At 39.5% G+C, this 121,896-nt stretch overlaps 1 protein-coding gene across 2 annotated transcripts; it reads left to right on the top strand.

The window, feature by feature from the left end:
- Positions 1–1,358: 1,358 nt before the first annotated feature.
- Positions 1,359–85,775, top strand: NRP2 (neuropilin 2). Of its 2 annotated transcripts, XM_072121088.1 has the most exons (17): positions 1,359–1,768; positions 20,705–20,882; positions 28,252–28,433; positions 33,005–33,235; positions 33,696–33,851; positions 35,107–35,276; positions 37,176–37,331; positions 46,717–46,861; positions 46,992–47,335; positions 47,813–47,957; positions 54,756–54,860; positions 55,685–55,825; positions 58,851–59,116; positions 63,640–63,736; positions 65,550–65,588; positions 81,106–81,168; positions 81,286–85,775. In XM_072121088.1, exons 1-17 carry the CDS (start codon positions 1,696–1,698, stop codon positions 81,579–81,581), a joined length of 2,787 nt encoding a protein of 928 aa, XP_071977189.1. In that variant the 5' UTR covers positions 1,359–1,695; the 3' UTR covers positions 81,582–85,775. The 2 variants fall into 2 exon arrangements, with proteins under 2 accessions (XP_071977189.1, XP_071977190.1); XM_072121089.1 differs by lacking the exons at positions 81,106–81,168; positions 81,286–85,775 and adding an exon at positions 73,536–79,087.
- Positions 85,776–121,896: the final 36,121 nt, after the last annotated feature.

Raw genomic sequence — 121,896 nt, 5'->3', positions numbered from 1 at the left:
TATTAGGGATCACCACCCCATGGCACCTGCACCATCAATGAATTACCTAATCATTTGAATTGTTTGGAGGCTCCCACTTTTTTAAAATGGGGGAGGACTGAATGTTTTTGATTTGCCTTTGTTTTAATGGATATAGAGTGGTTCCACATAGGTGTGTGTGCTCCACTACCGTTTCACATGCGTTGCATTTTGTCACTGTTTTGCTTCCGTTTTGCCTCATCAGTAAAAGAAAGGAGACCATTCATCATTTTATTGCCTTTCTCATCAGTAAAATCATTGGGCTTATTTCAAAATTCTTTCCACGGACAACGGATCATTAAAAAAATAAGCCAATGTGAAAACACCTACTGAAATCAATGGTCTTGTATGGCATCCGTGACGTGAAAAACAACGCCAATGTGTAACAGCCCTAATCCTGATCTATGTGTTTATGAGTCAAAATCACTTGAATTGCAGATAAGAAAGAGTCTATTAGCAAGTCTCATGTGAACAAAGGACTGTAATGTCCAATATACTGAGAATACATTGCTTGTTGCATCGCACTGAATAAATCCCATACTTTATCATTATTGCTATAGCAATGAGAGTAAAGTGAACCTCCAAATTCATTTTTCGGGGGGGGGGGGGGGGGAGTGACGCTGAGAAAATTGCATCCATAGTATCCAGGCTATTGCTGCCAGAATTCCTGCACAAAGGGCATATTTTGTGCTGTAAACATGTAACAAAGATATTCCTCACAGGATATTTTATTCTCCAAAAGATCGGAATGCTTTCATTGATGAAAGGCTTTGGAGTTGACTCAGAAATGCCATCAAATGGACGTCTATTGTGTGCACAGAGCCTGTGCCTATTCCGTCAGGATAGTTTGCAGTGGTAAAAAGGAACCAATTTCAGGTTATTTATTGGATATTGGATTTTCCAAATCTTTATGTCAATATCACAAATCCACTCTGTGTATAGCAGTCCCCAGCATTTTACACAGGAGACCATGAGAGATGCCCAGCACTTCTGCTCCTGATACAAATAGTCAGGGCAAAGCTCCAGGAATCCCATCACAGGACAAGAGATGGAGTATTACATACATGATGATATATATCTGTATCACTCATTGTAGCTAGAAGACTTGTGTATCTGTGCTTGTGAAAGTGTTATGTTATTCCTAGAGGAGCTGGTGGCTGGGACCTGTTGCAGGGTGCAGCAGGTAGATGTGGGGAGCAGTCACCCTGAGCTCTGCTGGCAGATAGATGGGATTTGTCAGTGCTGAGCTGTGATCAGTGACAGACATGGAGAGGGGCGGGCTGTGTGTAGCATTGGAGCTCTGCCTTCCTCCTCCTTCCCTCCCTGTGCTCTCTGCACATGCTGCTCTCTCTGTATAAGGCAGCAGCAGAGGAGCTGGGAGGGAGCAGACATTAGGAGCCAGACTCAGAGCTCTCACTCCACAGCAGTCCAAGTGCCAAGACAGGACAACACTGGACCAAGGAGCCAGCATCCACTGCACACTTCTGCTAATCCCTTGTATCTAAGAAGCTCCTCTGTATCTCTGAGCAAGTGTGGATATTGTAACACATACCAGGAATATCACCCTCATCACAACCCAGGACCTTACTGGCATTTTGCACATGCACAGGACAAGCCTTGTCCCATCTAAATGACTCATTGACAGGGACAGAGAAGAGCTAATAGAGTGGCCTGACAATGGATATCCTTGTGCTGGTGTTTGGAGTTATGTATCTGCACTTTTCAGGATGCACAGTGTCAGGACAAGAAGGTAAGAGAGATCCTCTAGTGTCTGTGATGATGTGAAAGCCTCTGGATGCTCTTCTGGAGACAGTCTCTGCTGGATGTCACATCTGGAGTAAATCAAAGATCTAAAAATACTACAAAGCCTTGTGCAGGGCTCTTCATGTCTCCCAGGAGTTTACCTAGAGTCCCACCAGAGGCACATGAAGCTTTCATGCATTGCAGGCTGAGTGGCATGTATTGGGCATGAAGCTGGGCACTGGGCAGCTGCTGGGCAAGGCAGGCAATGAATATACATCGCAGGAGATAAAACACACAGCTCAGTTCAGAGTCCCCTGTGACTAGGAGAAAGACACTAGACCGTCTGCACCAGTGGTGTTACATCTCACTAGTATGCATTGTAGCACTTTTAGGATTGGGATCTGAGATAAAATATTTATGTATTGCCCTGGCACTGTAGCAATATCTAATAATGTATCTGCACAGAGGATAAAGAAATATTGTGACAGTGTGGAAACTTGTAGGAATGTATCTGCAGCAGAACATAGCAGGCTATCTGCACCAATATTTGTATTATAGATGTGTATGATGGGGACGAAATTATGAAGTCCCCTACCAGAACATACACCAAGGACCATGGCAGTGTCAGAACCTGGGTACATGTGGACCCTGCAATGAAGTAATGATCCCCATTATGTAGAGTGACACCAGGACAGGATATCACATCTCCATTCAATGGATTTATAGGCTGCAATCCACACAGAAATCTCCTCGTACCTCAATAGAACTTGTAAATAAGATTAGCAGCTATTGTATTGGAGCAGACTATACCGCTATCTGGTGTGATGACACAATGTAACAATGCAACGCAGAGTCTTTAGGGGTATTGTTAATCTGTAATTGACACTCTACACAGTCAGATAAAATGAGATTTGCAAATCAATGGTGGACAAGGCACATTTCCATATTTCATTACTGCATCGCATTGTTTACTACCTGGCAGTGATTGTTGTGCCCATGCCAGGGACCTGTAGTGCTGGGTGCAGGACTGCACTGGCTGGAGGTGACATATGGAGCTGGGTCCCGCTCTAGTGTTTTGCAGGGGCTGGTAACACTGGTTGAATACTTGCTTAGAAGCCTTGTGTCAGATCTTCCTTTCTTTCTCGCCTCCCCCTCACACTCTACACATCTCCCTTCCAGCTTCCACTGTAACATGGGAGGAATCAAATATTAATAATGGTGGTGAGCTAACCCTTCTTAAAGGATTCCTTCCTCTCATACATGGCGAAAATGTATTTGAAGAGATGGCGAAGATGAAATCATTTCCAGCAATGGAAATTATTGCATAAGGTGTTACACTCACTTCAATTATTGTATGATTTTTTTCTCTAAACTTTTTCTTTTTTCTATCTTTTGACCTTATTTTGCCTGCAGTCATTTATCTGTCCAATAAGTCTGTATCTACTCAACAAAATTTCTTTATGTATGGCCATCTATACATCTACTGGAGGCTGGTTTATGTATGGCCATCTATTGGAGGCCTAAGAAGAACAATTATGTAGCTTGTAGAGCACTTTGTACCTGGCATAGGAAGGGGCAATACCCCCCTGGCAGCAGTTGGGTTATAGCCCAGACATCAGGGACTCCTGATTTAAATGACAACACATAGGATTCAGCAATGACATGAAACCGCAAATTGCAGAACTGGCAGAAGAGAAAATGAGCCCTGTGATTTCAGAAAGAGGATTATCCATCTCGGTGTTGGAAAGGGGATTTCACAAGGCAGTGGCATCTTATGATCCCTGGCTAGCTAAGTGGCTTTGGCAATCATCCTTCTTTGACGATCCCCATGTGATTAAAAACTTTAAAGGGTGGAAAACACGCCTGGGGGGTGCCTGAGCCATAAATACCCATCTTGTCTGCTCGCTCCACATCTTTGCACAGGGACAAGCAGCCCATTTTCCTTTTGCTGGGTGAATTATGTTGTGGAATAATTGGATCATAAAGCCATGTAAGATTCTTATTTGATCAAAGGCTGGCCACCTGGCTTTCTATAGTTATAGCTTATGCAGAAAGTGTCCTGATTTCTTCAAGTCCCCTGGTTTCACCTAGAATAACCTGCTCAGTTCTCCAGCTAAATCTCCTTAAGTTGCCACCATGTAGATATGGATAGTACGGGAATGATATAAGATGTCATGCCAAAGGTTATTCCCCTTGTGTCCTGATATTCCTGATACCTGTGCATCTTATCCCTAAGCAAATTATTTCTACTTGAGTGGACTGCGAGCCTGGAAAGCTCATTTCTGGGCAGCAGATTTAGTGCCTCATTTTACTGCCCCTCTCAATCATTTATATTGTTATCACTTTATTGACCCTCTTTGAATACTTCGCTCACATTAAGGTCATACACAGTGTCAGAGTCTCTGAGTACTTCATACTGATAGAAAGGCAGAGTTCACCCGCTAGACATTGCATTGAGGTTTTCTTCTTCAGCCATGTCAGGAAGACTGATAATGGGGACAACCGAATAGTTTGGCAAACAAACTGGTTATCTCTGAGATGTTAATGTATGAGCCCCATGTTTAACCCTGACTATTTGTCAAATAGCCAAAATAAACTATCAGTATATTTAAAAAATTGTATTCAATTTTATTATAGTTTAGATTTTTATAGTTAATGTTTTGAATGCATATTATTGGACATGGTATTGTTTCTTTCTTTCTCGGTCTGCCCTGTTGTATATTGCGCTTTGTATTGGTCCATGTACAGTGTAGATGGCTATCCATTGTATTACACTAGGGACATCCCTTATGCCATTTACTGATCAGCCCTGTAATGAAGTTCCAGAAATAGAGCCGCTCCATCCATACCATGTGGAGACCCTCCTCACTGTGTCATCCTGGCTAGATTTAGTTTTCACACTTATCTCTTCTCATTAAGCCTGACAGCTGTGTCCTGGTTAACCCATTTATTTCCATGGAGCAATTGGCTAGGGGACATCTGGGGTAAACCATTTAAAGCTCCCTTTGGGAGATTCAAAATAGGTCTCAATCCATGGAATGAAGGGGAGATTTCCAATCATCAGAAATTTATGGCAAGGAATAAAAAAAACAATTCTACCAAGCGGGCCTTCTTCAGAGACCTGACAAACACTGGAGGAGTAGAGTTTCATAAAAATGTCTTATTTTATGTTTAGGGCATAGTTTAATGGTCAGAATGGTTTTGATGGATGTCATCGCCTCTTGTGTTAAAATTTGCTAAATCACAGTAAAGCTATAGTTTACAGAATCATTGAATGAAACATGGTCAAAGAAAGGATTGCATGGACCTCCTCATGAGATCTGTAATTTTCATCAAATCTGATGCAGTAATTTAGTGTAATTGCTAAGTAAAACACTCCATCTCTGCTTCTAATAAGATATCTTCAGCTCTTATTTAAGAATGACAACCTTATAATTGGGAGAACAGTCAACTTCTAAGATCTTCAGATAAAGGGAGTTGAATATTTAGTTTATGTCACAGCGCCACCTATGCTTTACAATGGTTAGTATTTGGATATTAGGGAGGGACTATCCACAATGGCCAATCTGTGCAGGTATATTTGGCCACCAGTTACATTTTTGATTTTTTAAGATTCTTGAAAAGCTTTTTAAACATAAAAATCACAACACTGAGGGGACATTGTGGCTTATGCTTAATCAAATGTGCTGCTTTTAATGAATTTATTACAGAATACATTTCTTTTACAATTTGTAACTGATTGGATCAATGTTTTTCAGAAGAAATATACTGTATCAATGAAGATTGTGGGCAAGCAATGGCAACTTTAACTAAGCAGCTAGTTAGCTAAGCAGCTTTTCAGCACTGTTCTACATCGATATGTAGAGTATGTCCCTACACCCTGACCTTGTTCTTGACGTTCTGCGGCAGGTGGTCGAACCACAATGAACAGCTTTCCCCACCTGGCCTCAAATTATCAGAGGCACATCTCACTGTGGTGTGCATGCACCCGTCACATCCCATCAATCTCAATGTGTTTTCCATAAGGAAGCCGCATCCTGATGGCAGTGATGTATTCTCCAGATTGAAGCAGTATGTTCACAAGTTGATAGGTGATTCATACCCCCAGAAACAGAATACATATGTTGCTGCGCTTTAAGTTATCAAAGATTTTGAGTTCAGGGTGACATCTATTGACTTTAGCTTGCTTTTGTTTTCCTTAGAACTTATATTCCCATAATACCTGTACCTGTAGAATGCACTGCAAATGGATTCTCATGTATGTAATTGGTGGTTAAGGTGGTCACAAATAGACACAGTCATGTCTGGGGTGAAGATGAGACCTTACATCATACCGCCTTTCCATATAGCAATAGTAATAGTAGAGCTCACTGTCATCTTCTGTAAGGTAATGTCTTGCTTGGTTGGCCACATCCCTATTCTGTATATATTAGGAGGGGTTAATTCTAGTTTGGACCTTTAAACCCTTATGCATAACATTATACCTAAAATGAAGATTATGCTGTTTTTGCTGTATTCAGAGGATATTACCATATCCAGTAACTTCCTGTTTTTCCCTAGCAGAACACAATTGACTCTATAGGAAACTCCACTAGTTAACTGCTTCCTGATACAAAACTACTGCAATACCTGCATTAAAGTGGCATTTCCTTTGAAAACAGCACTATCAGACTATATGAAGGGTTAGTCATTGAAAAGATAAGTTGTAGAATAGTGACGGTTACAACTTCACATCCTCTGTTTAAGTGAACTGGGCTTAAAAGACATTTGCCTGTATCTGCAGTAGCATTGCACAGCCTGCAGGTGGCATTGCTCCTATGTGTGCCTATGATCAGGGCACATCAGTTTCACACCTTGAGAATAAGAAATTACCATTTAAGAGCATATATGGCTTTATAGAGTCATTGCTACATTTTTGTATATTTTTTAAATTAAAGTTAAACCCTTTTATAACCAGACTTTTCATTTCAGACCCCGCACTACTTGACTAAACCCATAGTGTGTTTTAAGAAACAAGCTCACGGTCATAATGTTTAACCCTTGATCTCCAGTAGGGAAATGCAGGAACTGGATAGTAGTAATGTACCTGCCTGTGCCCTTGTGTATTGCATCAGGGAGAATTAATCATAATTGTACCCTGCGGCTTTTACCCACTAAATCACTTAGTGGCTCAGGTGTTTCTCTTAAAAAATAACCCACTATTTGCCAAGTGCTACAAGAGTCTCTTTGTGATACATGTAAACCATAGCTGAAATCGACTTTCTGCAAAAAAAAATCAATAGCAAAAATTCCAGATTTTGTAATACAGTAGCATGAGTAAGCATGGGTGCAATGTAATCTTTCACGTACAGACCCTGTGAGCCTTAAGTCACTGTAGCTCAAAAACTGGTGACAATACTGATACATTGTCATCACAAAGACCACAAGCCTTCCATGTTTAATAATGAAATTCGTCCAGTTTCCTTCCTGTGTTTCCTGTTTAATTTTTAGACATAGAAGATCATTGTCTTATGGGGTATAGGAAAAGAAAGTGAAAACATCATCTGAGTATATGGATGTGTTCACAAGAGTATCATACCATTTTTGTGGTGGCCTGGATGAAGATGCCCATGTGAATAGTCAGATAGGAGCTAAATTCTATAATATTTTTATAAAACAGATGAATTACTGATTGGAAAGTGACTTCAGGAACCATCATGAGGTTCTAGTATAGTTAGGACATTACCTTTTCAGACTGAAGCTGCTTTAGATGATTTTTATATCGAAATTGGACATAGACATAGAAAATTCTTTAGTAGTACATGCTGATCATCTATCATGGAAGGCAAGAACCCCTTGTATGATATCTATGCAGAGACTTGTGTTGTATCCAGATAAAGAAGGGGCCACATTGATCCTACAAGGAACATCACTCCTTTAGCACATGCATAGGGATCATAGGAATCAAAACCTATTTAAACCATCACATTCAGTCCACATGAGTCCAACAGCATAGATTCTACATATGGAATAAAAGTGGCCATCACTAATTCCACCATGGTTACATAGGGAATTCACACCGTTACCCAGATCCTGTTTGCCCTTATCCATACTCAACTAATGAGATGGTTGGTTGTCATAAACCCGCTGTAGCCTGCCGATGGGACACCAGGAGACATGCAAGGCATTTGGAAGCCCTATTTGTAGTCCTGTCCTATTTTCAATCATTCCTGTAATTCCTCTTACTACATTATTTTTTGGTGCAGTTCCCCAGGACGTCATATAAACCACCTCTGAGTCTTACGCTTTGAATGGAAGTGACGCGATATCTAACAATTGAAGATGATTTGACAATAATAAACACATAACCAAGTTGTACAATACATGTTAATAGCCAATAAATGATAAAGCGCAGAAAACCAAGCCTGTGCTAATGTGAAAATAGAGGGAACAGCTGGCAAGATGTGAAAATAACGTGCAATTAGATTAAGGAGGAAAACAATGCAATTGAGTTTTATGAGGATATTATTAGAGTTTTGGATGTGTGTATCCAGTTACAGATTATTACAGAGCTGCGAACACTTGATTACAATGTGTCAGTCTAAGGAACTGGATGCCTATGGGATGACCCCAGTAGCGCAGTATTCCTTGACAACACAATGTTGCAAACCATTGCGGTCTTGCACTGTAGAGACCCTCACCGAATAAAGCGTTTCTTTCTGGGGGTTTAGGAAACTGTCAAGTACAGATAAGGTTCTTGATCTAATCCCATGGGGGACACCAGTTTGTATAAAAAAGGAAAAAATTAATTTCTAACTACTGGGACGGCTGCCAAATTATGTGACCTTACAAACGTGCAGCTGCAGTGTAAAAATAAACCTTCGATAAGTGAAATCTGTGAATCCCACCAGAGTCGATAGCAAGAACAGAGCGTGTTTAAGTCTCCTTTTCCTCTGGGGAAGGGTGGGCTGAACATTGCTGTAGAATATGCTACAGTTTTCTGTTCTCACAATGACACATTGTAACACAAGATATATAATACATATTGTCTACACCGGACAGGCTTTCAAGAAAAGATAGATATGGAACGATGACAGCATGTTTGTATCTATATGTGCTCCTTGCTATTGGAAGAACAAAATGAACGGAATTGTGGGAACACATGATTGATAAAGAGGTCGCTCCAAGTCAAATACATGTATTAGGTTTAGTGTTTTGACTCAAGTACACAATTTAACAAAAATCACTAATTGTTCGCTGAATTCACAAAAACAGACAAAATATTAAAATGTAAATTGAATGATTTTTAGTTTGTGATGCTGTCGGTAAGTGCTACTTGTGACACAGGGTAACTGACAGATAGCAGAGCTTTACAAAAAATCCCAGAACACAGTCCTAACATATCCTTCATCAAGTCCTAAGTGTCCCTCTTTAATCCTTTGGAGTATTATAAGGAATGTTGCTGTGATCTGACTCTTCAGCATTGCCCGTGAACAAACACGCCTGTACAATTTGGTTGCCTACCTGTGTCTTGATATTGCACACTGAACTGGTTTTTGAAAGAATGGACTTTTTGAGAATGGCATTAGGCCATGGAAAATACTATTACATTTGTTTGGGAATGACAAAACAAGCAAACTAAATCACATGACTAATGACAGACATCCCCATTTTAAAATAACATGTAGATTCATGGCATTGCACTAATTGTGTTCCTAGATAATACTGGATTTTTTGTGCTTTGACTGTCCTTTACATACTTACATTGTGTTAGTTTTTAGGTTGGCTCCATTGTGTCATCTGGTTGATCTGATTAGCTTGGCTTCTGTATAGTTTCCCTTAGTGTAATTCATTGTCCATCACATCATTAAATTGACCCTTGTTGATGCTTCATTGGTCTTCATATGATTAGATTGACCTTTTTGTGTCTAGTATTGGTCATTAAGTGGTTAGATTGGTCCTTTTGTGAACAGTAGTGTCAATAATATGGTGATGTTGGCCTATGTGTGGTTAGATTGGTTAGGGTAGGGCGTTAATCGGCTTTTATTACATTGTTCACTATTGGTAGATCAACTCTTACTTGAGTAAATTATTGTATTGTTTTGTAGCATAACAGTTTCGTGTGACATCCTGTTTTTAGGTGTCATGGTTCTTTTTGATTGTAGGGTTTTTTGTGTTAGTCAGACTGCATATCACGATTTGCAATATATTATCCTGTGCAGAGCATTGTTCAGAATATGCAATATCTACTAGCTAGCTAATACAATACAGACTCACTGAGCGAGACACTGTATCCCCCTGTGTGCCCTGTGCTGGAGAGAACCCGGCTGCTGAATGTACAGAGAATGGAGGCTTAACAGTGTTAAGTGTCTCTCAGGGGGTTCAGATCTCCCTAGAAAGGTTTTTCTGGATATCTGATAGAATAAAGAAAAGTATCTCATTGTGGGGAAAATGTGATGTAATGTCTCTATGGCTTCATCCAGCAGGCATGTGATATGGATTTTTACATGCTCCTGCCAGGAAAGTGTGGAGCGGTCACTTAGTTAATTCCAATTAATAAAATATGGATTTATGATGAATTTGCTTCTGCCTTCCCAACTGTTCCCTTGCAAAATCTCCTGTATTTTCATTTCATAGTCAGGAACTGATCCTTACATTTTGCAGATACCAAAGGTATGACCATTTAATCACTGTTCTGGCATGCTGGTGAAGTTATGAAGACTGACCTTCACTCGGGTCATCATTGTGCAGTATCATGTATACATTAGTATCCCACATGCTTGCATGCATATACTCCTACTGAGCGGTGGCACTAAACTCTTTCACATAATAAAGCCACTGTTACATCGCTTTGTAAGTTAAAGTCACATTTTAATTTAACTATAAACAGAGCTGCACCTTTTGCAGCCACTTGAAGATTTTTTAACCATCCTTAAAGAGAGGTTCACCTTTGTGGAATGATTATTTTAGGACACTTTATAAAAGGCTATTTCTTATGCAGATGAGCTTCCTTTCAGGAAGGCCTTTCAAAAGGCTTTGAAACATAACTAAGAATATAAGCCAGGTCAAAGATACCCCCTACAGCCTCCATCGAAGTCCCCTCACCTTCCCAACCAGCACTCTGCTCTGTACTGATGAAGGACACGAAGCCTGAAACATATGTCTGCAGTCTCTTCTTTTTAAAGATGACTGCTTTGGCTAATATCCTAGGTTTAAAGGAACTTGACCTAGTGACATCAGCTAGTCTGATGACATCAGTTAGAAAATTAACTTTGGAGTGAGTTATAAATTGGTCTTATAAAGTCATGGAGGTTGAAGGATTAGCACTGAAGTCAAGCTCTCCCTGCTTCAGAACACCCCCTCTGCTCTGACATCATTCACTAGACATTAACAGAGCTGGTCAGTGATGTCCCTTGACTCAGGTCCATCAATCACAGTAAAGGGGCATTCTGAAGCAGGGAGAGCTTAACTTCAGCCCTGAGCTCTCTTCAAAGTTGATTTTCTGGATGATGGCACTATGCTACACTTATCCATCAGCATATAGAGACTGTTTATGACTACTACAGCTTTCTACAAAGTGCATTGTTATGGCACAGGAAAAAACGCCAAGCCCCAACTTTCTACATAAACAGTAGTTTTTCACAGTAAATTTATACTTAAGCAATTTGTTTGTGTGTGTTTCTATTTCGTAAAGCATTTTCCAATTTCTTAACACTCAACCTCTGCACACTTCCAGAAATTGGCTTAAAAACATATTGTAAGCTAGTTTATGAAAAGCACACATCTAGATTGATCCATTATGTGGATTATTCGGCTGCTTGAAGTTTTGATTCATTGAATTATGTCAGTAAGGTTGCTGTCAGTTGGACTTCTTGCAGTAGCTCATGATGTCACACAGCGCTTTTTACAGTAATAAGCAGTCACCCAAGGGAGGTCACCATCCCCAACAATGACTTCAAGAAATCTATTCCTGCCTTTTCCTTAGCATCTCCGAGACTCTCTAGGGGAATGAAACATTCATTGCGTGGAGCACAGTTGAAGGAACAGACGCTTGGATTACTGTGGTCTGAGTTGGTGTGTCTGAGAGAGCAGACCAACAAATGCACAACCCAGGGAGAAAGAAAATGATTCTATCTTGTTTTCGGAATATCATTTGTAGCGGTGCAATACTGTTTTCAGAATGAGGTTTCTTACATGGTTTCTTATATTATTCATCAGAAATATAATATCTTTAGAGAATGCTGCAAAGTCTTTCTAATTAGCAATTAATGACTTTGGAAGATGCTCTTCTCTTTGGGGAATAAAAACCCACCTTGTTCACTTCCAACACCATTCCCCTAAGCCCTAATCCATTAGAGTTGCTAGTGAGCATTAATTCATAGTATATTCAGTACCACTTAAGCTTTGTGAAAAGCACTCAGCCACTTCACACCTTGTCTAGTATAGGCAGCATTATTTAGTTTTCACCAATGATAATCAGTTTCAATATATACATAAGGACAATAAGACAATTTAACCATCACCACCTATTTGTCCCGAAAGTGTTAAGCCAATGCTTGCACTGTTGATCTCCTAGAAGTTACATGGAAAGCCTGGAATCTACCTGTGTAAAGGGAATGCTGAGAACACCTATTACAGCAGCTCGCAATATTTCTCTCCTCTGTTGTTTTTAGCTGGAAGTTATTCACATTGGTTCTTGAAGTTGTGTACTAAAAGTTCTTAGCATCCACTTGAGTAACCGTTTACAGATGTCATTCTCTGGCTACATGTAAAATAACTAATACTTACTCATTCAATTCCAGTGCCGCCAGTCTATTTGTCCGCTAAGGATAGTGAGGGGCTGCAGCAGTTATGTGAATCCTATATTGTACCAGCTGTAATCCTAGCCACATCCCTTTAAAGCCAAGTAAACAGGACTGTATTAGAATTTGGCCTCCTGGGGATCGATAAAGTACTATCGTATTAGTGAGCCCTATCCTCTTTACATTGATGTTGATATTTAGTTAGATTAGTGTTAAATGTTTGCCCTCTACCCATTTAATCCCAGCTACTATCATATTGAACAATGTACCATATTTTATACTTGTAGTCATTTTTATACAGAACAAATCCCGCACCCCCCCCCCCCCATCTTTATGTGATCATTTCTGTGCTGACTGCTGGTGAGGTGCTTGTCTGAGAGAGTCATTTGTCTGCTGCGCTGACTGGACTGATACATCTCAACCAATAAATTAATGACTACAAGAGATGACCATGGATTGAAATGCCAGACCCATCATTATTGCTGCTACAATTATATTAGCCGTTATGTCCGGAGAAAGCAGGATATAAACATTCCCTAACACCATTATATCATCTACTCTGTCCTAACCAAATTACATTTGTCTGCATTATGAGATTACAAAAACTCGGATTCTCACCAGATGAAATTACATGAAGGAGAATATTTCATCAAAGCTTTGGTTTTGAAAAAATTAAATGAACATTTTAAGCCATTTAACTTCACATTTACTACAATAAGTTTGTTGGAAATGGTATTGTATACCAACATAACCCATTACCTGCCAATAGGAACAATGGTAGAACTCTAGTCTGTGACCTTTATTCAGAAGCTGAACAAAGGGTATATTTCAATATCTTACCCGGATGTGTATCCTACCTGCTTGTCCTCAATATGTAGCTCAGTTATATTATCCCATATTTCTTTCTTCGGCCCATGTAAGAGCAGATTTATACAAAAAGATATTGGATGGGCCATGGCACACTTCACCCCACTAAAGACCATCAGGACACAACCATGGATTCCTAACTAGCCTAACTTGTGGATCACATTGAGCCTGCATTCATGTTCATAACTAGGGATAAAGGCAGTGCTACATTTGTATTTGAGGATATGTCATGTGTGTTACACCCGCTACATAGCCAACAATAAGATACACATAAGAGCTGAAGATACTGAAGCTTGGGAAAGATTTCTGGCTGGATCCATCACACATGGATACCTTACATCATCCATGCCTCTATCATAAAAAGAAGGCATGACACCAGTGTAAACAGTGCCTTAGTACACACCGTTTATCTATTGCTTTGAGGCAAAAAGAAATTAAAGATACATTGAAATTTATTAATAATAACAAAAAAATGGAAGTTCATTAGATTCACAAATCTGAAATTCTGTACACCATAGTTCATACTTTTCCAAAGCTTCTAATTCAGCGACTTCTAAATCATTTTCTGTAATTTCCAGGAATTTTAATATTGGGTGATGAAGTGCTAGGAAATCAGCCGCCACAGTTATCGCATACGGGGAAGGATAAATTATCATGTCACAAAATGAATGCCTTTTACAGTCTGTCCGATGTCATCTTTTTACATTTGGTTGCTTAGAGTCACGCTGCACACAAGCTGGTGGGGAAGGAAGCTGAAATGAATTAAAAGTGCATCAAGTATAATTATCTTTGTGCTCCAATTATTCAGTTACTATGACATGCAATTAGATACAAAACAATGGAGGCAGAATAAGGTGGCTTTAGGGGAGATGACATCTTTTCAGGCAAAAATTCTTTCCAAGTCGTAACCTATTAGGGACATTAATTTTTAATATATATTTCTAATGTCATTTTGGGCCAAAGCAGACTGCAATTGAGTTAATGTAAATTCACATCAGAAATGTGCTCCATCTCTTAGCCTTGTCAAGTGAGGCATTAACAAATAATTCAAAACGTTCACACTTCACCATTATGCGCACTGGATTCGGTTGCCTTTATCTGTACGAAGCAGGTCAATATTTATACACTTTGTTTGAAACAGGAAAAATCTCAGATCAGATTCATGAGTTTAAATTACCCCTGGCTATGCCAACTCAGACCTCTCATAGATGTAAGACAGCTATGGGTAACTCCTTTCATTATTTCAATTTCAATATCATAATGTTTCATTATTTTAATTATTTCTTGGGACAACCAAGGAAATGGGTATGTTAAAACCTTAATGTTTGCCCTTAACAGTGTTATGCCAACTTGATCATTCAGTGAAACCTCTTTAAGAAGAGAAGTCTTTATGAAGACCACTATAAAGATGTTCAGTTTCATCATAAATTTCACATATTACTCATCTGCTCTGAAAAGAACACTCTCCTACATTACTTTTCACAGCCTTTTTAACTAAGATTCCCTTTACTTAGGGCACACATTTAGCTTGTGGGTGAATACCCTGGCCAAGGCTTGCAGTTCCTCTGGAACCTACTCAGTACAAGGGCTACACCCTTGTGGGCAGCATTTGTATGACCAAACCCCACTGTTTTTATATTAGTCTCAAAGACCACGATAAAGTAGTACATACTTATTGAGTTTACACACTCCATGTGATCCTGATCCTCCACATCCAGTTCTTTAATGTTCAAGGAAATAGCAGTCTCATTAAGAATCCCAAAATGTAAATATTTTTTCAAGACTTTCATGAAGGATCAAGACCAACCACTGTAAAGCTCTGTGAGAAAAAGTTTAGAGTTGGTTGTGTTTGTATACAAAACCATATTGGACAGTTTAGCCAGCAATAGGAAATGTGTTTAGACTTATTTAGTTTTCCTGGTGAGATTTAAAGCAAAATGATTCTGGTGTATGAAAATAAAAAATGAGAATAAACATGTGATCTACATTACAGGCAATATAGATTGACTTGCTGTCTACTAAATCAGTACTGCACAAGGGTTATTTTAAAAATTAATGCCTCAAATTATTATATGGAGACTTGTCATGTGCAATTACATCTGGTTGTACTAGAGCTTCCCAACAACAGCAATTACAAGAGAATGGTCAATATTGACTTTATAGCAAATTCTTGATTTGTCGGGGTAGGCCGTTTACGATTTCTGTCTGTAGCCTTATGCCGATGCAGCTCACTGGATGATTGCCATGGCATTATCGACAACTTTTCAGCCATTACCAGGTTGTTTTGCCTAGTGAATAAAAGTCATTATAGGATAAGTCAGTAGGCGGACACTTTGATATGTGCTAATTTGCATATTCTGTAAAGTAATAAGATTTCCCTCCTCAAAAAAAGTTGAAAAAAAATCAGAAATCATAAAAACTCTTTGATCAACCCTGTGAGATTCTGTAGGGTAAACATATTAAGGCTGTTTTAGACTCGACACCTCAATTACCCATATGGTAAACTGACCGTACAAATAAGAATGTATGTAAGTCCTCCTTTATAAATAATTCTTCTACTCTTTAGCTTATAGGGATCCCCAGAGGACAGGCCTGTTTGCTCTTAACAGTCACAAAGGAGTTAAAATACTTTGTGGAAATGAACAACAGCTGGTGCATCATGCGCAGAACATCAGACAGACCATTTCAGCGTGTTATCAGGGTCTTGGAACAAAACCACATACTGTACACATCGGACACAACAATAGCACAATTCATCCACAGAACAGAGCGGTTATGACTAGGACCACAGGTCCAGATAGTGGTTATCAAAATCGCCCCTTGTTTTGGTAACAAAACAATACTATGCTCTCTATGTTTTAGAAGTTCTATGAAATACTGCATTTGGTGAAGGCGTTTTGTATAAAGGTGTTAAAGTCTTTTCTCATTGCACTTAAAAGTTACTGAGTTTCATTACAGTAAGATTTGTTGTAGCGTAAAATGCAATTGGAGGAGACGTGATTAGCATTTCATCCAGGGATTATATGTAGGTGAGCAAAGGGTGACATTGTAAAGACTCCAACCTGTCTACCCACTCAGGTGAGATGTTGTATGAGTACGTTCAGTAGACGAAACTCATTGTGTTGCGCCATGGAAAGTTGTTTTGTGCAAAGAGATTGGTTAGTTAATGTTTGGCAGACTTTGCACTATTTCCCATAGGAACCAGACCAGATGTTTTAAGAACTTCTTTTGTGTGTTTTTCTCTCGACAGTCCCCATGTGTAATTTGAGTTCTAAAGTTTATAACTAAGAAAACATTGTTGGCTTCAGAGCCCCCTCCTCATTTATTTTGTGCATAAACTCCACCATATTATTTTGGTGTTGTTGAAGTTACGGTAATTGTTTTAGTTAACTTTTTATAAGAATTTCAACTGCTTCGGATTACGACAATATGCATAAAAAAAAAAAAAAGAGAGATCTTGCATTTGGATGATGTAACACATTGAAAAACCACTAGTGTTTCCAAATTGATTTTAAGTATATATGCTAAATCAAACATACAACCCTATGGTAATTGACGAAACATCCCTAATTTCAGCGAATCGCGTGATTGTCATGTCATGAAAAATGTGTAAAAGCTGCAATTGACACTTCTTGAAGTATGACAGTAAGAATTAACTAAAATATGGATGTGATGACCTAGTCATGTGACAGTGAAGGAGTTAACATAGAAAATAAGCGTCTTTTTTGACGAAAAAAAACTGAAAATAGATTATGGAACTATAGACTCTTGGCTCCAGAATACGGGAACTGAAAGAAAACTCTGTAATGGAATATCCTGTTGATTTTTTATGTTCTTCACTGGTCTATGCTACTCATATGAATCAGCTAATCTGATGATCTTTCCCTAGCTTTGTCAGTTCAGAAGAAACTACGATACTGTGATGATTTCATCAAAGTGCTGGTTTCATGTTGACACTGCAATTTCCCCCTTTTAATGTAGTATGCTAATATATATTTATAGACAAAGCAAGTGTGACAAGTACTGGGACACCCAATGGTGGTAAGGATGGAGATTCCAAAATGAATGCAAAGTCGAGAAAATGGGGTTAACCAAAGTATTTTCCAAAAGGTTTAAATACTATAAAAAGTTTTGTCTATGGTATCAGTCACAAACAGTGAAATCCATTTGATAAAGTTCTCACGCAATAGTTTGGAATATAGAGATAAAATTGAGTATGCCTCTTTGGGATCTAAAAATATATACATGGGGATTTCCTGTACTGTCATACACTCACTGTCATGCACTTACAGTTCAAGCCTTCATCCGTATCCCTTACGCTGTCTAGTCAACAAATGCTTCTTGATGCCAATTCTCATGGAAAAAGACTAAACCAATATTTTGCCAATACATCCTTATTAATGTCAGCAATGACAGGTATTTCCGCAAAACATATTTGACAAGACTGTAAAAATCTTCATCACTCACGCCCTGTGAAGACATATTCCCATCAACTTATTCTGATATCAAAATGTGTTTGATGTCTGTGTCTGTAGATTTCACATGACCTCAGCATGTATTGGTTGGATTAGGTTGAAGACTTTTGTAGGATTCGGATTTACTGAGGATTCTTATAGAACTTCTTTTTTGTCAGATGGTAAGGAAACTGTGTAATTTTTATGTTTTCGCTGCCCGTCTAGTCTGTCTGTTCAGATGAGGCGTGGGGTACACAGGGACCTGTCATTTCTTGGCTGGAATATGTCAGTCAATCAGGAAGCAGCAGCCACCTTGTGTCCACAATCTAACAATGTAATTAGCTTCCATAAGCGAACCTGCAGGCTTAGCTGTGCTTCATTTCTTCACATTCAATTGTATTTCTTCAGGATCTTTGGAAGCAGCAGAACTTGTCAATCAGGTCTATATATAACAAGCATCGACACTCGTTATCGCTTAGTGAAACAGCGAATGACAGCAGATAAGAAGTGCTAGGCTCACCCAGACTGCTCATTTTAAAGGGAATGTGTGATGAAACTCACATTCTACTGATTGATAAAAGGACAATAGCTTATTGATAGTGATTTCCTAAAATACGGTATACAGTCGCTTTAGCAGAGAAATGTCAGTCTGATACGAGTCCCTGTTAAGATCCAATATACATGGATTGTACTTCCAGTTTTGGAGAAAATCTATGGGTTATTTACATTATTACTTTCTGTGTGCAAATATGGATCTAGGTCTGTCAGAAATGTAATATAATACGTGTGCCATCTCCAATGAAAGTCCTTAGAAATGGACCCTTTAGCTTTGCAATTATTCTGAATATATACATTCTCTGCAATATGGTATTAGCAGGCTGTAAGAATAGCTGTCAGCTAAATCATCACCCACTCAACAGCTGTTTTGTTGGTCATCTTAATGAGGGGCTGTCGTCCAGTGTCAGACTGGGGTTCCTTGGACCCACCAGATAATTTCTGCATTGGGTATATCCTGTATCCAGAAAAAAGATACTTGTTGCCTCAAACAGAGTTGTCATTTGTTGGGATAAAGAGGTCAGTATTTGGATGCAGTCTGGGCCCACCAGTGGATCCTCTGGTATTTTGGTAGGCCACTCCAGCACTGCTGTCATCTATCATGTTGTGTTGTTTCATTTATTTCTCCAGAATTACCATATTAGTAAATATTTAATAATAATAAATAAACCAATGGTTTAGAATTGTCAGGTCAAGAAGTGTATTGTCCACTGATATCAATGAAGCTCTTCATCCTACGAACTTTAGGAGGCCATACTTAGTGGAACATATACAACTGACAAGATAAACTAGGGACTTAATAAAAAAAATTCTGAACAATTTTGCACATCAGAAGAAAAAATAAATAATTATTATTAGACCAAATACATTTTATTTCATGGAAAACACTAAAATAGGATGCTTTAGAAAGTTATCTCTTGCTCATTAAAGTCATTTTTTTCTCTAAAGCTTGGCAAAGTCCCTCTGACTAGCTGCTCCTTTTGCGTGTTTGGCATTGAACTTCAACTTTTGTAATATGTGCGGAATCCAACAGGAAATGAATATGCAGTCCAGTGAAATCTCACTTTCTATGTTCCCTGCTAAATAGAAGAAAGGAAGTGTCTTTTATCACAACCCAACAATACAACCTGCAATTTGTGCTCCATCAGGAATTACATGGGAATTTATGAGCTACCTGGTTGTTAAACTATTTACTGGGGATATCTTGGTTTTATGGAACCCAATATTTTCTATTGACAGTACAACTTTCTAAGGGACCAGGGAGTGTAAAACTTTCCTTTCAGTATCAGTCATTTTTATACAATGTATGTGTGAACACTAGTGGGCAAAATTTCATACACTAAATATCACCTGGAGTGACAAAAAAGTGACCCCCCCCCCCCCCATCCTCTCCATCCTCACAAATAGGAAGCCTTAGTTCAAAGGGATTCAGGAATATATATCACAAGAGAGAACAATATACCAGCTGGAATAAAGTTTAGAAACTCATAAACACTGGTAAAAATATAACATAAAGTATACGTTTATGGTTAGGGACTCGGCGTACAGTGAATGTCTCTTTGTTCAGAAGCCGAGGAAAGCTGCTGCTGCTGCATATACAATTACCAATAGGTGTGTTCCAGTATGAAAGTCCCTGGGGTTTTAAATGGAAAAGTGTTTTTTAATTTGAAGTTCCCTGGAGTTTTCAATTGTCAATGTACTGTTTTTAGTTTGTTAATAATGCCACAGTAGGCTATTATAGAGCAGGATTTTGCTACAGTAGGAGTTCTGCACATTTCTATGCGGAAACTCTGTTTATTGAGTTTAAGGTTTAAGAAGTAAGAATTAAAAAAGTGGGAGCGAGTTATGTTTCTAAACAAAAGTGTATATATAAAACATATGGGATTGTGAGATATAATTCTACTCAGAATTGTTTTTAGGTTCGGATGTTATTATAATGAATTACAAATCTGCTAATACACATAAGATACAAGACGACCCATCCTGGACTTTTATGACATCTGCTGTTTTTTATGCAATAAAATATGTGGATATGGTTCAAACTATAAATCAGATTTGCTGATCACTTTACACTATGCAAAAGCACATTTTAAAAGATTATCAAAACCAGCAATACTTTGGATTATTGTTCGGCCATGTTTCTGGATCAATCAACTTTATGGGATTACATAGATTTTATAGTACATAATAACAAGGACAAGCTTCGGATCAAACCAGTGAATACAATTTTTTGTGATAATATGAATATTCTGTTAAAATGATCATCTTTTTGTTTATCTCTTTCAGTCAATACATGTGGAGGACGTTTAAATGCCAAAGTTGCTGGTTACATCACTTCACCGGGCTACCCTAATGACTATCCTTCCCATCAGAACTGCGTGTGGGTGGTCAGTGCACCGGAGCCTAACCAGAAGATAGTGCTCAACTTCAATCCTCATTTTGAAATAGAAAAACACGATTGCAAGTAAGAAAAAGTCTTGTGTCTTATGTGGAACACACACATGGATCTATCTGCCTGGATGCTTCTAATATGAGGCATAGGCACCATGATGTCATTACTTTATAGATTAGACAGAAGCCTTGTATGACCCACTGGGCGGAGGATTCTCAGGTCCTGCACTAAGCTATTGATCAGTATTGATCTTTGGTGCACACTGGAGAGTTTCTGGCCCAGCAGGAGAATGTCGATCCTACTTCTCACAATACACTATTTAAAGCATGTGCATTTTTCCAATCCCCAATGCACAGATGAAGTCATCACACAAGTCCACCTTTAAAAGGCTCCTGAGGGGTATCTATCTATAAATTACTTAACCCTTTTATGCCCTAATATGTGATGAGTGTAGACAACTTATTGTATAGGATCTTATACATGCACTCACTGGACACTAACGACAAGAGTAACGTGTTCAGGATTGTGACACGAACAGGAAGGCATCTTTTTTGGCAGGGAATGGGTAAACTTCACTGCCTTCTGTAAATGAGTTCTCATGTTAGAATACTGTAACTCTTAAATAATTGATGCCCTGACCCATATATGCCAGTTTGCATCTGTACGTTTTGCTAAAATGCAAGGCCCATGGTTATTAAGTAGCACAAGGTTTACTAAGGAATGTTGTGGGATACAGTCAAAAACATTAGTTGTGGAATACTATATTTTTTATCAAAGCATTTGTTTTCTTTCCCCTATTGTGTAATAATAAAAATGATATCCAAGGGCATATAAAGGGTTATTAGAGATATAAATACAGTATATATATTATACTACTCCACTGGTTCAAGGCTTCAGGGTATTCGTTTCATCTGTGCATTGTGAGATTTTAATCTTCACAATTAAGTAGTTAAAATAGTTGAACTTGTTACAATTATGGCTGCAATATTATCCACTAATGGCCTTTAGCTATACCTTTTGCTGGCCTGTAAATGAATATAATAATCTAAAACCAGAGGAAAATACACTTAGTTTGCTACTAATTGACATAGTAGATGTATGATCCATATCATTTTAAGTGTGAGGTGATAAAGCTACCAAGAAAGGCTAAAATCAAGGTGCAAATTGTTATTTTACGCAACACCCATGAAAAGGGTGATAATCGAGTCCCGGAATTAATTAGTGAGAATTGCAGCACTGGAAGGTGCTAAGAACAAAAATCCATATTGTCTTATCCTGGATCTGTGCACTTATAAACCAAGAAAGTTTATTAGCTACATAACTGCTCATAAATAAAGCAAATGCATCACCTAGGAATTTTATATATATATTACATAGTAGAAAAGCTTTGGGCCACACTTATACACTGTTCTTTGCCAAGTGAAGGGCCTGAAGGGGAGGTGCATGGTACAAGGATTCTGTTTTTGATGTTCTTCTAAACCTTGAGTTATATAATTCCCCTTCAGGCACCGTTGTAAGCATAAAACAGTCAAGCGTCGCCCACAGTTCTAATTTAAAAGCACAGAAATCTGTGAAATACATTTAAACACATATACATACATGTAAGATGTCCTGCCGTAATGTGAGTAATCCAGACATTGAGTCATGAACCAGTTGCTCAGACTATAGTACTTAATGAGGGATCATGGTTTCCATTGTCTATATCATTATACATATTTCTTGTACCCAGTGTATACATTTGATTATACATTTGATTATCCCTCAAAATGAAAGATTATTTCCTCTGAACTGTTCAGGTAAAAAAAACTATGCCAAAATATAATGAAGTTTTCAGGATGTCAGCACTGGGAAACCCTTACCTTAGTATGTGATATAGAAATGTGAGATGGCGCACAAGATATTAAGTGTAGGAACACGCTTATCTATCAAGGAATGTACACAAACCTGTGCAATTTTATGACAACCCCTATCACAGAACAAGCAGTTTGTTCCTACTTGTCTCTCACACCGAGCTAAAGTCAAAAATACATTTAAGCAGAATCCACTGGGCATTGAGTTTGATGGCTGGCTGCCAGCTCGGCGGCACCGTGTACACGCAGCATTTAGGATTGAATTGACCCTTCCAGTATATTTATGGAATGTCAGTCTATGTCTCTAGGGGTTTGGTAGATCACATTCTCTAAATTACACTTAGCTTTTAGGGAAATCTGTAGAGATGCATGTTATCTAACCATCCCTGGCTGAGCCTACTCATGGCAGAGACTCCATAAACTGCATTATCAGAACCCCCATTTATTTCCTGCATCCCTTGTTCTCCAAGATCTTAGGCTTTCAGGGCAGGCATCATCCAGACAATGCAGATCAAGCCACTCAAGAGAAAGGACAAAATAAAGGTTTCATGCCATTGGAAATGTTATTGGCCTTAGAAATGGCTGTGATTGAATGTCATCACGTCTGTCATGTTACCTCTGATATTTGATCTCAACGGAGGCTGCTGGATGAGTGAGTTAATGGCCAGTGTTTGCCTGTGACTAGGTATGGACATTGACATTTATGCTATTGTCCAGGCTGAGCTCAAAAGCGCAAAAGCTCAAAACCCTGGAGCTTCCCCCCTCCCTACTGTTCACCCTCACTCTTTCATTGAATGCTAGGAGGAGTGTGGACTTCTAATAAAGTATCTCAGGAAGTAATTGATTCCTTACACTCTGAGAATTCTACTGCCTTGAGGGTCATTGAGGCTGAACAGAAAGCAATGGAAGGTGAGAATTGCCTCTAAATACACCTGGATTAGATGACAGGGTAAGCAACTAAAGTCAGAGTGGCATTAACCTCAGAGTGGAGTGACACTAGTGGAAAAATGAAAATGACATTTTATTATCACTCTCAGCCGGACAGACAAGACATATTCTTAGGCATCATTGTTGGGGGATTATCAATGCTAGAGTTATACCACTAGTGACTACCACAGCTATTGTGGTTTATTTAGGGTCTGACATCTTGTTCAAAAATCTTCCTACTTACAATGCAATGTATTATTATCAGGAGTTGGAGATAGATGGACCACTGGGCCATCTATAATGGTAGCTGAATGAATAGCATCCAGCCAGAAATGATTAACATCTTTGCACAATCCAAGGATCTAAATAATTATACAATTACAAGACTAACAATGTTTAATGTTTCATCTGCCCTTGGTTTTCTAAAAACATAGAATATAGTGGCACTTCTTCCACTAATCATCCTTTGGCCGACATAATGCCCTCTCCTTTGATGCAGAAGGATGTTCCAAAACTGGTTCTCTGGATTAAAAACTGTAATTATACTCCATTTTAAGCATATTTATAGAAATGATTTTAGGGACAGACATAAGCTTTAATTAAAGTGTATAATGTCTGAATGACAGTTTGCCGAAAACCCGAAATTACGCACAGGCTTCATTCTCTTCACAGCTGACAGCGTTTAAGAAGTCTTCCTTTTGTTGCCCATACATTGCAATCATCTTAAACATTCGGCATGACATAGATAGGGGATGTCTTGATTGCAGAAATGTACCCTTGGTGCATGCAATGTGCGGATCCAGCTCATAGCAGTCACAGTGTAATAGCTTATAGTGATGCTCGCCATAAAACGGTTAAATAACGCGCTCACATGATAGCCGATTATGCGCTGATATCATCATTCCTACATCCAGCTTGTCATGTGCAATGTGTTTCAGTGAGGAGTTTTCCTCTCTTTATCTCTCTTCCTCCCTGTCTCTGGCACTGGCTGATAAGAAATTATATCAGAGCCCTGTTCTTAACAGCTGAAACAGGAAAAAAGTCAGTCTGTCTCTACGTGTCCCGCTTTTATTCAACTGATATGTATGGAATCAATATGTCTATAGGTTAAATATAGCTATAACTATTACATCTGCGTGTTTGTGATTGGAATTGGTTTTTATCAGCTCTCGGTAAGTGTTGCTTAGAAGGGAATGTCCACTTCAGATTATGAAAGAACATTTCAGATTCTGGAATATCGGATTGCAATATGTCTCATTTCATCCCCTGGCTTTGAGTAATATTAGTGGCCGCTCGTACATGACCTGCTTCCACTTAGCAGGAACTCACTGGTTGATTTTAGTTACAACGCCTCCACCTTCCTTCCTTAGTGTTGTCAGTAGACCACAAGATTGTTACTGCCCTTTACACCCACTTGCTATCAAAAGAACACTAAAACTAGAAATGAGTGACAAAAATTAGTGGGCAGTACTCCTCCACCTAGTGTTTTCTGTATGTTTCTGGGAGAAAATGCTTCTAGAAATTCTTAAGATATTCTTCCACTGATGTGATCCATCTTCTTTTGAAAATTAGTGGAGTAGGCAAAACATAGCCAAAAGGACAGGGCTTTAAGGGGTTATCCCACGAACCAATTTAGGCCCTATCCACAGGACTTTTGTTTTTTAAAAAAAATTAAATTCAATAAAGACCAAATGCTACATGTATCAATAAGGAAAAACCGCTAAGATATATCAGACAAGCAGAAAAGCCCATAAAAGTGCCTAAAAATGGACAAAGACAAATTTATGATACATGTGCCCCACTGGGTCAGAACTGCACCATTTTGAAGGTACTACCTGCCATTGACATTAGTAGTGTCTTATCATTTGAGAGAAAGATCTTTCCCCATTTTACCTCTAAATCCCTGATTGCTGCCCGACTGGGTGTGCTTGTCTAATGTAGCAGTTGCAGTAATATTATTGAAAATATCATGCTTTTAGGCAGAACCTGCAGCAGCAATGTGCATAACTGGGCAAGTACTGGGCCCAGAGCTGCTGGGGGGCCCACATAAAGCTGTATATATACGAAATCTGAGGGGGTGAGAGGGGCTGTATCTCATGAATCCATAGGGAGTGTGGGAGCTTTATATAAAATAGCCATGAGGGCTGTTTGGTATGATAATTTAGGGAATATTTTAGGGAACGTGAAAATGTTTTAGTTTCTGATTTTTAATGCCACCGTAAGAGTTCACTGCAAAGGGGCCCACTGACACCCAGGGGCCTACTGAGACCAGAAGCCGACCCTGCTTTTAGGGGCGTCACAATTAACCATAGGGTGGCCGCTCTATATACTAATCTGTCTGCAAAGTTGCTTCAGTTCTAAATGAGTCAACTTCTGCTTTTTAGGACTTTAACCACACTGTTATCATCATACGTCAGTGTGTTTATTATACATGTGTGTTTGTATTTATATGAAGTTGTACAAGTTTAGATAGTTCTTTATATAAAAACACACAATGATGAATGTATTTTAAAAAGAGGGTTTATGTTTTCAAGAAACTATTTAGTGATGTCAGTGTAATGGAATAAGGAATGTGCGATCACCATTCATAACGTGTCCAATCTCAGCACTGCAGCACTGTTAGATGTCTCCCTATAGAGGAAAATACACAGCGTTCTGCAGTCAGGGCTCTAAATTTGGCATACATATTTACAGGGTCAACTTCATACGTCGAATTTCAAGTTCAAGTGCTTGCATGCAGTAAAGTCATGCGGGGAAACACTGTGTGTCAGTACAGTGCATAATAACCGTGACATATTTCTTATACATTTATGCGCATGTTCACTTGCAGACTGTAAAATAACATTTAAAAGTGCCATGGATGGATACACTGTGGAGCTTAACATCTTATTTTCATGCCCGAGGCTCATGTATGAGTGTGGAGAGGAAATATTCCCACACTGCTTGAGCTGTCTAGCAGATCACTCATCTTCTAGGAGATTGCTTAGAAGATAGCTGCTGAGTGAAAGGAACTCACAGACACAGGACTCGGTACAGCTCTGTCATCTGCAATACGGCTACAGTCACATCTCCATTCCCATGCAGAGGAGCAGAGCCTTGCTGGGTGTAGGGCTTCCTCCTGCCCACCCTCAGAGAAGAAGATCTGTGTGGTTGTCTTACAAGACAGTGTCATGGTAAACAAACAGAGAGTGATTGAGAAAGACACTTTACAAGGTGTTACTGTGTCACTCTCAGCAGTGGGGACAGAGGAGAAGATGTGGACAGCTGTCGGTAGATTTAACTCTTACTCCTGGATCGGGTTAGATATAGATTTGTGTGGTTACCTCCAGGAAAGCAAATTCCTGCCGCACAACAGTTCATATATTATTCAGCGCCAGAGAATGTCTATAGATCATTTTCTTTGTGAGTACAAAGTAAATATTTAGCAGAGCATTCAATATCTAATTAAATCTACAGATTATTGCACATAGAGGTCTACATATATATTATTCATTAAACATTTTTGGTCTGGATCTGTATTCTATGCATTTGCTTATGTGTACTCAGTCTCGTATGAACTATAGAAAGAAGTGAAATGTCACCGGCTGGCAATGGAAAATGAATGAATTTGCATTGTGGTGTACACAGCGGTAGATTTATACCGTGTAATCTCCTAAGCACCGTCCTTTCTCCTTAGAGTCTCCTTGGATTTTCCTTTGGTTCTAGTAACATAGCAGAGGATAGATTATAGAACAACACAAGGCAGTATATACCTAAACATGGCCCCTACTGGCATTGCACTGCTAGATATTGGCACAATGCAGACAAATATTGTGGTTTTCCTCTCCTTTGCCAAACCTGATGTGACCTCTTGTACGTTTCTTAGACTCAGCAGACAAAATGTATCAAGTTTAAGGGGATGTTATTAGTTGGGATAAAGCATTCTCATGAAAGCTGATAAAAGTGAAGACATCCAAACGGATATCAAAGACAAGAATGCGGCAGTTTGTACTGCATTTTCCTGCATTGGTTCCAACATGACACTCAATGTAAAACACATGGCGTTGGAAGCATGAAAGTGAGCAATTCCAGCACTAGGAGACGTTACTGGAAGTATAAACACTAAGCAGAGTGACTTCACAAGAGGAATTTCACATTACTGATCTTACTACAAAACTTGGTGGATATGCTGAGAAAAGCCAAAATAGCTGGCCTACTGGATATTGATGACATTTGTGTATCATGTATACACTGGATGCGTGTATGTAAAATGAAAAGATCTGTCATCTCCCCTGAAATGTCTGTTTCCATGAAAAACAAAGCTGGGACATATCTTATTAGAATTTTAGTAAATTACCTTCTCCTTGTTAAAAGAGTCCCCAGGAAAGTCATCATCATTTATTCATTCTGTATAGGGATGCAAACCTTTTGGAAAGGGAATGGGAACACCCATTCCCAAATTCATTTATTTCCAAGAAATTATCCAGAACTTCAATTTGTATAGATGAAGAAATGCAAATATTTACTTAAAGCACTTAAACTACACAGTTCTTCATTCTGTATTAGAAATGGGGATGTTTATTATTTGTCCTCTATGTAGATAACAACATGTCTATTTTACTGGTTGTTCTTTCATTGAAACTATTATTCTTTGAGTTCTTAAATCAGATTCTTTGATCTTATAGGTATGACTTTATTGAGATCCGGGATGGTGACAGTGAATCAGCAGATCTCTTAGGAAAACATTGTGGAAGTATTGCACCGTCTACAATCACTTCATCCGGCTCACACATCTACATCCGCTTTATCTCAGATTATGCTCGCCAGGGGGCTGGTTTTTCACTACGTTATGAGATCTTCAAGACAGGTGAGTTTTTTAAAGCTAAACATTCTGCACCAACACTAAACTAGTACATGTATACCTGTAGTCCATCACATACCAATCATTTTACAAAAATCTGGCTACTGAATGCATATAAAACATAGCCCACCTGCAGGACCTTCGCTAATTCCAGGTTGGGTGGTTAATGATAAGTAAAGTATTGAAAATATCTGTCCACGTCCATAAAGTTTATTGTATATCTAGAGAATGGAAAGAGGGGCAAAATTCTTACCCCGCATGAAATAATACTCACTTGTGACCCCCATAAGGCACTTTTGTGGCCCCCAAATTGTGTTATACCACTCCTTATGGCCAGAGCCAGATTACGGTTGGTGGGAGCCCCTGGGTGCCAAATCCGGTGTCTGTATGTAGCCCATATAGGGCACACATTTAACATCCATGTAATAGGCATGGTCTCCCCATAGTCCATAATCCATGTAATAGGCAGGGTCCCCCCAAAATCAGTAATCCATGTAATAGGCATGGTCTCCCATTAGTCAATAATCCATTAGGCATGGGCCCCCTTAGTAAGTCATCCATTAGGCAAGGCCCCCTTAGTCAATTATCCATTAGGCAGGCTCCCCAAGTCATCTATTACACAGGGTACCTGTCTTAGTAATCCTCTAGCCAGAGTCCCCCCTTAGTAATTAATTAGGGTCAATTAGACAGCAGTGCCTTTGCCGAATGATATGAGAAGCACAATCTAGCCCTGGCCTCTGCACATCGCCACACATGGCCCACCTGCTCCTGGTTAAGTTCCCAGAGTGTACGCCCTGGGAGTCCTCCCCGTTATCCGGCCCTGTTTGTGGCACCCACACTGTATAATGGCTGCTCTTGTCATTCTCACACTGTACATTGCCCCTATTTTGACCCTGTCACAGTAGAGAAAGATGCTCATATGTATGACACGTTTCCTCCAATCTTCTTTATCCAGTAATAAATAGTTTTTTGACTGGATGGGGTTAAAAAAAAACCTCAACCGCCATTATGCTCTATTCCAGGTTATTGTGATTACCTAACCAATGCATCATTTAGTAAAATGTGTATCATCCCTTGTTATCCTGACCGTGTATCACTGTTCCTGAAAGACTGCTTTGATTTAAAAGGAAGCTATGTTTAATCGATATCTGTTTATGACTTCTTCTGCCTACATCGCAGTCAGCTTTAAATAAGTCTGCAGCCGATCAGCTGAGTATTCTCTTAGATCAGTGTAAATCATTAGGACATTCCCTTTTATTGCTTTTCCAATCAGGTGATGATTCTAGTGATGCATTGAAGTCAAGGGCAAAGTGTTGAAGGTCAATTGAGTTTTACAACCTCTAGACCCACAACCTAATTTCTTTGGCTACTGTCGCCTGTGAATCATTGCAGAAAAAATAATTATTTGTATCCCTCCATTGGAATAAAACTTCTAATAGGGGTGGTTAACAGATACAACTGACTGCAGCTCTTACTGGGAGAAATGATTCTAATGATATCATCATAGAATATATTTGTTGAAATAATCAATGTACTTACAAATGTGCACAATACACATGTGTCTACATCGACTATGAGTTTTTGCAGACTTTTATGTTAGAAATATGGAAGCTCCCCGGCTCCCCACCAGCAACTGGCATTGAAAGTTTTGGACATGTAAAATGTCAGCACTTGTGTGTAACTGAGTTTAACAGAGTTGACCAAACTTAGTTGTCTAAAAAAAACATTTAAAAAACATTTAGTTCATGTGACTTCCAGTACCTATTGGACCAAAAGTGATGACGTCTGTATCATAGTCTATGGGACTGCCGAGCTAATCACTAGCTTCAGAATTTACTTGTTTAGGCCCCACTTCTAATCCAGTTGGGTTTTGAAGTTTCATAGACTAGACCTGCATGGACCTACAAAATGAAAATATTTTTGTTCTGACAACAATAGAACTCAATAGAACTCAAAAAACTGAAACATGAAAAGACTAGAGCATTTCAATATATGTATAGCTTTGTGGATAAACCTAAAGATGTTCTGACTATATACCTATTGAATGTCTCATGTTAGCGCTGACATTTGTGATCAATACTAATATATGCAGTTTAACGCCAATCTGAGAATAGACTGGAGCAGAGAGACATGATGTGGCATGTGGATTGTCACATTTGCAAATTAGAGTCATAGGTTCCCCATCTATAACCTCAGTGGGTTGAATGTGGATGGACTGATAAAACCAATCTTTGCTAATACAGGATATGATGGATTTATAGCATCATTTCCTTATTTTAGGGTATTTAGGGAACTTCAAGTGATGCATTGTATACTAACAAACTCCCACACATGTATAATGTGAGTGGAATAGGGTTAAGTGGAAATTGTGTGGCTGTCATCAGCCCTTTTTGTGCATACACAATTTAGGATCATCAGTGACAATATTCTTTTGGTAAGCCAACAGGTCAACATGCCCCAGGGACTTTGCAATGTATTGATCCCAGCAGAGGGGTCAAGAAGGAAATGACAAAGACTGTGTCTGCTGTGCTTATAACAAGCTATTCAGCACTTTCTGGGACGCAGTGAAAGAAGTGTGCTTTGTACATGCAGCCTAGAATAAAGAATCTCTAGTCTTCATTAAAGTACTTTTCTGGAAGGAGTCAAATCTTGTCTGACATACTCCATAAATTTGTATTGTCCATGTGCATTGTACATACAAGAAACATCTTCTCCCTTATGCATTTTTAAAGTTAGGAATATTGGCTGGTCTTGAAAATATCATTTAACTAAGTCTGATTTGTATGGTGCAGGAACTGTAGCGCTGTACCGTCTCATCAAGATATGGAATCGAAGAAGAAAGAGCACCATTTGTGAAAGACTAGAGATAGGCCAGGCAGTTCCAGAGGTTTTCGAATGTGTGCTGTATCAGTGATCTAGCTTTTGTCTTGGGTCTTAGGTTCTGTATAAGCTTGTGCATGTGAACAGAATCCTAGAGCAGGTCCTGCATATATACCAGCTTGCGGAGCTATCAGTGTGTATCAGAGTGAAATATTTATGCACATAATATAGAAGACAAGCAAGATCTTGGGATAATTGAATAGTAAGCTGAAGGTTGAAGGTTACTGCATAAGTGTATTCAAGAAAGCTTTCTGGTAGCATTTAGATTGTGAAGTAAATGAGGATTGTGGGGCTACGTGCAACAGCAGTACTCATAAACCCACATTTTTGGGGCTCAGCCCTTTAACCATTTCTGACTACTTAACAGGTTTAACTCTTGACACAGAAATGCAAAGTTTTAAAGAGGACCTTTGACCTCTACTGTCAACTCTAACTCTTTGGATCCTTTAATAGGTGCTGCTCCAGACATTTTGGCACTACAAGAGTCAGTGGGGTGACATCTATTAAAGGAGGTCTTTTACCTAAATCCTAAGTATAGAACCTATAAGGATAGCCAGCACCTTCCTCCATCACTTTGTGCTGCTTTTGTCTACGTGACAATAGTGACATATCTTTTATTGCATTGAAAATTGCACATTGGCCATTTTCACCCTCTTCTTACTCACAATCTTGGTAATATTGATAAGGCAATAGGCCACAGAAGGAGCCACATCCACCGCTTTGTCCTTAATGGAAAAAAAAGAATATAGCCACGCCCCTTTACTGAGCTCCTACCCCTTTTCTTAGCTGCCAAGTCAAAATGGAAAAGATTCGGTAAAAAATGAACTTCTTTAAAAGCTTTTAGCACATGAAGTAGGCTCAGAAGACTTCCTATATCATTTTATCATGATTATTTTTATAATTCATTTACAAATGTATTGCTACTAATTATAAATTGAAGAATTCATATAGAGATGTTCATATCTATTCCAGTTATAAAAGCAATGTAAGTAAACAGTTAATCATTTATGGGTGTGTTCCCTTTCACGGGTATTGTCATGCCAGTACCAACCTTTGGAAATTGCACAAAGCATTTGAACAAATTTCTAATTGTGAATCGCACACTTCTTTGACATTTTAGACGGAACTAGGAATGGGATTCTTGCCCCCTATTTCTGGTCTCCAGCTCTTCCCCTAAGGCACATCGGAGATATAGGACACACAGCAGGATGCTTTGCAGAGTCAATACAATGGGCAACATTGTTGAAGTCTGTATTAATAGTCTTTGGTCTAGTGGCAAGGAGAAAGCCTTCTTTAATCCTTGGAAACTTAACAGCCTACTGTCTTCTTCCATCGCTTTCATGTTTGTCACCTTTTAAAAAATATTTTGCACATTATCCCAAGAGATTTGATTGATTAAACCTGAGACGACACGTTGGTGACAACTCTGCAATATTGTACAGTAGTAATATGTGAACATCACAGGTGTTAGTCATTTTGTAATATATATGGTTAAATGTGCATTAATATACTTCTTGTATATTTTTATTTGGATTTTTATTGTTGCAGCCACAAGTTGGGGCGCTTTAATATTAGATTCATCATTAGTAAAGAATATTTTGTGTAAAATGTCCTGACTGTTCTGACATGTCTTGATTTCTTGAGGCAATAGAGGTCATTCAGCAATGTGTCAGCGCTTCCTGTTTGTATTATTGTAGGCTCTGAAGATTGTTCGAGGAATTTCACCAACACTAATGGCACCATTGAGTCTCCCGGCTATCCAGACAAATACCCACACAACCTGGATTGTGTATTTACTATCCTGGCCAAGCCAAAGATGGAGATCATTCTGCAGTTCTTGACCTTCGACCTAGAGCATGACCCACTTCAAGTTGCAGAAGGAGATTGCAAATATGATTGGCTGGACATCTGGGATGGCATTCCTAATGGTAAGATGGAGAGATGAGCAGAAGCATTTGTAAGATTTAGGCACATGGTATAATGGTATCAACATTGCCCATTGAATGGATGGGTAAATAGATGTCGTTTTTCTCTTATGATATCACAACATGGAGAGATTAGAGTTGTAGTTTGTAGGTAAGTCATCTCTTTAGATCTCACCCTTTCTACAACGCAGTTGTAATATTTTTCTTCAAGTATTCCCATTAAATCAATCTTTCTACCATTTTCTACCTTTGGCTGTTTCATCTCTTCAAGGTACCAGGAAATCAAATCACTATCTTTTGGACTGTGGTGTATTGTATAAGATTACTAAAATCTTCAGCTGTCTTCTGTATATACACAGCATAGGTGATAAGAAACACCAGAGTGCTATTAGTAAAACATTGAAGGAAATGGCAGCCTTATGCCCTCGACTGATAAGACTCATGCTCTTATTTCTCTCTACAGTGGGGCCCTTGATTGGCAGGTACTGTGGTACGAAGACCCCCTCCGAGATCCGATCATCTACTGGAATCCTCTCCCTCACTTTTCACACTGACATGGCGGTGGCTAAAGATGGGTTTTCCGCTCGCTATTACCTTGCCCCTCAGGAGGCCCCTGAAAGTGAGTTGAATACCTTATTTCAGGCCTTGACAGTCTTTGCTTTCGTCTGTCAGTGCACCTGCCAAACACCTGTCTTATTTCTCTTTATAATACCTGAATTACTATAGGTTTTGTGAGTCTTTTCGTTAATTCCTATGTCCTAGGTTCCTCAGCCTAGTTTGTGATTACATGTTTTGTATCAATCAAATATTATTGAAGCTGTTGCTGTTTTTGGCAGTACAATAAACTCTCCGTCAGTCAATAGTATCCCCTCGGTGCTTAATTGTCTGACGTGTTTGTCTTATTGCACTCTGCTTCAGCAGTATTATTCGTCTTCCTACAACCGCAGCTTCATTAATATAAGTTTTCACCCAAATTATTTGTTGCCTCTGCCTTATGTGAAAACTAAATTTTGTAGGAGGTTCATTCAATGAGGCTTCCTCATTTGCAGGCCAATTCCCACAATGCCTTGGGAATAGTTTTCCCGCAGAGTGGCTTTAATTAAAGAACATCTTTTGGAAGAGAACTGTAATGTTTATAGGTTATGAAACTGAACACAATCATACATTGATGTTGATGTTTTTTTAATTAGCTTGTTCCCACATTTCCCACTTATTATGCATTCTGCTTATTGTCTCTGTAGCACCTTATTGTCTGCAAAACTTCTCCATTGTTAAAACACAGCACTGGTGTATGCGGCAGGAGCGGCCGTGTAACATTATTAATTATCATTTTTATATCATTAGTGCCAGTTATAGTCTAAGAAACCTAATACAGACACCTCTGGGATGGAAACAGATGCATAGGCATCTGACTATAATATACAGAGTTATCCTAAATAATTATGTATCAGCTAATATGCACGGTATAAGGCTAATGCCAGGAAGTAGGCCCCTATGTGTCCTTCTCTAGAGGCTTGTTTATGGAAAAGACCCATAAATACGTATTTCTACTAATCTGCTGAAGTTTAAATTGTGAAGATTAGCAGCAGTTTCTCTGATAAGCCTGTGTTCTGTGCTCCCTAATTTGTTCTGCTATTGTAAATTTTCACAATGAAGGCACACAAGATAGTGAAGCTTGTCTTTAGCCATTAGAAAGCTCAGAAATTGAATAATTCACGGAGATTCGTAAACTGCTCACAATGTTCCTTAAATGCATATTTCATTTTAGTCACAGTGTTAAAGAATTTGAGAAATTAAATTGAGTATTACCTGATACAGCCCCAGACCTTAAAACCGTCTATATTTATACATTTAACATCCTTTTGTTTTTGCAGATTTTCAATGCAATTTTCCCCTGGGAATGGAATCCAGAAGGATATCCAGTGAGCAGATCTCTGCATCTTCTACATATGCAGATGGTGGATGGACCGCCCAACAAGCTAGACTCAACAGCGATGACAATGCTTGGGCCCCCAATCATGACACCACTAGGGAATATCTGCAGGTGAGTTGTACAGTAAATAGTAGCTGTGATATTAAAAAAACAATAGTCACAGTAGAAACGTAGGACGATGTGTTGCATAATAGAAAAAAAAACCCTGAATGTGAAACATCTTTATTAACTTGTATATCTCGTGAAGGCACTTGTCTTATCCCTTTCAGCCTACATGAGCTATTTTATAAAACATCAGAAAATGGGTGTTATAGGCTGTTTTATACACCTGCAGTGCTGCTGCAAGAATTATCTCCAATGTAATGCCAATAGATGAGGGAAGAAGCTTATGCTGCAATGTCTAGTGAACTGCTTTAAATCAGGTATATTGATGTATCACGCTGGGCTCCTGTCAAGGGCTCATTTGAATCCCTTACAACACATTGCTTTGCATTGGGAAGGTAGCCCTCTTAAGTGGATCTCACTGCACCATGCTCAGGATTAATTGTTAGTCAGGAGGCATAATGCTAAGGCTGGTGGGAGTGCCGTAATGAATTGATCCTCTGCAGAAACAGGCTGCAGCGCTTTAAATCACCCCGTCACCAGTCAGCTCCCTCAGGATGCGAGCCAAGTATAACCGGGATTTAGTGTGCAAGAGAAAAGTCTAACTCCTTCTGAGCCAGTCTGTGTGGCACAGCATGAAGTCGCAGGTTAATAAACACTTGTTACAAAGCGAAACAGGAGGAAGATGGACATGATGTTCTATACATCAAGTATATAAATCCCAAAGCTCAATAACCCAAGTTACATATAGAAAACACATCATGTTTATATATACGCACTGCCTCAGAGATACATAGGATATAAATGATAAATGGATATGACTTGCCTCTAGTGAGTAATTCCAACTTAATCACATCTCTTATAATGGATCTATGATTTTTGTACTTTCCAGACTTTCCATATTTTATCACTATACACATACTAGGATGTATCTGATAATATTAAAACAATAGAAAACAATAATATTAATATTAAAAATACCCCAAACTGCTATAAAGTGAAGTTTCACCCAACAGGAGCCTTCAAAGGTTCCTAAACAGCAACAGGATAGTCCTTTAACTCTATTCATGCTGAACAAAATTACAGCATTATGGTCTGTTAACCTCTCTGCCCCCATATTATGAAGGTCAGGCTATAAATGTTGAGATATTTAATTGTCCCACCTATAGTTCTAAGGGGAAGGGCATTGTCTCGGCAGGTCTGTGTCCCACTGCCAAATACTAGGATAATTTATTCCACATTAGTAATCTGGCAGGAAAAAGAAGCCACCAAGCAAAATGCAAAGTGTCTTGGACAGATACTGCATTGAAATTTCTTTCATTGAAAAATGGCAGGACTAAAATGCTGATTCTTGCCTCTCAGTTTCTACTGTTAAAAGAGCTTTAATTCACTTAATAAAAATTGATTATGTTCATTAAAAAAGGTCCCATCCCCAAGATTACAAGGATCTGATTTTGGAGGGTATTTATTCATATTTATTCATATTTATCATGTTGGGTCTTCACTAGAACAATATCTACAGTATTATTATAGCCATATTCTAGTTGTCTGGTGTGTTTAATTCAACCATTAACACTTTTGGTAACAGGAGAGAAACTTAAGGAAATTTATTGAAAATAGTTTTCTCATTGTATAACTTGGCAGATTGACTTAAGAAGACCAACATGGCAAAGGCTCCTTCATTCATAAATAGTTGGCCTACTGGGTCTGCTGAGAACTGGAGACATAAAATTATTGGCAAAATACAGCATATGTCACCATAAAGCTTGACTTTTCTTAAGTTCTCTTCAGGTTCTGCTCAATTTGCTAATATTTTGATACTTTTTTTGTAGAATGACCTAATCACTGTAGTGTAATATGGCCGAAGCAGTACAACTAAGCATATTGTTATCTTTAATATACTTTCAGATTGATCTCCGCTTTCTGACTTTACTGAAAGCTGTGGCTACCCAGGGAGCGGTTTCCAAACATACAGGAGTTTCCTATTATGTCAAATCATACAAACTGGAAGTCAGTACCAACGGTGAGGATTGGATGATGTTCCGAAATGGCAAAAACCACAAGGTAAGATTGCATTTCTCAACAGCGAATTATGCCAGAATAAAATTAATGTTGGCTTCACTGGCACATGTAATCGGATAAGGATAAGGATTGATTCCTATAGGAAAATAAGTTAGTATGATATTACAGCTATGCTCAGTGATGATAAAAGACAGAGGAATGTGGCATGAAGTGGAAATATTTCAGCCACATCTGTTTGTCCACATGGGCATTTAGCTCAACCAATAAAGATTTGATGTGGAACATTGACATTTTTGTCAGCCACCAGATTTCTGGCACTGGCTCTTTTATTACAATGTTTCATCATTACATTTAAATTCCATGAAATAATATTTAGTACAGCTGTTTCCGTTTGCTTCAAATGAAACCATTCGCTATGCGGCATGTCCCCAATCTTTTCTGGTGATAATATACTGAACTTTATAGTACTTGTTAGAAAAGCAAGGTAGATCTTCTGAGTCTGGTCTGATGGACAGTACTTGACAGCAAGTCAAGGGGAAAATGTTTTTCCCATAGTGTTGTCTCTTCCTCCGGTTGGAATTTGTGTAGAATTTATGCCCCTTCCCTCCACATGCTGTGAAAACAATCAAAAAACCACATGAAGTCCCTGCACAGGAACTAGAAAGGCCTAAAACTAAGAGAGCAAGACTTTACTAACTGGAGCTAAATACCCGTTTAATAGGCATAACCCTCTTATAAAAAGAAGTTTATGGGTAACAGACATGTCCCTCCTATAAAATTCAGGTTATGGGTTATCAGCATGTTATTTTATACATGGACCTGTCCCATATAATCATCTTAACATGAATATATGTTCTAGCCAGCTACAAGCAATAACCAGAATGAAATTTGTTTGCCACCTTGTACTGGGCCCATAAAATCCATTGGTTATATATTTTTAGAAACCAGTTACTAATTCTGAGCCATCGCTTTCTATTAATCACATTTTCTACTGTGACCAGATGTGTGATGTGTGATCAAATATGAAAACATTGCCAAAAATATTCCAATTCAAGGATCTTCCTAATTGATCCATACTACATCCAAGACATTTGCAAGGGTGATCAGTATGGAGTGAAAGGGACGCAGGCTGTCAGGGAAATCGGATCTGTTAGAGCAATCACGTTTGGCAGAGATGTATTGAGTCTTCCGTCTGCTACTACCATCTGTAGATTTTGGAAGGAAGTGTACTATGTACTGTGTGTGTAGCATGTTCCCAAGGGAGCGTTAACCCCTGTTTTTGTACCAGCAGTAGAACGCAAACATTCAAGAGGAATGAGGTAGTGGTTCTGGGTCATGACACCCCATTTCCTATTAGACACGTGACACATGTATCATACAAAGAATATACTGATGAAAGCCCCTTCCTTAATAAAACATTCTTCTCCTTTTTTCTTGTTTACAATGCTGTGCTGAGACAAAATTAAGCTAGAATAGTATATATATTTTACCCCTTATATGTTCATATTTGGGTGAATATGGGCACTCAGGAACGAGATTTATAATATATACATTATTATATAATGTATCATAGTCTACTGAGTCATCTAAAACACCTATAGTAGCAGGCGATAAAAGAAACCTTCATCAGCAAAAAGTGAAGATGCTGATGAAATAGACTTGTAGGAAGGAAAAGATTATATATGCAGAGGACCTTTGAGCAGGGCATCATGGCGGATCACTGCAGTATTATGATCTGTGCATTCATGCCAAGTAGATTTGTCATAGCTGCCGCATCTTGACTCAGCGCCACAAAAGAGGCAGGCGTTTAAATAAATGTATACAAGTCTATATACGTGTCAGGCCATTAAAGGCATCTCCAAATTACTCCCCGCTGCCTGATGGGTGGGCTCACTGCCAGCTGGAACAAGAAATCAGAGCTTAAATGTACTTTCTTAGCAGAGAGAAGTAGAAAAAGTGAAAATTTGTCTCCAATGAAGGAGAAAAATGAGTAAGTAATCCTTCCGGTGAATACGACCTCAGGTGTTTGAAGAGTGATGTATTTCATAGTCCCCAATCCTTTCAATTAATAAAGATTTTATGAATGTATGCACTTCTATACCTTATATAAATACTTACATTAATATTGTTTTTTTTAATCCACTATTTAGTAAAAGCTAGAAAGTTCTATGCCCTAACAGACAGATGCTATATATTTAGTACCTCAAAAACTACTTTGGAGAGAGGTCTGTGTCACTATTATATGATGCAGTGCTCAAAAACTAATTCGCTGACCTAGGAAACTGGTCGAGTTGTCTATAGCAATCATTGCTACATATGGGCTGCAAACCTTAAAGGGTTTTTTCACAGGATAAGGCCTAACTTATTGATTGATGGGCGTCTCAGTGATAATACCACCACAGACCATGAGAACAGGGGGTCCGATGGGATCTGGGGTACCTGCAGCGCTTGGCAATCTCGATAGAGATGAATAAAGCAGAATGGGCATGTGCGACCGTCTGCACTGCTCATCTTGGGGGTGAAGAGGGGTCTGACTGAGGTACTTCAGACCCCATCCAACCCCTATTCTTGTGATCTGTGGGGTTCTCATCAGTGGGACCACCGCTGATCAGAAAGTTATCCTGTGGATAGGGCCTAACATTTTCCTTGTGAAAGCCCCTTTGAAAGAATGTTATATTTATATTATATAAATCTTACATTTGTTATATATTGGCCTCCTTTCTTCTAAATCAACTTTTAAAATTATGCTAATTAGCCTGAGGGGTTAACCGAGCCCATCTGTGATCTGGCTTTACAGACTGTTACATTATCTTCCTGCTCACTGCACAAGTGCTGATGGTGAGACTGTTTAACATCATGTAAAGCCAACTCATAGATCAGCTAGTGTAGCCCTTCTAGCTCTTGTATAATTATCAACTTGTATAATTTTACAAGTTGATTTTAGAAGGAAGGAGGCCATGGATAAAACATATAAAAATATTACCACAGTCACAGTTCCTGGATCTATGAGTAAGTGTCCCTGGTTTGTCCATGCTTGATTGTGGTACAATAGTTTTACAGTGGGTGAGATGCTTTATACTATATATTACAAAGATTGGGAATACGTCATCTCCCGTATCATATACAGAATATTCTAGCATAGATTATTAGTAAATAATATATCCTCTATTCTACAGTAATTTACTGCTTATTTGTAAAAAGATCCTCGCTGGGCTGTAAAATTGGAGCACACTTTCTATATTTTCTCTTTGTTCATCATTCTGATTACTCTTCACTACTTCAATTTTCCATGGTTTGTCTTAAAATATATATCCGTAGCCTGGAATATACCTGCTGCGTAAGGATAGAAATGACCTTCTGTAGTTAGATTTTACAGCCAAAGTAGTGAATCCGAGGCTCAATGGCTGCTGTTTAGCAAAGCCCCCACTAAGAGTTATAGAATTAAATAGCCTGAGTTGGGGTATTATTACGTTACGTTTCTCGTTTATTCTTCCCCTTACAAAAAGAGACACAGGCCATAATAATAGAATTGCCTGAAAATCCCTCTCTCTCTCCGTTAAACTTGTACAGACCATGGATGGGAAGGTAGTGATGCCTGATTCTGAATGCAAACACCAGAAATGAATTCCCTTCCCGCTGTCAACGGCACTAATACAGCATACTAAATGGGAAAGGATAGAGAGGGGAAGCCTGCTTAATGAGTTCTCATGACTGTACGTGCAGATAGCAGGAGAGAAGCCTCGGAACGGGCGCCTCTGCTTCTGGGATGTAATTTAGCAGGGAGAAGGAAACTGTATCTAAACTTTTGTCGAAATCAGGTGAAATATATCACTTCCAATATGTTTCTCAATTACTAAGGAAGAGACAAAAACATTTTTTTACGCACGGAAACAGTCATGTACCTAAGGGCAGATGACACAGGCCATGTTTAATATTTTAAGCTCTACTGTTGTAACTTGAAGCTCCTAAATGGAAAAATGGATAATGAAAAAGATAAAATTGGGCCCATCACAGGTAATCTCATACATACTGTATATGTGGTATTATAATATATATGGTTTCTTGTGAGACTACATTATTGTTCAACTAATTTTGAACATTGCTGGACGTGATAGACCAATTTTTATTTCCCCTGTAGACTGTGGTTGTTGTTGTATTCTCCATTTAACAAATTAATAAAAGAAACACAATTAGAAACACTATTCAAAATTTGCCAACGTTTTTTTGTAATGTGTAACAAAGAACTGTTTTAGACACTGTTTACTACTTTCTACTTTATTAGGAAAGAGGTGGTCATTGGGAATGTACTAAGCAGTGATCATTTGCACCACATTCCCCATTCAAACTGGGGAAACTACTTGGAGACGAGGGAGTCTTAGACTGAGGCATTCGGCACAGGGCCATGCTTGGTCCATGAAAAGTGGACTGTGTGATGGTCAGATTAGGACTGAGCACATTGCCAGGGACGGGAGTGTCTAAAACACGACCATGGTTGGTGATTGGAAACTGTATCAAAAGAGGCTGGATTCCATGGACTCTTTTATCCCTGGCCTTAACCAATTTTGACACTTTGATACTCTGGCACAGACTTTTTGGTTGATCTGTGCAATAACTTCTAGACATTATATGTCCTTCATTGGGCCTAATCTAATAAAACTGTTTAGCAGTAGGTCTTTTTTAGTTGTCCATAGCAACCAATCAAAACTCACAAATTGGTTGGCATGGGCATTAATAGTATTACATCTTTTGATAAGTGAGGCTCATTGTTTTACCTTGTACAATGACTTGAAAACCCCTAATGCCACATGAATAACACAGAACACAAGTTTTTTTTAAGTTTTCCTTAAAGGGGTATTCCAGGAATAAGCACAATTCATATTCAAATGAGTTAGTTAAACATAAGCTAATATGTAATTAGTTATTTAAATAATTTTTCCCCTTAGCAGAAAAATATTGTGGACCTACAGTATGATGGAGAGTTAAGATGCTACTGGCCCTTTTTATCAGTCATGTGCCTTTGTCCCAGAGTAGGAGACGCAGTATAGAAGATGGCCGCTGGTCACATGTCCACATCATATGACCTGCACTTGCCTGGGCAGGTCATGTGATCATCACTATGTTTGACTGTAGTCCGTTGCAGCACATCCAGTATGGCCAATGTTGTGGTGAGACACCATCTCAGTGAGGTGATGTGCAGTTACGTCAGTTACGCATCATTACTATGGTAACACAGCAGGACAGTCTGTTATATCATGACTGAGTGCAGAGCCTGAGATGGAGGAGTTTTTATGAAAAATTGAAGGATCATGGGCTTCCAGTGGCGGCCATCTTAGAGATATCTCCACCTATTTTAGGAAGTGCATAAAATTTTGTGAATCATAAAAGCAAACTATTTAAGCTTCATTTTGTAATTACATTGAGTTTTATTGTATTAGTTTCTTTGTAGGCAGAGATTCATATTCCTGCAATACCCCTTTATTGTTCAAGATGACGTTATATTTGGTCTAACTTACTGTAGTCTTTTGTTTTTAGTGAATGTTTTTGTATGACTTCCCTTTAAAACCATAGAGCCATATGAGTGGGTGTTTCCTCTAATAAAGTTACCAGAAACATATGTGTTCTCACGCTCGGAAACTAACATAAAATATCAATCATAGCAACCAATGAGATTTCAGCTACTATTATTTTGGGACAGGTTACGAAATGAAGAAGAGGATCTCAGTGGTTGCTACGGGAAGCTGACAGTTTTTATTCAAGCTGTTTCTTTATGCATGAGACCCGTGGTGTTTCCATGGCAATTGCAACATTACTGAATATTTAGCAAGCATGGAATCAAGTGGAGGATGCCTTTAGACAAGGCAATATCAGCTCCTTTGATCATGTCCTCAAACAGATCTCATGTAAAAGGCACAGCAGTTCTGTGTGTTTTAGCAGATAGATTTTTCCCAAACGATATTTTCCTTTAATCATACTATCTGCACAAAGGAACCTTGAGTTGATAACCTGGATTTAGTCAGTACGTGTGCTGGAAGGACGTGTTAGTCAGCCCCTTACACAACATCCACCTTATATAATGATTACATTTCATGATAAGATTAAAGGGTATATCTCCCTTGTGACAATATGTGCCTCATAAAATGAATAAAAATGTCTAAAAAATCTTATGATGTTTAAAAGTCATCTCAGGGTTGACATGAAGCCGGGACAACCCACTTATTAAACCAATGTCTATTAGACCATACAGAGTCATCTTTAATAGGTGATAATTTATGTATGATTAGAATTCATTGTAAACGGCAGTATATGAGCGCTGTCCTCATTCGTTTTGATCAGTCAGAGGAGACACCATATAAGAAATAATGTGCAGGTAGCACAGCGGTAATTATCTTCATTTTACTCAATTCCTCCAGTTTAAGTCATTTCTTATCTTAAATTTTCTTCTACAAACCTGGAATTCCACACGGATGAAGTTTTGAAATCCTAATCCTATTATTACACAGACTTCTGAAGCACTTTCTCCCTCACCCCCTTTCGCTATATATATTTATGGAGGGAGGGGGCAGCTAATCCCACAAAGGGCCTACAGGTGCAGTACAAATGCACAGATGGCAAAGAGAGCCACAAGTCGAAATGTCTGCACCATTTAAGTGTGTAGTATAATCATAGGAAAGTAACGAGCACAAGTCCACAGCTGTAAATTGGGTTTAGATTCAACAGTGTTTTACTATTATCGCAAATTAATAGGTTTTCCAATATTATTACAACTTGTGGAGTAAAATGGAAATGATCTACAAGCTATAGAGAAAATATAATGAGAAAATACAATATTTATATCTCTTAAAGGAAATCTACCATCAAAATCAAGCATGATAAACTGCCTCTGGCACTTACTCATAGATCCGCGACTGTGGTAATCTTCTTATATTTCTTATCCAAGGCCTCCTTCCTTCTAAAATTAACTTGCTAAAATCATTATGTAAATAAGCTAGAAGGGATCTGGGAATAGTTACCAGAGCTCCTCCATGCTGCAGATTCACAGGCTGTTACACTGTGCAGGAGCACTTCCCCTTTCACTGTGTGCTGAAACTTCCTCTGCAGCCATGAGAAAAGATCAGGAGGAGGGTAGTGATGAGGAAGCAGAGGGGTAGCTGGAGTCTAACAGCCTCTAAAATTTTCAGCATGCATGGGTTTTGGTAAAACCACCAGAAGTCCATCTGGACATTAGCATAATTTTAAAAGTTGATTTTGGAAAGGAGGAGGTAATGGATAACAAATGTCCTTTAAATAACTTGACTAGACATGTCTAATGTTATGCAGTGACTCGTGGTGGCTTATTGGTTCATCTTTAGACACTTTTGTTTAAATTTTTTATAATTTCCTAATCTTTATTTAAATTTTTACCACCCATGGCTGAATTATTTTGACCCCTTTTTTTAAAGTGTCTTAAAACTTTCTTAATGTGATATATGACATGAGCACCAAAATGTTGCCTTAGTAAGCCTGTCCTTTAGTCCTTAGAGTCACATGCGCATACTGGTGTGTTCTTACAAGGGAGAAGACATTGTTGGCAGAAACTAATACCAGATAATAATAAATGGATAGAACATGTTGACCTCCAACAGCCCAATCCTTCTCTCTGTGGACATCTGCTGGAGGAGAGTCAAAGGTCCCATGTACTTTAGATGGTCATCTGGTCCTGTCAAAATTTGATGGGCTCAGCTGACATCTCAAGATTCTCCATAGAAATTGCTGAAAGGCTTTTCACAGTGGAAATGTACCGGGGAAGAAGGAACGGCATTCGGTTGGCACATTTGTATAGTCGCAGAGTAATTAGGTCTTTAATGTGAAGCTCATCTATCTTATTTGCTTCTCTGTCTACATCTCTCTTCTGTGCAAAGATTGGACATTTAGATATCTTTTTTTACTGGAGTGATGTAAACCATGGAGCTTGTGATTTGCGATTAGATCATACACACCACTTTATTTTGGTATCAGTAGATTGGATTAATATTCTATCACATTCACTTGTTCAGTTGGTTAGTCTGATAATGTGCTTTGATCTCAAAGATGGTTAGAAAAGAAATGAAAGAAATATAAAATACAAAGAAAATATAACTCCTTCGTAAAAATATGGAAGCTAGTAGAGGAAGCTCTGGGACATCAAATAGATTCTGGGCATATGAAATCATATTGAATTCTAACATGATATACAGTATACAGTTTAGAATGCTTTTTTTCAGCAACAGCTATCTTGCCCGACTTCCCAATACTCATCTCTGTATGTGTGCAAATACATTCATGTGTGCTGTGTGGTAGAGGATAAAGTATGAGGTCACATCAGATAGATGGCTGGTACCATTCAAATTGGTAGGTTCAGGACGTATGCCTGCTTGGCAGTAGCATAAGTTCATGTGACTAAGCCCTAAAGTACATAAATGATGAAAAACATAAAACTTTAATAAAATATTAAAACTGAAAATGAAAGCAATGAATACAGAGGTTCCATCTACACACAAGGAACATAGCAATTTGTTACAAAAATTAGACCGATTTGCTTTGTTTGGATGCACTGAGTATTAATGTGGCTGAGAACAGTTACATAATAGAACAGCAACCTAGAAGCCGTATGTTGTCCTACTGGACAGGATGTTTTACCACTTACACAAAGCTATGGTATTTTCACTGAATCTCTAAAGGAAGTCTTTTCAACTTATTAACTCTAATTAATGCCAGGAATCCCATACCCTTTCCTTTGCTTTTCCCATCAAGTTGCTTGTAATTTATTTTGCATCTCATTTGTATGTGAAAGCCTATCTACTCTCCGATCGCTTTAAGCTCATGGAAACATTACATTCTCCATTTGGGAAAGCTTGATGGGACTGTTTACAATTTTAAGATGTGGTACGGTAGGGCGGTAAGCATTAACCACATCAAGAAAATTAGCTCAATTTACTGATCTACATTAAAGAGATTTCTCATGTTCGTGTCTATTAGGGATGAAGCTTGAATGGCATATGTTTAGGTCTCAGTGTGTGGGGATCTTTTATGCATTCTTTGCCATTTAGTTTTTTTCTGCTTCTGGATTTACTTAGCGGCACAGAGACCACAATAATTCCCCAATTAAAACACACTGACTGCGGTAGTCATGTAAACATTAGTTTCTGAAAACCACCATTCATGGTGTACATACCTTAATCTGCAAATCAAAGACTTTATTAATGAATAGTATGGTTAAACCAGATGCCCAGTTATGGATCAGCCATGTGCCAGCTCACACTTTCACAATTCTGATACCTGTTCAATGTAGGAAGTAATATAGGGCAAAGTCTACTTTTACACATGCTCTTTTTTTATATAACAATAATTTGAATTAATTTTTCAATACAGATATGAACAAAGTTCCATGACATCTTTTGTTTCTTTCTAGATTTTCCCCGGAAATAATGACACCTCAGAAGTCGTTTTGAACAAGTTTCCTCAGCCCGTGTTGACTCGATTTATCCGATTCCGCCCTCAAACATGGAACTCAGGAATAGCCATGAGGGTGGAGCTTTACGGCTGTCAGATCACAGGTCTCCATTTCATATTTATTATACTTAACACAGTTTTTAAAGATTTTTTTAGCTTAGAATTTGATATTGTGTATATCTAAAACCTAATATATTTTATATATAAATAAACATATTTATTTGGGTCTTTCAGATGGTCCCTGTTCCAATATGCTGGGAATGATGTCTGGCCTTATCTCAGACTCCCAGATTACGGCTTCTTCTACTAGAGAGTATCTGTGGCCTCCTGGTGGAGCACGCTTGGTCAGCAGTCGATCAGGGTGGTATTCCCGCATGACTAATGAGCAAGCTGGAAAGGAGTGGTTGCAGGTTGATCTTGGAACCCTTAAAACTGTGAAAGGAATTATTATACAAGGAGGTCGTGGAGGAGATACAAGTACTGAAAACAGAGCATTCGTGCGGAAGTTTAAAGTGGCATATAGCTTAAATGGACATGATTGGGAGTATATACAAGATCCCAGAACAGAACAGGCCAAGGTACGAGATACATGTTTCAAATTAAAACTAAATAAGATGCCTAAGGTCTTTACCATTAGAGTGTAAATTTAATGGTGTGTGATGTAATTGTAAGATTATGGAGAGTAAGTAAAAGATATCTATGATATATTAGAAAAGACGGTATATTGAGAATTTGGCCAAGAGCATGTACTAGGACTTTGGTTTTGTAACAGCTGGAAAGTCAATGTCACTGTGAGCTTGCCAAGTAACTTACAGACAATTTTATATTTCATTAGTCCTCTTATTAACCATGACTTACCTCACTTGTTTTTAATAATGGAGCAAGTTTTTTAAGTTTTCAATTTTTATGAATAAATGTATACTAGACTATACTATTTCCCTCATCCTTTCTTATCATTTGTTTAATCTTTTGTCCTTTTCTTACATTATTTTTCACTGTAAAAGGTAGAGGCTATCCAGAAGTAACCTGAAAGTATGCTATTATCTTATTTTCAGTTGTTTGAGGGAAACATGCATTATGATACCCCTGAAGTACGCAGATTTGATCCTGTTGCTGCACAATTTGTCCGAGTTTATCCAGAAAGGTGGTCTCCAGCTGGGATGGGCATGAGGATGGAGATACTGGGTTGTGATAGAACAGGTGAGATGATGTATGAATATTTTTTTCTTTTTGCGCCATGGATTATTTGCACATTTTTTCCTCCTATGCCAGGGTCTTGAGACTTTCACCGGCGTATGTGTCTGTTGCAGTGTTCTTAATGTAACTTTGCAAGACAGATTTTTCTTTTAGAGACTTTAGGTGCAAATCAAAGTACAATGTGCAAACTCACACCACCGAAATAAAGAAAAAACACATGTCCTTATGTATTTCAAACTGAGATGCAGAAGAACACACCAGTGTGCCGACAGCAGACAACATTGAAAAGAGGCAACAGAAATACAATGATACATACCCCATTGTCTAGTTTCTTGTACAACTGTTTGAGACTTTTTTGTTACTTTCTAGACAATGGCTATAAAGAAAGTAACAAAACATTTTTCTGAAATTTTGGGGTTTTAAAAGAGACTTCAAACAGTTTTTAGAGCCATGTCTTTGAATAACGGGGACAATGTGGAGTATTGAGATACATTTTTTTCAAACTATCGTGAATTGTGACAAGTGATTTGTGAGATTTGATTGACACGTCCTAAAAGGCCACCTCTGAAAAATAGTTTTTTATAATGTAGGCTTACCCATGGGCACTGTTGCTTAACAAAGGTATACATGTCTATTATGAAAGAGATTGTCCACACATGCGCTGTTTTCCAATAATTCACTTTTGGACATGTTTACCTATACAAGTAGCCCTCCATACTGTGGTAACATACCTGCCTCTACTGTTTATCCATAAATACATTTTTGGGCAAATGGTAAAACTCAGAAACAAGACTGACAAAAACACTTCTTTAAGTAGTTTCTTTGATATTATATTTTGAAAGGAGCCTGTTAGAGGATTTAGTTATGAGACAATGAATTCTATCTCTGTTCACCAGATGTGTTTTATTGACAGACCCCAGAGTTATACTAACTACATCTGGGAGACACATCTCACTTACTTGTCATGGCAGGAAGTAAATGTGATTGGTTCTTAACATATTACTTTCAGTGGTCAGCTTAAAAACATAATTCATTCATTGCTCTGTTTTTCTTTAATAAATTGTAATTAAAGCAATGATTCTGACACTTCCAAACCCAAAAACTTTGTGTCAGGCCCATATGCTTTGATTTTAAAATGAAGTGTTTATACCCAAATGTTTCATATAACTACATAGTCCCACAAAATTGATTCATTCAAAACTATACCTTAGTTTTTCACACACATGGGATTTTCCAATGCACATTTGATGACTGACTATTTGTGGCTTTGATATGAACACTTCATAGTAAACACATGGAATCTTGGATATGAAATATCAGTGCTCACTTCTTAATCCTGCCTGTCTTCACCTTATTCTTACTTTCAAAAAAACTTTGAAAACAAATCTCTCCCCTTCAATATTACATTCATGATCTAAGCTATGTGAGTGAGGATGACAGCTGGCACCTTTATGTTCCTTCCTTTTCCGCCAGTCTCAGATACCATAGGACTGGCTGCCTGGGGTTAATAGCTGGCCAGCTCTAGGCTGAGGTTACGGCTTACTAAAGGTTGAACATATCATATGTCTATGGGTCACTAAAGGAAGAGGCACTGTGGTCATGGATTTTAACTCCCTAGTGAGCTGCCATCTGATGTTCCACCAGAGACGGTAGATTTCACATAACTCTGGTTAGCTAAATACTAATGACTCCAGATGACTTAGCCCTTTTCAAACCCATGTTATGCCCAGTGGGGGCTGTCAGTTTTCTTGTCAGTATACTGTGTGATGGATTGTTTTAACATGTAACATATAATTAATGTGATAAGAACAATTTGGTGGAGGAACCTTCATTTTTAGCTTTAGCTTTACAGATTACGGTTAAAGATGTGTATTCTGATCTGTTTGAGTATATTGTCTCGTTTTAAAATTAAAATCAGTAAATTATGAGTAATATATCTATATTTTTATTACCATAAGTAGGTAACTTTTCAGCACCAGATTCATTCATGCAATAATCATTCCCAGTGTACCAGCACTGATACTTTTTGTTTATCAATGTTAAATAATTTTATATCAGCAACTTTTGTCATTGTAGTAAACAGACCAAACAAACTTGGACTGTTCCTTAGATTATCCTTTACTACTTTAATACTTACATAGCTGCTCAAACAAGAAAGTTACTGGCAAGAACCCAAACTCTGAACACCTGACAACTCATTCTCCAGGTCCAGCTTCCTTCTGATGTGTTCCGCTGCTCTGAGCCATGCCCTGCATCTGCTATGGATCTTTTTTTTGAAGTTCCAAGCGTCTGCTTTCAATTACTGCACTGCTGGGCGTCTCAATCTGGAATTTCTTTTTGTTGCCGGTTTGTGCGCAGAAGGGGGGCTTTCTCCTCTTCACTTTCTATTTCGCACACCACAGTGTCTGATAGTTTCTTTTCCATTAACTCAGACAAATGTTCAGCACTGTAGTAGAATAATGAGATGCACAAACAATTATGACGTCACCTGATATATCAACATCATGGCCTTTAACGGATACCAGTATTGGGCAGCATGGGGAGTAGATGGACTTGTGCTTAAAATAATTTCATCATTATGAGAATGCATAAAGTTGTGTTCTGTCATGCCCTCACACATCTGTATAATGGAAGAATTGATGCTGTGACACCATCTGTCTAAAGATGGATCCAAATGGACTCACAAAACCCATAAACTATAAAGGTTTATTCTTTTATTTTTAGTCGCAAAGCTATTCTTGCTTTATAATGACCAAAGAAATTCCTCATGGAATTAGTATTTGGCCTACTTCCAGATGGTCCCCTTATTTGAGCAGCTTCGTAAAAACCCTGTCTCAAGTGCTATTCCCAAAACAGATCAGGAATTCTACCTATCAAAAGAAAAAGTCCCTATGTACAGGCATGTTTACTTCCTAAGATTATGGTTATGATGGAAGTAATTTCTAGGGATTGTGATGATAATTTTCAACCTTTGTGATCATGTAATTTTTTTATATCCCTTTATCCTTACTATTTAAGATAAAGGAAATAAGCAGTTCCAGAAAAATACCTTTTTAGATATTTATTATATACACAAATTACTTTCCATTTTTATTATCCGTTGGAGCTGTCATATGTTATGTATTTTTAAGCCTTGGTTTGTTTAGGATTCTTCCATAAATTCCATAGCCTTTGGGTTGCACAGGTTCCAGACATGGGTGTATCTCTATTCTTTCCATGAAGGGAGCCATAAATTTGCATGGTTCTTAAAATGTTATGCCTCTTCTGTTTCCCCTATGGTATTCCTCAGGGTGCTAATGTTGCTGGTAAACAGCTGTAAAGTCTCATACAATATTGTCAAATGAATTACTTTAGAATCCTGCTGCAAAATAAATGTGTTTACTTTGTTTTAGACATAACCAATCTACTTTTAATCATCTGTGGTATATTAAAGTAGCAAACAAGAAAGTTTTATTGCTAGTTCCATCTTGACGATTACCGGTATGTTATCAATGACTTACAACAGTGAGTCAGAATTAACTGCATTTATATGACACCTAATTTGTAAATTTTTAAGAGTTATAAGTATAATATATACAATAAATAAATAAATAAATATATATATATATATATATATATATATATATATATATATATATATATATATAAAATCATCATTCACTTACCATCAGTTGCCTAGTAAACCTCTAGATGGATTCTGGCAAATTGAGGTTTCCTAGCAAAGTTGCATAATTGTCTGTAATAGGGGTATTAGGATGATGCAAGGAAGTTATTATCAGCATAGCAAATGCATATAAGATAGCATCCAGGCTAGACATAGGAATTAGTCTTAAATGAACAACTCTAAAGAAAAGTACTTCAAGGATTAGTCCATAGTTGAGTACAAAGAGTCCATCAGGAAGTTCTTAGAAATTGGACTTTCCTCTTGAAGTTTCACTTTCCTATAACTAGGTAGTAATCCAGGTATTTATGGGCATTGTGAATAGTGCCAGTGAGGTGAGATAGACTACTCGATTGTAGGTACTATTTTCATGTTCCTTTTCTAGGTTATATTGCAAATCTTGAAAAGGCTTCCCACCATTGTATGTCAGCCCTCCTTCTTGTGCCCTCTACTATTTTTTACCACGTTGTTAGTTTTGAGTCCTCTAGGCATGTGGTTGGCAAGTTTCCTTTCACAGCAGTTATTTATAAAGTAAGATGGAACTTCTCTGAAAGGAAATGTCTCCACCGTCTTCCGCTTGTTAATTAACAACTATTCTCAGCCACTTCCCATTCACACCACCACCTCTGACTTTGAACTACACTCTGATTACTCACCACACTCACATGCTGTCTATGAAATATTATAACCCTAGCCCGACATAGTATAAAGTACGGAAGGAAAGCACTTGCCCGGATTCAGATTGAACTAAAGTTGTTGACTACCTTGATACTGTATCTTGCTTAGATCTGTGAGATAGATTGCCAAGATTCAGATTGAACTAAAATTGTTGACTACCTTGATACTATATCTTGCCTAGATCTCGGAGATTAGATTGCATTATTATACTCAACAATTTCTCTGTGTAGTTTAATGCGTTCCCAGAACTCTACTAAAGTCTCTACTACATATATATATATATATATATATATATATATATATATATATATATATATATTATAAAGGAGCTGATGGAAAAAGTTAAGTAAAACAATGGATTTATAAAAGTCACTTTAACAAGACATTATCATTGGTGGACAGTGGGACGTGTGAGGAGCACCCCGATGCCAAGACCCAACAACCTTTTTGTAGCCCAAAACTAAATGATCCACGGCCCAGCACTAGGCCACAGCCCGTTTGTTGCATTGTGTGAAAAGCAGTTGCCATTGGTTGACATTTTCTCCTGACACTGTCACTTTCCAAAAACAGTCTTCTTTTTTTTTTTCAAAACGACTATATGTTTTTGGAGTGATTGTGCATGTGTTTCCAGTTATGATGACCAAATACAACAATGCATATGATTACACTGGTATAAAAATAGCTTAGAGGAGCAGTTCTATTTGACATTCTTAGAGAGAGTTCTTAGGAGCTAATTGCAACACAAAGAAGGTATATACACATCTTGACATGGCTGATCAGGTGGTACTTGACATAACACCATGGATTGTGTTGAGCATTTTAACCCTAACAGTTTACATAGGGCCCTCAAGGAGACTGGGATCAGCTTACCATCATATTCATCATATTGTATGACAATCTGAAAATGTACTTGCTTCAGTCGTATTTGTAATTGGTGCTAGCTGTCATCCTTAATATTCACTAAGAACTGACTTGGTTAGAAAACAAGTCATGGTGATTGGCATGAAGGCATGAAAATCGTTTGAACACTTTTAAAATTCCCTAGTTAGAGACATAGGATCCGTTGCAAGGGTGTGTAGCACGGAAGACCCCATCCTGGACTTTACAAGAAACAGATTGCAGGGCCTTGGGTTTTCCCATATGAGTAATATCTTTGTGTCTGGAGATGTATACTCTTCTAATGTATTATTTTACTGTGCACTTTAAATCCATTTCACCAATAGAACAAAAATTCCTTTTATAAGTGCATAGCCCAACAATTCCTTGGGGCTGTGTTCTCAAGCAGCAGGCATCTAGAATATGGTAGATTTTAAAGTATTTCTTTGTCTGTTTAGTGACAAGTCCATATTTTATACAATGCAATGCTTTATCAGGGACATACATTTATAGAGATGTGGTATTACACAACCCAAACTTCAGTGATTGTTGATATTAATAAGACCAGTAAATTCTTAGGACACGGAACAGACATTGTTCATGTTAAACTTAACAGGCATCTGCTAGAGACATTGCTGCTTTCAAAATCAACAACCTGGCATTAAATAGTGAGCCATCTGCTAATCCTAACTACTCTATAAATACATTACCTTTTATAGTATTGCTTCAGCCTTTCAGATTTAGCACAAATTTCAGACCTGCAACTAGAACAAAGAATGGGAACTATCGTTGAAAATAAAGAGTCTGACCAAAGAAAAATCACAGATCAAAGGATGCATTTTTTTCTTGCCTTTTTTAAACTCAAGAGGAAAATTATCCTCACATCACTGATTTTGGCAGCTTTTTTGTTCCATTCGTGTATAACACATTGGCATTGTAACAGTTGTCCGTTAACTTTTTCGGTACAGTCTCATATCCATCTTGATCATTATTAGGCAATGAGTTTTAACATTTCCATATTAAAAATGTTCTACTTAAAAAAAAAACTTTGTTAAGTTGTGGTTTAAAGGAAACCTACCACTGCTGATGGTAGGTATTAGATGTAAACACCGGGCACCAGCTCAGGGTGGGCTGGTGCCGGAGCTTACCTTTGCTAGTGTTTTAAACCGCTATATCGCGGTTTAAACACATTTTGATTTACAGCCCCGAGGTGCGCACGCCTCCATAGGAAGTGCCAGAGGCGTCACACGCACACGGCCGTGCGCAGCGCCAAAGCTACCTCGGGGCTGTTCATTAAAATGTGTTTAAACCACAATATAGCGGTTTAAAACACTAGCAAAGGTAAGCTCCGGCACCAGCTCACCCTGAGCTGGTGCCCGGTGTTTACAGCTAATACCTACCATTAGCAGTGGTAGGTTTCCTTTAATTTATCTTTTTGCTCTTGAAAAAATGGCAACCAATCAACCAATAATCAACCAATAATTATTGTGTTTGGGGGGCACCTAGACTGTTGTCTTATACTTAACTTCTACTTCATGATGTCTATTTAAACAGAGAGATTTATGAAACTATACATCTTTTTGCAGAAATAGTACCTACCTCAGAGACCGCAAAACCAACCATAAAGATTGAAGAAACAACCACACAAGTAGCTATTGAAGAGGAGACCAGTGACTCTGCGGATACTGAAGGTGATACTACAGACATCTATTTCATGTATATTGTTTTATACATATAAATATGCTTAAATCGGGCTTCCTTACTTGTCTATAGTGATAGAACCATAGACATGAATGGACTTGTTTTCTTTTAGTCTCTGTCTAGATACAGTGGATAACCTTGTAGAACCTGGATCACGAGGCCCTTATTTACTAGATGGTTGGGGTCATGCAGTCAGGGTCCCTAGACATTAAATGTCATGTATATGCAATAAATATCCTATTAATAAATGGGGGCTATTCTAGTAGGTTATCACCTATCCACCATATTGGTGATAATTTGTTGACCATTGGCAGACTGCTGTTCCAGGATCAATGCCATTGATCCTAAAAACCGGGTTACATTTCTCCATATGACCATATGAATGGTTTGCACAGAGACTTTAGCAGATGATGAGCAAAATGAAACTTACTCTACTGTCCATTTCTTTTATAAACTAATAGGTAAATGAAACTCACTGGAGTTTTCTATCTGTGTAAGGAAGTACTGGAAGGTAAACGTCATCTTCACTAGCTCCCTGTGCAGATTTTATAGGGTTTAGTTTTGTCTGGTGGATGCGGGTTGATTATTTGTACCCCAGGCTTCTTTTTATTATTTTTCTATCTTTGTTTTGTTGGTGGGATTATATCAGCTTCAGTCTATCAAAACTAACGTCAAATTTAAGACATGTGAGCCAACTAAAAGGATCCCTGAAGACAGAGACTTGTGGTCAACAATGTTCTAGCAATTTAACAATGGAAAAGTAAGGTTTAGCAGAATAAAGAGAGACAAAAATATTTTTTCTCCTTTCTTAAAGATTGTGTGGTTCCATCGGGATTCAATTGCAATTTTGACCATTCTGAAGATGTTTGCAGCTGGACACATGATGATCGAGCAAACTTCATATGGTCGTTTCATCCCAACAGCACCTGGATGGGACATCATGGATCCATTCCTGGTAAATACACTATATGTTATATGTATTGTATGAAATATGCTACATGTTCATCCATGGTCTATCTATCCTAAGCAATCTGTAATGTAACTAATGACAAGCGACAAAACTTGTTATTATACAACACCAAGGTGAGGTATCTAAGATAAAGCACGCCATTGTTTCCTGGCACCCACTGTGTAAAATACACATAGAGAATAATGATATAGAGGATTTTCATATAACTCCAAACTCCAGCAGCTCATTCTATTTTATTGGAACTTGTTGAATTGTATAATGATGCAGAAAATCTTATTTTTATCCCCCTACAAGGTTTGCCTTTTCACACAGTTTATAGAAAAGGTACAGTTACACCTCACTCCTCAGCATGACCTATTTTAATGACTTACCTTATTCTCCTGTTTTGTTGAGGATATTTTTCCGTTCTCTCTATATAGAAACACAGACTTTATTGCAGTTCCATTTATTAACTGTAACCTTAAGAGGTGGAGAAAAGAACTACACATCCCATGATTCCTCTGCAGTTTCCAGCCTTACTCACAGCTTTTATTTCCAAATATATACAAAATAGTTACATCTTAACAAACAATAAATCATATTCAAAATCATTTTTATTTCTAGGTATGTTTGCTTTAGAAGTACTTTACTATTCTACATAAGGGTGATACATTTTGGACCCCTCAGGCACAAAAATTGCGCTTGCTGCAACAGAAAGAACACTTACCAAAGGTCTCAGTAGAAATCACTGCCTGCCCATCTCCATCAGCCTAATAATGTTTAATTAATATAATGAGCCTTTTGCATGAAGGGAAGGACCTATTTTTATAACCTATGCTGGATTTCGCTTTTCATTTCCTCTCCCCTGGGATATTATAATTGCCTGTTATTTTGTTAACCTTTTGTGTACCTCCAGAAAAGCAGCTTTTCGTTCCAAATATCAAAGATGAACCTGTTTACTACATATATATGTATATATATATATATATATATATATATATATATATATATATATATATATATGTATATAAAATGTACATATAACATACATATATATAATGAACATTTTTGGTACTTTGCTTTATTTATATGCAAAAAAGATTATACTTGCATAAGTTCTTATTTCATTCTCAGATTACCGTTCTTTTGGTATTTTTTCCCAATTTTTGTCATTCTTTCCCGTTTTAAGACAAAACAGTTATAGATGACGTTTCAAGGTTTAAAGGAAATCTACCACATGGGTGCAGTTCTATTAAAACAAGCACATTTACATGCTGGCATGTGCCTCCTAAAAACGATATTTTAAAATTATGTAAAAGGGGCCTCAGGGTCTCCTGCCTACATCACAAAGCTTCTTCTGGCTCTATTGTCTGCTAATTATTCACACCTCCAACCGCTCTGGCTGGGGAGGGAGGAGGCAGGCAAAAACGCAGAATGGAGGCATAAATAATTAGCAGACAACTAAGCCAGTAAGGGCTTTTGTTACATATCCAAGAGCCCCAAAGGTAGTTTGCATAATTTTAAAAGATGTTTTTCTCAAAAACTAAGGCTATTAGACCCGAAAAGAAGAACGGATCCTGTTTCTGGAGGCACATATCAGCATGTAAGTGTTCTTAGTTTAAATGCACTGCGTCTATGTGGTAGGTTTTCTTTTAAGGAAGTTGTATTAAATAGAATTTAGGAAAATCGAAAGAGAAATAAAAAATTATTTTTTATTTATTAAACTGTGAAGGACACAATGAGATAGAGGGAGATAAAAATAAGAGTTATCTTATATAACCCTTCTGGCTTTTTGGGATTACCTGCATTTGTTGTACTTATATTATTGTACTTCTACTCTTATATTATTTATGATTACATAGATATGATTATATTTATATTATGTAATTGACAAAAGACTAATTTTTATTCAAATTGTCTCTGTCGTGTTCTCTGGTCGTTAGCACTATTAACACTTGGGGGAATGTGCTACTGACCTAAAATTGTGTTGCTTTTTGTAGTTTCCTTTTATAATCTTTACAGCCATGTTAAAAGTGATTGTATATAGGCTATCATTGCATATGAACATAAAGCCCTTAGTGTTCATGGCCCCCTTACAGAAGCTTCTCTCATGCATCAAAACTATGCCCGTAAAGAAAGATTTGTCACAGGCCATGTTAATGCCTTTCATGCTTGAGGACCAAGAATTCCCACAGCGGTCACATCTGACAGTGGACAGAGGGGATATCTGTGTGTCTACAACAAAGCAGGGTGCACACAACACTGATATTGAGAACTTGTGACTTTTGGGTGGCGAAGACACACCTTCTTTTTAGTTCCACAATACTGTTTAGAAGTTCTTAAAGGAGGCTTTAGCATAAAACACATAGAACGTCAATTAATTAACTTCATTTTTGTACAGTTTGTACTGTATATAATATATGACATTGTACCTTGGTGTTCTGGTGTAGTTTCCTGTAACTGTCTGTGTTTCTTGAGTCAGTTGATTTATGAAGACAAGTGTTTTTTTGTTCCATGTCGCTTCCAAATTATATTGCTTTTCATACAGAACACAAGTTCTTTCTAGAAATACATTTTACTGCCTGTTGCAAACTTTATTCTTAGGACGCAGACACAAGAAAAGGGACTAGTGATGTTTTCGGTTCAGGGTGGTCTTGCTCTTTGATGATAGACAACAGCAGCTTAAAAAAGAAAAACAGCTGTTATAAGTTCTCTGGGTATGGAAAGCAGGAGTTGTATCAGTGTTTACACCAGGATATGATTAGAGTTAAACAAACTCTTGCTGCTTTTCTAATTTAACATCCATAGTTTGGTGGAAAAAAACCCACTCACCCAAATAATAGCAGCGAAAGATGTAATTGATGTGTTGACTATACTGATCATTGTTCCATAGCGTTATATGTACAACATACTGTATATATTGCTGACTCGGCGACCCTGAGCCTTGTCCACAAGGGCTCTGGTAACAACCATAGTGTAGGAAAAAGTTGTTTTTGGTTAAATATAATATGTTGATCTTGTTTTTGTATAGCCAACAGTAAAAAATATCTGCGACTGCCCAGCAGTGGAAGAAGAGAAGGCCAACATGCCCGTTTCCTGAGCCCCAGAATGAATCAGCCCAGGTGTGCCTTTTGCTTGGCATTCCGTTACAGGGCATCAGGTACCAGTGGTGCCACATTGCGAGTGCTCAGGAATTCAAGCCAGGAGAACAGTTTGCTGTGGAAAATAAGAGAAGAACCTGGAAGTGAATGGAAAGATGGCAGAATACTCTTGACAAGCTATGATGGAGATTACCAGGTATATAGAAATTTCTCTTAAAATAATTGTTTTTTGAAGATGTGTTTCAAGCTTTCAAAGCATTACATATCATGCGTTGACATCTATGTCCGAGGCTCTATTAAGAGCCTAGATTGCAGATTCTTTCACATTTGATAGAAAATTGGCATTGTATGTATACAGAGCCTACATGTCCACCCATACACTCCATATATCTGAGATACTATTGGCTCTAGAGTATATTGAGAATTTTTCTTGTTTATATATGGACATATCTTTCCTTAGATTCTTCAAGTGGCTGCCATATAACCATTCAGCTCAGCTAATTTTATAAATTTACTTTTACTGTTATCAGCTATAATACAATAAATCTACATAATCCTTGAGCCTTACACGAAGAGAAAAAGGCTTTATTTTGTTAGCTTGTCTTAGCTAATGTAGTAGTTCTTCTACGTCTCTTTTCCCAGTTGTGCCCCTCATCATCATAGCAATTAGTTCACGTGTCACCTGGATATATCAAAGTCTTCTTGATTACAAAGAGACCTAAATTTGCTCCCGGCGCCATTAGACAGATTTTGCAAGCCCTGATGCTCTGCAGTGTGCATATATCATGAGGTTAATAAATTGTCAGCGGGCTCTAGGAGACAATCCAACTTCCAGGAGATCTGAATTAAAGGGACAGTTCTGGCAGATATGCAATAAGAGATTTGTATTAAGAGGATTTATAGTGTTTATTTTAATATTACAGGAGAATCTGGATGGCTCCCATCGGAGACTTCAGTTAAGCAGAGTTGTTTTCATTCTGTTTCTCATGTTGTTATAGCAACTAAATAGTACGCTGCTTGTTATTCACAAAGCACTGATCTATAGCAGCATTTGGGTCTTTGTGGATGGCATTAGGCTTTTGATGTATTCGGCAAAATGTTAAAGTCTTGTCTTGCTAAGAAAAAAAAGTGTTCTCCACTCCCCGTCGCTTTAACATGGAGGTATCAACTCTCTGTTCCAAGTATGATTGTAATCTTATAGCGATGACACCTAGGCACAAACTCAAATAAAGACAATCTTTGAAGAATGCATGAATATTATCCAATGCGTTAGAACAGATGGATTTAGTAGGATATGACACTTATATTTTTAAGAGTTTCGAAGTATTGTTTTCAGTCTTTTGTGAGAAATGTGTCTACTGGGTGCCACTCATGCCCTGCCGTCAGTCATTGCTACATCTACAGGTATACCGCCTCCTCATGTGAAATGGGGAAATGCTGGGAGAAAGTTATTGTAAACTATTCATAAATAAATCAACTAAAATTAATATTGGCCATTAACATTAAATGTATGATGTCTAAACATATATCTTAGATATATTTCATCTCACAATGGCTTAGGATAGAGGAGTGCAGGTGATTTTAAACATAGCCAAGACTTTTTAGGGCAATAAGGTGACAACTAACAACTTTCTCTCCTGTATCTATAGAGCACATAAGAATGTTTGTCAATGCTTGTGTAATGGAGGGGGTGTTTTTGGTGGTTTGCCATATTAGTTCTTAAATTATTGCTACAATAATTTATAATTTCGAAAATACAATGTATGCTTAAGGTTTATGATGTTCTTCCAAAATTGTCCCCCTGAGTATAAATATTCATAAATTCAAACATTTACATTTGATAAAATCTACAATCTTCAGTCAAACACTGCCCCTTGTGGCCAAGCCAGATTCAATATTTTCATCAATATATATTCACAATATCTTGAAGATGTATCATTCTCTGTAGCCCTCTATGCAGTTAAAGTACAGGCGGTCCCCTACTTAAGGACACCCGACTTACAGACAACCCATAGTTACAGACGGACCCCTCTGCCCACTGTGACCTCTGGTGAAGCTCTCTGGATGCTTTACTATAGTCCCAGACTGCAATGATCAGCTGTAAGATGTCTGTAATGAAGCTTTATTGATAATTCTTGGTCCAATTACACCAAAAATTTTGAAACTCCAATTGTCACTGGGGCAAAAGAAAAAAAATTGTCTAGAACTTCCATTATAAAATATACAGTTTCGACTTACATACAAATTCAACTTAAGAACAAACCTCCAGACCCTATCTTGTATGTAACCCGGGGACTGCCTGTATGTGTAAATTCTACACTATGGGATTATATTTGCTTTTTTCAGTATATATATATATATATATATATATATATATATATATATATATATACTGTATTCAGTCATTGAGGCTCTGCCATTCTTTATTCATCTGGAAAGAAGGCAGTGTAAGCAGAAGTTATCATAGTCATGTAGTAATCATCATAAGGCATGCATTGTGTATACCCACAGGACGTTGGACAGACCCTGACTGCAATGTTTTCTGTATTTGGTCTGACCATGAGTAATGACAAACAATTGCTGACAATGAATACAGTAAATATATGTGTGTACAATCATTTCCAGTAAACTCACTTCAGGATAACCCGTGACATAATACTGTGACTCCAGCACTGCTGCTCTGGTCCTTCCTGCTAGACTACCATGTACTACTGAGGGCTGTGATTGGCTGTAATGGTGAAATGGGATGTACCTTACTTGGGGGGGAAGGGGGGGGGGAATGAAAGACCAGACCACCGGCACTGGAGTGGAGAGAAATGGAGTCGATATGCAATTTTATTATTTTGGACACCCTGTTAATAGTGTCTTCAGTGGATCTTTGTTAAATGGCTCCATGTAGCCATTTCTTCTTCAAATGTGCATTCTAATTTGTGAAGCTTCGAAAAATAAAGCTTTTTGTAGCACATTCTTCTACACATTTACATGATAATACAAGAATGAAGTTCAGCAAATACAATTGATGCAAATTATGTGGTAGATCAGTAGAAGGTGTTACTGCTAATTATTGTGCAAATTAACACATCGATAGATAAAATGTGGAGGGGAGAAGCTGTGAGATATCTGTGGTACAATCTGCAGAATTATATACGTCAATGACTTCCTGTGTATTTCCTGGTGTCAGTCGCACATACACCGTTACACTGCTGAGGATGTCCTGTCCATATAGTCATTTGTAAGTGATGGAACCAGGTGATAATAAGGTGGGAAGATGACATAGGAAGCTGCAACATACACTATCTATAGGTAGCAGAGACAACAGCGGGACCTCCATCCTCCACCTTGTCAAATAATATTTTTTTCCCATTTAGAATTATTTCCTTTATAAACATGATACCATGACGATTTTGAGACATTCTTTTTTATTAATTTCCCAGATTAGTGAAATATGAAACGTCACAATCTACCAAGACAATTGCATAACTTTCAATATTTCTTTATGCAATTTAGTGTCATTGGGGCTGGAGGCACAATGATTAGCTTTGTATTAGACTTGTAATAAGATAATTATCTTCCTGTGTATGCGAATGACACTTTTCAGAAAAGGGCATAGTTCAGAGTTGAAAGCATTTTGTATTGTTGGCTATTAAAAGGCTAAGCTGTCATTTTTGCGTGCGCTGTTCCTTTAAGGACAGACATGATTGCATTGATTATTGAAGAGGTGAGCGGCGGTATTAATCAGCTGTGAGTGAGGAAGTGCCTGGTGCTGGAAAGAAATTGCATTTTAAATTCTAATTGTTTAGTCCCCAGTCAGAGGAACCTGCAGCTAATGTGCAGCAGCAGGCTTCCTTGTGCTTTTCTTGGTAGCCACTAGCAACACGACTGTACTGAATGCAGAGTCAAAATTGAGTATTAATTATTACTTAGTACTGTCCCTATATAACTATTTAACAAAACAACCAGTACACTGACTTTAAGCCATGTTGTAGCATGTCGGGAGGGGGAGAGCTGTCCTATCCAATCTGTTTAGTCTAAGGTAGGTAGAGAATATTTATTGACATCGAGAGCAGAGCTTCAATCCCTCAATTCACTATCTGTCCTGTGGTGGCAAGAGATTAAATGGACATTATACAAAGCAGTAGACATAACACCTTAGAAAAGTAATGCTGGCTGAGCACAAGAGTCATGTGGCAATCCATTGAAGGTTATCTAATTAAAAACATTTCAAAGCAGACCAACTGACCATCTATTAAATATGGCAGTGATGGCAAACCTATGGAACAAGTGCCAGAGGTGGCACTTAGAGCCCTCCCTTTTGGCACCTAGGCTGCCTTACCCTCCATTAATTAAAAATTTGAGGGAAAATGAGGAGAGGGCAGTTTGACTACAACATGCCCTACAACATACCCAGACAAGGTTATTCAATGTCTAAGTTGTCTGGTAGCAACTTACCTCTCCCTATTCAAGACATATGGGCCAAGCCAAGTTTGCATTCAGTTGGGTGGTTGTGGGGTCAGTGGGGAGATTTCACCTTAAAGAACAATCATCCATATAAAGTGTATTGCCATCCACTGTAACAAATGGGATACCCTACACCTAGTACTCTAATGTTTATAGAATAAACAGTAATAATAATAATCTTTTCCATATATATATGAGCCTGGCCATATGGTACATGGATAGATATTATATTCTTATACACTTTCTTTTTTCCTCTTGCAGGTTGTCATAGAAGGAATTGTTGGTAAAGGTCATTCGGAAGAGATTGCTGTGGATGACATTCGGATAGCTAATGAAATCCCTCTGGAAAACTGCATGGGTAAGAGGATCAGGAATGGAAGGCCTATAGCCTTTGTATACTGAGCTTGGTTTTAGCTCTCACACAAGAGATGTTTTTATGAAGTTTTATCCTTAGTACTGAAAGTTATCATATTTCTTATATGTCCTAAATTTTCAACTACTCATTGGCACCAGGCATTGACATCATATGTTTAGAAAAGGCCATCAAGATCAATTTACTTCAAACACTTTTGGGGAGATTTATCAGAAGTGTCTAAGAGCAAAACATGGCAACCAATCAGATCTCTGCAATTCAAGGTATTGCAGCTTCAACCCTAAGTATACAATATTAACGACCTGATGCTAGACTACCCAATTAGTTTAGAGACTCCTGATACTCTAGGTTCTATATATTTGAACATATAATATTAATCCAATATCAAGTAATATAACATTTAGCATAACACAATAAAAACATAGAAGCTATTATGTCTGATATTATGGGCAGGGGCTGAATATTAATCCTGATTGTGGAAAAGCTTTTAAGAAAAGTCTAACAAAGAAGCAGACCATAGGAAATGTATTCCACGCTGAAAGTAAAATTTTACATTCAACATGAGTATTGTAAATTGAAGCGAGCTTAAAAAGCTTTCATCCAAAGGGTCCACCAGTCAGATCTCTATAACATAACTTTTAGAACATGTAATATCAATCAATGGCTTCACATGGGAATGATAAAATGCATCATCAGGCCATGCACAAGCAAAAACTTGCAAAGGGTCAATATATTGTCATGAAATTCTAAGGTGTTCATTGTATAGTCCTCTCACAACATATTCACCGAGCTGCAATCTAAGAGATAAAGGTTGATGGGCAATGAGAATCCCTTTCTTCAATATAAGAAAGCTTATGGCTGCTGGGTTATCAGTAGTATGAAATCAGAATAACCCCAATATTTGACAATGTCAGATTCGATTCAATCGGGCTCTTGCCTATTGATTGTGGTTCTAATGGTACATTATATGAGTGAGTAGAAAGTTTAAGACTGATGTAAATCGGCATTAGAGTTATCCTTGTGCATTTGTGCTGTACAACATTCCATACTATACAACCGATGGTCAGAAAGGTGAAAAACCTCAGCCTTACAATGGATATTATGTTTCCATCATAGTCCCCCTGTTATTTTGCTGTCAAGATTCAATGACTTAGATAAGTGGGATTCCAAAGATCTGGACCAGAAAATTACAATTTAGCTAAATAATTGTCCCTTCAGTCAAGGATAGTTTATTGATCATAGATTTTTTTTCTGAGCCCTGCCTAGATGCCTATAGGTTCTAATCACAATCCATTGACCACAACAATTTCATTTGGCCTTTTTTTTGCGGTGGAGGAATATTCCACCTACAGGGAACAACTAACAACAGACGTAGAATCATGGGAAATGTAGTTCCGAGGTTGCTTACATTAAATATTGGGCTGTGTATAATTACTGGTAACCATGAGATCATAATTCTCTTATCTCATTTGAGATGACACAGCACTGAGGATATTCATTGCCTATCATGGAATATAGACTGGATGCCTAATCAATAAGCATCTCTCGCACACACGCTCTGCATCGACATTGCATATTAAATGAAATGTGATGAATCCGGAGGGAGGCTTGTGCTTGTATCTGAAATTAACTCACTAATGTGGTTTACTGCAAGGTATCTATGAGTGATGTGTACTAACATACACAAGTAGGAAAGGCATCTACTACAGCAGTGTAAAATGAAGTCATACATATGTAATGCTGACTATTGCACTTTACCAAAAATAAGTAAAATGTATTTTGTTTTTTTTTCTTCTAGAACCCATCTCTGCTTTTCCCAAACCGACTGTATATCCAGGTAAGCATTTTACTATCATAAATCAATTCATAATAAATTCCTAATCACCTTATATGTATAGATCTATGTAATATGGGTAAATCAGAAACTGGGGCTTAAAGGGTTTTCCTGAGGTTTAAAAGAAAATTATAACTCCCTGCTACTCCAGTGCCACGGCTAATGTGGCCTTTGGAAACCTAGCTGCTGTAGCCAATCACTTGCCTTTACAGTAAATATAGACTGATATATATCTTCTTGGTTCAATCACTGGGCCAACCATGGGAGAGTCCATAGGTGAGGATCTGCTAGTTTCACACATTCCCTACTCCTTGATTTCCTTTCTATAGCCTAGATAACCCATTTAAGGTTTAAAGTAAATCTACTATCTGAAACAACACAATAAACCAAAGACACTTACTCATAGATGCAAAAAACGTGACTGTGATAATATTCTTATATTTGTTATTCATGGCCTCCTTCTTACTAAAATCAAAATTTAAAATGATGCTATTATGCCAGAAGGGCTCTGGGGGTTGTTACCAGAGCCCTTTTGTGCTGTAGATTCACAGGCTATTACACTGTTCAGGGGCACATCTCACCATCCCCTCTTTTTCCTCAGCACTCCCCTCTCCCTTTGCCTCCTGTAATCTCACACTGTAGGAGGGGAATAGTGTAACAACCTACAAAGCTACAACACAGAGGGGCTCTGGTAACACCCCCCAGCTGTTCTGGCTAATGAACATACTTTTAAAAGTTGATTTGAAGGAGGCCATGGATAACAAATATAAGAAGATTATCACTGTGCCTGGATCTATAAGTAGGTGTCCCTGGTTTATCATGCTTGATTATGATGGTGGATTTCCTTTAACTCTACTTGGGAAGAGCAATAGAGGTGTTAAAAGATTATGTCAAATATTTCCTTAAACATTTGACTTGGTCAAAAGACATGTCATACTAACCTCAGAGGTTTTTCTTTCTAACAGCCTGATTTACTGTAAGAAGGGGCAGTTATACTCCTCCTTGAGCGCTGATTACCTCTTTCATCTTTTTCGTCTGCAAAAGAACTAGGCCAGTTATACAGTGGTGAAATTAAGGAGCATTAGTGCACTTATAGGGCAGCATGATTTGGCTGAACCCCTAAGATGATGTCTTAAGTCACCCAAAAAACTTGCAATTGTGATATAGGTGCACAGATGCGAAAATAGTTCATGGTTCTGCTAAATTTCGCATGGGTGCCGTGCAAGGAAGATGTAAGGTCTTCCATACGCATGATGTCATTTACTTTGTTAACCCACATAGTCAGTGTTGGAGGAGTGGTTTGTTTCCATAGTGCTGGGATGCAAGAACGGGCAGCCATAGTTCATGGTTCTAATCCCATCGGAGCTCGGCTCAATACTTTGCTCCATTTTTCCAGGAGCATGTTGGGTCTCCACACCATGACATTGCTTAAATAAAACATATAACATATCACTAGGACATCTCAGACGTTTTTGAAAATATACTTTTTAAGGATAAGGATTTTTGTTAATCCCTAAAAATTGTGCTTTATTTAATGTAGATTAAAAAAAAAAGTGTCAGGAAACCTACCTAACAATTTATTACATCTTAGAGTCTTTGAGCTATGTGCCTACAAATATACTATTAGGAGTTATAGTTTCATTTGTTACACCTAGTTTTTCAGGTTTTGTGATAGGTTGGCCTTTAAGGGGTTTAGACAGTGGGGAATATTTTTGACAAAGGGCCCAATGTTGGTTTAAGAAAAAAAAAAAGAAGTAATTGACATCCAACCAACCCCCTTCACTTCTATTCCAACACCTACTGGGTCCCTGATGCTCTCTTCATCCTGTTCCCATCCTGACATACAAAAAATTCCAGGTAATTATTGCTCAGTCAATTATTGGGCACTTCAGCAACCTGGCTCAATCAGTGATTGGCTGAGGAGGCATTTTTAGGTTGTAACGGGAAGTAGAGATCAGTTGGGATCCGTTATCAGGATATCAAAATGGGATTGTGTAAGCTCAGCTATTATATTAAGTTCATTTTGAGCCCTTTGGCAAACATTTTGGACTGCCCTTTCAAAATGATCATTGTGGAAGGTAAGTAAATAAAATATTGTTAGGATCAAATAATTAAAATTAAGCAAAATTTATTGTACATGAAAATCATTAAAATTTTGTTTAGTTCTTGTGTGGGTGGGTTACAATGTGGTCATAGGCAGATATCATCACTAGTCTTATGTGTGTCTGGTGAGTCACATATGAGTAAGTTTCTTGTGCTAAATGTTATTTGTGTGTTAATAATACTCGCTGTATCATGATTGGGGCAGTAAAAGGCAAATATGATTATTTGTTTGAGTCTTAATCTTGCGGTTGTAGCAAAGCAAAAGAGTTGGGTTTGATGAGTCTGAGAATAGGATCTTTGTTTAAAGAATATAAAGGGGAACCATCACATGGAAAATACAGTCTTATCTGAGGGTAGTATGTTATAGAGCAGGAGGAGCATAGCAGATTTTTGTACTTTTCCAGGATAGATTTTACTTTATACATTTATGTGTTTGTTCTTTCCATGCTCAGAAAGCAAGGAGTCAGTCCAACCAGTTACTGTCCGCTCTCTATGAAAATCTTAAAGGAAATCTATCACATCATTTAACCTGTACATAACACTACCACTACCTGAATGCCAGCATACTTTTATAATAGATGACCGCCAGCTGAAAAAAAAATACTTTGATCCTTATGTAAATTAGTCTGAAGGGCTCCGAGAGATGTGTACCCTGAGGCTAGAGCGGTCTGATAATGACCCCTGGAGCCCATCAGCCTAATTTACATAGCGATGAAAGTATTTATTTTACCAGCAATCAGTCAGCGATTATCTTATAAAAGTATACAGGCATTCAGATCTTTAACCTCTACCAAGCACTGGTGGTACATTTCCTTTAATCACCAATAGGAATGCCGCCTCGACTATGGTAAAATTACAAGTTCTACAAAACCACATAAGCTTCACCTGTTCTATAACATGCTACCTGCAGATTAGACTACAAAGTCAGTGTCTGAAATGATGGTATTTCTCTCCTTTTCTATGCACATCATAGTGCCCACACTGCCCATAGCCCGGTATCATAGCTAACCCATATTGAGTTCCATGCTCAACAATATGCTATATCATTTATGGTTTATATCACTGCATTTATCTCACTTTTGTAAATTACATGAATAGTGCTTGCTTAGTATTAATATTTGTGTTCCAGGAATTGTCCATATTATCTCCCCCTCCTTTCCTCTATCTCCATTTCTAGACCATGTGAAACATTAGGTTTGGGAAAACAAGCTGGCCATACTCATAAGACAGCTGTCAGCTGAGAGATTATTTGGCAAGCAGCTATCTTCCCTGACTTCCCCAGAGACATGAATGTTGGTCAATCCAATAAGTTATTTCGATAGTTATTTCCATAGGGTGCAAGCGAAATCTGTCTCCGCATATCTTTTTGTGTGTGTCAAAGTATTGGACAGATAAAAATTCCCCCTGTCCGAGTGCAACACAGCAATATGCGAGCATGGGAAACCACACACAGACATATGGGGGGAGATTTATCAAGGGGTGGATGCCAGTTCTCTTGCGAACCTCCTGGAATTGCTATTATTTTCCCCCCATACTCCACCTCCATACCAGGTGGGTACGAAGAGAGCCATGCTGCCGGCAAGAAGGAACTAGCTAATGTTCACACCCATTCAGATGCAGGTTTTATTGTAATTCTACAGTAGTGTAGACAGATATATCTGGAGGGGCAGGTTTAATGATACACTGGCGCACAATACCAGAATATGATAAGCCCCCCTCATGGAGTCTGTTCGGGAGATTTATCGGAAGTGTCTTAGATCAGAACTGTTCTAGTTGCTCATGGCAACCAATCACAGCTCAAATTTATAAACAATTGTGGGAAAATGAAAGCTGAGATTTGATTGGTTGCCAAGGGAAACTAGAACTGTTCTGCTCTCAGACTCTTCTGATAATTCCCCCTCCTATGGCTGTATCAGATTCAGATTTCGCTTTCTAGAAAGTCAAATCTTGAAATTTATAGTAGACTACTGCAGAAGCTCATGAATTTAGCCGCAGTTGCTTACTTCTATGCAAACCACTAAACACGCAGCCCTACAAATATGCTAAGTGAACAGTGACGCCCTCTGCTCCCCCTGGCCTCGCTGGCATGTTGTTTTTCTCCTTCAGTTGCTTCTATAACCAAACAAGAAAAAATGCAATGTTGTGCCAAGGCCGTTGTTGAATATTTACTCGTGCTCCAGGATTGGAATAATCATGAGTTCTGCAACAGCAGCCTCTCACCCTTTGTATTCAGTTGTCCGGACTTTCCGCTGGTCATTGTGTTTATCAGCAATATTTGATTTGTCACTACAGCTGCCGAGGGCCCTCTAGCATAAAAGCTCCATTATGGACAGTTCTTCCAAAGGAGATCTTTCCTTTGCTGTCTGGCACCATATTTAGTTATTTTAAGTCTGTCTGTTCCCTGATAGTTTCCATTTATACATGTCTGAAATATTTTTTTTTGTTTTTCCATATTTATCAGTAAAATGCTGAAGCCCAAAGTAGAGCCAGTGAAAACATAGCAACGGCTTGGCTGGGTGCTAGAGAATAGCTTGTTCTCCCACAGTTATTCCAACAAATCATGAATTATTCAGCATAATATGTCTTGTTTAGTCACAAGGTTACACTATACTAGAAATTATCAAAGTATAGAGTTTGGGTAATAATCATTTTTACAATAGATTTTACTGTATGAATATTATTAAAGTAACCACTGTACTTTATAGACATTCACACTAAAATGTACTTCAAGCATCATAGGTGTAAGAAGGAATAATATATAAGCTATTATTGAGATATTCAACCCAGAATATGGAATGCAACTATTTGTATGTGAAAGATACATCTCTATTACTGCACCAAAACTCTTATATGCAAACCCCTAACACACCCATGTGCGTGAGGCCTAATGCTGAGCTATTCATGGCAAATATAGGTTTGATACATATTATGGTGTACAATGCCATTCCCATGGTGCCCCATCTATAACTTACATATTGATCCACTAGGGCAGACATATCAAGGGCTGGCACTCCATGTGGCAGTCCATTGTGTTGGCCCCACATCGAATATATCAAGAGAATTTGATCTCTTGATATATATTCGGGGATGAGGGCGCACTCACACTTAACTGGTTCAGTTCTATGACAGGTCATGTGGTTGTGGGCAGGCCACTCCATGGTCTGGCACCAGTGGTGTAGAGGGGTAAATAGTCATACCTCTATGCACCACAAATCACAACCAACTTATGGCTTGTTCGTCAGTATTCAGGTGTACAGGCCGTGACATATACCCCTTATATGTCTAAAAATGGCATGTTGTTAGGAAAACATTTTAGATTCAGCCTAGCAAACAATGCTAGATTTATAGATGAAAAGCTCCTTAGAACAAGTGTGTTTTTGTACAAAATTGTGTCCCGTCTTTTGTATTGTTTTTTTGTCACTAAAAATAACATTTTAACCTTTCCCTATACAGTCCTTGGATCTATGTTCTGCATATTATCTATTGTGACTTGTTTTCAACCCTCACAATGGCATTGCATGTCTGATAGATGAAAGAGGAAAGGTGACAGGGGGAAGAGGTTGTTTTTGTTCCCAGATTTTGGGATGGGTGATTCAGTTTCAGTATGACACATTCATTGCTGCAAATGATGAACAATAAACTGCAAGGCCAGGAAATTGTCATAGCCATGAATCTGCTGCAGGAATGTTCAAGTACACATCCCTGGCACTTCATTATATCCAGATTCTTTCGTATAGCAGTAGAGTTTTGTGAATGTTAAGCACTGCTATACTATGTTGGCCAAAAAAATTGTCCACCAGGATAAAGACATTGTCATTTCAAGATAAGTATGTCAATGCCATGTGTTTGGTCCGACTCTGGAGAGGACTTTACAGCTTTAAACATCTAGACCGCCAGCTTCCAAACACATGAACATCCAAAAAGTGCTTTCACATGCCATTTTGACAGTTTTCTTAGCCAGAACTTGGTGGATTAAAATGGAGACAGAATCTTTCCTGTTTAAATGTATTTATATTAGCTGAAAATGTCAGCTAAATAGCATGTGTGCAAGTGCCCTCATGGACTAAGTAAGTCTTAGCGGGTACTTACAGAGGGGCTCAGAGCTCCACGGCCACTAAAACGGTTGGGCATTAGCACTCGGCATGGGTGTGTGGCATGTGTATTCACACAAAGTCAAAGGCTTTTTATTAATCTGTGAAAGGATTGAGCCAATCAATAACAAAGGAGCCCAGAGATTAGACAAGATCCCCGGACCCCTCATTTTAGCAACTAGTTAAGGATTTTAGTACCCTTACCAGTCAGAACTTTTGCCCCATATCATCTAATGAAGCATTTATTAGTTTGATTTTTTTAACCACCATCAATTCACAGCAAGATTTGAGTCATCACGATTTGGAGAAATTTAATGCTTTATTAGAAAGTCTTTTTTTACACTTACCTCTATTTTGGTGGTAGCTATTTAAGTTAAATAACAGCTAAAAATTTGCTGATTTTCCCCGAAACCTAATCATTTCTTAGCCTGATTTGGTGTAATTAATATTTATAAAGCTCTTCATATTTTGAAGGAGGTGAGTGCGATCTGCAATAGCAAACATTTTCCATCTTCTTTACAGTCTGCAACACACATCCTCTCAGCCGCTGACATATGAATAGTTACAGAGAGGTTGACTTACCCTTGAGAAGGAAAAAAAGTGAATTGCCTGTTCAAGTTAAGTTGACAAATTAAGAAAGGGAACACTATTGCTGAGCTGGCAACATATAGACAAATCTACTAGATAAGGGATTTGGCTGACCCCATGTTTCTGGAAAGTGTATATTTCTTCAAGGTCCAGTGTAGATTCTGTGGTATTTCATACACCTCCAAGAATGTAACTAAATGTCTTTCTCTCAACATAAATTTAGATGTAACCAAGGCCAGTCTAGTTCAAAGACATGCAATTTCCCTAAAGTTTTAGACCTCATACTTGTTTTAGTCAACTAGATTTAAAGTTATCCTTCTCTTTTTACATTTCTCATTACACATCAGATCAACATTTCCCATCCCAGTTTATGCACTTCATAAAATGCTGGCAGGCAGCTAAATATGGACCAAATATTTGTGGACACATTTTTTGAAAATGTTTTCAAGATCTTTAGCTACTTGGACTTGTGCAGTCTTTTGAGTTATGTTTATGAGGTGCTTAAGAGAAGTGAGGACAATATTCATGGAGGTTTGTGTGGTCACAAGCATCTCAGCACATTATGTTAGAAAACCAAAGCTGCCGCCCATAACTTTGGAGTGATAGTTACACTCTTGACATGAAAGTAAAATTAGTAGGGAATAAGATCATGGAGTAGTCTAGGTGTGTTGTCTGGCAGATGTGTATTGTAATTACTATAGTTCGTCTACTATTTGTGCATGAAAATCCGCCATTGTAATTACTTTTTCCAATTGTGTAGTTGTAAACCAGGATGGTTTATATCATGGACTAAAGATCAGATGACTTTTTAAAGAAAATCGTTTACACTTTTGAATGACTTCTATGACATTTAACTTAAGAAATTTGGGATGGGGTTGTATAACCTTTGAATCAATTAATTTCTTTTAAATGAGGCTTCTCATTTAATAATATGTTGTTCCTATTGAAATGTTCTCTTTAGTCATGAAAGCTTTTCAATAATAGCATTCATAGCTGTGGGGATTCATTTTAAGATAGAGCTTTACTTTATTACAATATAATAATTTTTTTTAACTGATAGATTAGTGGGGGTGTATTTTGGAAAAGCATTTAATAGCATGTGTGATTTCTTTTGATCAAAGTCCTCCTACATCCCACCTAGCAACGCTCTTCTGTGTCTCTCCACCAGGGGGCACCCTTCTACCAGGGAGCGAGCCCACAGTGGATACGGTGTCAGTGCAGCCCATCCCAGTCTACTGGTATTACGTTATGGCAGCAGGAGGCGCTGTTCTGGTGTTGGTCTCCGTCGCACTAGCCTTGGTGCTCCACTACCACCGCTTCCGCTATGCGGCCAAGAAGAGCGACCCAGCCATCACCTACAAAACCTCACACTACGCTAATGGGGCACCTCTGGCAGTGGAGCCTACCTTAACTATAAAACTAGAGCAAGATGATCCTGATCAGAGTTCACGTTGCTGAGGGCGCTATGGACGCTGGATCTAGACTTAAAAGACTCAAGAACTGTTGGCTCAATTTGCACTTTTATTCTCCCTTTCCTTATAAACCCAACAATACTTTGTTCTGCATATTTTTGAAATCATAGACATCTCGACCCCTCTTGACTGTCTCTAAAATCTAATGCTGCATCTTGGAAAACGTTTGAGATAAAGGGGCAATGCCTTTTAGAACCTGAATGCTTTTTATTTAATTTTTCAAAGACAATTTTTTTTCCAAGTTTTATTTTGAAAATTTCCCATGATGGAAAACAAAGATTGCCTGAAAACATGAAGGAAAGTTTGTAAGCGTATACATACATCTAAATATCCTCATGTGTATGTGATCGCACGTAAGTAGTGGTGAACACCACTTATGAGACTAGGCAATTCTAACAAATGTATTTCAGTGAGCTCATGGACTCTGCACATCAAGTCACCTGAGTGAGGACATCAGTACAATCCATGGATGTAGATACCAAGATGTAAAAATTTTAGGGGTATTTCTATAATATTTGTGAATGTTAATGGACATTTACGACACTTATACTATTCTTTCCCCATACACTTAAAAGCTACCATTTAAGGATAGAGTTTTTAAAGCACAAGTTATTTAACTTAAACAATTGTGCCAATTTTTCAACTTGTGCTTAAGGGAAATATCTTTAAACATGGTAGAATATTCAAAAATCTAATATTACCAAAATAGTTATGTGAAAAATATCTTTCTGTACAGTAGAGCTCACTGCAGTACATTTTAGACAGCTTATAGTACATATATGCAAATACAAAAACATGAGAGTTAACTTTTATTTCTTGAAAACTGTTCTTTTTGTAAATTCATTTTGCTAACAAAACTATTTTTATGGCCATGTACCATATCGAATAACACCCATCTGCCATGTTAGAGTTGTTCATAAGGAACTAGAACGTAAGTGGAAAATAGAATAAACCTAAAAGTAAAGTAGAGCAATAGCCAGGGGCGGAACTAAGAGAGACATAGCAGACTTATGAATAGGGCCCCCTACTGCCTCATAAAATATTATACATATTTGTATACTCGCATATTTATACACTCTTGCACACATGTATTTACTTATGCTCACAGATTTATGCACTGATATATACATTTATACACTTACGCAGATCTGTCCCAGTAGCCGCTAACATTAGGGAAGTACACAGCAGGAATTAGATATGAGACATCCCTATTCCTGTTGTTCTTCTGTCCCTTCCCTTTCCCCCGACATTTCTTAGCTGAGCTGCCGATTCATGTTGTGTGCAGTGGAATATGTGCGTTATTATATACGTATTATGCAGTACAATGTGTAACATAATATGTATGTAATGGTGCACATCCTCCATTCTTTAGTATGTCAGTTTGGATTCCGGGTTCCCCTAACACTGCGGGCCCCGTAGTTGCTGCTATGGCTGATACCACTGTAGTTACGCCCCTGGCAATAGCATCCCATACGAAAGTATAGGTTACCTAATTTAACTGGATACCTTGAGGAACACCACATTTTTCTTTATCACATTACTTTACCACACCAGTCTTTATGCATTACTCTTGGCTTTTACTTTTACTGCTTTTTGCTATCCCTGATAATCATTAGAGGAGCTATCCCTATCCCTATGTTATTAAATCTTTATGGACATTGGGCAGACATCTCAATGATAAACTACTGGAATACTGAATAATTTACTTTATATACTATTGAGTCATTTAATTCATACCTCACAACCATCCATTTGTTGGCACTTTTCTGCCCAGACTATCAATGAAGTGATTTCTGCTGGTATGTATTCAGAGCCTTTGAACATCAGCACATTTAGTGGATGCTGCTGTAAAGTAATGTCTATTGCAGCATTAAGAGTAGGAGTAATATTGCTACATATAAGAAAATACTTTTATTTATCTGGCCTTTTATTTACCTGGGTGCCCTGCAACAGACAGTACCAGTGGAACATACATTACTCACTTTTCAAAACTTTAAAAATAAATATTTTTCCATCTCCTTGTAGACATTTGGGATCAATAACAAAATTTCTATATGAAAAGAAACCCGGCAGATCTTCTGATGTGTCTTTTATAAAATTATTGCATTTACTACATGATAACAATATTAAACCATCCTTATTTAGAATTAGGTATGTCTTTGCACAGTCTGACATTGTCCAATCAGATCTGCAGTGTGGACTTGCAGGGACACGCCCATTTCACAAGTAAATGATTAAAGTCTGGTTGTCAATTTTTTTAATAAAATATGAGAATAATATACCATAAAAATGGCACAATCCAGAAATCTACTTATACAAGTATTTAACATAACAGATATGATGGGAAGGCTGGGAGGTCCTTATTAACACTTTAACATTTGTTTACTAACATTTACAAAGGAAGCCAAAAAAACACAAATTTTGGTTCTACAATTCTTTTGCTTTGGTCATACATTTCAGAAGAAAATCCCATCACTTGACCTTTTCTCTGGTCCAGATTAAACATTCATCTATAATTGAAGAGATTTGTGCACTTTTGCCAAGTGCTTTTATTTATTTTTTGTAATGTACATACCTATCGTGGCTCACACATTTTGCAATTTCAGTATTAGTGGAGCTTAAGAACAATAAGTTTTACTTATTTTTTTAGGTAGCAAATGGGTGGCCTTATATGCTAAAGTGACATAGAAATGTATATTTTTTTTGTATCCATGCTGTTCTTTGGGTGTTTGAATGTATTTCTCACATAAATGCTAGTATACAGTTCACTGCTGTGTATAATAATTTTGAGCCTTTTGTATTAGATTGGTTATGTCCATTTGGCATTACTACTAATTATTTTTCTGTGATGTAATATGCACATAACTATGTGCCTAGAAGTGGAAATATTTTGTACATTGTTAAGTACCTGTATACCAGGAGGAAAACCAGGCAGTTAAGTGAGATAATTCTGAGACAAAAGTTTCAGCTTTAAATTTCCGAAGTTTCATCTATTTTACACAAAACAAAAGTAATTATTCAGTTTAAGGCAACCTAATGTTCAATGTTTCTTGTCGTGTCCTTGTTTTATTGAGGGAATCTTATACTTTCCCCGAGAAGAGTTCCATACACCTATATCATTTTTGTCAGGCTTGTGCCACTAGACGAGATGAGTCACCAATGTCATCAATGTAATTTATACCTCTGAGTTACCTTAGGTTAGGTTTTTTTGTATGACAAATCCTAGATGTGTCCATATATATATTCTATAGCTACTGGTCCAACAACAGTTCTACTGCCTGCTATGCCTTCCGGACCCACCATAAACATGCAAACTTGGGACATGTTTGTGTGCACGAGGAGAGGGTCTACACCAGACAACAGCTTATGTCTCCTAAAAGCAGAATAATTGTCCTTAGAAAAGAATGATGCTCAATACCACTTTCGACATCACCTTAAGAGAGTGGCCTCATACACACAAGATAGTGAACTAGTTCTAAAGAAATTGGTAGTTTCAGACTACTTCTGCTCTTCTGTGCTAGTCATGGATGAGATGGGAATAGCACTTTCTCCTTGTTCCTGCGGTGGTCCAGAGTTGTGGAAACATCTGAGCTCATGCATAGCACAGTGATCTATAACTCCTCAAGCTATTGAAACAGTGCTCCTCTACCTCTTTTTGAGTTATGAAAACATTGACAAAAAGTTAGTGATCAGGAGATGGCCCATCTAGGCCACGTTTGATTGGGATACGTCTTCATGTAGGTCTCCTCTGCATAGCAGTGCATGGAAACTGTTTGTCAAATCTATGTATGGTAATTACCAATATTCTTCAGGGATCTATGTTGTAAGAATTAATTCTGATGATCCACTTAGTTTGTAGTCACGCCAACTTGCTGCACAATGCATTATAAACCCATTTAGCATGAAAGTGATTCTTACAAAATGGCTTCCATCCGGAGCTATGTTTTTGTACAGAGATTTTTTTTCATAGAGCCTAATTAAAGGAGGAAATTTATTGTAACTGTTTTAAAAAAACACATCAGTCCTAAAGTGTAAGTGTAATTACGCTGCTAGTTCTCTCTTGTCTGCTTAATCTAACAGCAGTATTGAAGGCTTACCATCTGTTGCCACATGCTCAGAACAAAGTTCCATGATTGTAAATAGCATTTACTGTTTGACTCAAGTGAAAAATAATATATGTATACAAAAAAGTAACCAGCTGCATTGTGCACAAATAAAAAGACTAAACAAAAGGAACAAATACAACACGGAACCTTTTGGCCTTCAGCTTCCTCGTTTTTGGGGAAACTGTTCCTCATTAATATGTTTTTCTTCTACATCTTTGCTGCCTTTTTAGTTGCTTGTATTGTTGATCAAATCCTAAAAAGGTCCATACAAGACAAAATATCATGAAATGTATGTTCACTTTTCCCAGCACTGTAAAGTCTATTTCTGTTCAATGTTTGTCATGTTGCTGTCTGGTTCTGAAGGGGTTGCTTTAAACCGTTTTAACTAATTATCAAGGCCTATATTACAAAGTAAACCATTTGTTAAAAAAATACTGTAGCCTTGTGGCAAGGGGGAGATATTATGGTATTTTATTAAAGGGATAATCACATTAAAGTGAAGTTGAATGCAAGACTATCACCTAAAAATCGGTGAATGGATGGCCACTCTATAGTTGCCTATACTAAATGATCACTTCTCTAATTGTTGGTTGTACATAGGCTACTTGTGGTTTGCCAATATCCATTCCTCGTTACCGTAGCAACAACTATTTGAACCATTATTAGGAAGTTTTTAATCAGTATGGCCCTTTTTTACGTATTGGCTTGTTGGACAAGTACACTTCAATGTTCTGGTCCAGATAGTTATGGGATTTCTTAGCCAATGTTCTAGATACTATTGAGAATCTTTTCATATTAATGTGATTACTAATGCTTACATTGAAGGCATGACCCTTTTATAAAACACCAAACCATAATTGTTATCCATGTTGCTACCTGTGAATTCTTTGCAAACAATTGGGCATGGAGAATGCTTTCCCTTATCTGTATGCTGTATAATGTTGTTTTTTATGAAAGCCCTGGGAAATAACTATTGGAAAATATGATATCCAATCATTTTCTCTCTCCTCCCATATAATTGCGCATTTATTGCTTTGTCCTCTGCCTGAGAATGAAAGAAAAAAAAAAACTTATGGAAATTCGAATCTTATTTGATCATGTGCTGTGTGGAATGTAATTAAAGGATAATATTTTTGTACAAACATCTGTTTCTCTTTACTTACCACCAAAAATGCCTCAGATAAATTATATTGGCTTTCAAGCACTTAAAAAATTCACAGCTTTTTAAGTTCCCTATCATCCTCACTTTCCCCTCATATTAGCATTCTACTTACTGTCTGAAAGTTTCAGCCTGTCACCTGAGACAACAATGATGGTAGTTCCGGGATTTTACTAAAGTTGCTAAGTGCTAAATTGCCCAAATGTGATTATAATGACGATTGTTCTCTCTCTGGGGTAATCAACAAAATGGGACATCATTTTTCCCATTCCCTAAAGGGCAGAAGTAAGCAACACAATCACACTGGTGTGCATCAGCAGCTTAGTGGAAATTTATCATGATGATCTCACCAGATTTAGTTTCTCAGCTAGTGCAATGTCCATCCAATACTTTGTAAAAAAAAAAATACAGTTACATTCAGTAGAAAAGGAATATAAGATCATGGGGTAAAAATATTGGAAACCAATGGGATCTACCTCTTCTTCGCTAAGATCCACATGTGGGGGTAACCCCTGATTCAGCTCCATCAGTTTATACAAGATTAGGCAAATCAATATAACAGGATAAGAGGGCACACTATTGGTTTATAGGGTTAAAACCTTTATCCGGCTTTGCCAATATTCCAAATGAGAATGACACATATTGTATGCAATTGATTTTCTGAGACATGAGTCAGTTTGATAATTCGTTTTTTAAGCCATATAGAGCTTGGTCTGCTTCAGTGCTGCAGGTTAAGGCTGGGTTCACATCACGTTTTCTGACATACGCTGTTAGGACACATTGGAGAGATTCCTGATGTGCCCTTACAACATATGGCCCAGTATCTCACTATAGTGGGATACGTCACTCTGTAAGGTCCTCTCCCTGTAAGGACATTTCTTAAGCCACAGTTATTAAGAAGCCCAGGTTATCCTTTTGTTATATTTTTATATATTTTTATGTACCAGAACTGAAATCTGTTCTAGCTATGATTTCCAGTATAATTTATGCCGGGTTTATGTTATATATTTTAAAGAAAAAGATGGACTTCCTTGACCTCCCTGTTTATGTAGCCCCAATTTTTAGAAGAGGGGCAAGCATAGCACAAATAAGTGCCCAAAAAAGTTCAACAATATATTGCAACAACAATCTAAATGTAATGGAAAGTGGCTTTATGTTTCTATTCACACATATGTGGTGGCAAGAGCAATACATTAAATTAAAAACTAATAAACCTGCATAAGTACATTTAAAGGACATCTACTCCAGGATTAAGGCTTGTAAACCAAGCACACTTACATGCCAGTGTGTATCCCCTAGGTCAGGATCTATTATTCTTTTACATTCTTAATCCCTTGTTTTTACGGGAAAAAAGGTTTTGAAAATTATGCAAATGAGCCTGAGGGGCTCCAGGCTCCATTTACATCCATTGAGTCTGGAGTTCCCCAGGCTAATTTGCATAGTTTTTAAGCCTTTTTTCTTTTTTGCAAAATCTAGGGCTTAAGAAGATAAAAAAAGAACAGATCCTGTCAGAGGGGGCACACACCAGCATGTGTGGTTTACTAAGATAAGTTAAAAATAACCAGTTTAGAAGGAATGTAAAGGGGACCAACCATGTTGTCCATGTTGAAGGAACGGGACAAAATATGAAACAGCTGTCTATAGTAAACCAGCTATAGTATTTTATATTTTTACATGCCTATAAATATCTGTAATTGGCTTGTTTTTCTGGAGCTTTATATTCATTCTTCTATCCACTAGCCATGCAACATGTAATATATCTAATATATCACCATTTACAATTAATTTAACAACAAAATTTTGTAGATGTCAATAAGGATTGGTAAATCTGACCACTTGATTCAATAGTAGCAATATAATCAAAATTAATACATGTACCATGAACAAATTCATATGCTTTGGTGCTATAATTTATTATTACTGTTTCATAATTTATTTAATTTTTCTGAATCTCTAAAATATTCTAACCTGTTTGAAAATGTTTTTTTCTTTCTTTTCTAGTGGATGTTCCAGTTTTACGAAATAATCATGACCTACAGGGACGTGGCTTTGGAGGGAAAATAAGTAAGTCACAATTTTCTACTATTTTTCTGGTCTTTTTAATCTCATTATATGTTTATATTTATTCTATTATATTCCATTTATTAATTTAATTCCTAATATATGACTATTGTTTTCTAGGTGATTATGAATCTCATACGACATTTCCAACAAGTAATGTAGTAACTCCAAGATCTGACAAAGAAGAAAGTTGGCTTTATAATTTGGACCCAATTTTGGTGACCATTATTGCTATGAGTTCTCTTGGAGTCCTCCTTGGAGCTATCTGTGCTGGTTTGCTACTCTACTGCACTTGCTCTTACACCGGTCTCTCCTCTCGTAGCTCTACAACTTTGGAGAACTATAATTTTGAGCTTTATGATGGAATAAAACATAAGGTGAAAATGAATCCACAGAAATGTTGTTCTGAGGCATGACGGAATGAACCAACCTTGTAATTTTGAACATTTGGTGATTACCATATAAAGGTCTACTAGCCATCAAATACGGTGGTAATTAGCTGTTTCAGCTGCTTTTCTTGTTAAGGACACTGAAATGTGTTTCTAAAAATTAAATACTGATGGAAATTGAGAAGGAAGGACAAAATCTCACTTTCAACCAATGCCTCCCAAAATTCCTATGCCTCCCAGTTTTACAGACCTGATGTAAACCTTTTCAGACTGTCCTACTTATGACATATCTCTCCATGAAGGAGTGATGTGCATAAAATCTCGTATCAGTGCTGTTAGTTGTACCACTTGGACCTTTGGGAACAACAGCACTTTTAGGAGGATGAGATCAACTTTTCCCATCCCAAAGTAAGGAGTTGCACGACAGCATCTAGACATGAGTAGAAGAGCCTTAAGAATACTTGTGATTCAGAGCCATTTTCTACAGCCAGGTCTCTAATGGAAATTTGACCGTCTTCTTCATACGGTCTATTATAGTTTTTCTTTTCTTTTTATTTTCAAAATGCCTAGAACAAAGGACACATTTTTAAAGGGTTTTATATTCAGAGCTGGCTTTGATTGTACCTTTTATGTATTGTATGTTTGGGCTGGTGGGGATAATTACAATTCATGTATTGTTTTCTGGTGAAGCTTATTCAAGTAACATTTTACCCCTAAACTGCATTTGCTATCAACGTGCCGTGGACAGATTTATTAAAGTGCCCCTGCCTTAAAGACAGCCAATGAATTGGATTATATAGATCCAGGCTTAGTGGTACCGGTGTTTTTGAGCACTGGTTTAATGGCAATATGGCTGTCTGTTCTGAGAATAGACAAGCACTTTAATAAAATGTCTAGACTTTTACTTTTTAGGTAAATTAAAGAAAGAGTACAGTGGATTATGGAAATTCTGATGGAGACCATTGCCTCATGTTTATTCACAGTCCCCTTTTTGATAATTTCACTTTCCAAAATACACAGTTATTGAGCAAACATTATAGGAGATTCACTGTCCTCTAGATTTTACTGCAATAAGATAAAGACTAGTCATTCTACTAACATAAATAACAATAGCCATGGGACAGCATTTACCATGGATTAATACATCTAGGTCAGGCACATATTATGTAATATCTACTCTGTAGATATTCTCTACTGCAGATAACATCCTTGTAAAGGTACTGTTCTGCATATTTACCTATCGGTCATGGGCCTCGGCAGGGTGGAGTCTCTTCCCTTATTTACAGCCAGCGTATCTCTCTTCAATGCCCAAAATGAGCACATCCAGTGCTTGCACCTAAGTATGAACAGCCTTAAAACGTGCATAACCAATGGGGTAGCAAAGCATGCCACTTCTTAGCTATGCCTGCCTTAACTATATGTAGCAGAACTCATCAGCACTGTGTTTACATGTAGTGGTCATGTAGCATTAGTTCATATGAGGGTATAGAGCATGCATTTGTAGGGGGCAAAAACCATTCACAAAGTCAGTTGTGCAGATCTTTCAATAAACTCCAAGATTAAATATAAAAAAGTAGAAGCATTATATTGATTTTTAATTTAAAGGAAACCCAACAGCAGCCCTTATATCAATAATGAATAGTCAGATTACAAGTACAGATACACATACATTACATATTCAAAGGGGCACAGTCTATCATTAACTGGCACTTAGTAGCAATGATAAGGGGCAGTACTTGGGTCACTTTGGTGTCTATTTGCTTACTTTTCTTTGTTGGTTTATATTTATGGATTGTAATGCCCTGTACATTGTATTGTGTATGGCCGTTCTTTGGTAAAATAGCAGAAACTAGTGTCTTATAGCTGCGGGAAGCTGTTTTCTTGTTGTAATTTTGATTAAGGAAATAGGGGCTGTTTACATATCAGAATTAGTTACATTCACACATTTTTTCTTTAAGCATAGTCCTGTTTCCTACTTAAGTGCCTTGGATATTCAAAGATGGAACTTATTATTTAATGCTTTCATTTCCTAAGGGCCCTTTCAAATGTGAATGTGATCTACATGTTTAGGACTTGGTTTGGACAACTAATGTAGTAAGTGTGTAGTTCCTGTTGCCAAAGTATGGATAGATATAGCCATCGGGTGATTATTCATACAGGATGTAGGGTCGTTGTTTTTGCTTGTTCCAGTCATGTCTCTAGTTACACTAAAGACTTCCACTTAGTACATGTAGAAGGTTCATTTTCTCTTTTATGTGTGGTGCATACTCTCATCATTTTAGTTAGAGACTTTTCAATGTCACTTCAACTTACTGAAAAGATGAGAATTCCATGAAAGTGTTCCAATACTTTGTATCATAGTGGAAAGAAAAGTGAATGTTGTGTTGCAGTTGCCAACTGTTCAGTGCCTCTTTAAGGTTAAAGTTTATACCTAATGCCGCAGGACAGAATTTTATTACTGTAATAGAAAGTGAAACATTTTTGAGGTTTAAGGATAGCAATTAAGAGTTAGTAGTTTTTGCATTTTGTACAAATGTGACCTCTTTATCACCAGGGCAATTTACTATGCCTTGACATTCAGTTATACTATCCGAGAATGTCCTCAGACCTCCTGCTAGCCCTTCAGGGCCAGGCTTTCCTGCCTGAATGTATCCCATGTATTTTAACAGATGAATTCAGTAGGTTGTTCCTCATGTATGAAGACATTAATATTTGAATCATGTAGTTGTAGAATTACACAGCTGTTCGAACAGTACACCTCTAATCTACAAGTTTGGGCCACGTTTTTCGTTTCTTAAATTGTTCTATGATAAAACCTCAACAATGTCATTAAATTAAGTGCTTATTCTACCCTTTGTCTTATATATTTCATTTGTGGATGAGCTTAAAGGAAAGCTACTTTACTCTGTGGTGATTTTGAGAAGATTTTTGCAAATAGAAATGTGTTAGGGATGGATCAAGATGTAAAGCATAACAAATCTAAGTATTTTCTCCAATGTCATTGTCAGATATACACAACCAGCATGTAACATACTGTGCATGTTCAGGCATTTTCTCCAAAATTATGTAAAATATCAGCAAACTATTTATTAAATGCTTGTTGTGCCATGGAGTCAGCATTTCTCCTTTGAAATGATCATCTTCTACTGGTTTAGCTGTATTCTTTATAGCGTACCTGCATTAAACTGACTATAAAATGCATATAAAAGTTTCAATTCTACCAAAAAAAAAATCAAATTAACATATCATATGGAATAAAAAAAAAGATTTGGTTTCTTCAATGCAAATTTTAATCATTTTTCCAGTATAGTTCTAAATCAATTTGTTTTACATTTAAATGATCTCCAAAAACTTGCACTGTGTTAACCCAGATGCTGGATATGAGGGGCATAAAGCATGGATTTAGATAACACCAAAGAGAATCCCTGTGTCAAAGATTGCTCCCTCCTGCTATGTACTAGGCAAAACATTACATATCAATTGTGTCTTGAATGTTTCTTTAATGTTCAACTAAAATCAGACAAAGTGTTTTTGGAATTGCATATTTTTGCGCCTGGTAATGTACTGTAAGGTAATGTGCACAGGGTAATCAATACAGCAGCTACACCTCCATACAGGACAGTCAGAATGTTTTTGTAGGATTGAAGGGTCTGATCTTGTATCCATAAATGAAATTGTTTCTGTTTATTTATGTGTAATTTTCGATGCAGCAATGTAATATACTCAGCAAATTTCATATTTTCTTTTCTGGAAGATAAGGCACACCACCAGTCTTAAATGTTAAGGGCCTCTGTAAGTGTTTGGAGTAAAAGTTATAATTTATAGAATATGTTTTCACAAACATAATCAGTCCAAGACATTTCCTTATATGTAAATAATCTCTCTTAGAAGTTTTTGTACCTCCCTCTCTATTTATATTTCCCTTCCTTCTTTTAAATCTTTATGTAAATATGAAATTTGCATTGGGTATTTTGTCACCTGCTGCTTTTTCGTTAATCCTTTCACGAAGGGGCTTGGAATGGCTTGGCCTTGCATGCTCCTTTGGTAGCATAGGGGTTAAATGACATCATTCCATTTGCTGGCTGAGCCAGAATGAATGGACTTCAGAGCTTTACTGTGATTCTTTATGTAAAGAATTAGAGATACAATGTAAACTGTGTTATGTTATTTGTATAAACATTTTTTTTTTAAATAACTATTTAATAAAATAATAAGCCAGAATGTTCTATTGTCGGGTTTCCTTTAATTGTACTATTGTGTAAATAAGTTTTTATGGATAGTTAAAGTTGACTTCTCCCCTTCTTACAATAACCATAACTTGTTAGATTTCTGATTACAGAGCTGTATGAGATCTTGTTTTCTGTGTAACAAAGTGTATTTCTTGGAGGCATAATTTATTATTCCATGTAATCTACATGAAAGGGGGGGGAAATTTTAAAATGCTGATCACAAAAACACCATACTAGTGTGCAGCAGCACCGACGCCCTTCTTCCTATAGCGTTCTTCCTATACACTATATACAGACTTAGTGCAACTGACTAAGGCCCAGGGGGCTGAAACATCCACTGAACACTGTTATTCTTGAATAAAACTTAACTTACTGGCACGATAAAACAAGAAGTTATGCACAGCTTTGATTTCTGTATGATCAAGGAGATACCACATTTGCATAGATTTTATTATGTTATAAAACTTTAGTGCAAAAACCATATTCTGACACCAATAGTCTGGTGTACAGACTTGTGTAAGGAAAAATATTTTGCGTGATAAGACATTTGGTTTGATAACTTTATGGGGACTGTATGACCGTTCATTAAATTTTTTTGTAAAAAAGTGAAAAATTCGGACATTTGGAGTTGTTTTTCTGTTATGCGGATGTATGCTGTATAAGGATTTGTATGATGAAGGATGAAGTATGAAATTTGGTGGGTGGTCAGGGGCCCCCCTAAGGTCCTGGGTTACTGAACAAACCACCTATGTTATAAATCACTACTAAGCTAACCCCTCAGACTAATTAGCATAATTTAAAAAGTTGATTTTAAAAGGAAGGAGGCCATGGATAACACAGTCACAGTCCCTGGATCTATGACTAAGTGTCCCTGGTTTATCATGCTTGATATAGAGGGTAGATTTCCTTTAAAGGGTACCTATCAGGGGGATATAGGACACTAAACCATCCACATGTCCTTATGTACTGAATGGATATTTTACAAAAATGTCTATTCAAAAACAAAAGAAGAGGACCCACTGCAAATACATTGTGGGACTTTACAATAAAGTCCCTGGATAGTTTCATTATAGACTCACGCCTCATTTCAATATGGACTCTGTTCTCTTCTTGAAGTTCTGCTGCATTGTCAAGCAAAGATCTCCAATAGGAAAATCAGTTAGGAATGTAACTAAATTCCCAAATCCACAATGGGAACCTGTTATAAGTTATACAGAAGTGCAGAGGACGATGTGCACAATCATACAGCCTGATGTTATTAATAACACAAAACATGCAAATTATTTTGTTCCTTGATACTAAATCTGAAACTGGTCATTACATCCAATACTGCATAGCTTATTACAGACTGGAAAACATCTGAAAGGCAGAACCAAATGAAAGCTATACGAGATTGTTGATTACATATGACTTCTTTCAGAATCAAAGACAACAAAATGTATAACCACAATACTGAACGGCTACTGACAGAAAAGCTTTCCATAATATTACTGCTGCTTTAAAGAGCTCTTAACCGCTCCATTACCACATCTACATATCAACCTACCATAACCACAAAATGCATGAGGCGTCATAAGTGAAAGAGGCTTTAGTAAGGAAAGAAAACCTCAAAAGGGAGTAAGGGAGAGGAGAAGGGACATTTTTTCTGAGGTTTTGATAATGCACACTTATCTTTAAGCTAGTGGGCCACACAGAGACATTGTTTGTGTGAAGTCCTGAATTATGCGATAAATACAAGTATTAAAATACCCAAACGTCTATAATAGATTTTGGCATATCAGGTCAGTCCCGGCGCCAGCACCCGGCCAACCCGGGCAAGTGCCGGAGCCCTGGGGTACTGGAGTGGCCCACTCGGGCCCCCGGATCAATTGTACCAGTGTCGCTACAAGACACTGGTACAATTGATCACCATCCGGATCGATCGCTTTTCTGCCTCTATGCTGCGCTGGTCGGGAGCGCAGCATAGAGGCAGAATCTAAAACTCACCTGTCCCGGCTCCCACGATGCAGCGCTCCGCATGGTATGCGACGGCTTTGAAGCCGGCGCACATGATGACGTCATCGGATCACGTGTGCTGGCTTCAGAGCCGGCGCGTCCAGGAGGCCCAGGCCGAAGACAGCTGCAGGCGCTGCTCCGGGGGAACCAGGAAAGGTGAATTTTTTCTTTTCCGGAGGGGAGTCAAGGTGTCCTCGGGGGGTTCAGTGAGTATACAGGGGGAGAGGGGGGGGGGTGTTAGTGTGTCAGCAGGGGGGGTCATTGTGTCCACAGGTGGGGGGGGGGGGTTCAATGTGTCTGGATGGGGTCATTGTGTCAGCAGGGGGGGTTCAGTGTGTCCGGGTTCAGTGTGTCCGCAGGGGAGCGGGGGTTCAGTGTGTCCGCAGGGGAGGGGGGTTCAGTGTGTCCGCAGGGGAGGGGGGGGTTCAGTGTGTCCGCAGGGGAGGGGGGGGTTCAGTGTGTCCGCAGGGGGGGGGATCAGTGTGTCCCTAGGGTCAGTGTGTCCGCAGGGGGAGGGGGCGCAGTGTGGCCACTGGAGGGCGGTCCACGGAGGGGCTCACTAAGGCTCTGTCGCCCAGGGGCCACTAAAACCTGGAGCCGGCCCTGTATCAGGTATTCAGCTGGCGCATAGCAAATGTGGTGCCAATATTCAAAAATGGATTAAAAAGTGATCCATGAAACTATAAACCTATGAGTATAATGTCAGTTGTGGGGAAAATATTTGAGGGGTTTGTTAGATATGCTATCCTGGAGAATCTCACTGCATCAGCATGGGTATAAGAGTCTGGGTCCTGTCAGACTACATCTAATCTGCTTCTATGAGAAGGTAAGTTCCACACTGGACCTGGGGGAGGCTGTGGATGTTCTATATCTAGGAAGTTGGAAGGCATTTGATACCACATAAAAGGTTGGTACATTAAATGAGACTCCTGGGACTTGGGAAAAATCTGTATTTAGGTTAGCTATTGGCTTAAAGTAATTGGCCACTTTACCTCATGTTTTATGTAATGTGTGTAAGTGTTGGGGGCAGGATATTAGGTAATTTACCAATATACATATATTAATAGTTCTGCTCTGCTTTCCTTACATCTGAGGTGAAGCCTCCCCTATTTTACCTCATCAGCCAGACATTCCTGACCATAAAATGGCGCAGATGGAGGGTCATGTGATCTGTAACTGTCAGTGAAGATTCGCCAGTTAGAAATGTCTGGCTGATGATTTAAAAGACAGGATGCTTCACTTTACATATCAAGAAAGCAGAACTGTTAATAGATGTATGCAACATCCCTGCCGATGTATAGGGAGAGGAGTAGTTGCGAATAAGCCCCTTTGTCTGTGTGTCCCCAGTAGGTGAGCCTGTACAACTTACTTCAGGGTCATATAGTCAGATAGAGGTAATTAGCAACGGTAGATACTGCCTGGACAAGCAAGGGTTCAATCTGTATTTAAATATTGTTATCCAATGATGTTCCAATCTTTAAGCTGGAGTGTGATTGGAGAGTAAACACCACCTGACCAGGGAGTAACAAAACCCCTGGACAGGAAGTGACAAGTTCTCTGGGGATCCAGCTCTCCAGGAGAGCACACCTAGCGGATGATCCATCCAAGCATGTAGAGAGAGACAGCGTGTGTTGCACACCTCTAGTGCTACAACACAGAATACCCAGGATTAAAGCTGCAGCTTCCATATCTGGACACAGCTACCTCCCAGCCTGCATCTACTACTCCTGAGAATCACTCTTCATGACCACTCTCAGCAATCCGGACTCTCCAATAATCCGGCATCTGTACATGATCGTTTGGCACGTTTTTCTGCAGTTGGTTGAATAAAGAACCATGAGTTACTTTTGCACAATGTTGCCTCCGTCTGTTCCCTAAGTACAGCTGTTACAACAAGGGTGCCCCATCCACTTCCCAAGGACATATACTACGGACACTAAGGGGTTGCCCCAGGGAGATTCAGTACATCAGCCTCTCCCTCATTTAATTTCTTGCACACACCACCTGCTGGAGACCTGTTAGACAGCCCTCTGGCATTCTGGGCCTCCAGGCCCCAAGAAAAGGCTAGGCCCCGGTGGGGGATGTTGAATGTATATTGGTAAATTGCCTAATATCCTGCCCTCCACACTTCCACACACATTGCAAAAAACAAAAGTGGCCAACCCCTTTAAGTACATGGTACATGTACTATGGTACATTCTCAGATTTGGTTGAAGTTACCAGGATCAGTTACCAGGTCAGTATCATGCCCCCTGCTTTTAATTTCTTTTTTGTGTGTGTTCATAGATGGTTTACACAGTGAAGTTTCATTATTTTCAGATAATTTCAGATATACTAAGTTCTGTAAAGTAATTAATACAGTAGAGGATAACATAATATTACAAAGGGATTTGTGTAAGCTGCAGTGATGCAACTCCAATACCCCAAATGCCAATGCTCCCTGCTATGGCTGCTACCCCTGTAGTTACACCCCTGGTAAGCTGGTAGACTGGGCATAGAAATGGCTAATTTGGTTTAATGTTAAAATATGTAAAGTAATAAAAAGTACAAATATGTTTTAAACAGGGAATTACTTGGTAAAGATGTAGCAGAAAAAGTTACCACACATTGGGGCACATTTACTTACCCGGCCCATTCGCGATCCAGCGGCGCGTTCTCTGCACAGGATTCGGGTCCGGCTGGGATTTAAGATGGTAGTTCCTCCGCCGTCCACCAGGTGGCGCTGCAGCGCCGAAAATAATCTTAACGCCCCGGAATGCACCATCCCATAGAAGGTGAAGGTGAGCGCTCCCCAAGCGACACAGTTTCGGTTTTTAAATGCGGCGGTTTTTCCGAATACGTCGGGTTTTCGTTCGGCCACGCCCCCCCGATTTCTGTCGCGCGCATGCCGGCCCCGATGCGCCACAATCCGATCGCGTGCGCCAAAAACCCGGGGCAATTCATGTACAAGCGGCGCAAATCGGAAATATTCGGGTAACACGTCGGGAAAACGCGAATCGGGCCCTTAGTAAATGACCCCCATTGAATCTGATGTACACTTTTGGACACCAGAGTGTAAAATAGCTATAGTAGAACTGGAATTGGTACAGACGAGAATACAAACCAACCAAAACCACACCATCTCCAGAATTGAATGCAGTAATCTTTGACCAAATGTTTTCATTGGCGTACAGCTGGTAACCGACCTTTAGCATATCCAGTCTTGTCAAAGTCCTTATAAAATAGCCTCCCCTTCCTGAGGACATCCACATAGGAGAAAAAACAATTATGCCTACTTTCTGGGCGTCATTACCATTAAAATGTAATGTGGACACTGAACTCAGGGATGACAGCAACAGTGCAACCTAAAACTTCAGCCCCGTAACATTCCTGCCTGCTTGTCTAGTTGATATGGGGAAACCATGAAGATGGTTCTCTATAACCAAAGTGCAGATGCGCAGGAAGACAAACAAAAACAATAAGGGTGGTAAATAGAGATGAGCGAACATACTCGTCCGAGCTTGATGCTCGATCGAGCATTAGCGTACTCGTAACTGCTCGTTGCTCGGACGAGTATTTCGCCCGCTCGAGAAAATGGCAGCTCCCGCCGTTTTGCTTTTTGGCGGCCAGAAACATAGCCAATCACAAGCCAGGAGACTCTGCACTCCACCCAGCATGACGTGGTACCCTTACACGTCGATAGCAGTGGTTGGCTGGCCAGATCAGGTGACCCTGGGATAGACTAGCCGCTGCCCGCGCTGCTCGGATCATTCTCTGTCTAGATGCCGCTAGGGAGAGAGCTGATGCTGGTCAGGGAAAGCGTTAGGGTGTTCTATTAGCTTACTGTTAGGCAGGAGTGATTCTACAACAACCCAACAGCCTAGGGCTACAATAACGTTATACTTTTTTTTTTTATTTGCTTGTGGCTGGGCTTGCTGGCACTAGTAGTGCAGCTAGTACCATATTGTGAGGAATTAGCAGGGGGACTTGCTACCGTTGTGTTTAGCTCTTAGTGACACACATATCCACCTCAAACACCAAAGTGGGAAAATTTATTAGGGGTTTGATTTCAATTAGGCACAGTCTGCCAGTTTCTTTTTATTTTACGTTTATTTTTTTAATAACTCAGCGTCATCTCATCTTGCATAGTAGTGTGCTTTAATACTTGGCTAGAAAATAGCCATAGGAGAATCCAAACGGCTTACTTACGCCTACAGTAGCGTTATATATATTTGATTTCTGGTTGATCTGCTGGTGGCTGTAGTTGCTGCAGTGCATCTACTAGCAAATTGTGAGCAATTTGGAGTGAGACTTGCGACCACTGTGTTTTGCGCTTAGTGACGCACATATCCATCGCAAAGACCGAAGTGGGAAAATTTATTAGGGCCCGGGGTTGTATTTCAATTAGGCACAGTCTGCCATTTCCTTTTTTATTTTACGTTTATTTTTTTCATAACTCAGCGTCATCTCATCTGGCATAGTAGTGTGCTTTAATACTTGGCTAGAAAATAGCCATAGGAGAATCCAAACGGCTTACTTACGCCTACAGTAGCGTTATATATATTTGATTTCTGGTTGATCTGCTGGTGGCTGTAGTTGCTGCAGTGCATCTACTAGCAAATTGTGAGCAATTTGGAGTGAGACTTGCGACCACTGTGTTTTGCGCTTAGTGACGCACATATCCATCGCAAAGACCGAAGTGGGAAAATTTATTAGGGCCCGGGGTTGGATTTCAATTAGGCACAGTCTGCCATTTCCTTTTTTATTTTACGTTTATTTTTTTAATAACTCAGCGTCATCTCATCTGGCATAGCAGTGTGCTTTCATACTTGGCTAGAAAATAGCCATAGCAATAGGATAGCATCGTTTGGTTTTAAAAACTAAAAAACACACACAAAAAAAAAAAAACACAAAAAAAAGTTAAAAAAAAAATTAAAGTTATAACTCTCATTTTCAAAATGTTTAACCCGAGGGCTAGGGGTAGAGGACGAGGGCGGGGACGTGGGTGTCCAACTACTGCAGGGGTCAGAGGCCGTGGTCCTGGGCGGGGTGAGACACCACCTGCTTATGAGGGAGCAGGGGAACGCCGCAGAGCTACACTCCCTAGGTTCATGTCTGAAGTTACTGGGACTCGTGGTAGAGCACTGTTGAGGCCAGAACAGTGCGAACAGGTGATGTCGTGGATTGCCGACAATGCTTCGAGCAATTTGTCCACCAGTCAGTCTTCCACGCAGTCCACCCATGTCACCGAAATCGGCACTCCTCCAGCTCCTGCACCTCAGCCTCCTCCCCCCCCAGTCTGCCCCCTCCCAGCAAAATTTGCCATTTGAACCGGCATACTCTGAGGAACTGTTTTCTGGACCCTTCCCACAGTCACAAACCACTTGTCCGGTTGCTGATGAGCAATTTTCCGATGCCCAGGTTTTCCACCAGTCGCAGTCTGTGGGTGATGATGACCTTGTTGACGTACTGGAAGAAGTGTGTAAAGAGGTGTCCGACGATGAGGAGACACGGTTGTCAGACAGTGGGGAAGTTGTTGTCAGGGCAGGAAGTCCGAGGGGGGAGCAGACTGAGGGATCGGAGGATGATGAGGTGACAGACCCAAGCTGGGTTGAGAGGCCGGGTGAACACAGTGCTTCTGAGACGGAGGAGAGTCCTCGACCAGAACAGGTTGGAAGAGGCAGTGGTGGGGCCAGATGGAGAGGCAGGGCCAGAGCTGGTGCATCAGTGCCAAATGTGTCAACTAGTGAAGCTCCCGTGGCGAGGGCTCCTGCGGCGAGGGCTAGATTTTCAGAAGTCTGGAGGTTCTTTAAGGAAACACCGGATGACCGACGGACTGTGGTGTGCCACATTTGCCAAACCAGGATCAGCAGGGGTTCCACCACTAATAGCTTAACTACCACCAGTATGCGCAGGCATATGAATGCTAAACACTTCACTCAGTGGCAACAAGCGCGTTCACCTCCGGCCCTGCCCAGGACCCTGCCACAAAAACCCCATCGTCGCCTCCACGATCCTCCACAGCATCCACCAGCGTTCAGCTCTCCATACCCCAGACGCTGGAGCGGAAACGCAAATATAGTGCAACCCACCTGCACGCCCAAGCCCTTAATGTGCACATCTCCAGATTGCTAAGCCTGGAGATGCTGCCCTATAGGCTAGTAGAGACCGAGGCCTTTCGCAGCCTCATGGCGGCGGCCGCCCCTCGGTATTCGGTCCCCAGCCGCCACTACTTTTCCCGATGTGCCGTCCCAGCCCTGCACCAGCACGTGTCAGACAACATAATCCGTGCCCTGACCAACGCCGTTTCTGACAAGGTCCACCTGACCACAGACACGTGGACGAGTGCTGCCGGGCAGGGCCACTATATATCGCTGACGGCACATTGGGTTAACTTGGTGGAGGCTGGGACCGAGTCTGACCCTGCGGCTGGTCATATACTGCCGACGCCGAGGATTGCGGGGCCTACCTCGGTCCAGGTCTTTCAGGCCTACTATGCCTCCTCCTCCTCCCACCCCTCCTCCACCTCCTCCTCCGAACGACCATCCGTGGGCATGGCGCCATCAGTCGGTAGCTCTAGGCACAGCAGCAGTGCCGTCGCTAAGCGACAGCAGGCGGTGCTCAAACTGCTGAGCCTAGGCGATAAAAGGCACACCGCCCAAGAACTATTACAGGGCATCACGGCGCAGACTGATCTGTGGCTGGCACCACTGAACCTGAAGCCAGGCATGGTTGTGTGTGACAACGGCCGTAACCTGGTGGCGGCTCTGCAACTCGGCAGACTGACACATGTGCCATGCCTGGCCCATGTGTTAAATCTGATAGTCCAGCGTTTCCTCAAGGCATACCCCAATCTGTCTGATTTGCTCACGAAGGTGCGCCGCATCTGTGCGCATTTCAGGAAGTCCAGCACAGATGCTGCCACTCTCAGGGCAGCGCAGCGCCGCCTCCAACTGCCCGCTCACCGACTGTTGTGCGACGTGCCCACGAGGTGGAATTCAACACTGACCATGTTATCCAGAGTTTACCAGCAGCGCCGAGCGATTGTAGACTGCCAGATGTCAACTTCCACCAGAACTGGTAGTCAGGTCAGTCAGCTTCCTCAAGTCTACAATGAGGAGTGGACGTGGATGTCTGATATCTGTCAGGTGCTGAGTAACTTTGAGGAGTCAACACAGATGGTCAGTGGCGATGCCGCCATCATCAGCCTCACCATCCCGCTGCTTGGCCTGTTGAAAAACTCTCCGGTCAGCATGAAGTCGGAAGCTTTGCGCTCCTCACAAGAGATGGGGGAAGAAGATTCCCTTGTTGATAGCCAAAGCACCCTTAGGTCTGTTTCTCAGCGCATATCGGAGGAGGTGGAGGTGGAGGAGGATGAGGAGGAAGAGGAGGAGAATGTTGGCGAGACACAAGAGGGGACCATTGTTGAGTCCTTCACTGTTGAGCGTGTATGGGCAGAAGAAGAGGAGTTGGAGGAGTTGGAGGAGGAGGAAATGGACAGTCAGGCCAGTGAGGGGAGTGAATTCTTACGCGTTGGTACTCTGGCGCATATGGCAGATTTCATGCTAGGCTGTGACCCTCGCGTTCAAAGAATTTATTCCAGCACCGATTACTGGGTGTTCACTTTCCTGGACCCACAGTACAAGCAAAATCTTTCCACTCTCATCCCTGGAGAGGAAAGGAGTGTGAGAATGCATGAATACCAGCAGGCCCTGGTGCACAAGCTGAAACAGTGTTTCCCTTCTGACAGCGCTAGCGGCAGAGTGCGTAGTTCTGCGGGACAAGTAGCGAGGGAGAGTAGGCGAGCAGGCAGCTTGTCCAGCACTGGCAAGGGTACGCTTTACAAGGCTTTTGCCAGCTTTATGTCACCCCAGCAAGACACTGTCACCTGTCCCCAGTCTCGGCAGAGTAGGGCTGATCTTTACAGAAAGATGGTGAGGGAGTACGTAGCTGACCATACCATCGTCCTAAATGATCACACAGCTCCCTACAACTACTGGGTTTCAAAGCTGGACATGTGGCACGAACTGGCGCTGTACGCCTTGGAGATTCTTGCCTGCCCTGCCGCTAGCGTCTTGTCCGAGCGGGTTTTCAGTGCAGCTGGTGGCATCATCACCGATAAGCGTACACGCCTGTCGACTGACAGCGCTGACAGGCTGACGCTTATCAAGATGAATAAAGCCTGGATTTCTCCTAATTTCCAATCTCCACCAGGTGAAGGAAGCTCAACCTGAATAATTTATCCACTCCTCCTCCTCCTCATTTTCCTCCTTCTCCTCCTCTTTGTACAGTAAAGCAGAGGAAACTGGCTATTTTTTGACAGGGCCCACTGGCTCTAGCTATAGTACTTTATGCATTTAATTTTTATGGAGGGCCACCGACCCGGTCCTCTGTTTTAAACAATTTTTGTGAGTGCCACATACAGGCACTCAATCTATTCAATTTTTCTGGAGGGCCACCTACCTGCTCCTCTGGTTTGAAAACTTTTTTGGACTGCCACATACAGGCACTCAATCTATTCAATTTTTCTGGAGGGCCACCTACCTGCTCCTCTGGTTTGAAAACTTTTTTGGACTGCCACATACAGGCACTCAATCTATTCCATTTTTCTGGAGGGCCACCTACCTGCTCCTCTGGTTTGAAAACTTTTTTGGACTGCCACATACAGGCACTCAATCTATTCCATTTTTCTGGAGGGCCACCTACCTGCTCCTCTGGTTTAAAAAGTTTTTTGGACTGCCACATACAGGCACTCAATCTATTCCATTTTTCTGGAGGGCCACCTACCTGCTCCTCTGGTTTAAAAAGTTTTTTGGACTGCCACATACAGGCACTCAATCTATTCCATTTTTCTGGAGGGCCACCTACCTGCTCCTCTGGTTTAAAAAGTTTTTTGGACTGCCACATACAGGCACTCAATCTATTCCATTTTTCTGGAGGGCCACCTACCTGCTCCTCTGGTTTGAAAACTTTTTTGGACTGCCACATACAGGCACTATCCAAATTGAATTGTCTCCATAGCAGCCTCCACACGTTGTCTCCATTGCTACCTCCAAAAGTCGTCCATATAGCTGCCTCCATACATCGTCCCTTTATCAAACGAGGTGTGTCAGGCTGAAATTTGGGTTGTTTTCATGGATTCCACATCAAAGTTGTTAACTTTGTCGCCACCCTGCTGTGTTATCCACAAAATACACTGGCAAACTATTACCATTTACGGATATTATTTCAGCGCTTCTTGCGCATCTGTTTACATTCCCCTCACCCGCCATATCCTAAACTTATAAGAACGCTACTACACTTGATCTTATACAAAAGGTTCTTAGAAGTGCTGTTTGGGGAGTAGCCTAGAGACAGGGGCTTGGATTGGCGAAAGCTCGCCTGGCAGCGGAGCGCCAGCTCCATGCCAAGAACCAACTAACATAGTTTTAACTGCAGCACCTTTAATCTACTAGTAGTTCACTGCCTCCATACATGGCCGCCTTATCAAACGTGCTGTGTCAGGCAGAATTTTGGGTTGTTTTCATGGCTTCCACAACAAACTTGTTAACTTTGTCGCCACCCTGCTGTGTAATCCTCAAAATATACTGGCAAACTTTTACCATTTACGGATATTATTTCAGCGCTTCTTGCGCATCTGTTTACATTCCCCTCACCCGCCATATCCTAAACTTATAAGAACGCTACTACACTTGATCTTATACAAAAGGTTCTTAGAAGTGCTGTTTGGGGAGTAGACTAGAGACAGGGGCTTGGATTGGCGAAAGCTCGCCTGGCAGCGGAGCGCCAGCTCCATGCCAAGAACCAACTAACATAGTTTTAACTGCAGCACCTTTAATCTACTACTAGTTCACTGCCTCCATACATGGCCGCCTTATCAAACGTGCTGTGTCAGGCAGAATTTTGGGTTGTTTTCATGGCTTCCACAACAAACTTGTTAACTTTGTCGCCACCCTGCTGTGTAATCCTCAAAATATACTGGCAAACTTTTACCATTTACGGATATTATTTCAGCGCTTCTTGCGCATCTGTTTACATTCCCCTCACCCGCCATATTCCAAACTTATAAGAACGCTACTACACTTAACTTGGTGCAGGCTGGGACCGAGTCTGACCCTGGGGCTGGTCATATACTGCGGACGCAGAGGATTGCGGGGCCTACCTCGGTCCAGGTGTTTCAGGCCTACTATGCCTCCTCCTCCTCCCACCCCTCCTCCACCTCCTCCTCCTCCGAATTACCATCCGTGGGCATGGCGCCATCAGTCGGTAGCTCTAGGCACAGCAGCAGTGCCGTCGCTAAGCGACAGCAGGCGGTGCTCAAACTGCTGAGCCTAGGTGATAAAAGGCACACCGCCCAAGAGCTATTACAGGGCATTCCACATCAAACTTGTTAACTTTGTTGCCACCGTGCTGTGTAAGCCACAAAATATACTGGAAAACTTTTTTCATTTACGGATATTATTTCAGCGCTTCTTGCGCAGATGTTTACATTCCCCTCACCCGCCATATCCCAAACTTATAAGAACGCTACTACACTTGATCTTATACAAAAGGTTCTTAGAAGTGCTGTTTGGGGAGTAGCCTAGAGACAGGGGCTTGGATTGGCGAAAGCTCGCCTGGCAGCGGAGCGCCAGCTCCATGCCAAGATCCAACTAACATAGTTTTAACTGCAGCACCTTTAATCTACTACTAGTTCACTGCCTCCATACATGGTCCCCTTATCAAACGAGCTGTGTCAGGCAGAATTTTGGATTGTTTTCATGGCTTCCATGTTAACTTTGTCGCCACCCTGCTGTGTAATCCACAAAATATACTGGCAAACTTTTATCATGTACCGATATTATTTGAGCGCTTCTTGCTCACCTCCTTTGGTTCCTCTCTGCCACCCATTGGTTTGAAGCCTGAGTCCATTTAGGGTATGTTGCCATGACACTCTCTAGCCTGCCGCTGCTGCCGCTGCCTCTGCATGCCGTCCCCTATAGTGTCAGGGTCAATTATTGCATGTTTTAGATGCTATCTAGCCTCATTCGGTCACTCTGTCATGGCCATGCTGTTGCCCATAATTTTGGCATAATGGTGCGATTAAGCAGCCTCAGAGGCATCCATGCATGCTGCCCCTGCTGTTTCCTGTCCATTTCCGTGGTGTTTCCATCCTTTTCTGAGGTTCCCAGGTGTTTGGCCAAGCTTCCCTGTGCAGAGCCTTGGTCCCCTTGAAAAATGCTCGAGTCTCCCATTGACTTCAATGGGGCTCGTTACTCGAAACGAGCACTCGAGCATCGGGAAAAGTTCGTCTCAAATAACGAGTACCCGAGCATTTTAGTGCTCGCTCATCTCTAGTGGTAAATAATCCGGGTCACAATTGAGATAGCATATAAGGTACAAAATCACATATACAAAAGGATAATCACACAAAAATAGCCAATAATCTAAAAACAGAAAAACAGAGAATGCGTGAAAAAAATAGCAGCGCAGATAATAGAGCTGTCAAAATGACTTAGTTGACATAAGTTAATACCTGCCGGTCCAGAACGAAGCTGCAAAGAGTCAAGCGTGGTAGGCTTAATGAACAGCCTAGCACTAGATCACAGTTCAGGCTGCTGAGTAAGAGTTTTCAAAAAATTCAATGGGCGACATGTATTGTTATTTCTGCTGTTTTTTTTCCTTAAGTACACCTTGGTCTAAACTATGTGCAGTGTGCCTTATGTATCTTTATTTTCCAGATGTCCGATGCAGTATTTACCTTATGTATCATTTCTTTTTTCTCTTTTTATGACTTTTCAGGTGCAAATCTGCACCTGGTCCATAGCAGGTGCAAAGGAAGGATCGTGTGCAGTATTAAAGTACAACTGTTTAGCTACTTGCCACTGAAGGGCATTAGACCGCATAAAGCAGGATAAGGCAGGATATGACACTTTTTTAACATGTAAATTGGAATTAGCTCACATGCTTTAAATGTTTAAAGTTTTGCACATAAACCTGCTGGGCATTGAAAGTTTGAGCTGCTCCTTTTTTAATGTTTTTTTTTAATTTACATTTTTGCATTTATTGCTTACTTCTAAATTCATCAGCTTTAAATCATTTGTTTTGTGGCCCAATTTTCTATTTTTGTAACTTTTCAGTCACAAGTTTGCACCTGGTCCATGGCAGGTGCAGAGGAAAGATTGTTGTGCACTATTGAACTATATATTGAAGCATATATTTCCGCAATGTATTTAAAAACTAATCACAAACATCCTCATGTGTCGTCATCTCCCTGGGCCACAACCTCAAATGCATATGTCAAAAATTTTAGGTAGTCACCGATCCCTGCACATAACCCCTTCTCATATGGGTTGTGTCCATGTGGATTTGAGACATTTGCAACAAAATTCTTAAAAAAAAAACCCAAAGGTCGCTACTGCCAAGAAAAGAAAAAGTTGCAATTTAATAAGGTGCAAAAAAGTCTCAATTATAGCAAAAAACAAATTAATATCTCCTCAGTCTAACACAGTCCGAGAAGGATGCCTACACAGACATCACAAGGAATCTACAATAAAGATGAAAAATAATAAGATGTTAAATCCACCACACCTATTGCCCCACAGAAAAATGTTATAATTTTATTTGTGTTGATATTGATGTATTTATTAGAAAATGTACTCTCACTTAACATTTCAGCCTAGTTGACAATATTTCCAAACATAGCCACAAACCAATGGACGACAATCTACCATCCTCATCTGTGACACCTATTGATACAAATGTTAAACTATTTACAACCCAATACATCATAGAGGCAATATTTTCTTTCTCACTATTAACAATGAAAATAAAATACAAGCACCTCCACCACAATTACGTGTCAGGACAGCCCCAGAAGAACTTCACAGATAAGTCTAACCCCTCCCCGTCAAGGCCCTTTTTGCGTTTCATTTTTCACTCCCCACCTTCAAAAATCTATAACTTTTTTATTTTTTCATGTACAGAGTTGTCTGATGGCTTGTTTTCTGCATAACAAATTGCAATCCATAATGATGGAATTTAATATTCTATGCCCTGTACTAGGAAAAAAATGCCAAATGTAGCGATAATGGTGAAAAACCGCATTTGCACCGTTTTCTTGTGGGGTTGGATTTTAGGGATTTCACTGTGTGCCCCAATTGACTTCTCTACTTAATACTTTGGATCAGTAAGATCACGGGGATACCAAATTTATATAGGTTTTATAATTTTTTCATACATTTACAAGAATTAAAACAGCTAATAACTTTTTCATACTTTGGTGTACGTAGCTTTGGGAGGGGTCATTTTTGAGACTTTTGATGACGTTTTTAATGCTACCATTTTTAAGAATGTATGACCTTTTGATCACATTTTATTGAAGTTTTAATATTTTTCAAAATGGCAAAAAAGTGGCATTTTTTACTTTAGGCACTATTTTCCGTTACGGGGTTAAACACAGTGAAAAGCCATTATTATATTTTGATAGAGCTGGAATTTTCGGATGCAGCGAAAACTAATGTGTTTATGATTTTTACTGTTTTTTTATATTTATATCAGTTCTAGGGAAATGTAATTTTTAGTTGTTTTTTTTAAATATAATTTTATTTTTTTCCTTTTTTTTATTTTTACTATTTTCCAGGCACCCTTTACTTTAACCCTCTGTTGCCTGATCTATCCTACCATATACTGCCATACTGTAGTACAGCAACAACTGCATGCATTTTAAGCATGTGCAAGGTGCACCAGATTACTGAAGACCATGCGCCATGCTTCAATAATCTGGTGCAATCTGCACATTAGTAAGGCAATGTCACATAGTATGCCCACAGCACTCTCAAAGAAGACAATAACATATTTTACAACTGTGTTTAATTATGTTGTGGTATGTCAGCTGCTGGAAAAAAATTTCTTGAATTACTTGGAGCAGCAGATTGTACAAGATGAGTGCTCTAATCATATACAAAAGACCCTAGTCATATGCAGAAAAAACATTTTTAATAACTAATATATATATATGGAAAAAGAAAGTCCAAGCAGCACTGGCCGTATAATTCCAATGTTGGTGCAGGCGTCCTAGGATGCGACCTAAGTTCCCTTTGTAGTAGATACAAGAAAGCGGGCAGCACTCCAATTAAAGTGAAAATAGAAGTTTTTCCTTATTCCATATTGAGTAACAACAACTGCGACGTTTCGGCTCGGCACTGGGCTTGAAAAAGGCTCTTTCAGGGCCGAAATGTTGCTGTTGTTGTTACTCACCATGGAATAAAGAAAAACTTCTATTTTCACTTTAATTGGAGTGCTGCCTGCTTTTTTGTATCTAACATATATATATATATATATATATATATATATATATATATAGGCAATAGAAAATAAGCAACACTCCAAGACGTGGGTTGTCAGGTAGAAAAAGTGATGATCTTTATTCCATGTTTTTAAGAGTACAAAAAATTGTACAGAAGCTTCTGTACAATTTTTTGTACTCTTAAAAACATGGAATAAAGATCATCACTTTTTCTACTTGACAACCCACGTCTTGGAGTGCTGCTTATTTTCTATTGCCTACTTGGAGGATCTGGAGCCTGATCTCATTGAGCCTGCACCCATACTCTTCTCTTACAAGAAAAACGTGTGCTGTTTGAATTTTCTACAAGTATATATATAGTTATGCATTACCAGACGGTGTGTCTGTTCCATATATTTTTGGTCAACTTTTATAGTTTATGATGAATGTATAAAATAACTGAGTAAGAAAACGAAAAGAAAAAGATAAAATCAAAATAACTATTTTATACTATGATAAACAAACCTTTCCAGGCTGGATGGAGATTGCACAGTTTTCTTTCAGCTTTGCATTTATTTAACTCCTCAATATAAATGGATGTCAGCTTTGACTAAATATTTGTGCTAAGGAGAAATATCATTCGATAAATGGTCCTGTATAGCCCCCTCCCTCCCCCAAGCTTACTGTGGCTTTGGAGATTTTATTAATGTTGCCTGCGATGCATTCCAATGTCCTGTGACCTGCAGTCTGCAATACATCACCTTATCTTATCAGCGTGTGGACATATTTACTCAGCTTTTCCAGGTAGGGTTGGGAGCTTTATGAATCGCATCAACATTTTCAAGGTCAGGATTTTCACAGTTTTAAAGTTTTTGCATTTCACAGTTAGAAAAAGGAAAGCGTTTATATCAATATGAATAATAGAGAGGAGATAAAATATTAGCTCCATGAGTATATTAAAATCGAAACATTAAAAGTGGAGAAATGTGAGTAATCCTGGAACAGGCTATACTTTTCACGCTGTCATTGTAGGATGAAGAATTTCTGTTACAATCAAATTGCTTGAAGCTTGTCAAGGTGACTTTTGCTACTCGTATAACAAACATTTTCTACAAATTCATTTTTTTGCGAGGAATGGAATTGCAACAGATTTAGTGTACTTGAAATTAGCCAACTTGATAACACAAAACTGTGGAAAGAAGAAACTTCTTAGAAACATTACAGTATTACATGAGCCAAAAACACAATTTCAAAAGAATCTTCATCAAGACCCTGTCTCCTATAAAGCAGAAAGTGACAATACATTGATACAATTTCTCCTAGGAGATGATACCTTCATTATTGAGTAATAACGGTCAACAGCGCAGTAACACAGAGGGCACCTGCTACTGTTACACTGCCCACAGCTGATATACAGTCCAAACCAGAAGTTTACATACATTATATAAAAAGAGACATATGCAGGTTTTTCTCATTATGTGAAATAAAATCAGAATAAACCTTTCCCTTTTAGGTCAAGTAGGATTACCAAAATGATTTATATTTGATAATTGCCAGGATAATGAGATACATTTTTAAGGCATTTTTATTACTTTCTGCAAAGTAAAAAGTTTACATGCATTTCAGTATTTGGTACCATTGTCATTAAACTGTATAACTCGGGTCAAACGTATTGGATCTTCTTCTCCAAGCTGCTCACAATAGTTGGTAGGAATGTGGTCCCGTTCCTCCTCACAGAACTGGTATAATGAGTCATGTTTGTAGCCGTCTTGCTTGCAACTGCCTCTTTGGCTTTTCAATAGGACTGAGATCAGGGCCCTCAGATGGCCGCTCCAAAACATTTGACTTTGTTATCTTAAACTCAAATTGTAACCAGTTTGCCAATAGATTGGGGTCACTGTCCATTTGGAAGACTAATTTGCGCCCAATCTTTAACTTCCTGGCTGATGTTTTGAAGTCAACATGAAGCTGACATCACAGTTTGGATGGTGTTCTCACATTGGCTAGCTTCTCCCTTCCTCCAACCATAACAAAGGTCATTATGGCCAAACAGTTCAATTTTAGTTTTGTTCAAAAAATTAAGTTCTTTGTTCCTGTGCGCAACATTAATCTGTTTTTTAAAAAAAATATTTTAATGGGATTATTGGTCTTCCTGGAAGATACAGGACTTGTTTCACTGTGGATAATGTCACACTTTTACCAGCTTCAGACAGCATCTTAACAGAACCTGTCTCCTTTCTGAGCAGAATGATGGCTGGACATTCCCATTCTGTTTGTACTTACATATGATCAGAATCTTCCAAACACAAATGTCCCAAATTGTTTAACGGCATAGTCATCTTAGGGTATGTAAACTTTGACTTTGCAAAAAGTAATAAAAATGCCTTAAAAAATGTCTCTCTCACAGGAGAAAATACCATAAAAGCCCTACAAAGAGTTCATGGCTCTGGATACAGTTTTGCCATACCCATGAGGCTTAACTTTGAAGTTAGATTATGAATGTAGACATTAAATAGATGGTTTATATAATTTGAGCTTTTTAGAAGAATTGGAACAAGAATTTTTTTTTCTTTAAAGTTATCAAGTAAAGCTACTATTATGTGCCAATGTTTGCTGGCCTAGATCCCAGTAATTTAGTTGTTAATGTGTATAGCATTTCTGTGAGTCTTAGAACTTAGAAATTAGAATTAATTATAGAGTATATGTTCCCTTTAAATTTTGTGCATTAGTCCCTGTGCTGTTAGCTTCAAAGAAACCTTTAATTTTACTATTAAAAACGTTGTGATCAGTGATTGAATTTATAATATCTGGATACACTCTATTCCTTATTTTCTTAGGTTTATCCACCTCCATCTGTACATATATTGGTAGGTGGTCCGACATCCCCCTTGCCCCGTGTAAGATTTTTTTCACATACGGTAGTGTAAGATCATTACCTAAAACATAATCTTTTCGTGAGAATGTTTGGTGTGATTTAGAGTGACACGAAAAAACTTTATCCTGTGGGTGTCTATTCCGCCATATATCTATCCACCCCACCTCCTTTGTGAGTTTATATAATAGTGTATCCCGCCCCTTTTCCCCAGAATTACTTATCTTAAATCTATCTAATTTTTTGCACATAACCATATTCAAATCCCCCAGTAGAATCATTGGGCACCTAGGAAATTTCATACAAAAGTTATTTAGCTTAATCATCACTTCAAGTGTGGCTGGCGGAGGAATATATACACCTGCAATTATTATTTTGGCTCCATATAGAGTACAGTATATAAACACAAATTTGCCAAATTCATCTATCCATTGTTCATGGATCTTTATTAGAGATGAGCGAACACTAAAATGCTCGGGTACTCGTTATTCGAGACGAACTTTTCCCGATGCTCGAGTGCTCGTCTCGAATAACGAACCCCATTGAAGTCAATGGGAGACTCGAGCATTTTTCAAGGGGACCAAGGCTCTGCACAGGGAAGCTTGGCCAAACACCTGGGAACCTCAGAAAAGGATGGAAACACCACGGAAATGGACAGGAAACAGCAGGGGCAGCATGCATGGATTCCTCTGAGGCTGCTTAATCGCACCATTATGCCGAAATTATGGGCAACAGCATGGCCATGACAGAGTGACAGAATGAAGCTAGATAGCATGTAAAACATCCAATAATTGACCCTGACACTATAGGGGACGGCATGCAGAGGCAGAGGCAGCGGCAGCAGGCTAGAGAGTGGCATGGCGACATACCCTAATTGGACTCAGGCTTCAAACCAATGGGTGTCAGAGAGGAACCAAAGGAGGTGAGCAAGAAGCGCTCAAATAATATCGGTACATGATAAAAGTTTGCCAGTATATTTTGTGGATTACACAGCAGGGTGGCGACAAAGTTAACATGGAAGCCATGAAAACAACCCAAAATTCTGCCTGACACAGCTCGTTTGATAAGGGGACCATGTATGCTTACAGTTCATGCCAGTCGCTGCACTGGCTGCCAGTCTCCTTTCGAATACAGTTTAAAATAATAATAACCCTCATCCATAAAGCTCTGTATAATGCTGCACCCCCCTACCTCTCTTCTCTTATCTCAGTCTATCGCCCAACCCGTGCTCTTAGATCCGCCAGTGATCTTAGATTAACCTCTACCCTAGTGCGGACCTCCCACTCGCGTCTCCAAGACTTCTCTAGAGCTGCACCAATTCTATGGAATGCTCTGCCCTGGACTATCAGACTAATACCTAACCTCCAAAGTTTCAAACGTGCTCTTAAAACCCATTTCTTTAGGCAAGCCTATAACACTCATTAACTGCATGAAGTTTTAACTCTTCTACTAACCCGTCCTGTGTCGTCCTCCCATCTGTTATCCAGCAACCAACAGGCACCAGACTTCTCTGCAGTCCCATTCACCCTGGACCTGGTATATAAGATGACGGCTGAGTGGTTCAAGCGACAGCAATTCCATTTATTATATTTTTTTCTATTCCCTAAGAAGAATGGCTTGACCATTAAATATTCTTTTACCTCGTGTTACCCCATCATCTTCATAAACCGTAAGCTCTGGCGAGCAGGGACCTCACTCCTGTTGTTCCATACAAATGTTGTGCTCTGTTACATTACATTTGTATTTGTTTCCTATGATTTGTAAAGCGCTACAGAATATGATGACGCTATATAAATAAAGATTATTATTATTATTATTATGGAGGCAGTGAACTAGTAGTAGATTAAAGGTGCTGCAACTATGTTAGTTGGATCTTGGGATGGAGCTGGCGCTCTGCAGCCAGGCGAGCTTTTGCCAATCCAAGCCCCTGTCTCTAGGCTACTCCCCAAACAGCACTTCTAAGAACCTTTTGTATAAGATCAAGTGTAGTAGCGTTCTTATAAGTTTAGGATATGGCGGGTGAGGGGAATGTAAACAGATGCGCAAGAAGCGCATGATGCGCATGGAGCTGGCGCTCCGCTGCCAGGCGAGCTTTCGCCAATTCAAGCCCCTGTCTCTAGGCTACTCCCCAAACAGCACTTCTAAGAACCTTTTGTATAAGATCAAGTGTAGTAGCGTTCTTATAAGTTTAGGATATGCCGGGTGAGGGGAATGTAAACAGATGCGCAAGAAGCGCATGATGCGCATGGAGCTGGCGCTCCGCTGCCAGGCGAGCTTTCGCCAATTCAAGCCCCTGTCTCTAGGCTACTCCCCAAACAGCACTTCTAAGAACCTTTTGTATAAGATCAAGTGTAGTAGCGTTCTTATAAGTTTAGGATATGCCGGGTGAGGGGAATGTAAACAGATGCGCAAGAAGCGCATGATGCGCATGGAGCTGGCGCTCCGCTGCCAGGCGAGCTTTCGCCAATTCAAGCCCCTGTCTCTAGGCTACTCCCCAAACAGCACTTCTAAGAACCTTTTGTATAAGATCAAGTGTAGTAGCGTTCTTATAAGTTTAGGATATGCCGGGTGAGGGGAATGTAAACAGATGCGCAAGAAGCGCTGAAATAATATCCCTAAATGGTAAAAGTTTGCCAGTATATTTTGTGGATAACACAGCAGGGTGGCGACAAAGTTAACAACTTTGATGTGGAATCCATGAAAACAACCCAAATTTCTGCCTGACACACCTCGTTTGATAAAGGGACGATGTATGGAGGCAGCTATATGGACGACTTTTGGAGGTAGCAATGGAGACAACGTGTGGAGGCTGCTATGGAGACAATTTAATTTGGATAGTGCCTGTATGTGGCAGTCCCAAACATTTTTCAAACCAGAGGAGCAGGTAGGTGGCCCTCCAGTAAAATGGAATAGATTGAGTGCCTGTATGTGGCAGTCCCAAAAATGTTTCAAACCAGAGGAGCAGGTAGGTGGCCCTGCAGTAAAATGGAATAGATTGAGTGCCTGTATGTGGCAGTCCCAAAAATTTTTCAAACCAGAGGAGCAGGTAGGTGGCCCTCCAGTAAAATGGAATAGATTGAGTGCCTGTATGTGGCAGTCCCAAAAATGTTTCAAACCAGAGGAGCAGGTAGGTGGCCCTGCAGTAAAATGGAATAGATTGAGTGCCTGTATGTGGCACTCACAAAAATTGTTTCAAACAGAGGACCGGGTAGGTGGCCCTCCAGAAAAATTAAATGCATGAAGTACTATAGCAAGAGCCAGTGGGCCCTGTCAAAAAATAGCCATTTTCCTCTGCTTTACTGTACAAAGAGGAGGAGAAGGAGGAAAATGAGGAGGAGGAGGAGTGGATCAATTATTCAGGTTGAGCTTCCTTCACCTGGTGGAGATTGGAAATTCTGAGAAATCCAGCCTTTATTTATTTTAATAAGCGTCAGCCTGTCAGCGCTGTCAGTCGACAGGCGTGTACGCTTATCGGTGATGATGCCACCAGCTGCACTGAAAACCCGCTCGGACAAGACGCTAGCGGCAGGGCAGGCAAGAACCTCCAAGGCGTACAGCGCCAGTTCGTGCCACATGTCCAGCTTTGAAACCCAGTAGTTGTAGGGAGCTGTGTGATCATTTAGGACGATGGTATGGTCAGCTACGTACTCCCTCACCATCTTTCTGTAAAGATCAGCCCTACTCTGCCGAGACTGGGGACAGGTGACAGTGTCTTGCTGGGGTGACATAAAGCTGGCAAAAGCCTTGTAAAGCGTACCCTTGCCAGTGCTGGACAAGCTGCCTGCTCGCCTACTCTCCCTCGCTACTTGTCCCGCAGAACTACGCACTCTGCCGCTAGCGCTGTCAGAAGGGAAATACTGTTTCAGCTTGTGCACCAGGGCCTGCTGGTATTCATGCATTCTCACACTCCTTTCCTCTGCAGGGATGAGAGTGGAAAGATTTTGCTTGTACCGTGGGTCCAGGAGAGTGAACACCCAGTAATCGGTGCTGGAATAAATTCTTTGAACGCGAGGGTCACGGGATAGGCAGCCTAGCATGAAATCTGCCATATGCGCCAGAGTACCAACGCGTAAGAATTCACTCCCCTCACTGGCCTGACTGTCCATTTCCTCCTCCTCCAACTCCTCCAACTCCTCTTCTTCTGCCCATACACGCGCAACAGTAAAGGACTCAACAATGGTCCCCTCTTGTGTCTCACCAACATTCTCCTCCTCTTCCTCCTCATCCTCCTCCACCTCCACCTCCTCCGATATGCGCTGAGAAACAGACCTGAGGGTGCTTTGGCTATCAACAAGGGAATATTCTTCCCCTGTCTCTTGTGACGAGCGCAAAGCTTCCGACTTCATGCTGACCAGAGAGTTTTTCAACAGGCCAAGCAGCGGGATGGTGAGGCTGATGATGGCGGCATCGCCACTGACCATCTGTGTTGACTCCTCAAAGTTACTCAGCACCTGACAGATATCAGACATCCACGTCCACTCCTCATTGTAGACTTGAGGAAGCTGACTGACCTGACTACCAGTTCTGGTGGAAGTTGACATCTGGCAGTCTACAATCGCTCTGCGCTGCTGGTAAACTCTGGATAACATGGTCAGTGTTGAATTCCACCTCGTGGGCACGTCGCACAACAGTCGGTGAGCGGGCAGTTGGAGGCGGCGCTGCGCTGCCCTGAGAGTGGCAGCACCTGGGCTGGACTTCCTGAAATGCGCACAGATGCGGCGCACCTTCGTGAGCAAATCAGACAGATTGGGGTATGTCTTGAGGAAACGCTGAACTATCAGATTTAACACATGGGCCAGGCATGGCACATGTGTCAGTCTGCCGAGTTGCAGAGCCGCCACCAGGTTACGGCCGTTGTCACACACAACCATTCCCGGCTTGAGGTTCAGCGGTGCCAGCCACAGATCAGTCTGCGCCGTGATGCCCTGTAATAGCTCTTGGGCGGTGTGCCTTTTGTCGCCTAGGCTCAGCAGTTTGAGCACCGCCTGCTGTCGCTTAGCGACGGCACTGCTGCTGTGCCTAGAGCTACCGACTGATGGCGCCGTGCCCACGGATGGTAGTTCGGAGGAGGAGGTGGAGGAGGGGTGGGAGGAGGAGGAGGCATAGTAGGCCTGAAACACCTGGACCGAGGTAGGCCCCGCAATCCTCGGCGTCGGCAGTATATGAGCAGCCCCAGTGTCAGACTCGGTCCCAGCCTCCACCAAGTTAACCCAATGTGCCGTCAGCGATATATAGTGGCCCTGCCCGGCAGCACTCGTCCACGTGTCCGTGGTCAGGTGGACCTTGTCAGAAACGGCGTTGCTCAGGGCACGGATGATGTTGTCTGACACGTGCTGGTGCAGGGCTGGGACGGCACATCGGGAAAAGTAGTGGCGGCTGGGGACCGAATACCGAGGGGCGGCCGCCGCCATGAGGTTGCGAAAGGCCTCGGTCTCTACTAGCCTATAGGGCAGCATCTCCAGGCTAAGCAATCTGGAGATGTGCACATTAAGGGCTTGGGCGTGCGGGTGGGTTGCACTATATTTGCGTTTCCGCTCCAGCGTCTGGGGTATGGAGAGCTGAACGCTGGTGGATGCTGTGGAGGATCGTGGAGGCGACGATGGGGTTTTTGTGGCAGGGTCCTGGGCAGGGGGCTGACTAGCAGCTGACACAGGGGAAGGAGCAGTGGTGTGCACGGCCGGAGGTGAACGGGCTTGTTGCCACTGAGTGGGGTGTTTAGCATTCATATGCCTGCGCATACTGGTGGTAGTTAAGCTAGTAGTGGTGGAACCCCTGCTGAGCCTGGTTTGGCAAATGTTGCACACCACAGTCCGTCGGTCATCCGGTGTTTCCTTAAAGAACCTCCAGACTTCTGAAGATCTAGCCCTCGCCGCAGGAGCCCTCGCCACGGGAGCTTCACTAGTTGACACATTTGGCGCTGATGCACCAGCTCTGGCCCTGCCTCTCCGTCTGGCCCCACCACTGCCTCTTCCAACCTGTTCTGGTCGAGGACTCTCCTCCGTCTCAGAAGCACTGTGTTCACCCGGCCTATCAACCCAGCTTGGGTCTGTCACCTCATCATCCTCCGATCCCTCAGTCTGCTCCCCCCTCGGACTTCCTGCCCTGACAACAACTTCCCCACTGTCTGACAACCGTGTCTCCTCATCGTCGGACACCTCTTTACACACTTCCACTACGTCAAGAAGGTCATCATCACCCACAGACTGTGACTGTTGGAAAACCTGGGCATCGGAAAATTGCTCAGCAGCAACCGGACAAGTGGTTTGTGACTGTGGGAAGGGTCCAGAAAACAGTTCCTCAGAGTATGCCGGTTCAAATGCCAAATTTTCCTGGGAGGGGGCAGACTGGGGGGGAGGAGGCTGAGGTGCAGGAGCTGGAGGAGTGGCGATTTCGGTGACATGGGTGGACTGCGTGGAAGACTGACTGGTGGTGGACAAATTGCTCGAAGCATTGTCAGCAATCCACGACATCACCTGTTCGCACTGTTCTGGCCTCAACAGTGCTCTACCACGAGTCCCAGTAACTTCAGACATGAACCTAGGGAGTGTAGCTCTGCGGCGTTCCCCTGCTCCCTCATCAGCAGGTGGTGTCTCACCCCGCCCAGGACCACGGCCTCTGACCCCTGCAGTAGTTGGACGCCCACGTCCCCGCCCTCGTCCTCTACCCCTAGCCCTCGGGTTAAACATTTTTAAAATGAGAGTTATAACTTTATTTTTTTTTTTTACTTTTTTTTTTTTTTTTTTGTGTTTTTTTTTTTTTTTGTGTTTTTTGTTTTTTTTTGAGTTTTTAAAACCAAACAATGCTATCCTATTGCTATGGCTATTTTCTAGCCAAGTATCAAAGCACACTACTATGCCAGATGAGATGACACTGAGTTAGTGCCTAATTGAAATCCAACCCCTACTAAATTTTCCCACTTCGGTCTTTGCTATGGATATGTGCGTCACTAAGCGCAGAACACAGCGGTCGCAAGTCTCACTACAAATTGCTCAGAATTGGCTAGTACATGCACTGCAGAAAGTACAGCCACCAGCAGATCAACCAGAAATCAAATATATAGAACGCTACTGTATGCGTAAGTAAGCTCTTTGTATTCTCCTATGGCTATTTTCTAGCCAAGTATCAAAGCACACTACTATGCCAGATGAGATGACACTGAGTTAGTGCCTAATTGAAATCCAACCCCTACTAAATTTTCCCACTTCGGTCTTTGCTATGGATATGTGCGTCACTAAGCGCAGAACACAGCGGTCGCAAGTCTCACTACAAATTGCTCAGAATTGGCTAGTACATGCACTGCAGAAAGTACAGCCACCAGCAGATCAACCAGAAATCAAATATATAGAACGCTACTGTATGCGTAAGTAAGCTCTTTGTATTCTCCTATGGCTATTTTCTAGCCAAGTATCAAAGCACACTACTATGCCAGATGAGATGACACTGAGTTAGTGCCTAATTGAAATCCAACCCCTACTAAATTTTCCCACTTCGGTCTTTGCTATGGATATGTGCGTCACTAAGCGCAGAACACAGCGGTCGCAAGTCTCACTACAAATTGCTCAGAATTGGCTAGTACATGCACTGCAGAAAGTACAGCCACCAGCAGATCAACCAGAAATCAAATATATAGAACGCTACTGTATGCGTAAGTAAGCTCTTTGTATTCTCCTATGGCTATTTTCTAGCCAAGTATCAAAGCACACTACTATGCCAGATGAGATGACACTGAGTTAGTGCCTAATTGAAATCCAACCCCTACTAAATTTTCCCACTTCGGTCTTTGCTATGGATATGTGCGTCACTAAGCGCAGAACACAGCGGTCGCAAGTCTCACTACAAATTGCTCAGAATTGGCTAGTACATGCACTGCAGAAAGTACAGCCACCAGCAGATCAACCAGAAATCAAATATATAGAACGCTACTGTATGCGTAAGTAAGCTCTTTGTATTCTCCTATGGCTATTTTCTAGCCAAGTATCAAAGCACACTACTATGCCAGATGAGATGACACTGAGTTAGTGCCTAATTGAAATCCAACCCCTACTAAATTTTCCCACTTCGGTCTTTGCTATGGATATGTGCGTCACTAAGCGCAGAACACAGCGGTCGCAAGTCTCACTACAAATTGCTCAGAATTGGCTAGTACATGCACTGCAGAAAGTACAGCCACCAGCAGATCAACCAGAAATCAAATATATAGAACGCTACTGTATGCGTAAGTAAGCTCTTTGTATTCTCCTATGGCTATTTTCTAGCCAAGTATCAAAGCACACTACTATGCCAGATGAGATGACACTGAGTTAGTGCCTAATTGAAATCCAACCCCTACTAAATTTTCCCACTTCGGTCTTTGCTATGGATATGTGCGTCACTAAGCGCAGAACACAGCGGTCGCAAGTCTCACTACAAATTGCTCAGAATTGGCTAGTACATGCACTGCAGAAAGTACAGCCACCAGCAGATCAACCAGAAATCAAATATATAGAACGCTACTGTATGCGTAAGTAAGCTCTTTGTATTCTCCTATGGCTATTTTCTAGCCAAGTATCAAAGCACACTACTATGCCAGATGAGATGACACTGAGTTAGTGCCTAATTGAAATCCAACCCCTACTAAATTTTCCCACTTCGGTCTTTGCTATGGATATGTGTGCCACTAAGAGCTAAACACAACGGTAGCAAGTCCCCCTGCTAATTCCTCACAAAATGGTACTAGATGCAAATTAAAATAAAAAAAGTAGAACGTTATTGTAGCCCTAAGAAGGGCTGTTGGGTTCTTTGAGAATCACTCCTGCCTAACAGTAAGCTAATAGAACACCCTAACGCTTTCCCTGACCAGCAGCAGCTCTCTCCCTAGCGGCATCCAGACACAGAATGATCCGAGCAGCGCGGGCAGCGGCTAGTCTATCCCAGGGTCACCTGATCTGGCCAGCCAACCACTGCTATCGACGTGTAAGGGTACCACGTCATGCTGGGTGGAGTGCAGAGTCTCCTGGCTTGTGATTGGCTCTGTTTCTGGCCGCCAAAAAGCAAAACGGCGGGAGCTGCCATTTTCTCGAGCGGGCGAAGTATTCGTCCGAGCAACGAGCAGTTTCGAGTACCCTAATGCTCGACCGAGCATCAAGCTCGGACGAGCATGTTCGCTCATCTCTAATCTTTATCCTAATGTTTTTATGAACTATTATTGAGACACCTCACAGAGTGTATTGCCCGCCCTATCCATCTTTTTGTTATCACATTTATTGTCTCTGTCCTAAGATGCGTTTCCTGAAGGCATATTATTGCTGGCAATGACTGTTGCAGCAAATCAAAAACAGCCACTCTTTTTAGTCTTGTACCAAAGAAATCAGGGTACACAGGTTGGTTGTTTCTCAGGCTTTCCGCAGAACCATATCGCGGTCTCTTGAACTTAAAGGGGTATTCCGGGAATATGAATGTCTGACACAAAAACCCATGATGATATAACTAAATGAATACAGCAATACTCATGTATATGTATAGGTCATTAGTCACAAAATGGAGCTTAAATAATTTGATTTTATGATTTACAAAGTTTATGGCCTCTCTAAAGTAGGCGGAGTTATCACTAAGATGGCCGCCACTGGAAACTACAAGTTCCATGATTCTTTAGTTCTCAGTAACTCCTCCTACCACTTATGCTCTGATGATATAACAGACTTTCTTGCTCTGTTACCATAGTAATGATGTGTAACTGCCATCACCACAACACTGGCCATACTGGATGCACTTCAACCAATCAACAACAGCCAAACATAGTGGTGATCACATGACCTGCCCAGGCAGGTGTAGGACATGTGATGTGAACATGTGACCGGCCGCCATCTTCTGTCCTGCAACGGACCGCGCGGAGGAAATTAACGGACTGATTAAAGGGCCAGTAGCATTTTAATTCTTCATTACAGTGTATGTCATCAGCATTTTCTACTAAGCGGAGCAAAATTTTAAATAACAACTAATTACATATTAGCTTATATTTTGAGTCCCCATTTGTATATCAATTATGCTGATTCCCGGAATACCCCTTTAAGAATTTTGCCAGTATAGTTCTGGCGGAGGCATTTTAGTGTGTATTCGATAAACCCTTTGGACCAGGAACAGCTTAGTAAAGTTGTTTCTATCAAGGGCCTTTAGTATCCATTCTTCCAAAAATTTATGACAGATCTGTCCTTCACATTTTTCGGGAAACCCTATAAATCAAAGATTATACTGACGAGATCTATCCTCCATTTCTATCAGCTTTTCTGTAATGGTTATGTTCTTTTTTTCTATGTTCCTTATTGCTTCAGTGTTAAGAGTTGTTTGGTCTTCCAATTTTCCTACTCTCTCCTCTGCCTCTCCTACTCTTACTTGAACCTTACCCAAATCTGCTCTAAGTAAGCTAACCTCCTCCATTAGGGTTCCCACTCTTTTCACTAGGCTAGCCAGAGCCTCATTGTTTTTGTTTACCATCTTCATAATGTCATCTAATGTTATTTACTTTTGTTGTTTATTACCATCCCCTTGAGTTACATCACTTTCATTCTGAGGCTCCAGAAATGAATCCTCCTCCTCCATTCCCCCTCACCATCTCTTTCGGTGTTCCCTTCCCTTTTATTCCTATTTATGTCATGGTCCTCCTTTTTTCCTGGAGTATCTCCCTTCCCCTGGGTCCCATAAAACATAGGTTGGGGGGAACCTGGGGAATAGTGATCATATCATTGATTTTGTATTACGCTTTACTAAGAGCATTAGTGAAGGGGCAACCAACACTCTAAACTTCAGGAGGGCAAATTTTCAGCAACTAAGGGAAGACCTTAAAGGCATAGACTGGGATAATGTTCTCAAAGACAAAAGCCCCCCCCAAAAATGGGACTGTTTCTCATATATTCTGAAAAAGTCCTGTGAGAAACACATACCTTATGGGAAAAAGCATAAAAGGAACAAGAAAAACCCTATGTGGCTAACTAGTCTTGTAAGGAAAGCAATAAGCGAGAAAGATAAAGCGTTTAAGGTGCTAAAACGTGAAGGTAGTGATGAGGCATTACAGGATTATAGAGAGAAAAATAAATCCTGTAAAAAGCAGATAAAGGCCGCAAAAATAGAGACTGAGAGAAATATTGCCAGGGAGAGCAAAAATAATCCCAAATTATTTTTCAAGTATATAAATGATAAGAAACTAAAAACAGAGAGTGTGGGTCCCCTTAGAAATAACATGGGGGTCATGGTGGAAGGAGATGAGGAAAGGGCCAATCTACTGAATGTCGCCTTCTCAACTGTCTTTACCCAGGAAAATCCCCTGGTGGAAGACACAATGAGGAATAATGTTAATTCTTTTTATAATGTCAGTTTAACCCAGGAAGAGGTACAGCGCCGCCTCGCAACCATTAAGATAGATAAATCACCTGGGCCAGATGGCATACACCCCCGGGTTCTGCATGAATTATGTATGGTGATAGACAGACTGTTATTTTTAATATTTGAAGATTCACTGAGGACTGGTTATGTTCCACAGGAATGGCGCATAGCAAATGTGGTACCAATATACAAAAAAGGATCAAATAGCGATCCTGCAAACTACAGACCCGTGAGTCTAACTGCTGTGGTGGGGAAAATATTTGAGGGGTTTATTAGAGATGCTATCCTGGAGTATCTCACTGTGCACAACCTTATAACCCAGCGTCAGCATGGGTTTATGAGAGATCGGTCCTGTCAGACTAATCTGATTGGTTTCTACGAGGAGGTAAGTTCAAGACTGGATCTGGGGGACGCTGTGGATGTTGTATATCTGGACTTCTCAAAGGCATTTGACACCGTGCCACATAAAAGGTTGGTATATAAAATGAGACTGCTGGGAATAGGAGAAAATCTGTGTATTCGGGTAAGTAATTGGCTTAGTGATAGAAAACAGAGGGTGGTCATTAATGGCACATTCTCAGATTGGGTTGATGTTACCAGTGGAGTGCCACAGGGGTCAGTATTGGGGCCACTTCTTTTTAATATTTTTATTAATGACCTTGTAGTGGGTTTACACAGTCAAGTTTCAATATGTGCAGATGATACTAAGCTGTGCAAAGTAATAAATACTGAGGTTGATAGTTTAGCATTACAGAGGGATTTGTGGAAGCTTGAGGGATGGGCAGAGAAATGGTTGATGAGGTTTAATGTAGATAAATGTAAAGTTATCCACTTGGGCCATGGAAACAAAAAGTATAATTATGTTCTAAACGGTCAATTACTTAGTAAAACTGAAGCTGAAAAGGACTTGGGGGTATTGGTGGATGGTAAACTTAATTTTAGTGACCAGAGCCAGGCGGCTGCTGCTAAAGCAAATAAAATAATGGGATGTATGAAGAGAGGAATAGATTCTCATGATAAAGACATAGTTTTGCCCTTATACAAATCCCTGGTCAGACCACACATGGAATATTGTGTACAGTTTTGGGCACCAGTGTATAAAAAGGATATAGTAGAGCTGGAACGGGTGCAGAGGAGAGCAACCAGGATTATTAGGGGAATGGGGGAACTAGAATACACTGACAGATTAAAAAATTTGGGATTATTCAGTTTAGAAAAAAGACGACTGAGGGGAGACCTCATTACAATGTACAAATACCTGAACGGACAGTACAAGGATCTCTCCAAAGATCTTTTTATACCTTGGCCTGTGACCAGGACAAGGGGGCATCCTCTACGCCTAGAGGAGAGGCGATTCTACCATCAACATAGACAAAGGTACTTTACTGTAAGAGCAGTGAGACTGTGGAACTCTCTGTCGCAGGAGGTTGTTATGGCGGACTCTATGTATATGTTCAAGAGAGGCCTGGATGACTTTCTGGAGAGAAAAAATATCATGGGTTATGGGGATAAAACATTTATTTAATTCTTAAAGGTTGGACTTGATGGACTTGCGTCTCCTTCCAGCCTTATATACTATGATACTATGATACTATGATAGAGCGTTTTTCCCTCATCTTTGTGTTTTTTTGCCCTGCTAGTCATTTTGTTTGTCTTAGTGTGTATGGCGTTGCTAAATACCGTTCTTCAACCCTTCACGTGTTTTGCAAATAGTTCTTAAAGTGACCCAGAAACCCAAAACACTTTATACACAAGCACAATCTCTTAGATCTCTTATTATCGCAATAGAAAAAATTGAGTTATGGTCCAACCGTACCACCTAGATCAGAGGAGAGAGGGGAAGGGAAAAAGAAAAAGGGAGGGAGGCAAAAAAGAAAAAAAAACCTGAAAAAAGGAAGGGCACAATACAATTGAAATAAGAAGGTGGCGAGCAGCAAATGTTTCAACCATTACTATGAGTCTGGTTTGTCATCAGTCATCAACTATGACTTTGTTTATCTGTCAGAAACACATCATACTTCATTGGGACTCTTTTAGGCGTTCAACTAAAAGCTCAGTAAAGAATGGTTGGCTAGATAAGTCATCCTAGAGACCAATGTTACAAGATAAAGGTAATAAAAACCCATTATAGGTTGTAGACCCACTGCACTACCTAACCTTTTTGGCTTTTGGCTTCACATTAAGGACCTTATTCACAGACCTTTCTCCATTCCACCCCTATACAAGGATGTGGACATCTCAAGGCCTCATTATTAATAAATCTGGGTCATGGTGTCATCCTTTGCACACCTATGGAGCTCAAGTATACGAAGTAGCTCATCTTGTAGCTCAGCATTGAGACCACCATTGATCCTGGTGTTACAACAACTCAATATCATCAAGCTTTCTCCATCAATCTTGACAGTTCATTAAATTTTTCAATCCATTAGCCCTTTTTCCTTAATCAAAGGCCCATCTATTGACGTTGTCTCATTGCTCCAAATCTACCGTTCCTGATTTCCTACTGTCCACTTTTGATACTTTTTTTGCGGACTGGAGCTGCTACTTCTTATGACAGTATTGAAGACAAGACTTCTTCCACTATTTTTGGGCCACCATTCCAGATTTATGAAATGTGCACTACACTGTATGGATGTTTGTGATCTCATTATTATGAAGCATCCAACCCACCTCCACTGCAGTATTTGTCATGCCATCACTGTTATGAGCCAACTAGTTGATTCCAATATTTTTCCTGGACGTCCATATTTTAGATTTGGAATGGATGGATGGGCTTCAACTTGTATTCTTCACACTTTCGTGGTACTCACACGATAAAGCTTGTGAATTTTGTTAAGCTGGGAGACCACTATCAGTGAGCTGGATGCTGCTGCTCTTCTCTTGGAAAATCTTCTTTTTGAATCGAACCAGGGAATCAACCTATTAGTGTAAGAATGTAAGAACAGGTTGTAATTTGTAATATACCAGAAAAATAAGATTGTTCCATTACTCTCGAAAAGGAATTTTCAGTCCTCTGTATAATAAACAAGTTGAGGATGAGAAGTCAGTTTTCTAAAAGCTTGTTTACTTGAAGCCATAACAGGGATGAGTAATCCCAGAAAAAGTCATGTGCAAACCCTTCCATTTGTGCACATTGATCTTAGGTTGTTCACCCTCAGAATTGCTAATTGAATATATGTATGTATTGGATGACTTCTATAAAATTAGGTATTTTGTAGAATTTTAATCAGGTTAAACCATTCTGTTCAATTGCTTGTCCCCAACTCTGTGTGGAAACAAAATTTGCAGCTTTTTTTCAAAATGTAAACATGCAAAAACAAAGTTATAGAACAATAATAGTATGCACCAAATGTATAAACCAAATATAGTAAACTATTACAAGATTAAAGTAAACAATGTTGTCTTATACTTCTACATAACATTTTTATCCGTAAGATACAGGAAAGCACTTACTGTCTATAAATTCATACTAAATCCATTGAGAGCTAATGCACAAAATTTTTCTTTTTTTTTTTATCTACTGTTCTCGCCAATTTCTTTATGATTCGCTTCAACTGTATGTATCTAAATTCCCCTTCTTCTTCTTCCCAAACTCTTACTGAATGGTCCCTAGCATCTTAATTTTCCCATCCACAAAAAATACTGATATTGTTTTTATTGCTCTTTTCTCCCAATATTTTCCCTCCTCCACCATCAGGGTCCCTTCCAAATATTTATTCGTCAATAAGGGGGTTACCGGTAACATTTAAGTTCTTCCCTCAATTTTTTTGGTCATATCCCACACTTGTTGGATTGTTTTTAATGGAGCCATGTTTCTATCCCATTCAAAAAGGCCGACCTCCAGGAGTTGGAAAATATCTTTATTTTCCATTACTGAATATAGGGATGAAACTATTGCTGAGATCTTTTGTCCTTGCCATTTTACTAATTGTTGTAGTTGCGCCGCATAAAAATATAGCTTCATATTCGGTAATCCCATTCCTCCCTGCTCTCTAGAGTACTGCAAATATCTTTTTTTTATCTTAGCTCTTCTTCCTTGCCATACAAATTCTCCTTTAATTTGATCTAGTGTGTTAAATATACCCCCTTTAATCCATACTGGACAGTTAATAAACAAGTACATGAATTTTGGTAAGATCACCATATTAACCAATGCGATTCTTGCAGTAAGCTGGATCGGCAATTTCTTCCACATTTTTAATTTTGCTCGAATTGTTTTAATTGCCGGCATCACATTGAGTTCCACGTATTTGTTTATATCTCGGTCGAGTTTAATTCCCAAATATTTAAAATTATCCTCTAATCCCAAGAGCTTTAAATCCGTTTTTGGTATCTCACTTAAAACGTCTAGTGGCAGTATGGTTGATTTAGACCAATTAATGTTTACGCCTGAGAATTTACCAAACTGCTTTAGTATTTCCATAACTTCAGACAGGGATTCTGGTGTCTTTGATAACATAAGTAGCACGTCATCGGCGGAGAGCACAATTTTTTCTTCATAATCCCCTACTTGAATACCTTTCACGCGATCTTTATGCTTTATTATTGAAGCCAATGGCTCAATTGCCATTGAGAACAATAAGGGGGATAAAGGGCACCCCTGCCTTGTACCCCTGTGTATATCAAAAGATGCTGATATTTCGTCATTAACCTCAATTCTTGCTTTGGGCCTATTGTGCAAAATTTGAACCCATCTTATGGATCCCTGTCCAAATCCAAACTTTTTCATTATTGCCCATAGATATTTCCATTCAACGCTGTTGAATGCTTTGACAGCGTCGAGGGCCACCACTGCTCTATCTTGTCCCTCTTCTTGTTTACATGTCTGGATATTGATCATTACCCTCCGTAGATTCATAGCGGTCGATTTTCCAGGCATGAATCCATTTTGGTCATCAGAGATAATACCTGCTATTATTTTTTTAAGGCGCTTGGCCAAATATTTTGCTATGATTTAATTATCTAAATTTATGAGGGAAATGGGTCGATACGATCCTGGATCTAAGGGATCTTTGTCCTGTTTTTTAATTAAGACTATCAAGGCCTCGGACATAGATTGTGGCAGCTATCCCGTTATAAAAGTGTCCTGTATTACCTTATGCAGATATGGAATAATTGAATCCCTGTAGGTAATATATTTTTCCAACGGGAGGCCGTCTAATCCCGGGGCTTTCCCCGTTTTCATATTATCTATCGCTTCTTTTGTTATTGGTAATTCCATAAACTGTTTCTCTTCTAATTTAAGTTGGGGTAATTTAATTTCTTGAAGATATTTGCCTAATTCCTCCGAGGAGTATGTGATTTTTGTGTCATATAGTTATGTATAAAATTCCAGAAAGATTTTACTAATATCATCATTAACCGAGGCGATCCTATTATTCTGTCCTTTTATCGCTGCTATATAAGATATTTCATTTTGATTTTTAACCAAAGAGGCCAGGATTTTCCCTGATCTACTCCCTTCCCTAAAGATCTTATCATTAATTTTGTTTTTTATCTTTATTGCTCTTTGTTCTGTTTCTATCTCATACGCAACTATAGCTTCTTCCCATTTTAACCTATTGTCATCACTAGGGTCATTGATATATTTTTGTTCTTCCTCTATTACCATCTTTCTTTTATCCTCTATACGTGCAAATATTCTCC

This window comes from Engystomops pustulosus, chromosome 8, assembly GCF_040894005.1.
Source record: "Engystomops pustulosus chromosome 8, aEngPut4.maternal, whole genome shotgun sequence".
NCBI classification, from domain to species: domain Eukaryota; kingdom Metazoa; phylum Chordata; class Amphibia; order Anura; family Leptodactylidae; genus Engystomops; species Engystomops pustulosus.
This window is presented reverse-complemented; position numbering and strand designations above follow the sequence as displayed.

Excerpts from the sequence above, each read along its gene's own strand:
- NRP2 (XM_072121088.1), top strand. The coding sequence starts at position 1,696 with ATGGATATCCTTGTGCTGGTGTTTGGAGTTATGTATCTGCACTTTTCA. Across the intron at positions 28,434-33,004 it reads TTATGAGATCTTCAAGACAG|GCTCTGAAGATTGTTCGAGG; the intron begins GTGAGTTTTTTA and ends GTATTATTGTAG. Across the intron at positions 63,737-65,549 it reads CCCTCTGGAAAACTGCATGG|AACCCATCTCTGCTTTTCCC; the intron begins GTAAGAGGATCA and ends TTTTTCTTCTAG.